Source organism: Heloderma suspectum, chromosome 1 (assembly GCF_057233095.1).
Source record: "Heloderma suspectum isolate Gila_16-S chromosome 1, 16-S_ref, whole genome shotgun sequence".
Taxonomy (NCBI): Eukaryota; Metazoa; Chordata; class Lepidosauria; order Squamata; family Helodermatidae; genus Heloderma; species Heloderma suspectum.
Genome location: NC_139458.1, coordinates 36,106,199 through 36,250,377, shown reverse-complemented (window position 1 = coordinate 36,250,377; position 144,179 = coordinate 36,106,199). Strand labels below are relative to the sequence as shown.

General features: G+C 44.8%; 2 protein-coding genes across 4 annotated transcripts; one reads left to right on the top strand and one right to left on the bottom strand.

Annotated features, from left to right (window-relative positions):
• The first annotated feature begins 58,586 nt into the window (after positions 1-58,586).
• On the top strand, positions 58,587-83,124 carry PSMC1 (proteasome 26S subunit, ATPase 1). Of its 3 annotated transcripts, none has more exons than XM_084840872.1 (11): positions 58,587-58,640; positions 64,812-64,865; positions 67,110-67,206; positions 68,124-68,248; positions 72,465-72,650; positions 74,202-74,330; positions 75,330-75,426; positions 77,295-77,484; positions 79,735-79,886; positions 80,737-80,891; positions 82,783-83,124. In XM_084840872.1, exons 1-11 carry the CDS (start codon positions 58,638-58,640, stop codon positions 82,915-82,917), a joined length of 1,323 nt encoding a protein of 440 aa, XP_084696998.1. In that variant the 5' UTR covers positions 58,587-58,637; the 3' UTR covers positions 82,918-83,124. The 3 variants fall into 3 exon arrangements, with proteins under 3 accessions (XP_084696998.1, XP_084697015.1, XP_084697006.1); XM_084840889.1 differs by having other exon boundaries at positions 58,587-58,828; XM_084840880.1 differs by having other exon boundaries at positions 58,587-59,181.
• A 4,744-nt stretch (positions 83,125-87,868) lies between these two features.
• Positions 87,869-125,632, bottom strand: NRDE2 (NRDE-2, necessary for RNA interference, domain containing). Its single transcript, XM_084840857.1, has 14 exons — positions 125,455-125,632; positions 122,183-122,291; positions 119,890-120,084; positions 116,899-117,045; positions 113,687-114,146; positions 112,249-112,654; positions 108,770-108,903; positions 105,465-105,588; positions 101,204-101,379; positions 99,245-99,631; positions 95,493-96,403; positions 93,300-93,438; positions 90,878-90,949; positions 87,869-89,924 (listed from the first exon to the last, which is right to left on the bottom strand). The coding sequence occupies exons 1-14, from the start codon at positions 125,531-125,533 to the stop codon at positions 89,799-89,801; spliced, it is 3,465 nt and encodes a 1,154-aa protein (XP_084696983.1). The 5' UTR covers positions 125,534-125,632; the 3' UTR covers positions 87,869-89,798.
• Between the last annotated feature and the right edge of the window lie 18,547 nt (positions 125,633-144,179).

Sequence of the window (144,179 nt, the reverse complement as noted above, 5' to 3'; positions counted from 1 at the left end):
TTCTCCTATTTCCCACACCATCCTTACCATTGAAATGTAAGGAGACCAACACGGTCCAGCCAGTGGACTGGGGCCTACACTTGGTCATTCAGATTCATGGGGTACACTTCTCCCAGGGTCAATTCAAGACGAATAAAATGGGAACAATGATAAGTTCTCTCACAGAGCTATGCTGAGGATGAACGAGAGAAAGGCTGCAAAATTAGGTAGCACATACCTCAGAATCTATGGGCCAACAGTGGCTGCAATGGCATGAGCAGTGGCTGACAATGTTGCAGCATTTTAGATCCGGCAATCAGAGCACAGTCGTCCTACTATCCCCTATCATACCACCACCACATCCCCCTACCACAGATAAGGCTAATACAGACTTGCCCTAGAATTATAAGATGTTGCCTAAAGGGGCAATAGACATAAGAACATGTCTTCTACGCATCCTCACTGATACCGTTTTATACCTTGCATATGTCAGTGTCAGGATCTGTTTGTTTGGATTCCCTGTATTAGTTATACAGGGTCCCTTGGAGCTCCAGGCGGGTCACAATGGTAGATCGAGCAACAAGGTCTTCATTCCTTAGGCTTGTAAGGATGGTTTTATGGGGTACCCTGTGGTACATGGGCACTGAACCTCTTTCAGCCCAAGAGCCAAATTCCATTTTGGAGAGGCTCTCAGGGCTGTATTCTAGTGGTGGGAATGGCTGAAGTTAAAACAGTGTGGGGCAAAGGCACAGAGCCAAAATATGAAAAACACCAGCGTATTTTAGCTTAAAGCTCCTACTGCCAGTAGCTCAGCCTTAGGAGAACCATGTCAAGCTTTTTTAGAAATGTGTGCGGGGGGCGGGCGGATGCACAAAAGCTCGGAAACTACCAAACAATCAGCAGTCAGGAGAAAGACTGTGGGGCCAGATGAAGGGGGCGTGGCCATCTGGGGACCCCCAGAGAGCCAGATTGGGACCCCAGGGCTGGATTTTGCAGCACTCCTGCTGTAGTCACTTCTTCCATTTTCCAAAGCAATTCCTCTCTGGAACAACCCTTCTGTCTTTCTCATAGGCTCTTTTACTCAGGATATGCTGACAATCAAGCATATCATATAATAAAAGAATGTGTAATGTAATATGTGAGTGGACTCTTAAGACATAATCTGTTGTCTCTTTCTGCTTTTCAGAGACATAAGAGGACAGTTAGGGACAAAAAGCAGAATATTCAGTAGTTTTAGGAAACGGGATTCAGGTTAAACATTAGGAAGAATGTTCTAGAAGAATAACTGGTAAGTTAAATGTCATAAAGAAGCCCTTAGCTCATGCATGCAGCTACCCACATGGATGACTACCTAAAACACAGTCTTATGGTGGCTGATCCATGTGGCATCCTCTTTGTGTGAAGCACCTTCCTGTGCAGTTGTAGTCATTTTTCACAACATCACCTCTTTTTTCAGGATAGAGCAGCCTTTCCCAACCTGGTGCCCTCCAGATGTGTTAGACTACAACTCCCAGCATGGCACAGCCAGTGCTGCTGACTGGGGATTCTGGGAGTTGTACTCCAACACATCTGGAGGGCACCAGGTTGGGAAAGGTTGGGGTAAAGGAACTTGCCTTGGGGCAACAGGTTGGGAAGTAGAAGGCCCTCAATTCACTGCTCTAGGGGTATTTCTACACCAGCCTAAAATCCTGCATTTAAAACGGGGCTTTCTGCTTCCGTTTTAAATGCAGGATCACCACTGACTCCCTTTACATGTGCTTCCTTTCTCTCCCCCCGCCCCCATATCTGAGTCTGCCATTATTTGTCACTGATCTCGCTTCTCTTCTTGCCAGTTTAACTCTTTTCACGGAGGAAACTGAAGCGGAACACAACAGGGTAATGTGATAGCTCATTATCTGAGATCTATTTAAAAATGGAATAAAGGGCATTTAGTGCAGGAGACGCCTTGAATGATCATGTAAAGAGCCCGCAAACTTCTGTGAAGGAGCACTCTCAATCGCAGGATAAAAGTCCAGTGTGATGAAGCCCCTTGAATCTAGGCAAAGTCACAGCTATTATAGGAGGTGCCAGACAGCAGAATTATATGAAAATCTATACCTTACTCTATGTATCATGCTGCTTTCAACTAGCACTGGAGGAAGGCAATGGCTACTCCCACCCCAATCCAAAATCAAAACATAGGGCTGTAAGAGTAACAGTATCCACCTGTTTGCTGACATCACACAGAATAATTAGAGCAGTGGAGAAAATTCCTACACAGCCCATAGTCTGCATCTGATCCACAAACTGTGTCCAGATGGGCTACCTGAAAATGTCGCATAATTAAAAGCTGAATCTGCATGAACAATCGGAATGCCAGCAAAATACATTAGAAGACCACAGGCCAGCCCAACAGATGGTATCATGCGAGATAGTCCTATTGCATTGATCTTTAACAGCTGAGGATCAAGAAACAAAAATGAAATACAGGAAAACAAAATCTTCAAAGATGCCAAAATGCAAGCAACCCTTTTTTTTAATTAGCAACAACAGCCCAGAATAGTACTGTCCAGAAAAAGAATAAAACAATGATTCTAACCTCCTAGCACCATAATTCTGGGTTACAGCAAAAATTGCTACATTATGGATTCCGACTAATTTAAGAGTTGGTAATCATTTAGCACTTTGTCATATGCTTGCATTCAACCTCTCTTTGCAACTATTAAAATGGATTATTATTAGCCTTTATTTGAGGAAAGCTTTTATTATCCTCCCCTGCCAGGATTATTCTAGTCATTTAGTAAGAGCAGTTGCTTCACAGCCATCTAAAATTAGAGACAATCTACCAGACTTTGACTCCATCACACCTATAATGTGTCCTTCATCTAATAAACTTGGGAATTACATTATTTTATCCTCACAACAGCCCTGTGAGGCTAATTGGCCCAACGTCATCCAATGAGCTTTATTTATTAAACCACTTATATAGTGCCTTTGACCCTCAAAGGAGTTCCCAAGGCAGTTTACAACATTAACAGCACAATCCTATGCATGTTTACTCAGACGTAAATTCCATTATGTTCAATGGGTCTTACTCCAGTTAAATGTGAATAGGACTGCAGCCTAAAATAACAATTCAATTTAAAACAGTATTAAAACAACCCAGTAAAACAAATTCAAAAACAGGTAAATAAGAATTCAAATAACTCAAAGCTCAGCAGAATTTTAAAAAAGCCCTTAACTGCCCACCGAAAAATCATCATCAAAAAAAGAAAAAGAAAAAAGGAGCCAATCTAACCTTCCTTGAGAGGCATTTCCACAATTGGAGTGCCACCACTGAAAAGGCCTTGTCTCCCATCTAAGTGAAGTCTAGCTCTGTTGGTGGCAGAAGATGAAGGTAGTTGATGGAGAGACTCAGGTAGGAGGAGGCAGCTTTTCACATATCTTGCTCCTTCTTCCAGGCCTTTTAGGGCTTTATAAGTATTCCTAGAATTGGACCTAGAAACAAACTGAAAACAAGGCAAATTATATAAGACTAGAGCGATAGGGTCAAAAAAGTGACTACCAGAAATCAATCCCATGGTATACCCTGGAGCTGGGAGCGATGAAACAAAATAGGAGACGGCTTGAGTGCAGGTGGAAAAAAACTCCTAGTGGAGGCAATCAAGCTCTGGTGTGTGCCTATGGCCAGGTATACTCAAAGGCGGTGAGAGCAGCAAGGAAAAAACATTTCACTGCCTCTATTCAGTTTTCCAGATGCCACCCAGTGGAGCTTTTTAGAGTTGTCTGGAGCCTTTTACAATCTGGCCCTAAGAGCGCTATGGACTCATCTAGGGGTGTACGAAACACTTATCTGGTTCCACTGGGGCCATCCACGGTGTGGGGGGGGGAGGCGCTCCATCCCCCCCCCCCCAGAATCCTCCCTGGCTGGCTCCGCTCCATGACGAATCCTCCCCGGGGCCGCCCGCAGCTGGACCTCCATCCGCTGCTGGGCTGCAGCCGCCATAGCAGCTGCCATTTGCATCCCTGCCATAGCCATGATAGGCTACATATATATTTACGTAGCCTATCACAGCAAAAGGCAGGGACGCAAATGGCGATCCTGCATTAGCCATGATAGGCTACATAGATACTTACGTAGCCTATCACAGCTTGGCAGGGATGCAAATGGCAGCTGGCATAGCGGCCACTATTTGTGGCCGCAGCCCGGCAGAAGCCAGAAGACCACCTGGAGCCGCTGCCGGAGCCGCCACTGCCGGGTAGGCTCCGTCCCAGGGGGATTCCGCGGGGTGGGGTGGGGATTGCCCCATTCCGCCACAGACTCCATGGGGGCCAGATTCTAAAGAATCCAGCCTCACTGGAGTCCGTGGCGGAATTCTCCAACATCCCTAGACTCATCTGAGGCCTGCTGTAATGCACTGGCTAGGAACTTCCAAGATAAAATCTCTTGCATCTGCTGAAACTTAGACTCCAGTTTTACTGCTGGTAAATCAGGTGACATGTCCAGAGCAAAGCCTGGTCCAGTTTTTTTGGATGAGTACAGCTCAAGGATGTGGACCAGGTTTGTGCAACCACTTCCATATTGGATCCTTGCCCTTCTTGGCTTATAAAAAACAGGTGAGGCCACTCCTGAATAAATCCTCCCTAGAACCTTAAAACCTTATAGGCTGGTTGCAAATGTTCCATTCCTGGGCAAGGTCCTTGAGTGGGTGATTGCAAGCCAGCTCCAGGCACTCTTGGATGAGACTAATTATCTGGATCCATTTCAGTTTGGGATTCAGGCTGGGTTTTGGCATGGAAACAGCCTTGGTCGCCCTGTAGGATGACCTATGTCAGGAGAAAGACAGGGGGAGTGTGACCCTGTTTATTCTCCTTGATCTCTCGGTGGCTTTTGATACCATCGACCATGGAATCCTTCTGGGACAGCTTTCTGAGCTGAGAGTGGGAGGCACTGCATCACAGTAGTTTTGCTCCTACTTGGAGGGTTGGCTCCAGAAGGTGGTACTTGAGGAACATTGCTTGGCCCTGTGGATTCTCCAGTATGGGGTTCCACAGGGGTCAGCTTTGTCCCCCATGCTGTTCAACATCTACATGAAACCACTGAGTGTGGTCATCCAGAGTTTTGGAGTGCACTGTCATCAGTATGCTGATGACACGCAGCTCTATTTCTCCTTTTCATCTTCTTCAGGTGAGGCTGTGGATGTGCTGAATCAGTGTCTGGCTACGACAATGAACTGGATGAGGGCTAATAAACTGAAGCTCAATCCAGACAAGACTGAGATGCTGTTGGTGGCTGGCTGTGCTGACCAGATGGAGGGTGTTCAACTTGTTCTGGATGGGGTTGCACTCCCCATGAAGGAGCAGAACTCTCTATCTTTTCCCCCTCCTCCAGCAAATGTGATCTTCCTTCCTTTCATATGACTTCATGTGTTTTCATGGCAACCTCAGTTTGCTAGGCCATATAATTAGGCTCCCTGCAGCTAAATTTTTACCTTGGTGTTTTTTGTTTCTTTGCCTTGCAACAAAACAAAAGGTGATGCAGTAATGTTAGAAGGATTCATCTCCATGAGTAACAAAAACACACCCACAATATTTTGTTTTGTAGCAATGTAAGCACATACACACAGCTAGTCAGTGCACCCGATTATTGTACTTGGGATCACTTGACAGTCCTGTTCACGTTCTCAGAATCCATGGACACTGGACATGGGGAGAGGGAGCAGAATCACACCCACGGCCCCTGCTCCTACACTTCATACATTCATGGATCCTTTGTTAGCAGAACTTATGCAAATACAACTAGTACACATGTAGGCTCTGTACACACACCTTGTGACATGGTCCCTAAGTGGGCAGGGAGAGCCTATTGCATATACAACTTGTAACCCACAAACTCTGTTCACAAATGTTCCATGAATGCATGGAGGTTGGGAGCAGGACAACATATTTTCTATCCCCAGATTTACACTTTGTAAACAGGGCTTTTGTGAATTAGGTTGCAATCCAAAGGTCCCTGGGAAGGCACTCCAGGGGCCACAGGACAAATTGGATTTCCCCATCTGGGGTTGGAGGGAGAGGAGAAATCCTTGGGGGGAGGGAATCCCACCTCGGATACCCCCTCCCAGCCCCTATGGAAATGTATGAGGTCCTTGCCTCTGATTATTTATTTATTTACAATATTTATATAGCACTCCACATCAAAGATTTCAGAGCGGTGAACAACAAGATAAAAGAATAAAAACCCATAATTAAAACAGATAAATTTTTTTAGAAGAACAGATTTTAAACATAATAAACCACAGCTGGTCACTCAGGAAAAGCCTCTCAAAATAATCATGTCTTCAGGAGGCGCCAAAAACAACACAACGTTGGCACCTGCCTGACCTCCAAAGGCAGGGAATTCCACAGGGAGGGGGCTACTATGCTGAAGTAGGGATGTACGAAACTCTTACCTGTCTCTGCGCCAGGCAATCCGTGGTGGGGGAGAGGCGCTCCGTCCCTCCCCCCGGAATCCTCCCCGGCCGACTCCGCGGAGTCGCCGGCTGGGTCCACCCACAGCCAGACATCCGGCCGCTGGGCTTCACAGGGACACAAATGGCGGCTGCCGTAGCTGCCGCCATTTGCGCCCGTGTCTTTAGCTGTGATAGGCTACGTAAATATATATGTAGCCTATCATGGCTAAAGACATGGACGCAAATGGCGGCAGCTACGGCAGCCGCCATTTGTGTCCCTGTGGAGCCCAGCGGCCGGATGTCGTAAATACTTACATAGCCTATCATGGCCTTTCGAAAGAGGCGAATGGCGGCCGCAGATGCCATTCGAGAAGCACCAGAACGGCTGACAAAGGTAGGCTCCGTTCCGGGCCCATTTCACGGGGTGGTGGGGTGGGTGGCTTCGTTCCGCCATGGATTCTCGGGGGCCGAATGCGCTGGCATTTGGCCTCCCTGGAATCCGTGGTGGAATTCTCCAACATCCCTATGCTGAAGGCTCTCTTCCTGGTGGACTCCAACCAGGCCATCGGGCCCTGTGGAACCACCAGGAGCAAGCCCTCCGATTACCTCAGTGACCAGACAGGTTGGTAAAGAAGAAGGCGCTCTCTCAGGTATCTTGGTCCCAAGTTGTTTAGTGCTTTGTACACAAGTACTACTACCTTAAACCTGGCCCGGTAGCGAATAGGCAGCCAGTGCAGTTCCCTCAGCACAGGAGTTACATGCTGAAAAGAGGCAGCTCCCAACAACTGCCGAACTGCTGCATTCTGCACTAGCTCCAGCTTCCAGACCAGCCTCAAGGGTGGCCCCACATAGAGCATGTTGCAGTCATCCAGTCTTGAGGTTACTAATGCTGTGGTCAAGCTATCCCCGTCCAGGAGAGGCTGTAGCTGGTGAACCAGCCAAAGCTGGTAAAAGGTACTCCGAGCCCCAGCAGCCACTTGGGCCTCCAGCGACAATGTTGGATCTAGGAGTACCCCCAGACTATGAACCTGATCTTTCAGAGGGAGTGCAACCCCATCCAGAACAGCAATGCGCCTATCTCCCGGACTCGGGAACCACTCACCCACAGGGCTTCCATCTTGCCAGGATTCAGCTTCAGTTTATTGGCCCTCATCCATCCCACTACTGAGTTTAGAGTTAGACACTGATCCAGGACTTGCATAGCCTCTCCTGATTCAGATGTCACAGGAGATAGAGCTGTATGTCATCAGCATTTAGCTCTAAATCCCCTAATAACCGCTCCCAGTGGCTTCATATACATGTTAAACAACTTTGGGGACAAGATGAGGCCAAGGAATAGTCACCCAATGTTACTCTCTGAAATCGGCCCCATAGGTAGGACCAGAACCACTGTAACACAGTGCCTCCGATACCCGTCCCACAGAGTCGATCCAGGAGGATACCATGGTTGATGAGCGATGGAGCAGAGTTAACAGGGTTGCACTCCCCCTGTCCCTCTCTCAATAAAGGTCATCCATCAGGGTGACCAAGGCTGAGTCAGTACTATAATCAGATTGAAACCCAGACTGGAATGGGTCTGGATAATCAGTATCCTCCAAGAGTGCCTGCAGTTGCTCCGCCACATCCCTCTCAAGTACCTTCCCTAGGAAAGGGGTGTTTGCAACTGGGTGGTAGTTGTCTAATACCATTGGGTCCAGAGGGGGCTTCTTCAGGAGCAGCCACGCTACTGCCTCCTTAAGGACAGCAGGGACCACGTCTTCCTGCAAGGAAGCATTTATCACTCCCTGAACCCACCCAGTCATACTTCATCGGCTAGCTTTTATTAGCTAAGAGGGGCAGGGATTGAGAGGGCACGTGGTTGGTCGCATTACTGCAAGCACCTTGTCCACATCATCCGATCCTGCAAAATCGGGCAGGTGGTGGCATCAGACACCTCCGCTGGAACTGTGATAACAACAGCATCAAGTTCACTGCAGAGACAAGCGATTTTGTCCTCAAAGTGTGATGCAAAAAGGTCACAGTGGGCCCTCAACGGGGCCAGGGGCCCATTTGCTGGGGAGGGTGTTAATAACCCCTAGACCACCCAGAAGAGTTCCACTGGACAGCTCCTCGAGGACACAATGGAGGCAGCAAAATAAACCTTCTTTGCTTCACGCACCGCCACGCAATAGGCACGATTATGTGCTCTAGAGCGTGCTCAGTCATCTTCGCTTCGAGTCTTACACCATTTGCACTCTAGCCAACGTCCAGCCTGTTTCATTGACCACAGCTCCCCAATATACCAAGGAGCACAGCGGGCTCTACAGTGCTGGAGGGGGCGCTCAGGTGCAATCAAGTCAATGGTCTTCCACATCTCACTTTTCCACAGTGGGACTAGGGCCTTGGCTGGATCACCAGGGCTGTGTTTCCATCAGTGATTTACTCCAACCTCACTGCGCGGTTAGGTCTCTGCGTTTCCATGACGTTGTGGCCGTTCAGCACCAGGCCTGCATTTCATCGTGGAAAAACCGCTTCTTCCAAGACTGGTTATAGTCCAACTTTTCCTGCTTACTTCGGCTCCATTACAGAACTGTTTCCACAACCGCACTGGGCTCGGTATCATAGTCCTGCCCCTGGGGTGTGTAGCCCAGCCCTTGTGGGTCTCTCGCTCACCTGCCCCTGCCCTCACTGGAAGCAGCTGCGTGTGAAGGAGAGGGGGAGATGACACTGCAGGGAGCAGTCAAGCAGAGATGAAGAGATGCACTCATAAACACCCCTGCCATACAAGTGCAGTGTCCGCCCACCCTGGGTATCCCTATGAAGTTCCCAGTCAAGGTGGTGGCAGGGAAATCAGGAGAGCCACAAAGACGCCTTCAGGGAGAGTCGCGTCCCCCCTTTAGGGGAAGAAAGGGTTTAAAAGGGGAAGAGATGCTGCACACAGCCTTTTTCGCTCCTTTGTTATAGTGAAAGTGCACTTTAAAACTCACTTTAAAGGGAAAAAAACAAAAGGGCTGGAGCAGAGCAGAAGGGGGTGAGGGAGGCAGAGATGAAGAGATGCACAACTAGTATATCATCCACTGGATCTCTTCACCATTTCCTCCCTGTGTATTTCCCCTTTAGCGCTTTGTCCCACTTTGTGTGGGGAAAAACTTTGTAACTGTTAGAGCAATATGACAGTGGAACCAATGACCTAGGGAGGTGGTGGGCTCTCCCACTCTGGAGGCATTCGAGATGAGGCTGGACAGCCATCTGCCAGGGATGCTCTGACTTGGATTCCCGCATTGAGCAGGGGGTTGGACTCGATGGCCTTGTAGGCCCTTTCCAGCCCTACTATTCTATGGTTCTATGTGCTAAGGGGTGTTACTTCTGTGTAAACTAATTGCTGTAAAGCTTTCCTTTCCCAGGAGTAAGTGCCATTGAAATCTGTGTGGCTTGCTTCTGAGTAGGCCTGCATAGGAGTTCAATGCATTTACTTGGGGTCTCCCTTTTCAGCCACGCAGGAGAAAGGCTTGACAGTTAGGATTTCAATGAGTATTAAAAGTGACTTTGATTGGGAATTCCGCCAGCCACGACTGCTTCTTCTAGCCACCTTGCAGGGTTGTTGGGAAGCCAGAATAAGGTAGAAGAGCAACAGCAGTGCGGGGGGCGGGCAGCCACTAACTGGAGCAGAGCAGAAGGGGGTGAGGGAGGGGAATCAGCAGGAGGAGGAGGCGGGCGCACCGATGAGGTGATCAGACTCCACCCAGCCATCAAGAAAATAATTTGTTTAGAGCTCAGTGAAAACAGCACAGAGCCCCAGGCTACAGAGAGCTTCCGCTATTGGGTGGTATAGAAATGAAATACATACATACATACGGTGATAAGCCAGGTCTTTAAGGACTGTGGAAACAGGAAAAGGAGAAGATGCGATTGGGGAAACATGGCAACAAAGTTGCCGACAAAGAGAAGCCAATCGGGTGGAAACATACCCCAGCTCTCTGCACTGGAAAACCCCCAGGAGCATTCAGAAATCCATCAGTCTCCTGGGGCGGACAATCCAAGCGGGTAACGCCGTGAGTTCAAACCTCACCAGGAAATGGTCTGACCATGACAATGGGGTTACTTGGACCCCACCCCCCCAATCTTCAGACTACCCAACTCACAACTTGGAGCAAAACCAAATCAAGGGTATGCCCTGTTTCTGTGTTGGGCCGATGACAAACTGAGACAGCCCCATGGTTGTCATGGAGGCCATGAAGTCCCGAGCTGGAATTCCAGAGACAGCCTCAGCATGGAAGTTGAAGTCACCCAGAACCACCGTCCTGGGCTCCTCCATCACCACACTTGAGACTGCCTCTGCCAGCTCAGTCAGGGAGGATGCTGGGCAGCAGGGTGGGCGGTACACCAGCAGCATCCCCAATCTGTCTCTATGGCCCAGCACCAGGTACAACCCCTCAAGGCCTGCTCCAAGGTGGAGTGGTTTCCTGGTGATGGAGATGGAGGTTCTATGATCCACAGCGACTCCTCAGCCTCCCGGCCCTCCAACCTATGTTGGTGGTGCACTGAGTACCCAGGTGGGTAGAGCTGAGTCAGGTCAACCCCACCCAGCTCACCCACCCAAATCTCAGTAACACACACCAGGTCAGCTTTCTAATCCATGATTAAATCATGAATGAGTGCAGCCTTATTGCAGACCAACCTGGCATTAAATAGCAGCACTGCAAGACAGGAGGGCTCAGTGGATGAGCTACGAGGCACATGAGAGCTAGAGGAAGGGGGTAGAAGGGGAACAGTATGCAGACATCTGTGGCCCATTCTACTTTGATATCTCAACCCCCTCCTGCTGGCATATCTCCTGCCCCAAGTCACTGGAATAGTGGTACCCCCTCCTTGGATCTCTGTATCAGAGTTTCCCAAGCACATCCTTACCACACCAGAACTACCCACACACTCTCAGCACCCACCCACCATTCAAACATACCCTCAACCATTCAACACGTACACTCCACTCATTCAACAGTCACTCCCAGCCAAACAACACAATCACAGTGTGTAGCTTGTGGTTATAACCAGCCACTGGTCATATCTAAGACATCAGGCTTGCCAATCAACCAAGCAATGTAAAGAACAAGAAGCAGCTTATTTCCTAGCCATTTAACCTACTTCCATTAGTTCATGCTCATTTCATCTCTCACCTGGAGTGTGCCAAACAGTTCTCCCTCCTGGCTCTCACTCAAAGGAGGCCCCCCTTCCAACTACCACAGGCTCTCACGCTGGGCAGAAGAAGCAACTCTGGTACATGAAGCCCCAATCTCCTGTCTCTCACCCAGGGTGGGAAAACAAAGAGATATGGGTACAACTGTCATCAGGGGGTCCCTCCTCTCACTCAGGGGCACCCCACTCGCACAAAACAGGTAGACAACAGGCAAGCAAAGAGTAAACAAACCAAAGGAGAAGGAAAAAGTAAGAGGCACCCTGGCCCTCATGGTATCCCGAAGGGACAAACTAAAGGGGCAGCTCATCAGTGCCATCCTGCCGCCACACGGCAGGGTGGCTTAAATCTCTGTGATGCCGAATGTCTCAAAAGGGCTAAGAGATGGTGCTCTGTTCTAATTGGCTGGAGATCTTCAACAGGTGGCTTCACTCCACAATCAGTGTCAGGCTGATGCAAGACTATTGCTGGGAGGTGAGAGGTGTTGCAAGGAGCTGGAACACAATGGGACAAATCTCTCCCCAGTTCTCTGCTCTCACCAGTCTCTCACCAGTCCGAAGTATGGTGTGCCTGGTCCTGTCTGATGCCAGAGCTCTGAAGTCGGTAGAGGCAAAAAGGGGGTGGATTGGGCGGTGTGTCAAGGGCAGATTTGGAGAAGCTTTGGATCTGCTGGATTCAAAACCCGCCCAGTCCCCAGACACATCCCTGGAACTGGATGGGCTGTGGTGTTCAAGTAAATAATAATTAAAAAATCTGGAACAGGAAGGAAGAGAGGAAAATGCTACTCTTCTCTCCTTGCTGCTCTGCCAATGAACCCGGCTTTGGATGAGGAGATATGGACACCCTCGGATCTCTCCACTGCGGCTGGCTGGATTGCTCTTCCCATGACTTTGCAGGGTACAACCCAAACAGAAGATAACTTTTACAAACTGGGAAATCGATTTAAATTGATCTGAGAAGCCATCTGTACTTTAGAGACACTGGGTCAAGCATTGCGCTTGGGCTTCTGCTTCTAGTTACTTCCTTTATGAGATACATTTTTTCATAACCATTTCTCACTCTTGCTGCATCCACATACTATATGGGCATGGTTACAAAATCCTAGAACATCCAGGAGGACAATGTAAGAAAAAGTCTTTACAAAAATCCCTGTGGACTTGCAGTAAATGACTTGTTACCGTATCCTACTCCTGTGTGTTGTTGTTTTTGAGCTGAGAACACCTGGATATCATTTTGATTGAACTGGATCCTCAAATAAGACACTTAGAAATACTGTGAAAATCACTTCCAGATCAATCAGTCTCCCCAACGGGACCTGCCACCATCCATAAAGCTGAAATTAGTTTCTGAGCTTATTTCTTGGCCTCAGAAGGGCATCAAGCAATTGTTACAAATGTTATAGGTATGTGTATGTGTGATACACGCACACGCGCACACACACTAGAAGTTCAAATCAAGTTGCAAATTGCATAGGATGATAGACAAAGACTTAAAAAGGAAAGGACACAGGAGAAGGCCACAACACAGCCCCAATCCAGTGTGGAGCCAGTGTGGTGCAGCAGTGACTTGGGGCCAGTCACTGACTCTCAGCCTGACCTACCTCACAGGGTTGCTGTGAGGACAAAATGAAGAGGAAGAGGATCACGCATGCCGCCTTGGGCTCCTTGGAGAAAAAGGTGGGATATAAATGTAATAAATAAATAAACCCAGCACAACAATACACATGTAAAAACAAGCTTCTGTTGCAACAGAAATAGGTTGCCATCTGCTTTTTGGATCTGCCTGCCTTTAACAGGACACCAACATACAAACATCAGGGACAGCCCTCCTACAGTGCCTGACTCTGACAAATGACCCCTCAGAGCCAGTCATTTTGGCCTGGCTGGCTTTCTGAAGAGCCCTGCCAACTCCTTCTTTGGCCAACACGGCACATCAGTGCACAGCTGCTCTGGAGAGTCCCACTGGCCACTCTCTCACTGTGGCAAATGCAACAGCAGGAGAGTGGCCGGCAGGACACTCCAGAGCTCTTGCTGGACATAGCAGCATGCCCAGCTGGCAGAGGGGGAGCGGCACAATTAACCATTCCCCCTGCTCTGCCACCTGAGGTGGGGGCTTCACACACACCCCTCATGGGAAGGCTGACCTTGCTTCTTCTCTCCTCTCTGTCTCCAAGGAAGCAGCACTCATCTCATAGGTCCACAGGGATTTTTGTAAAGGCTCTTGCTTACCTTCTACACAGCTGACTTGCAGCAGATATGAAATTTTCAGAATTCCACATACCCTGCAGGGGAAGCCAATGGACTGAGGCAGGGAGGCACTGCGTACAATGACACCATGACAGATGTTTCTTTTATTAGATGTTACCAGGAAGACATGATTCAGTGGCACCACGTAGCCTCCATAAGGTCTACTTAGCCCCATAGTTATACTGCACAGTTATATTTCCCCAAATCCTAGGGCAATATCGAATGGTGTTATTCCACAGACTCAAATACCACTAGCAGAGCTCTACCAAATCTTTCCGTTGTACAAGCACTTGCACCTTATGCTTGCACAAGCACTCGCACGGCTGCTCGCACAACTACCTGCACATACAGCTGCTTGTGCAACTGCACTTATGCAAATGTAACTTTAGTTGGATTCTGCTCTTGCACATAGTTCAGACCTAGTTTCTGCTAGCACAATGTCATTTGCGCTAGTGGAATGACACAGTTGGATACTGCCCCTAATTTCACTCTGTGAAACGTGTCTGGTGGGAAAAGGCAGGATCTAAAAGCAAGAATTGATGCTAACTTTAATACAATGAACTTTTAGGGCAAAATAAAACCAGGTTAAATGAGCTTTGGTCTTTGCTTACATGAAGCATAATTGCAATGTTTTCCAAATCAGTATATATAACTGTTATGCTGATGACATTGATCCAGTACTGGGCAATTTATTTTTTGCAATCACACAAAATGGCAGTAACTGACATGCTATTCCATCGGAAAAGTTCGGATTTGTCTAATGAAAGCATAGATCAGATTCTTGCTGGGTGCTTTTATCTATTTTATTAAAGATTTTGAAGAAGGCAGATTTAAAGATTAGTATTTAGGTAGATATATTCTACCATCATCAACTCAAGGTTTCAGCATTAGGATTTGAGTGGAACTTAAATGTGAAAATAAATGTCATCCACACAATCAAGTCCACAGTATTGTGAACTGACATTTATTCCCTTGCGTCAAAATACAGTAGATGTTACCCTATTGCCTCTCCTTTGTGTGTTTGTCTTTATTCATTGCAAGTATAAAGGTTAATGTGTAGCCAAATTTATTGCAGGTAAAACATACATAAATTAAAATTAACTGGGAAGAGAGACACAGAGAGTTTGTCCTTTATCAGCAGGAGACCTGTGCATACATATCAACCACCTGAATACGATTAGTGGTTCGAGTGCTAATACTGGCTGTTATAGCTGCTTCTGAAAGAAATGTAGAAGTACTTCTCTCTCCTGGGTACTGCACCAAAGGAAAACAACCAAGTTCTACAAGGAGGAGCCCAAATTGTGCACCTACATTATATATTTTGCAAATGAAATAAATGATCTGCAATTGCTTTATTTCCATAACCATGTCTATCAGACCAATTACTCTCACTGAAGTTGTGGTGGGTTGGTAGTGCCATCTAATGGCGATGGGGCCAAGACCTCTGCATACTGGCACAAAAGATTGACCTGGTTTAAACACAACGCCAATTCATGGGTTAAAGAACTCTTAATTTGTGGGTCCATGCAGGAGTGAGCAAGCGTGCTGCCACCGGCCTGCTCACCACTTCCACTTTGCATCCGCTTTCCAAAACAACCCAGAAAGCAACAAACCATGAGTTCAAATTCTAGGCTGTTTAACTCTCAACGACCCAGAGTGCCAAGTCCAAATGTCACAACTAACTACCCAGGAATGGGGCATTCCTGGGTTGTTTTGGAAAGTGGATGTCAAGCACAAGCAGCGAGCACATGGGAGGAAGTGCGCTTATTCATGCTCAGCCCCAACAAGCCATGGGTTAAACAAGCCATGAGTTATCATTATGTGCAAATTGGGCCACTGTGTGGATACAGCCAAACTATGTGCTTTCAATTTGGTGCAAATGAGTGCCCTTGGGAACACCTGACCTATCTCAAGGGGTGTAGAAACCAGAACTGGGGCACATGCGTGCGTGTGTGTGTGTGTGTGTGTGTGTGTGTAGATAGATGATAGATAGATAGATAGATAGATAGATAGATAGATAGATAGATAGATAGGAGTGAAGTGTGCTTTCAATTTTTATTTTAAAAAAAGCTATATCAAGAGTTTGGTAAACAGTGATGTTAGAATAGAAATACTAATACTAATTTCTGTTGTTTTAAATGGCTCTTCATTCAAAGATAATAGGGTGGTATAGAAAAACAAGAAAATAGAATATACCCTTCCACTGGAAAAGGCCTTCATATATTTTCCACAGTGTATGCTCCAAAATAATGGTTATTACATTGCTGTATTTTTGCATTTATAATAAGTTACATGTCAAAGAGACAAAAAACAAATTCTCCCATTTCAGGTTAGACCAGGAGAATATAACCCCAAATACAGACATATGAAGTTTGACCTCCTGTGGTAGAAGAATCACAGGATGCTTTTCCATACATAACTGGTTTTAATAATAACAACTGATCAGTTTGGTAACATCATGGCGATCACTCGTGACCGGGTAAGATTGTCTTCCAAGGGTAGAGTCTTAACAGTGGGTCTGCAGGTGGCTGTGAAGGCCAATTCTGGATCCACACAGCCTCCCACAGCGAGGACATAGGTTTCCAGGTGGAAGGCAATCACGGTGAGGGTTTGTTTAATGTGCCTTCTGCTGAGCTTGTTTCTCCCTTTCGCCCTATACTCACGCTTCTTCAAAGTCCATAGCGCCTTTAATATAGGCTGACCTCCAGTTGGAACGCTCATGGGTTAGAGCTTCCCAGTTCTCAATGCTTATGTTACATTTTTTTAGATTAGCTTTGAGAACATCTTTAAATCTCTTTTGCTGTCCACCAATATTCCATTTTCCATTCATAAGTTGGGAATAAAGTAGCTGCTTTGGGAGACGATGATCAGGCATTCGAACAACATGGCTGGTCCAGCAAAGTTGAGGTTGGAGAATCATTGTTTCAATGCTGGTGGTCTTTGCTTCTTCCAGTATGCTGACATTAGTCTGTCTGTCTTCCCAAGTAATTTCCAGAATTTTTCGGAGGCAGCGTTGATGGAATCTTTCGAGAAGTTGGAAGTGGCATTTATAGATGGTCCATGTTTCACAGGCGTACAGCAAGGTCGGTAGTACAATGGCTTTGTAAACAAGCATTTTAGTCTCCCTGCGAATGTCCTGATCCTCGAACACTCTACGCTTCATTTGGGAGAATGCTACACTCGCAGAGCTCAAGCAATGCTGAATTTCAGCGTTGATGTCAGCTTTTGTGGAGAGATGGCTGCCAAGATAAGAAAAGCGATCAACATTTTCCAGCATCACGCCATTAAGCTGGATTGATGGCACTATAGAGGTATTGGTTTGTGCTTGCTGGTAAAGCACTTTGGGGTTTTTTATGTTAAGCGAGAGGCCGAGCTTTTCATATGCTTCTGCGAAGATGTTTAGGATAGTTTGGAGATCTTCCTCTGGATGTGCACAGATTACATTATCATCAGCATATTGAAGTTCTATGACAGCGGTTGTAATTACCTTACTTTTTGCTTTCAGCCTACTGAGATTAAAAAGTTTTCCATCTGTTCAATATGTGATTTCAACACCAGTGGGAAGTTTCCCTTCAACAAGGTGTGGAATCATAGCGATAAAGATAACAAATAAGGTTGGATCAATGACGCATCCCTGTTTAACGCCTGATCCCACTTTAAATGGATCACTTTGAGAGCCATTGTTATCCAAAATTGTTGCCGTCATGTCATCATGGAGGAGCTGCAAGATGTTCACAAATTTATTAGGACATCCAGTTTTCAGTAGGGATGGGGGAGAATTTCTCCCCGAAACTTCGGGGGGCCGAGTGCCAACGCATTCGGTCCTCCGAAGGTTGTTCGGGGAGAAATTCTCTGCCCCCCCACCCCCCGCCCCCCCCCCGGGATGGGACTTACCTTTGACGAATGTCCCTCCCGGTGGCGGGTCCCGGCGGCGGTTCAGCAGGTCTTCGGCAGGGGCGGGGGCGGCAGCCGGTCTTTCAACCGGCTGCTGCCGCCGCCATTACAAGAAAAGTAAAAAAAAAAAAAAACGCCCCTGTGATAGGCTATGTAACGATTAACGTAGCCTATCACGGCTAGATTTGCAAAGTCAGTCGTGATAGGCTACATTAATCGTCACGTAGCCTATCACGGGTAACTTAAAAAAAAAAAAAGCGCGTACGGCTAATGGCGGCCCCCACAGGGAGCCGCCATTCGCATTCCTTATTTGGTCCCTGTAGTCTACGTAAAGATTTACGTAGACTATGGCGAAAATAAGGACAACGCAAATAGCTGACTTTGCAAATCTAGCCGTGATAGGCTACGTTAATCGTTATGTAGCCTATCACAGGGGCGTTTTTTTTCTTTTTCTTTTGAAGTTCGCGGCCGGGGAGACGGGGCGCTTCTCCCCAGCCTGAATTTCGGCCAGGCGAGGCGGGAAGCCTCCCCCCCGGCCTGAATTTCGGCCAGGCGAGGAGGGAAGCCTCCCCCCCCGGCCTGAACTTCAGGGGGAGCAGCGAAGCGCCTCCCCCCCACCGCGAAGCAAGCTGCGAGACCAGGTAAGTGACTTTCGTGTGAAAGAGAGCCAGTGTGGTGTAGTGGCAAGAGTGTTGGACTAGGAGCCGGGAGATCCGGGTTCTAGCCCCCACTCGGCCATGGAAGCTCACTGGGTGACTTTGGGCCAGTCACAGACTCTCAGCCCAACCCACCTCACAGGGTTGTTGTTGTGAGGCTAAAATGGAAAGGAGGAGGATAATGTAAGCCGCCTTGGGTTCCTTGCAAGAGGGAAAAAGGCAATAAATAAATAAATAAATAAATCCCTAGTTTTCAGAAGGATGGTCCAGAGAGCAGTTTGATTTACAGTGTCAAAGGCCTTAGTCAGATCAATAAACGCCATGTACAAAGGTTGGTTTTGCTCCCTGCATTTTTCTTGGAGCTGTCGTGCGGTGAAGATCATATTCGCTGTCCCCCTGGAGGGGCGGAAGCCATTTTGGGATTCAGGGAGAATATCTTCTGAGATAGGTAGAAGGCGTCTGCGAGGATCCTTGCCAGGATTTTGCCTGCTGTAGCTAGAAGGGAGATGCCTCAATAGTTTCCACAGTCTGTTCTTTCACCCTTTTTGAAGAGAGTGATAATTATGGCATCCCTGAAGTCTGCTGGGATCTCCTCCCTCATCCAGATTTTTTCAGTGAGCTTGTGAAGCTGTTGTGTAGCTTCAGGCCCACCTTCTTTAAAGACTTCAGCAGGGATCCCATCAGGTCCACTAGCTTTGTTATTTTTCATTTGGTTGATGGCTTTACTGACTCCCTCCAAACTAGGGGATACTGCAAGCTCATCCCTGGTTTGTTTTTGTGGGATTTGCGAGAAGACCTCATCAGCCACAATATAGTTATGGTTAAGGAGGTTGTGATAATGCTCTTTCCAACACAGTGCAATAGACTCTTTGTCCTTTAGAAGTTTGGCACCATCTATTGAGCGTAAGGGGTTTGTACCATGATTTGTTGGTCCATAGATGGCCTTTGTGGCATTAAAAAAGCCCTGTGCATCATGGACATCTGCAAGATGCTAGATTTCTTGAGCTTTCTTTATCCACCAGGTGTTCTAAAGTTCTCTTGTTCTTCTTTGGACCTCAGCCTTTGCACTGGTGTGGATTTTTTTCTTAGCGGCACAGTTGATGTCTTTTTGCCATATTTGGAAGGCTTGCCTTTTCTTATCAATAATATGTTCAATCTCCCTATCATTCTCATCAAACCAATCCTGATGTTTCTTAGTTTGGTATCTGATAGTTTGTTCACAGGCTGCGATAATGGAAGTCTTCAATTCCAGTGTTCCTTGACATTTTCAGGGGTTTCAATAGATAGATGTTCCTTGAGAGTTGCTTGAAAGCAGACTCGCTTAATAGGATCTTGAAGGGCTTGAGTGTTGATTTTACGTCTTAGTTTTCTTCCTTGGAGCCTACGCTGAGGGACAATCTTAATGGCCATCGTAGAATGAATTAATCGGTGGTCTGTCCAACAGTCGTCAGCACTTGTCATGGCTCTAGTGAGGAGTACATCGCAACGATCTCTGGCATGGACAATTACATAGTCTAGGAGATGCCAGTGCTTCGACCGAGGATGCTTCCATGATGTTTTAAATTTATTTTTCTGGCGAAAGAGTGTGTTGGTAATAACAAGATTATGCTCTGCACATTTAGTCAGAAGTAGAATTCCATTCTGGTTGCTATTGCCGACTCCTTCTTTCCCATTGAGCCCTGGCCACAAATCAAAATCATACCCAACTCTTGCATTGAAATCGCCCAGGAGGATAATTTGTCACAAGATTGTTTAAAACTGGAAATGTCACCCATTTCAAGATACGTTTTATGTAGTAAAATAATAGTTGTGACATTATTAAAATCTAAACTGCATCAGTAGCTTCAAGAAGAATATATATCTGCATTGGTGTTTTGTATACAATGATAATTTTTAACAGCCTGCTTGAAAATTTACATGGATAAAATAATTTGATTCCTAATTAGTTTCTATGGAATATTGTCATGATATTTTTCATTCTGCCAACTGACAAGGGCTTTTTACAGCTCCCTTGAACTTTGATGATCTATTTGCTAGATTGCTGTGAATACTCTAATAAAGACTCCTGGAGTTAAGACAGAAAATGGTGTGCATTTATCTATCTATCTACCAAATCCTGACTAAATCACAGTTGTTGATTTTCCTCCAGCTAAGTTGGATTTCCTGTTATTCTCATCATATACTTTCTCCATTCAGAAGTTGATCAGGGTGCTTCAGAAGCCAGATAATTCAATGGTGGGGCATTTGCTTTGTATGCAGAAGGCCCCAGGATCATTCTCCAGGAGGTCCTGGATGCAGAGCTGTGAAGGATTTCTGCCTGAGACTTTGAAGAACCACTGCTAGTTAGGAACACTGGAAGCCATCTTATACTGAGGCAGACCACTGGTCCATCTTCAACATTTTTATTAATGACTTGGATGAGGAGGTGCAGGGAATGCTGATCAAATTTGCAGATGACACAAAATTGGGTGGGATAGCTAATACCCTGGAAGACAGAAACAACATTCTAAGTGATCTTGATAGACTGGAGAGCTGGGCAGAAAACAACAGAATGACATTTAATAGGGATAAATGACAAGTTCTGCACCTAGGAAAAAGAAACCAAATGCACAGTTACAAGATGGGGGACACTTGGCTCAACAATACTACAAGCGAGAAGGATCTTGGAATTGTGGTAGATCACAAGCTGAATATGAGCCAACAATGGGATGTGGCTGCAAAAAAGGCCAATGCTCTTTTGGGCTGCATTAATAGAAGCATAGCTTCCAAATCCCGGGAAGTACTAGTTCCCCTCTACTCAGCACTGCTTAGGCCTCATCTGGAGTACTGTGTCCAGTTCTGCACACCACACTTTAAGAAAGATGTAGATAAACTGGAGAGGGTTCAGAGGAGGGCAACGAAGATGATCAGGGGACTGGAAACAAAGCCCTATGAGGAGAGATGAAAAGAACTGGGCATGTTTAGCTTTGAGAAGAGAAGACTGAGGGGACCTATGATAGCGCTCTTCAAGTACTTGAAAGGTTGTCACAGACAGGAAGGCCAGGATCTCTTCTCCATCATCCCAGAGTGCAAGACACAGAATAATGGGCTCAAGTTACAGGAAGCCAGATTCTGGCTGAACATCAGGAAAAACGTCCTGACTGTTAGAGCAATACGACAGTGGAACCAATGACATAGGGAGGTGGTGGGCTCTCCCTCACTGGAGGCATTCAAGACGAGGCTGGACAGCCATCTGTCAGGGATGCTCTGACTTGGATTCCGGCATTGAGCAGGAGTTGGACTCGATGGTCTTATAGGCATCCAACCCCACTATTCTGTGATGCTATGATCTAGCCCAGAATTGTTGCTTGGCAGTAGCTCTCCAAGGTTTCAGGCAGGATTATTTCCTAAGCCTGTCTGGAGCTACCTGCAATTGAACCTGGGCCCTCCTGCATGAAAAGCATGGGCTCTACCACTGAGCTACGGCCGCTTTGTTTTTCCAGAGATTAATTGGGATTGGGATTGAGGCTGTAGTCTCAGATGGTCCAGGCTCAGGGGTCTTCGAGGGGCCCTTGTTGTTGGGCTCAGTTGTTGGGTAGCCATGTGTCCTCTTTTACAGAGAATAGTCCTCTACTTGAAGGGCTGTCAATTCCAAGTCTGGTTTAAAGATAAAGAACACCTGAAGAGCAGGCTGTGCAAGGCACACAGACCAGACCACCCAGTCGCAGTCTTCCATACTATGGAATAAATGTACTGTTTTTTCTATTTAAATTATAATAATTATTTCTAAGTTTGCACCTATACATATAAATTAGTGTATGAAAAATTTCTGCATATTGGTGTTCTCTTTTGTCCTCTTGCTGATGACGCATTTCCTCTTTTTTGGCGATTTATAAGTAGTCACCCTAGCTCAGGATCGGTATTGGGCTCAGCTCCAGTGCCTCCTCTCAGTCTGTGTTTTTGTGTCCATGTCTGGGACACTGTTGGAAATTGAGGACATGACAGTCTGCATACAGGAACACAGAAGGTTTTTGATCACCAGTTTTAACAGGGAAAACAGCAACACATATGTGAGTGTGCATGTGTGTGTGCGCACGCGTGTGTACAGACACACACACACACTAAACAATGAAGAGGCCAGAACACACCCAATTCAACACTTCTGGTTCTTGGGAGTAGCTCTGCAAGTTGGATCACTCCAGATCACATGTTTTACTGGGAAGCTTAATTTGCTCTCAGCTACATTAACATGCCACAGGAAATCACAATGAGAAAGTTAGGAAAGGGTTATAGGGTTGAATTGGATAAAGGGAAACACCCCTTTATTACTGCACTTGACTAGGCTATATGACTTCGGCACATAACACTTGTTCCTTTGCATTGCTTCTCCTTATGTGATTTATGTAAATAACAAATCCATGTTCAGTTTCACAGCTTACAGAGTAACTTAAACCCCTTTGATTAGCCTCTCAGCATCTGCAGCCTTGTTCTTCCCAGGAGGATGTCAGAGTATACAATATCTCCCTCTCTTGTCTCCTCCCACCACTGTAATACAATTCCATTCCAAAGGAAGGCAGAGCGTTTGTTCCATTAAACATAATAGCCTCAGATTGCTCTGAATGTTCCTTTCAGTTACTTATGTACCATTGCCTGTGTGTAGGGAAACCCTCTTGTCTAAAAGCTCCCATTCTCTGCATTGTGCTCACTGATGAAACCATTAACTGGGAACTGTATTTTAGATATATGTTTTTGGGGGTAGGTGGGGGGAGAGATTGGCTCACTGCTCATCAGTTCAGCCTACACTGTTGTGCTCACAATTATGATTTGGCTTCCATACTGAATTTCCTAGAGCAATTACAAAGGAATATAACCAAGTATGCTATCATTCTGCGAATGTTATACACATACACAGAGAGACAGAGAGAATGACCCTTTTAGGCATTGTATAGGGAAATGCACTTAGAGGAACTGTGTTTGAAGATAATAACAGAGAGTAGGGATGAGTGTTGCTAACTAGCAAAATTATACTGATCACAGAAAATAAAAAAATACATCTCCATTTTCCATAAACTATGGGAGCTAATTTATACAACTGTTTTTGAGATGAAAGTAATCAGAAAGTAACTTTTCCTTTCATCTCTGTCCTGGTGTAGTAACATGGTTTTGTGAAAGCATTGCCATGCAATAAAACCACAAGTTATTGAAATACGGAAAATTGCTACCATGTTAGTGATTTTCAGGACATGGTAAATTATAGTGTTATAGGATGAGCGCCCCTTCAGAAGACCACATCATGCCATGTCTTCCCAGTGCAAGAAAACCTATGCCAGTCAGGAAGATGATTCTCTAGAAGCAAAGAATCCTACTTCTGAGCTGGCCAATATTAGATGTAATGAGGAAAGAAGGGAGGGAGGAAAGAAGGGAGGGAGGGAGGGAGGGAAGGAAGGAAGGAAAGACAGAAAAAAGAAAGAAAGGAATCTCGCTAACATATTCTTGTTCTTGATTTATGCAATTTAGATTAAACACTATAGCTGCCTTCATAAAGAAACAGAGCAATAAAATAAAGGAACAAATAAAAGGAACAATAACATTTGTTCCTTATATTAAAAAACAAACAAACAGCCACAGCCAATTGTCCAAAGAAGTCAACCTGGATAGGTATTTATTTCCCATCCTTCTTCCATCATGAAACTCAAGGCAAGGTGCGTGGGATTCCCAGGTGGGCTTCCATCCCGTAACTGACCAGACCTACTTAGCTTCAGCATGGTGGCCTTATTATGCGTCCTCAGGCCATGCTTTTCAACAGCCTGTGTCAACTGAGTGGGCTGAAGATGTTGCTCTTCTATATAAAACTCAACAGTCTGTCAAATGGCAATTAATCTCTAGAAAAACAAAAAGGTGACCTAAGGCTAATCATACAAACCCAGAATCTTTTACACTGTGGCCACCATGCTCTAGGACAGCCTTCTCCAACTTGATGCCCTCCAGATGTGTTGCACTACAACTCCCATCATTCCCAGGCAGCATGGGAATCTAGGGTGCACCAGACTGGGGAAGGCTGCTGTAAGGATATGGCCACAAAAACCATTTCTACTATCCATACATGAATTCTGAGATGTTGTCCAGTTATTATTCACCCAGAGACCACAAAGAAGGGAAAACAAGTGATGTATAATTGGCAGAGCCATCCACTTTTCCATATTCCTTATTATTACTGTTGTTGCTGTTGTTGTTACATGTCTGTTCTGCCATTTTTCCTCTTGCAAGGAACTCAAGGTGGCTTACACGATTCTCCGCCTCTCCATTTTATTCTCACAACAACCCTGTGAGGTAGGTTAGGCTGAGAGTCAGTGACTGGCCCAAAGTCACCCAATGAGCTTCATGGATGAGTGGGGACTAGAACCCAGATCTCCTGAGTCCCAGTCCAACATTCTAAGCACTACACTGCACTGGTTCTTCAAGTTACTTCTGCACTCTTCCTGTTTATCTACAATCAGATGATTCCTTTTTCAGACCATTTGCAAGTGCTCCTGTTGACAAGCATCTCACACAGTATTAATTTGCAACTACCACATTAATGTATGGTACATTATATATATGTTATATGTTTATACAATTATATATGTTGTGTGTGAGTGTGTGCGCATGTGTGCACATGTTAGGCATAATGTGGGTTGAACAGTTTATGTGCATAACAACCAGCCATTGTGCACATTCACCACACTTCATGGAGAAGGTGCATATAATCTGTTCATAAAGAGGGAATTGTGCACATCCTCTGGCCATTATGCTTAATCACCAACAAGCCTTGGCAAATGTGCATATCTTGACTGCATTTATATTTATACCCCACTCTTTCTACAGGGAGCTTGGAGGAATTTCCATGCAGTTCTCAGGTGGTTTCCCTTTCAGGCCTTGCTTTAGTAGCAGCCTTCACCAACCTGGCACCTTCCAGCTGTGTTTGACTGCAACTCCTGTCATCCACAGCCAGAGGGGGTGATGTGAATTGTAGTCCAACCACATCTAGAAAGCGCCAGGTTGGGAAAGACTGCTTTGCTATTTGAGCCTTATTGTATGGGAGGGAGGACATCGCTCATTAGCAGAGACATGCTTTGCATACGCAAGGAGCCAAGTTCAGTCCTTAGCATTACTAGTTAAAACCTGGGAAGCTGGGAAAGTCTGTATGGCAAAAGGTATAAACAGAGGCAAAGGTTTAAAATGAAAAAAACAGACCAGGGAAGAACCACTGCAAAAGTAAAAGAGAAAGTAAAGGAAGAGAGCACCTAGTGAGGAGAGACCCTGAAATAATCAATGAGCCAAGTGAGAAAGACACAAGTTTGTAAAACCATGGATCCTATAACACAAAATGGCTCATCTTCAAAAAAATTTATTTTCAGAATTCAAACAGTTTCCCCAGCTGGATTAGAAAATTTGAGAGATACAGGATGGCTTCTGAGTTGACGCAGAAACCACAAGAACGCCAAGTTAATGCTTTCGTTTTTGGAATGGGCTGTTGGCGTTGTTCACAACAATTATGTTATGGTTCTTCATGGGTTAAAGGGAGAGCCGGAAGGAAGGGTGAAGTTCAATAAAGGAGGAGTTCTCTCATCTGGGAGAGGCACTTCAGTTCCTACTTCAACATAGCTGCTGGTCTTTCTTTTATACATTCTACAATCACCAACAGTGTGTGGACCCTGAAAGATTATCCACAAGGGAAAGTGGCCCTCAGCAGAAAAGAGGTTGCTCACCCCTGGTTTAGATTAACCACAGTTGAGGTTTTGGATGTAACGCTAAACTCTGGTCCATTGCAATAGGAAGCAAAAAACTTCCAAACTCCTCCTGGAGGCCAAGGGCGGGCGGGGACAGTATGTGACCCTGAGGCTTATGCAAGATTTAACTCTCTTCCCAGACTCTCTGAAAGTTACATTTTGTCTCTGGCATCCTTCCTTTAAATGCATGTGTAATGCCTGTCTCTAAGAGCCTTGGAAGCTCCTCCAGGGATCATTTGTATGAAGGCACCGGCCAGAAGCTATGTCTGGTGGCCAGTTATAGACTCGGATATTGAAAAAACTGTAAATGAGTGCAGTACTTGTCAAACCACCAGGCACAATCTACCAAGAGCACCTATCTTTCCATGGGAAGTGACCAAGAAGCCTTGGTCAAGAATCCATATTGATTTTGTGGGACAATTTCAAGGAAAAAACTTCTTGGTTGTGGTAGATTCTTACTTGAAGTGGCTTGAGGTAGTCTTAGTACCATCAGAAATAGCCGCTGCAACAATCACAGCACCGTACCACTTATTTGCAACCCATGGGTTGCCTGATACTATAGTCTCAGACAATGGGAGTGCTTTTACATCTGCTGAATTTAAATCATTTGCAGACAAGAACCTTATTTGAGCTCTCACCATTGTACCTCATCATCCCTGAGCAAATGGCCAAGCTGAACGGATGGTGCAGACAACAAAAGATGCCCTAAAGTGCATTGTGGGAGGAGACTTTCTCACTGCTCAGCATGTTACTCCTTGTGCAGCAACAGGAGTCTGTCTTGCAGAGTTACTTACGGGGTGGCATCTAAAAACTTGCCTTGACTGTCTCCACCCAGATTTAGCTGAAGACATACAAAGCCAACAGGAGCAAGCTCTGGATGCTGCCTTCTCAGCTCCTACTCTCCATTCATTTGCCCACAAGATCAGGTGTTTGCTAGGAACTATGGTGCTGGACCAAGGTGGGTTCCTTCCTCTATCATTGAGGTTACTGGACCTGTGTCATACAAGGTCCAGTGTGCAGATGGGTTAGTGTGGCATCGCCATGTTGACCACTTGAGAAGGCATTCTGACCAGAGTGGGTTGTCATCAGTGGAGGTAGATGCCAAAGATCTATCTGGAAGTGATGTATTTCTCTCACTGCTGGTTGAAGCACCAGAATGACTAAGTGATGGGAGCAATATTCCTTCCTTACCTACGGCAGTTACTGAAAGAAAGTCATCTGAGCAATTTACACCTACTGGTCGAGTGCAGAGACCGTGCCGTGAAAGGGTAGCTCCTTGTTGGTTGGAAGACTATGATAGCTAAGGGGGGAGGAATGTTATGCATCCTAGTGGGGGGTACTATGGCTTAGTTATTCTTTAGAACCTTGGCAGCTCCTGTGGAGTTGGGAGAAGCAACAGTGGATGGAGCTTCTGCTAAGTTCTTCAGTTCTGTGTGTGATAAATAGAGGACAGTTGTGTTTGAGGCCTGCTGAGTCTTACAGTCATTCCCTCTACCTATACAACAGTTCTAATTGTCATTTTCTTAATATTGTTATTCACCAAACATTATAAATTAAGTACTGTTAAATATTTATTTGTTTGTCTTGGAAGTGACTACAATCTGCCCCTCTGCATCCTAGTTATAGAAACCTGAAACATTACATTTGTGTACTGTCCTATATGGCACAGCCTGACTTCATATCCTGCTGAAGCCCATTTTGAATGGTGGATCACATATTGTAGATAATGTTAAAGGGTATCTTTAGCTATAAGAATAAACACCCTCTTCTGGCTTTCAAATTTGGGGGGGGGGGCAGGTCAATGCAGAGTAAATAAATGCAGGATATAACAAGCAGAGTTGAACCTTAAGCAATGTCAGGGCCGATATCAAGGATAGACATGTTGGTCCCCTGCCGAGGGGCCACACTCCAGCAGAGCCCACTGACAAGAGCCCCTGGACTTGTGGAGTGGAGAATTACTTATTTAGGGCATGATCCTATTGGATCCCCCCTCGATACTGCACTGCGCCTCCTGCTCTGAGGCTTGGGGAGCGGGAGGGACAGAGGCTGGGGAAGGCTGGGGATAGCCCCTATCCCCACTTACCCAGTTGTCTCCCCTCCCCGCCCACTAGCATGCCCCCTTTCTCTCCTCTCTGAGCTTGCGTTTGCGAGCTCAGAGAGGCAACTGGCGCAGTCCTCTCCATGCCAGCTGCAAGAGGACGGGGGAGGGGTTGGGGAGCTCAGACTCCCAGGCCTGAGGATGGAGCGCTGTCTCCAGCCTCAGATCCAGGAATCCAAAGGATCCTATGCCCCCCCCCAGGTGCTGTTAAAGGGCATAGGATTGCTCTCTTAGAAAACGTATATCAAGGGCTTCCAATAAAGTTGTATCACTCAGGCTGGCGTACAACAATTAATAGCAAAACACGTATCTTATAAACTCCACAGATGGAAATACAGACATGTTTATTTAACAGCTCAGTACTAACACCAAGGATTGCTGTCCAATGTATCGCACTTTGCTCAGTGCCGGCTCCAGGCTTTTTAGCGTCCTGGGGCAAGACACCCTCACTGGGCCCCCTCCCACCCTTCTCACCACCACGGTCACCAGCTGCTATTGCTCCTCCTCCTCTGTCTCATCTTTGCTTCCGCTTGCTTGCTTGCTTGCTTGGCAGGCAGGCAGGCAGACAGCCAGTGAGCAAGGAGGCAGCGGCATCTACTGTGAGCCTGTGAGCAAGCAGGCAGTGGCATCTACTGCTCCTCCTTCTCACCGCCACTGTTGCTTGGGGCAGAGCAAGAAGCAGGTGAACAAGCAGGTTGCAACGGGGAAGAGGAGGCTCAAGTCCATGGAGCTCTTGCCAGTGGCCTGCCAGGGTGTGGGCCCTTAGCTGGTGCCCAGACATGCCTACCCTTGACACCAGCCCTGCAGCCAGCTGTCATCCTATGCCCCTCTTAGTTCAGAGCTCCTGTGCAGCAGCATTTGTGGATGCTTCTTCTCTGCCAATATATATGGAAAATAACATCACCCCGAGGGCGGGAGGGATCCACTGCTGCTACCTTTGCTAGATGTGACAAGTGGGGCAGAGTGGGGAAATAAAAGAAACACGCTCAGGAAGTGATGCAATATATACAGCTCCCAAAAAAGCAAATACAGAGCACATTGGCTGCCCCTGATCCATGCCCCTTTCTCCTGAGACTGAACATGATTTGGAATTAATCATGTTTCCGGTGATGTTAGGTAGGGGTATTAGATGGAGACATCAAATAAATGTTACATTTGACCCTAAGAGGAGGTTGGAAACTAGGCCTCCCTTTGTCAAAGTGACTTAATTAAATCTGACATTCAAAATCAAAGGACGTTTGAAAACTGTGTGTGTCAATAGACTAGCAGCGCATGGTAAACACCATACTGTCTCCCAAATTAATTACAAGAAAGAGGTGAACACGAGAAAAATGAGATAAACATTTCTTTTAAAAGCCGTTTATGATAGAATGTGATGCTACATTTCAAATTAAGTTAACTGGCATTATGGGTGGAGAACATTGGTATGCTTGCCTGGCACTGTGTGGCTTACGGGGGGGGGGGGGCTGCAATGTGTCTTTACATGCATTGCAGAACCCCCCCCCCAGGTTTTCCAGTCCACATGGGGGCAGGTGGGGGAGAGAAGAGAAGCAGAGATACGACAGATCTGTGATCAGTCCTCCGCTCTTCTTCCTGCATTTTTTGTAGCAAGAAACAACAGCCTGGGCCATACAAACGAGGAGGATCAGAACAGAAGTGTTGTAACTATTGCTTATGACTCAACCAGTCTGCAGTAGGCGCCTTTAGGGTGCCAGGGAGAGATGCCGGCTCACTGAGATACAGCCTGACTCAGCTCAAGGCGCCCCAAGGAGGAAAGGTTGCCTGATTACCCCAGTTGGGACTGGGAGGGTGGAGGGCAGAGACAACACAGTGGCAGCCACTGTCCTAAAAGGATGAGAAAAGAGGAGGCTTCCTTCACCTGGCAGTTCCTGCCTTCTCCTGTTACTTGAAGTAACTCCAGATTTGATACAAGATGCCCTTGGGGTGTCTTCCCTTTAATATGGGCGAAGGGAACCTGAGGAAAGGCTATAATGGCAAGGGAAGACTGTAGGCAGAGCCGTCCCTACCACTAGGCAGAATGAGGCAGTCGCCTCAGGCAGCAGATACTGGGGAGTGGTGCTAAGGTGTTGGAGGACAGAGCCATGAACCCTCTAAAGTGCCTTGCTGCCCTCAGTTGTCCTGTTGCCAGTGGTGAAGTAAGATTCAATTGCCAGTCCCATCAGCTTCCGCACATGGAATTGGGGTGGGTGAGGCGAGAGTGCCATCTTGTCATTTGCCTCAAGCAGCAAGCCCTGACTATAGGCCCCTTCTATGCTTCCATCAAGCCTCAGCTTATTTTATTTTACTTAGTTATGATATCCATAGCCCCATCCAGAAGACAGTTCCAGTCAAAGCATGATCAAATACCAGTACGTAATCAATAAAAGTGGTAGATCTTTTTTTTTTTTTTTAAAGCAGAAGAACAACATAACACAACAATTAAATGACTGTAAAACTATATAGGAGTCAAATTCAGTGGCAGCAGTGAAGCCTTCACCAGTAATCAATGAAAGTATGGGCACATTAAAATGTTCCCACCTGGCACATGATGGTGCCAGGTGAGTGCCCCTGGAAAAAGTGTTCCATTACCAGGACACAACCATAGAAACAGCCCTTTCCCTGGAAGGTAAGGGCAACTGGAGATGGGCCACCAAAGATGGGCCACTGGAGATGGGCAACTAGAGATGGGTCACCACAGATGGGCCACTGGAGATGGGCCACTGGAGATGGGCCACCAAAGATGTTGGGCAGGTTTGTATGAGAGCAGGTGGTCCTTTGGATACCTTGGTCCCAAGCCACTAAGGTCAAAATCTGCATCAGGTGGCAGATACTGGGAAGTGGCACCAAGGTGGTAGAGGACAGAGCTGTGTGTATCACATAGCCTGTTGTATGCCCTCTAAAGTAGCCTGCTGCCCTCAGGAGCAGTAAAGGATGTTGTCCCATTGCCAGTCTTGAAGTAAGATTCGGTGGGTGGTACCACTTCAGGCAGCAAAATGTCTTGGGACAGCTCTGATTATAGCCCCCTTCTGTTCTTATGTCAAGCCCCAGCTTATTTTATTTATTTAGGATATCTATTATGCTTTTTTCATGGTCTTTTTTCATGATCTGTCTGGATCATGGGGTGCCCAGATAGGGTGGAGTGATATGTCTGACAGGGTTATGTTGGTGGTGGGAGAAAGGACATAATGAATGCTGTCCATTGCATCCCAAAGCATGATAAATTAATCTAATGTTGCATGAGTATCTTTCTGTGTTCACATCCACTATTTAATAACTGTGTCTTTAGTTTCAATCAGCCTCTGATTGCAATGCTATCTAGAGATAGCAGGGTTGCCATACCAGTATAATTATGTTTACTGTTAATAATGCAAAGTAAATTGGCATAATTACTTGAATCAGACATCACCTCCCTTTCCAGAAATAATCTCTACACCTGTTTTGGCAGCTGCTGGTGAACTGCCGTGCTTTGGTGTGACATCTGCTGCTCTTGCTCACACAAAGGTAAGTTGATTTCTGGGGCTGCTCGTGAAGGATGTTGATGTTATGAAGTGAGATCCCAAAACATAGTGTGTAATTCATTTGACTTTTAAGAAAACCATCCCAGGTCTTTCTTTAAAAGCCAAGTAAGAAAGAAGTTCAATATGGTAGAAGCAGACAACCCCTCCCCCAGCCCATGGAAATAAAACTGTTGATGATGTACAGTATCCCTCCCAACCTGGGCCCTCCAGACGTTTTATACTACTATCTTTGGTCATGTTGGCTGGGATTGATGGGAGTTGGAGTGCACTGAGTCTTCTCCAGGCTAAACATATCCTGTTCTTTCAACTTTTCCTCATAGGACTTTGCATGCCCCAGACCATCTCTGTTACCCTCCTCTGAACCCATTCCAGTTTGTCTATGAGCATCTCTACACCAGCCTAAAATCCCAGGGCTGTCTGTTTCCATTTTAAAAGCAGGATCACAACAGACTCCTTTGACATGTGATTCCTTTCCCCGCTCCCCTTTCCCCCTCCTTCTCCCCCTTATTTGAGTCTTCCATATGTTTCATTATACAGCTGCTAAATAGCGCTGTGGTCCAGCTCCTCTTATTACAGCTTTTCCTCTTTTCATGGAGGGAACTCAAGCGGACCTCAAGTACTGTAATTTGATAGCTCATTCTCTCCGATCTTTTAAAAAATGCAAATGTGCTTAAGACTGAAAAAAGGGTTTGAGATCCAGGACATTTTCTACCTCAGGGCTTGAAATCCAAACCACATTGCTCTGATTAGGGGTATCTCTACAAGCATCTACACACCTGCCTAAAATCCTGCATTTAAAATGGGGCTTTCTGCTTCCGTTTTAAATGCAGGATCACAACAGACTTCCTTTACACGCTCTTCCTTTCCCCTCTCCCCTTCCCCCTCCTTCTCCCCATATCTGAGTCTTCGATTTGTTTCATTGATCTCGCTCCTCTTCTTGCGGTGTTTCCTTTTCCACGGAGGGAACTCAAGCAGAACACAAGTGGGGTAATTTGATAGCACATTATCTCTGATCTATTTTTGAAATGGAATAAAGGTCATTTAGTGCAGGAGACCAACGTCATCAAAAGGGCCTGCAAACTTCCGTGAGTCTCAATAGCAGGATAAAAGCTTTGTATGAAGAAGCCCTCAGTCCCACTCCAAAAACTGCAGGCTCAGCCTTTGGTTCCCTGCTTAAACACAGACCTGGCCTGCCCCCTTCCCTGTCAAGTGGAGGGAATAATGATGAGCCATCTCCACCCATCACCTATGCCTTCTTGGGCCATCTTAGCTCTCATTGAGGCACGTTGCCTGAATATTACCTGCTATCAGCAGTTACCTCAGGACGACCAACACTGATAGCTCTACTCACAGTTGGATGCTAGAAGGGATGTTGAGGGAACACTGAGGCCATCCAAATCAGCTTTTCTTTCATCAGTGAAATGTTATGTTCTTGAGGATGTGTGGCCCACACCCTCCTGTAATAGACCTTGTTAAGTTGTTTGTTCACATAAAAGCTGTCTGGAGAAAGAAATGCCTTTTACTCATGCATGTACACTTGCAGTACAAGATAAGTAATGAATTATAATAGCAACGCTGTTTTTCATCAGGAAGAAAAACACACACAAATCATGAGCTATTGCTAGTAATTAAATGAAGATCACACCATACACTCTATTAGCTGTAACAGTCCTGCAGAAGCCAATATAAAGTTTTACAGGCACTTTCATAATCGTTTCTCCCGAGGGAAAATGTCTCATTCAATATGATCTCTTATCCCTTGAGAACTGTTCGTATGTTTGCGCAGCTTTATTATCTTTTCATTTGCTGAATTTGGCATTTGAGCAGTCCTTGGAGATGAATTTTCATTCAGTAGCACATTGCAGGCTTGTTTTGGTCAGGCCAACCAAGTGCCTCTTTAAACATCCTGGGATGTGCCGATTCTAGAAAGTATTCTGCTGCAGTCTCTAGCTTTGACTCTCTAGAACAGGGGTGCTGGACCTCTTTCAGTCCGAGGGCCAAATTCAGTGTCGGAGAAGCTCTCGGGGGCTGCATTCCAATGGCGATAGCATGCCAATGGCAAAAGGGATGGGGCCAAAAATACCAGCATATTTTGGCTTAAAGCACCTACTGCCAGTAACTTAACCTTAGGAGATGCATTTCGACCCTTTAGAATGAAGGGGGGAACATGTGAAAATGTTTGGAAGCCACAAAGCAATCAGTGGTCAGAGGAAAGGGGGTGTGGCCATCTGGGGAAACCTGGAGGGCTGGATTGGAAACCCAGGTGGGCTAAATTTGGCCCACGAACCTGAGGTTCTGCACCCCAGCTCTAGAATAATTAGACCTGGAGTGCCGTTGCTGTTATGTAGGCTTTTGGAGTTTTGATGTCAATGGGGTGATAAATCTGCTCTGGGTTTCAGTCAGAACTCTGAAGGACTGAAACCCGGAGTGGATTCACCGCCCCCTGATAATGGAGCCACCAGCCTCCACTGGGGATGCCAACCTCCTTAAATATATTATTAAACAGAGTGTTATTGTGGGGTTGTGTGCCAGGGTATGGGGGGGCAACAGGTCTGTAGCCAGTGATGGGCTGGGGGGCTGCCCCCCTAAATTTTCTCTGCCCCCCCTAAATTTTTTAACAAACAAATAATTAAAAGTTTACAGTGTTGTCTTCAAACGGCCTGCAAACCAGATGAACTGCCCCCGTACTTCTTTGACAGCCCTCCCCCAAACTTTTAGACTGGCTACAGACCTGAGGGGCAAAATCCATGAAGCTGGGAGATGAGTGACACCTGGGTGTAGATGCTGGATGAAGCACTTTGGGATCTCACTGGAGAGGTTAGTGCTGGAGATATTTGCCTGCATTCTAGGGCAGGGTAAAGTCTCTTAATAACAAGCTCTGTCAGCTCTGACCACTTCTCCCCAAAAAGGCACCCGAAAGGAGGATCACAAAGGGAGGACAAGAGCAGGCTACAAGAAATCAGACGAATGAAAACCACGAGGACTGCTGAGTTCCCTCACACAGATCCCAAGAAAATCTTTAGGGAGGGGAGGCTTCACTTCAGCCAACCCCTTGGACAGCAGCCCCTTCCCAAGGACTGGGATGCAAAGCCGCTGATGTTTCCCAGAGCTGCTTTCCTAGACTTTAGTGCACAGCAGCAGCTAAAAAGACTAACACAAGTCTAGGCTGAATCAAAAGAAATATTTTATTTATTTATTACATTTATATCCCACCTTTTTTCCTCCTTAAGGAACCCAAGGCAGCATACATAATCCCCCTCCTCCATTTTATCCTCACAACAACAACCCTGTGAGGTGAGCTGGGCTGAGCATCTGTGTCTGGCCCCAAGTCACCCAAATGGTGCTGCTCTACCCTGCTTTGGTCAGACCTCACAGGGGGTTCTGTGTCCAGTGCTGGGCACCATTTAAAAAGAATATTGACAAACTGGAAGATGTCTGGGGGAGGGCGACAAAGATGGTGAAGGGCCTGGAGACCAAGTCCTGTGAGGAAAGGTTGAAGGAGATGGGAATGTTTAGCCTGGAGAAGAGACAATTAAGAGGTGATATGGTAGCCAATGTCACATATTTGGAGGGCTGTTAGTGTCACATACCTGACAGAGCAAATTTATTCTCTGTTGCTTCCAAGAGGAGGACCCAAACCAGTGGGTTCAAATGACAACAAAGGGGATTTCAACTAAACATTAAGAAGAGTTTTTTGACAGCATGAGCCATGTGACAGTGGAACAGACTTCCTTGGCCTCTCCTTTGTGAGAGGTTTTTATGCAGAGGCTGGATCGCCATGTATCAGGGATGCTCTAGCACTGGATATCCTACATTTGCAGCAGTTGGATTAGATGGCCCTTGAGGTCACTTCCAAGGGGCTGTCCTCATGGGAGATTTGCTGCAAATTGGGTGCATTTCGAGGTTGTTGGCAGCAGATGACATTGTGGCCAATCTGCAGCTACCCCAGAGATTTCTGGTGGAAAAGCCAGATTTTCTGAGACTACTTTTACTCCATTTGATTTCTTTAATTCAGGTTCTCTGCACTTCTGGTGCTGTGTTCCCCTATCCTCCACATTAACTTCTGCATGATAGCCCTGACCAAGGCTGTGTCTTTCACCTAGCTGTGACCTCAGTGAGCCTTCCAGCCTTCATAATCAGCCTGCACTCCCATTTCACCAGTAATTACCCTCCATGATGATGCACATCTCTGATGTTTGCAGTGCTTTGCTTCTCCATTGTTGTGTTACATTGCATCTCTGATATTGTGGAAAGTTGCTTCTTTGATGTTATGTAAAGTCACTTCTCCAATCTGGTGAGGTCCCCGGAGCCTGTCATTGCAAACAGGGAGAAAGAATCCAGAGAAGGAGAAAGGTGGTGTGTGTGTGTGTGTGTGTGTGTGTGTAAGCAATAACTCCACAACAGTTTGCTGGAATGGGGCAAAATGGGGGGGGGCTGTTCTCAGTGGGAGCCTTCAGATGCTGCACTCAAAAATTGGGTGTTTGGGGTTTTCAAGGCAAAAGTGCTCACACTGGGGAACAGGTGAGAAAGGGATAACTCCACAACAGTTTGCTCAAATGGGGTGAAATTGGGGGTGGGTGGGATGCTCTCAGGGGGAGCCTTCAAATGCTGCACTTGAGAACTGGGTATTTTGGCTTCTTCAGGGAAATCTGCACACATGGGGAAAAATTAGTTGCTCTCCATTCATAATAATGTAGTAGCAGGGGGGAGCCTGGACATGGGCCAGGAAACGAGCCTCTCCCGTTAGTTGAACAGCCCCTGCCACTTTGACGACATTACATTCTACTCCCCCCACCGCACTGGGAAGTATGTTCCTTTCAAGTGCTTTGTGACCCCTGAAAACTGGATTTTAAAGGTACAGTACACTCGGCTTATCTTGCGTCGTGTGCCCCTGATGGACCAAGGCCGATTCCGGTAAAATCCAGATTAAACTCCAACGTGCTTCTCATTCCATTGTTGTGAAGATCCCCCCACCCCACACCCAGTGTATGATTCTATTCTGTGATTTTCCCCTTCTGTGCTCCTATGATCAGAGAGGCTCCATGCAATGTGTGGGTAATGATAACACCCAAGGCATGAGTAGGGATACACTGGGATTTCAAGATGTGCTCTGCGCTACAGCTGACCAGTGTGGGGAAATCTCAGAAGTGCCATCATTGCCCCAGCAATAGCAGTCCCATCCATGCAGCCTGGCTGACTGGCAAGGAGGACAGCAGGATGTTACATAAGAGCATAAGGTGAGTCCTGCTGGATCAGACCAAGGTCCATTTAGTACAGCATTCAGTTCACACAGTGGCCAACCAGCTGCCTGTAGGAAACCCACAGGTAGGACACAAGTGCAATACTGAGGTTGCTGGACTATTATTCTGGGAGTTGATTGAGAAAATACATACATACCTTACGCTGAATGCTTAGTATATAGCTGATCCTAATTTTTTAATTTTAGTTTAGTGTAAGTAGTGCCAATGGACTTTCCCTGCTTCCTTTAGCTCCCACACCCAGGGGGGTGAATTTAGGAGGGGAAAGAGCTGAGTGATGAGGTTTAACCTCGTCCCCCCCCCCACTTGCACATGGTGGTCTTGATCCAGGTAAGGGCCCCACAAGCTTACACTAAAGTTTTATTTACTTACTGTACTTTAAAACTGCCCAGTAACTGAAGTTCTCTGGCCCGTGTACAATACATTAAAAAAATAAAATACAAATATCGAGAAGGGCAACGCCAAAGAGTGTTCACACTACCATACAATTGCGCTCATTTCACATGCCAGCAAGGTGATGCTCAAAATCCTACAAGCTAGTCTTCAGCAGTTTGCAAACCGAGAACTACCGGAAGTACAAGCTGGGTTTTGAAGAAGAAGAAACTAGAGATCAAATCGCCAACTTTCGCTGGATCATGGAGAAAGCAAGAAAATTCCAGAAAAACATCTATTTCTGCTTCATTGAGTACGCTAAAGCCTTTGATTGTGTGGATCACAACAAACTGTGGCAAATTCTTACAGAGATGGGGGTACCAGACCACCTTACCTGTCTCCTGAGAAACCTGTACGAGGGACAAGAAGCAACAGTAAGAACCAGACATGGAACAACTGATTGGTTCAAAATTAGGAAAGGAGTACGACAAGGCTGCATATTGTCGCCCTGCTTATTTAACTTATATGCAGAGTACATCATGAGAAATGCTGGGTTGGATGAATCACAGGTTGGAATTAAGATTGCCGGGAGAATTATCAACAACCTCAGATACGCAGATGATACCACCCTAATGGCAGAAAGCGAAGAGGATCTCAAGAGCCTCTTGTTGAGGGTGAAAGAGGAGAGTGCAAAAGCTGGTTTGAAACTCAACATTAAAAAAACGAAGATCATGGCATCTGGCCCAATCACTTCCTGGCATATGGAAGGGGAAGAAATGGAAGCAGTGACAGATTTTATTTTCTTGGGCTCCAAGATCACCACAGACGGTGACTGTAGCCATGACATTAAAAAATGCTTGTTCCTTGGGAGGAAAGCTATGGCAAACCTAGACAGCATAGTAAGAAGCAGAGACATCACCTTGCCGACAAAGGTCCGTCTAATCAAAGCTGTGGTTTTCCCAGTAGCAACGTATGGCTGTGAGAGCTGGACTATAAGGAAGGCTGAGCGCCGAAGAATCGATGCTTTCAAACTGTGGTGCTGGAGAATACTCTCACGAGTCCCCTGGACTGCAAGGAGGTCAAATCAGTCCATCCTAAAGGAAATCAACCCTGACTGCTCATTGGAAGAACAATGAAGCTGAAGCTCAAATATTTTGGCCACCTACTGCGAAGAGAAAACTCTCTGGAAAAGACCCTGATGCTGGGAAAGACTGAAGGAAAAAGGAGAAGGGATGGCAGAGGATGAGATGGCTAGATAGCATCACTGATGCAATGAATATGGACTTGAGCACGCTCAGGGAGAGAGCGCAGGACAGGAAGGCCTGGCATGCTATCGTCCATGGGGTCACGAAGAGTCGGACACGACTGAACAACAACTACAAATATCGAAACAAAAAATGAACCAGCCCAGAATAAAACCAAGACAAAACCAGCAGCAAAAGTTTAGGATCAGCTACACACTACGCATTTAACACTGTGTAGTTTAGCCCTGATCAGTGTAAGAATGAAATTTGCATCAGACTTCAGTTCAGTAAAGACAAACTTTAGCCCATTTTAGGAATGGATCAAAACATTTGGAGCCCAAGGCTAAAGCTGTCTTCCATAAAGCAGTCCCTAATTTATATCAGTTTTGCCTCTTGTACATCTTTCTCTCATTTAAACCCAGGCTCTCTGTTTTTCATAAGTATCTATATTTAAAAAACAAAACAAAATGTTGCAGTGCACATGAGATATAACTACGTAAAAAAACAACAACAACACCTCAGTGCTTACAAAAACATGATTAAAATTAACCTGATTTAGCTTGTTCAGTACCCTAACATGTGGCAATGAAATATTCATGAATCCTAACAAATTGCATTTTTGTCATCTGGCACATCCGCACATTGTCTTAACAGAGCTGTGAAGCAAGAAACAGGAGCACATTAGAGCATATCAATAAAGAGAATATACCTAATACTGACAAAGCTCATAAAACAGGCCATGGTATATGTTTATGGAGCATGTGGTGGCTGGGTGGGGGGTGTTAACATTTTAAATTTTTATATGAATAAGATCCTCTCATGCCTTCTCAGTGTTTTATTTTTTGTACTTTCTATCCAACTTTATTTTCTAACTGAGCAAAGCTGTGAGAATTTGGGCAAAATCCAATGGGGCACTTATGCCCCCTGCCAATTCCCTTCCTCCCCGTCGATTCCCTCATGCAAGCGGTGGGTCCTGCCAATTCCATCGTGCAAGCAGGACCCACCACTTATGCAAGGGAGATTTAGCACTTCCTAGGGAAAGCCCCGAAATGAGCAGAAACCCTCATTTCTGGAAGGAGGCAGGTCAGCAGAGCTCCCTTATGTGAGCTTCACTGACCTGCCTCCTTTCAGAAACGAGCATTTCCGCTCATTTCAGGTTGCCCTGGAGTGCTAAATCACTGTTGCGCAAGCGATGGGGGCCGATTGTGCAACAGAACTGGCAGGGTGCAAGAGAATCGGCAGGAGTGTAAATGCCCCATTGGATTCTGTCCTTTGTATCTAGATGATCCTATATCTTTCTAACCGAATATTTTTAAAACAGAGTTTGAACTAATACAGGGGTTCTCTAACTTTCTACCTTGGGGGCCCTCTTGAGGGAGCTGAAAATGACTGAGGCTCACCAGTCACAAAACGGTGATGCAGGGTGGAGCCAGTCATACAACGGTGGCAGATGGAGGCAACATTTGGCATTTTCAGGTGGCCAAGGCAGCTCAGAGTGCCTTCTACTGGCTTTGGCTGGTTCGCCACCGACGGCCTCTTCTGGACAGGGATAGATTGGCCACAGTGGCAGAGGTGTTCGTAACCTCAAGACTGGATTACTGCAATGTGCTGTATGTGGGGCTGCCCTTAAGGCTGCTCTGGGAGCTGGAGCTAGGGCAGACAACAGTTTGGCTGTTGTCAAGAGCTGCCCCTTTCCAGCATGCAACTCCTTTCCTGTGGGAACTGCACTGGCTGCCTATTCACTACCGGGCCAGGTTTAAGGTTTTGGTACTAGTATATAAAGCCCTAAACAACCTGGGACCAGGATACCTGAGAGAGAGCCTTCTTCCCTGTCAACCTGCCTGGTCACTGAGGGCATCAGAGGGCATCCTCCTGGTGGTTCCACATGGACCTATGGCCAGACTGGGGTCGTCGACCCAGAGAAGAGCCTTCAGTGTGGTTCCCTTTCTATGGAATTCCCTGCCTCTGGAGATCAGGCCGGCACCAACACTGCACTGTTTCCCGTGCCTCCTTAACTCAGCTTTATTCCAAGAAGCCTTCCTTGAGGGACCAGCCACTGTTTTGATCAATACTCTGTTTTTAAAAGTAATTTTTAAAATGTTTTTATTATTTTATCTTTTATTGTTCACCACACTGGAATCTGTTTCAACATGGAGTGGTATATAAATGCTGTAAACAAACAAACAAACAAATAAATTTACTGATATAATTTATATTTATATCTAATCCCTTTTCAGATATTTCTAATGCTTTGCCACAGTGATTTCCTTGCTGCAGGGAATTCAGCTTTCCTCAGGAGTACAGACATTGGCTTTGGAGGTATCATGATTCAGCCTCCCCATATCGGGCAGAATTGGATGATTCAGTAGGTGTAAGTGGATAACTTATTTTTTATTTTAGTTTTTCTCCACCCCACCCCCACCCCCACCTGCCTCTCAAAGTCTTTGTACACATTTCCTGTCATCTCTTCTCCCTTCTCTTTTCACACTTGCACCCTATCCCCAAGTGCCAGTTTTTTTATCCCTCTCTTCTGCTGCTCTTACATTCACTCCCTTCCTCCTATAACAGCTTTCCTCTCTTATCCCTTTCCTCTTTATTCCCAGTTTTAAAAAATAATAATTAAAAAATATCAGCCTTTCTCTCTAACCAATGCCCACTGTCTATGTAGTGTTTTTGGCACAGCCATGGCACAGGGTGGTCAAGCAAAGATGCCTGCAGCACTGAGACCCACCTGAAAGTGCGGCCTGAGACCTACTGGTCTTTGTTTTATTCTAGGCTGTTTCATTTTTTGTTTTGATATTTGTATTTTATGTTTTTAATGTATTGTACACTGGCCAGAGAACTTCAGTTACTGGGCGGTTTTAAAGTGCAGTAAGTAAATAAATAAAACTTTAGTGTAAGTGTGTGGGGCCCTTATCTGGATCAAGACCACCATGTGTCAGTGAGGGGGGGGTGAGGTTAAACCTCACCACTCAGCTCTTTCCCCTCCTAAATTCACACACACACACACACACACACACACACACCGTGCAGGAGCTAAAGGAAGCAGGGAAAGTCCATTGGCACTGTTGTTGTTGTTCAGTCATTAAGTCGTGTCCGACTCTTCGTGACCCCATGGACCATAGCACGCCAGGCCTTCCTGTCCTCCACTCTCTCCTGGAGTGTGCTCAGTTTCATATTAATTGCATCGGTGATGCTATCTAGCCATTTCATCCTCTGCCGTCCCCTTCTCCTTTTGCCTTCAGTCTTTCCCAGCATCAGGGTCTTTTCTAGAGAGTTTTCTCTTCGCATTAGGTGGCCAAAATATTTGAGCTTCAGCTTCAGTATCTGTCCTTCCAGTGAGTAGTCAGGGTTGATTTCCTTTAGGATTGACTGATTTAAAAGTTAGGATCAGCTATATGCTAAGCATTCAATATAAGGTATGTATGTATTTTCTCAATCAGCTTCCAGTAAGCACACTTACCAGAGAGTAAGCCCCATTGGACACAATATGACTAACGTCTGAGTAAACCCAGTAAAATCAAACAAAGCCAAGCCAGAGTAAATGATCCAAACCATTGATCCTTCTTCTGGGCTTTGTCAAAGGCACATACCTATTTCTTTTTTTTCTTTTTAATATATAATTTTTATTATAATATATAAGGAAATATAATACATACTATAAACAATATAACTTTCGTACAAAAGACAAGCATCTACATTATCTAACATTAGTACAAGGTATCATTCTAAATAGATAGTTAGTTTGTTATTAAACATCTGAAAAAGCAAAACAATGAAACAATGAATGTCAAAAATTAGTAAACTTCTTGGTCAGACTATAACAAGAAAAAACATTTGTATCTGTCAATATCCAAGTTGTAACTAGCCCTCATAAAGACAATAAAAGGGTACAAGTCATGGGGAAAACAGGCACTCTTTTGTCTACAGCACATACCTATTTCATAAAAACAACTCTTCACTGAGAAAAGTAGTCACTTCAAAATGTAAAATAAAAAGATGCAAAAACATCAAAGTAGACAGCAAGATAGACTCTGTGCCCCCAGTCATTGTTCTGCAATAAGGTACAGTATTCATCGCTAGAAACTGACATGCACAGTCAAGGAGAAATACAATGTTATGCTTGAAGGAAATATGAGATACATTTGAAGATGACAATAGTGGACACCTTCCACCTATATTGTATTGTGCTTGTGGTGCTGCAGCCTCTCAACCTAATTGCTAGTGAAGTGGATTTGAAAGTTTGGATGCTCAAGGAACTGAACAATTTGAAGATCAGTTTCTGTGAAGGAAGGGAAAGTTGTCAGCTTGGCTGGGAGTACAACCTCACACTGGCGGACTGAAAATTGGGAAGAAATCCCAGGAGGTAGGGAAGCTAAGGCCTAGAGTCAAGGAGGTAGAAGGAAGACACAAGAGTACACGGTGGGCTGAGAAAAGGGTGAAGTCCGAATCAGCCTCCCGTCAGTAGCCACTTGAGTGGTGGGTTAAGAACAGACTTTACTTGAGATATAACAAGCTTACATATCTTGAGGTATGTTGGCTGAGGTCAGCCTCATGATCAGCATCCCTTGCAGGAGAAAGTAGGAAGGAGCAGAAATAGAGAGTCGGGGGAGGACACAAGGAAAAAAGGCAATATGATCTACCAGAGACCCCTCCCACCTGACTCGTTGTTCAGTCGTTCAGTCGTGTCCAACTCTTCGTGACCCCATGGACCATAGCACGCCAGGCCTTCCTGTCCTGCGCACTCTCCCAGAGCGTGCTCAAGTTCATATTCATTGCATCGGTGATGCTATCTAGCTATCTCATCCTCTGCCGTCCCCTTCTCCTTTTGCCTTCAGTCTTTCCCAGCATCAGGGTCTTTTCCAGGGAGTTTTCTCTTCGCATTAGGTGGCCAAAATATTTGAGCTTCAGCTTCAGTATCTGTCCTTCCAATGAGTACTCAGGGTTGATTTCCTTTAGGATGGACTGATTGGACCTCCTTGCAGTCCAGGGGACTCGTAAGAGTCTTCTCCAGCACCACAGTTCGAAAGCATCAATTCTTCGGCGCTCAGCCTTCCTTATAGTCCCGCTCTCACAGCCATACATTACTACTGGGAAAACCATAGCTTTGATTAGACGGACCTTTGTTGGGAAGGTGATGTCTCTGCTTCTTACTATGCTGTCTAGGTTTGCCATAGCTTTCCTCCCAAGGAGCAAGCGTCTTTTAATTTCATGGATTTCAGGGATTAGACCTGATAGACAGAGCGCCTGAGGAACTATGGACAGAGGTCCGTAACATTGTTCAGGAGGCAGCAACGAAATCCATCCCAAAGAAAAAGAAATGCAAGAAAACCAAGTGGCTGTCTGATGAGGCTTTACAAGTAGCTGAGGAAAGAAGGGAAGCAAAAAGCAAGGGAGAAAGGGGAAGATATATCCAACTGAATGCAGAGTTCCAGAGAATAGCAAGGAGAGACAAGAAGGCCTTCTTAAATGAACAATGCAAGGAAATCGAGGAAAACAACAGAATGGGAAAGACTAGAGATCTCTTCAAGAAAATTGGAGATCTCAAGGGAACGTTTTGTGCAAAGACGGGCATGATAAAGGACAAAGAAGGCAGGGACCTCACAGAAGCAGATGAGATTAAGAAGAGGTGGAAAGAATACACAGAAGAACTATACAGGAAAGATCTTAATGTCCTTGATAGCCATGATAGTAATACCCACCTGACTCAGGTACATATTAACCCTTCAAGTCCAGGTTAAGTGACTCATGGCCCAAGTCCCTCCAACAAAAGATCCTGAAGAAAGATTTGTGGAAAAGAGCAAGGCAAGTAGGAGTGAAGGCAAGAAGAGGCTGAATGAGATTATGTTAATTTATTTATAGTATTTATAAGCCACACTCTGATCAAAAAACCATAAAACATTCAGGGTGATAACAATAAATCATGAATGTCAATACTGAACTCATTTTTCAAGTATGTATATTTATGTAGCCAAAATGGCACCATCCATGCAGGAGAAGAAGCCATTAGCTGGGCTGGAAGAATGCCAAAGTTTGGAGAAGTACCCCCCACAGAAAAACTTTAGAAACAAACCCTAACAGGGGAAACCCCAAAACAGCCCAATGAAGATAGAGCATGTTCAGTGGCCCCATTACACTGAGTGACCTAGTTCACACTGGTTCACACATAACTCTAACCCATGGTTTGTTTAACTCATAGTTTTTTGCCTGCCCAGGGTTTGTTGTTGGGTTGTGAACTCTGGGTTGTTTAAATCATGCATTGTTGTTACGTGTGAACCCAGAACTGTGGGTTGTTCATGGTTTTTTTCACCAGGATACAGAGGCAGTGGAAAAGAATGGTAAAAAAAACAAACCTAGCCACACTACATGCCAGTACTACAGTGCCACAAAGGTATTTGGGGTACAGGGAGGGAGTGGGTGAAGGAGGAGGGAAACAAACAACCCTGGGATTGAGAAAACAAAGCATGATTTGTTTAATGATTTGCCAGACAAACCCTGAGTAGGCAACAAACCCGGACCACTGGGTTGTTTAGGGGCTAAATAGTGGTTAGCCCAACAACAAACCATGCAGTCTCAACAGTCTGGGTTTTCATGTCAAACTGCACAATCTACGAAGGAGCTGATTATGGTTTGTGTGCTTAAGTAAGGGAGGTTTGGGTTGTCATTATGTACAGACCAGGGGGATTTCTCCATGACAACAGAAGGAGACAGAAGGAGAAGCCAATCATGGCTTACTGAGATTTTTCAAGGAGCCGGCTTTGCTCCACGCAGGGCTCTACGAGCAAGTGCATCGCACCAGTAAAAGTCGCTTCACAGAACATAGTTCGGGGGGGGGGGGTTGGCGTGAACATCATATGACAGGAAGGGTCTGCTCAACCAATAAGAGAGGCTCCCCTCCAGGCTCTCCCCCTTTCTCCTTTGATAAAATCCTGGGAGGTTTCCTCCCCTGTCTTTAGGGACTTAGTGCTTTAAAATATGCTATTTCAAGGGGGGTGGGATCTCTGTAAATCCTGATGTGCACATTCAAGGGACAAGCCTCATTGCCCACAATGGGACCTACTTCTGCGTAGACACTAATTGGTTTGTGCTGGGAAACACAGGGGGGACAGGAACAATCTCCTTCTCTCCCCCCCCCATTACTTCCTTCCTTAAATAAACAATCATTAGAGGAACAGTGTTCTTGCTGCCCTGCTGAGATCAATTGAAGCTTCGAAGCTTCAACATTAAGGCTCTCTAAATGTGTTACTTTGATTCATGGGAATCTCCGTAATGTCAGGAGTGCACATGTTGTGAACAAGCCTCATTGACCACAATGGGAGTTACTTCTGAGTAGACACACATATGTTTATGCTGGGAAAGACAGGGAGAGGAAACAAACGGATGAGAAACCAGCCCCTTTCTAACCCAATGCTGTGCAGGATTGGATGATTGAAGGTGGAAGTAGTTACTTCCAAATGGCAATAAACCAAACAATGGAGAATTCCAGCTTTGAGAGAGCACTTTACAGCCTTTAGGGAATTAGTGTTTCAAACTGTGCTATTTCAATTGGGCAGTGTGGGGGGGGGGGGTCTCTGTAAATTCTGAAGTATGCATTCAGGGGACAAGCCTAATTGACCACAATGGGAGTTACTTCCAAGTAGACACTAACTGGTTTGTGCAGGGACGGGAAACACACAGGAAACACCCCTTGACTGGGGTCACAGTGAAAGGCACACCTCTAGGCAGGGCTAGCATACCTGAGCTAAATGCAGGGGTTGGGGCACACAGCAACTATACTGGGGAGAACCCAACTTAAGAAAAAGAATTGGACTTTAAGCAATCTCAAAAACTTTAAGCAAGTTTTTTCCATGATAAGCTCCCGGGTGGCTGCTGGATGGCCATAATGTCATATATCCCTAACATCCTCCAAACGCAGCCAGCTCAGTGTAAATCGCTTGTGGAGACGCCCTCTCCCTGGGTTTTTCTTTCCTCCAGGGCTCTGGGTTTCTCCCCCCCCCCACCCCGTCTCTCTTCTCCCTTTCTCTGTGCTTTAGGCTCTTATATCTTAACATGTGTTATGTGCCCTCCTCAGTTCCAACCAATCAGGAGGGTAGTTTCTTGTTCACTTTTGCCCTAAATTTCTCTTCCTAAGTTCTTCCTCTGATCTTCTGTTGAACCTCCTCCAAACTTTTCTTCTTCTTTGCAAACATTCTGACTCCTATAATCTAACTAAATCTTTGACCTTTAAACTTTTGGCTGAAACTGACCAGCATGCATACACACACACACAAGATATAACCCCACAATATCTAAAAATGTAAATGACTACAAAAATGGAGGCTAGTTCTGTCCCTTCAAAATCTGGATTTTGGGATTTTTAAAATTGGTGTGTCTTTGGTATTACACAAAAACACTTGGTGCATGCTTCTCTGAATCCAAGGCAATATGACTTGGCTTGCAGTTTGTTGTTGTTGTTCAGTCATTAGGTCGTGTCCGAGTCTTCGTGACCCCATGGACCATAGCACGCCAGGCCTTCCTGTCCTGCGCTGTCTCCCGGAGCGTGCTCAAGTCCATATTCATTGCATCGGTGATGCTATCTATTCATCTCATCCTCTGCCGTCCCCTTCTCCTTTTGCTTTCAATCTTTCCCAGCATCAGGGTCTTTTCCAGTGACTTTTCTCTTCGCATTAGGTGGCCAAAATATTTCAGCTTCAGCTTCAGGATCTATCCTTCCAATGAGCACTCAGGGTTGATTTCCTTTAGGATGGACTGATTTGACCTCCTTGCAGTCCAGGGGACTCGTGAGAGTATTCTCCAGCACCACAGTTTGAAAGCATCGATTCTTCGGCGCTCAGCCTTCCTTATAGTCCAGCTCTCACAGCCATACGTTGCTACTGGGAAAACCACAGCTTTGATTATACGAATCTTTGTCGGCAAGGTGATGACTCTGCTTCTTACTATGCTGTCTATGTGTGCCATAGCTTTCCTCCCAAGGAGCAAGCATCTCTTAATTTCATGGCTACAATCACCGTCTGCGGTGATCTTGGAGCCCAAGAAAGTAAAATCTGTCACTGCTTCCATTTCTTCCCCTTCCATATGCCAAGAAGTGATGGGGCCAGATGCCATGATCTTAGTTTTGTTAATGCTGACTTTCAAACCAGCTTTTGCACTCTCCTCTTTCACCCTCAACAAGAGGCTCTTGAGATCCTCTTCACTTTCTGCCATTAGGGTGGTATCATCCGCGTATCCGAGGTTGTTGATAATTCTCCCGGCAATCTTAATTCCGACCTGTGATTCATCCAACCCGGCATTTCTCATGATGTACTCTGCATATAAATTAAATAAGCAAGGCGACAATATACAGCCTTGTCGTACTCCTTTCCCAGTTTTGAACCAATCGGTTGTTCCATGTCTGGTTCTTACTGTTGCTTCTCGATCCTCATATAGGTTTCTCAGGAGACAGGTAAGGTGGTCTGGTACTCCCATCTCTTTAAGAATTTGCCACAGTGTGTTGTGATCCACACAATCAAAGGCTTTCGTGTAGTCAATGAAGCAGAAATAGGCTTGCAGTTTACCTCTTGCCAAACCAATCATCTTCAAAATTCCTTTCTGTTCTCTTTCAAGGATTCAAGGTGGATTACAGGGCTTGTTTGTTTTTTGTTTTTTTAGTCCCTCGTGCTTACCTTATGGGAAGTTAGCATGAGAGAGATTCCCAAGCCCACCCAACAGTGACTGGAACCAGGGCCTTCCATGAATCCAAAGGATGCCAGCTTTGTTCTAACCATTTGCCTGAAAGGGCAGTTATTATACAATAGGACTAAAAAAACCCCACAAATAAGATCACCACTCTCAAGGATAATTGCCATTCTGGCTTTACATCCCCACAATGATCGACCCAGACTAAGAGATCACAACAGAAAGGTCATCAGAGTGTGCCTTTTCTTTGGCAGCTTAAATAAATTTCACATATAAAATCCTAATCTCTTTAAAGGTTAGATTTCATCCCTCATCTTCCCTTTTCATACACAATCCTTCTCAACATGCACTTTTATTTGCTTAAATCTGCAGCAAATAAAGTTAAACCAGACCTAGATGGGACATTGGGAACCTGTCGACTGACTAAAACAAGAACTTTACTTTTGTTTTATTAGAGAGCAAAGCTGATTGTTAAGGATGGTCATAGAATCATAGAACAGTAGGGTTGGAAGGGGCCTACAAGGCCATCGAGTCCAACCCCCTGCTTAATGCAGGAATCCAAGTCAGAGCATCCCTGACAGATGGCTGTCCAGCCTCGTCTTGAACGCCTCCAGTGTGGGAGAGCTCACCACCTCTCTAGGTAATTGGTTCCATTGTCGTATTGCTCTAACAGTCAGGAAGCTTTTCCTGATGTTCAGCCGGAATCTGGCTTCCTGTCACTTGAGCCCATTATTCCGTGTCCTGCACTCTGGGATGATCAAGAAGAGATCCTGGCCTTCTTCTCTGTGACAACCTTTCAAGTACTTGAAGAGTGCTATCATATCTCCCCTCAGTCTTCTCTTCTCAAGGCTAAACATGCCCAGTTCTTTCAGTTTCTCCTCATAGGGCTTTGTTTCCAGTCCCCTGATCATCTTTGTTGCCCTCCTCTGAACCCTCTCCAGTTTGTCTGCATCCTTCTTGTGTGTTCTGGGCAGTGTGGTGCCCAGAACTGGACACAGTACTCCAGATGAGGCCTAACCAGTGCTGAGTAGAGGGGAACTAGTACTTCCTGGGATTTGGAAGCTATGCTTCTATTAATGCAGCCCAAAAGAGCATTGGCCTTTTTTGCAGCCACATCACATTGCTGGCTCATATTCAGCTTGTGATCGACAACAATTCCAAGATCTTTCTCGCTTGTAGTGTTGTTGAGCCATGTATCCCCCATCTTGTAACTGTGAATTTAGTTTCTTTTTCCTAGGTGCAAAACTTGGCATTTATCCCTATTAAATGTCATTCTGTTGTTTTCTGCCCAGCACTCCAGTCTATCCAGATCACTTTGAATTTTGTTTCTGTCTTCCAAAGTATTAGCTATCCCGCCCAATTTGGTGTCATCTGCAAATTTGATCAGCATTCCCTGCACCTCCTCCTCCAAGTCATTAATCACAATGTTGAAGAGCACTGGGCCCAGGACTGAGCCCTGTGGTACCCCACTCGTTACCTCTCCCCAGTTTGAGAAGGTCCCATTGATAAGCACTCTTTGAGTCCGATTCTGTAGCCAACTGTGGATCCACCGGATCGTTGTTTCATCTAGCCCACTTTGAGCTAGTTTGCTCATCAGGATATCATGGGCACTTTGTCGAAAGCTTTGCTGAAGTCGAGGTATATGATGTCCACAGCATTCCCACGGTCTACAAGGGAGGTTACTTGATCAAAAAATGAGATCAGATTTGTCTGGCAGGACTTCTTTTTGACAAATCCATGGTGGCTTCGAGTAATCATGGCATTGTTTTCAAGGTGCTTCCAGATGGATTGCTTTATCATCTGCTCCAGAATTTTCCCAGGGATTGATGTCAGACTGACTGGTGAGTAGTTCCAAGGTTCCTCCTTTTTACGCTTTTTGAAGATAGGGACCACATTAGCCCTCCTCCAGTCATCTGGCTCTTCCCCCGTCCTCTATGATTTCTCAAAGAGAATAGACAGCGGTTCTGAGAGTTCTTCTGCCCGTTCCTTTATTACTCTAGGGTGCAGTTCATCTGGCCCTGGAGATTTGAACTCATTCAAAGTAATGAGGTGTTCCTTGACCATATGCCTATCGATCTCCAGCTGCAATCCTGCCCCTTAAGCCTGTACTTCGCCTTTGCCAGGGGGGTCATAGACCCTCTTTTGGGAGAAGACTGAGACAAAGTAGGAATTGAGCACCTCTGCCTTTTCTTTGTCATCTGTTATCATTTTGCCATCCTTATTTAATAGCTGAGCCACCATTTCTTTCCTTTGCCTTTTACTATGCACGCAGCTGAAGAAAGCCTTTTTGTTGTTTTTAGCATCCCTTGCTAACCTCAGCTCGTTCTCAGCTTTAGCCTTCCTGACGCCATCCCTACAATTCTGTGCTACCTGCCTGTACTCTTCCTTTGTTACTTGGCCTTCTTTCCACTTCCTATATGTGTCCTTTTTTGTTTTCAGGTCATCCCTAAGCTTTTTGTGAAGCCACATTGGCTTCTTCTGTTGTCTTCCACCTTTTCTTCTTGTTGGAATGGTTTGTGATTGTGCCTTGAGAATTTCCTTTTTTAAAAGCTCCCACCCATCTTGGACTCCTTTTCTTGTTAGCGTCGCTTGCCATGGGACCTTACTGATCATTGTTCTGAGTTTATTAAAATCAGCTTTCCTAAAATCCAGGGTATGCGTTTGACTACACTCCGCTTTTGCTTCCCTTAGAACCAAGAACTCAAGTACAACATGGTCACTTTCCCCCAGAGTTGTTGTAACTGCTACTTTATCCACTAAGTCATCTCTGTTGGTTAGGATCAAGTCAAGGATAGCCGATCCTCTAGTTCCTTCCTCTACTTTCTGTAGGAGGAAGTTATCCTCCACACAAGTCTGGAATTTCCTGGAGGGGCCATGTTTTGCAGAATTTGTCTCCCAACAAATATCGGGGAAATTTAAGTCCCCCATTACTACTACATCATGCTTCCTTAAAACATTGGCTATTTGCTTTGCAAAAGTTTCATCCTCGTCTTCTCCTTGGTTGAGTGACCGGTAGTAGACTCCGACCACCAGGTTCCTTTTATTCTTTGCTCCATTTATTTTGATCCAGATGCTCTCGATGGGGCTACCAAGCTCCTCCTCCTGTATTTCTGTGCAGAGATATGTATTTTTCACATACAGTGCAACCCCACCTCCCTTTCTGTTTCTGACAACTTTTTGGTCGTCATCCATTAGAGGAGCACAAGGCAACTACCATCAACACATCCCTAGCATTCTCTTAGGAGAAGCCCAGACATGGTAGGGAGATCCTTCAAGTTGCATGATACCCTATGGGCTAAGTGTGAGGGAAACATTTGTCCTCCTGCAGTTATAAGGCACTGCCTTTTCTTTTCCTTCAGAGTTTAAGCCAGAAATAGGCAACCTGGTGCCCTGCAGATGTTTGAGACTACAAATTCCACAATCCATGACCATTGGCCATGCTGGCTGGAGCTTATGGGAGTTGTAGTCTCAACACATCTGGAGTTCACCAGGTTGCCTATCCCCTTGTTTAAGCTGTTTACCCAAGAAGACCAGTTTTCAGATTTAAAACTGGATTGTGCCTGACTATATTACCTTATGTTCATCTAGCCAGTAAGCAAACATTCCAATGGCATTTTAAGATTTGGTGCAAACAGATCCTTTTTAAAAATGAAATTGAGAAGTAAGTCTGGATATATTTTTCTGATTATGTCAGCATATTTTTTCAGCAAAATTGGCAGACTGGAAATTTCCTGTTCATTCTCCAATAAACAGAAACATGGTACAAATCAAGACAACACCTTACCTTGTATTATTTATTATTACATTTATATCCTGCCTTTTTTCTTCTTGCAAAAGTACCCAAGGCAGGTCACATGGTCCTCCCCATCTCCACTTTATCCTCATAACAACCCTGTGAGGTAGGTTAAGCTAAGAGTCAGTGATTGACCCAAAGTCACTCAATAAGCTTCATGGCCAAGTGAGGACTAGAACCCAGATCTCTTGAGTCCTAGTCCAACACTCTAACCTAATCTGTCTAAGCATGTACTGGACGGGGAATGCTGGGAGTTGTAGGATGTTTTTCTGTCTAAACATGCATAGGATTGCACCTTTACTTGGAAATGTCTTAGCACATACACTTGGAAGTCCGGTTGATTTCAAAGCGTGCATTCTTCATTGAATAATTTTTTGACTAAAATAATTCTCATTTGAGGAATTCAGTCTTCTTTTTTCATCCAGAAAGAATCATAGAATCATAGAATAGTAGGGTTGGAAGGGGCCTACAAGGCCATCGAGTCCAACCCCCTGCTCAATGCAGGAATCCAAGTCAGAGCATCCCCGACAAATGGCTGTCCAGCCTCGTCTTGAACGCCTCCAGTGTGGGAGAGCTCACCACCTCCCCAGGTAATTGGTTCCATTGTCGTATTGCTCTGACACTCAGGAAGTTTTTCCTGATGTTCAGCCGGAATCTGGCTTCCTGTCACTTGAGCCCATTATTCTGTGTCCTGCACTCTGGGATGATCAAGAAGAGATCCTGGCCTTCTCTGTGACAACCTTTCAAGTACTTGAAGAGTGCTATCATATCTCCCCTCAGTCTTCTCTTCTCAAGGCTAAACATGCCCAGTTCTTTCAGTCTCTCTTCATAGGGCTTTGTTTCCAGTCCCCTGATCATCTTTGTTGCCCTCCTCTGAACCCTCTCCAGTTTGTCTGCATCCTTCTTAAAGTGTGGTGCCCAGAATTGGACACAGTACTCCAGATGAGGCCTAACCAGTGCTGAGTAGAGGGGAACTAGTACTTCCCGGGATTTGGAAGCGATGCTTCTATGAATGCAGCCCAAAATAGCATTTGCTTTTTTTGCAGCCACATCACATTGTTGGCTCATATTCAGCTTGTGATCGACAACAATTCCAAGATCCTTCTCGCTCGTAGTGTGGTTGAGCCACGTATCCCCCATCTTGTAACTGTGCATTTGGTTTCTTTTTCCTAGGTGCAGAACTTGCCATTTGTCCCTATTAAATGCCATTCTGTTGTTTTCAAGAATGTCCTGCATTACTTCTCTGACCTGTGTTCTAAGTGTATGCGACTGTGTGTATGGACATGTTTGCTTAGATGTTCCCAGAGCTTTGGCATAATTGACCTCATGACTCTATTATAGGGGAGATTTGGATGTTCATAAGAAGCAGCAATGTCAAAACTTAAGAGAAAACCTCAATATATAGGCACATTTATGAGCTACCCATAGGAGGCTGGTGGACTCCATTTCGGCGGGGCAAAATTCCATTCAGGGGTTTAGTTACAACCAGCCAGAAGTCCAAATGAGCTATCCAACATGCTGGACCCATTTGGGGGATAGGGTCCAGCACCTTGGATAGCTTATGTAGCCTTTTGGCTGGTTGTAACTAAAACCCAGAATGGAATCTCAGCCCCTCTGAAACTGGAACCACCAGCCTCTCCTGGAGATACCAAAGGTTGGAAGTTACATACCAGGACCAAAATATTCTTATCATAGAGTTGGACAGGGCCTCGGAGGCCATCGAGTACAACCACCTGCTTGATGCAGTGGTAACTAACCTGTGGGCACATTTAGAAATTCGAGAAACTGCCCTGGGCACAACCATAAAATGGCTGCCATGGGTGGGCCTGACTAGTCACAAAGGACAAGTAGCTTGCCCAGAGGCCTTCATGGAAAATTAAGATGGCAGCAGTTAAAAGCTCCCACTTTGTTTTGAAGCAATCCCAGCTGCCAGTAAGAAAATCAAAAAATCTTTTAAAAATAAAAACCAGGATGAGTAGGGTATCTCGGTGGGCACCAAGAAAAGTGTCTGGGGAGCACATTTGGGCACAGGGCACCATGTTGCCTAACCCTGGGCTAGAGCATCCCCAACAGATGGATGTCCAGCAGTGGTGCTCTCAGGGCTGGACTTCGGGATCAAAGTCCAGGGCTCCATTTGATGGGTTTATTTAGTAATGATGCCTCCTGTTAAAAAGGCAATTAGCAGAGGAAAAACAAAAGGGCAGAACAGAATGAGCATTTACCAGTCCCAAATGCACACAAGCTATCTTAGCACAATAAAGGAGACCACATCCTTCTTCAGTGAAGGGGGGAAAAAAGTTTTACTCACAAATATTCTTGCATATACAATGCGGGTACTGTGTAGAGTTTCAAAAGAGTTTGTTCAGTCCATTTTGTGCTCCATTACACCAGCAGGAGCGAGGGAGAGCAAACACATGTGCTCCCAGAGATGGAGGAAGGGCAGGGGGGGGGAAAGGGGAGGAGCAAAAGGAAGAAATCACGGGAAACCACATCGTAGGCTATAGAGATCCTAAGGCCAGCTGTGGTCAAAATTCCCCTGAACTAACTGCAACACTGCCCCCATCCAGTAACTTGCAGACGAGGTGGCAATATTCCCAACACCATTCAGCAGAAGGAGCAGGATGGCCCCCAAACGCAGCAGGCTTACCACATTTTAGCAAAGCAATGCACATTATCATCTAAAGAGCACCCTCCCCATAAGACCACTAATTCCAAGAGTCTAAAATTACCTAATGCACCACGGCTGTCCACCTTTTGCTTGAAGACCTCCAGCAAGGGACGGCATGCCATCCCTCTAGGTAATTAGCAGTGTTGGTGTCAAGAGGAGGCATTGTAGGCATGTGCCAAGGGCCCACACCTCGGCAGGGGACCACTGACAAGGACTCCCTGGACTGCTGCTCCTCTTCCCTGTTGCAACCTTCTTGTTCACTGCTTTTCTCTCTGGCCCAGGCAAGAGTGGTGGTGGGGAGGAGGAGCAGGAGAGGCCACCGCCTGCTTGCTCGCTGGATCTCTACCAAGTAAGCGGTAGCAATGAGGAACAAGAGCAGCTGGTGACAATGGCAGGCAGTGTGATGGCATCGAGGGAGGCGGTCCATCGACAGCCTCTTGCCCCAGGGACCTCAAAAACTTGGAGCCGGCACTAGTAATTGGTTCCATTGTTGAGCTGCTCTTACAGTCAAGACATTTCTCTGAATGTTCAACCGAATAGCATGCGTGAAATGGTAGTTTCCCAGTTGCATCGAATCGATTACTCACCTAAACCAGATAAAGATTAAACTGATTAAATACGGGCATTGATGGCAAAATATAAGAATCACAGCCCTAGGTTACTCCTAAGAAAGTGTGCATAGGTTTGCAGAGCCCCATTAAACACACTGGGCTTAGTTCCTAGTATATCATAGAAACATAGGGTTGGAAGGGGCCTACAAGACCATCGAGTCCAACACCCTGCTCAGTGCAGGAAGCCTGATTCCCAGGCCGTCTCCCATCCAAGTACTAACCAGGCCAAGTAAACATGCATAGGATTAGGCTGTCCTTCATTATTATCTCTATCATAAAGATGGGGGGCAAGTCTGAATTCCCATTTATTTAATAGAAGTTGTTTCTTGACTAAAGGACACCTGATGTGAAGGTACCCTGAGAGCCCAAAGTAGCTGGAAAAGCATAGTTTCTGCCAGAACTGGTACTGAAATGATGTTAAGGGCTTATAGAGCAATCCTACTTATGTTTATTGGCATGTAAGTGGCACTGTGTTTCATGGGGCTTACTCTCAGGTAAGTACGTGTAAGATTGCAGCCTAAGGTGCTTTTAACAGCATTATGCTGGCCTATTGTTATTTTTACAGCTATGCTTATTGCTATGGTTTTTGTGGTTTTAATGTTTTAAAACATTTCATAGTTTTAAGGATGGTTGATATGATGCTTGGATGTTTGTAATTTTGATCAGTAAATTGCATTTTAATTCGTATGGACGCCACCTTGTGAGAGCATTTGCCTTAAAAGCAAGTCTGTACAATAACTTGGGTTCAATCCAGATTTAGGTGTGTGCATGGGTTGATAGAAGTGGAATTTCCTGCCTCTCATGGCAGGATTCTCATGGCGGCCCCGCCAACATCCTGAAAATACTACACAGAGGTCTGGGACTCTGTTAAATGAGCTGAGATGTGGTACAGGAGGGAGAGGGATCCCCAAAATCGAGCAGAGGCACTTTCTATGAGCTGAGCCCTTCCATTCACAAAAGGCAGATCCTGGATCCAGCCCTTAAATAAATAAAACCAGTGAATGCATAAAGAAACTGAAATACCATTTGTATCAGAGATATATCTCCTTAAAAGTAATCCAAAGCGAGTTTTTCAGCAGTTCTAAATAGCAGTAGGCAAGTGAACTGGTATAAATAGTTAATTGCTTCTGTGAGATTAATCAAAAGAACAAAATGAGCAGGTTTGAAGTCAAAAGCCTACCTCTCAGAAAAAAATGAACCCAGATAACATGCTTTGGAAAATATCTTCCAACTTCTTTTACTTTGATAAAAGTAGAACGTAAATTCAAGCCAATGGATTACTTTTTGGTGTATGTTACTGGAAACAATATGAAAGGTGGGATCTAACCCATACCAGAAAAATAATTGACTTTATCACACGAGGCTGTTGATCGGCTCTATCTACTTTCAGTTTCATAGCAGAATTGAGATCTGCATTTTCCCTGCTCTAAAAAAACTTGCCACAAGCGTTGGCTAGACATAGAAGCAAAACTGGAGGTTACAACGTTGGCTAAAGAACCTGTAAACAACAGTGAGTAGGGAATGACAAGTGCACAACAAGAAAAACCCATACTTTAGGTATCTGTAAATCCACTTGGCCTCTACTTGTAATGTACCAGTAGCAGCATCGTGAAATTTAGTTATACAGAGCCCTCTGCTGGTTTATTTCTCTCCTAGTACATTTTTAACAAGCAGTTTATTATAATTTTAGAGCAGAAGTGCCTAGCTTCTCTTTAAATTCCACTGGAGACTGACAAGGAACTTAGGATCTTCTGAAAATAGATTGCACACAACAATGAACTTAGGAAAATGGGTTGCACACAACAATATATACATCTTTTAAAAGAATAAAGAACAGATTAAATAACAGCAACTGAAAAAACTGAGTAATAAATAAAATAATAGGAATGAAATACTTACAAAACTACAAAGTTGTGTGGTGGGATTAGTCTAAGTGGCCTTTCAGGGGTCCCTTACAGCTCAGTGTCTCTGACTGCAAAAAGATTCGGGAGACATGCTATTGCAATCCATTTCTTGCAAAATTTCAGTTCAATTTGTTTCAGCTGTTCAAGCTGAAATATGTATTCCTCCCTCATTACATGCCTTTAAGCAGGGCCTGAAGACCAATTTGTTTTAAACTGCTTTCTCACTAAGAAGGGTCTTATTGTGTCAGTGTCAGACGTGGTGATGCTTAGTTTAAATTATCTGTTTGATGTTACTGTTCTCAGTGAATTAAATATTACTTGCAATTAGTGTTCTTGCTGATTTTTAAATTTATGAACCACTTTGAAAACACTCTACAGCCTTTAAGGGGATTATATAAACACTTTACATTCTTGTCATTTATTTTTATTAATTTTACTGCATAGCGTCCTACGCATTTAAGGGTGCAATCCTATGTATGTTTAGACAAGAAAAAAGGTCCTACAATTCCCAGCATGCCCCAGTCAGCATGGCTGGCTGAAGGGATGCTGGGAGTTGTAGGACTCATTTCTGTCTAAACGTGCATTGGAGAGGACTGCGCCCTAAATGGACTACTGATTATATATTGTAAGTTTATATGTCAGAAACAAACCACCATGAGAAAGTTTGACCTAAAAGGTAACCTATGAATATTTTAAATACACAAATAAATAAAAGATAACACCAGCGGAGGCTGGTGGCTCCGATTTCTGGGGGTGGGGGGGTCTGTTAATCCGTTCTGGGTTTCAGTCAGAACCAGCCAGAACTCTAAAGGAGCTATCCAAGGTGCCTATCCCCCAAGTAGGTTCAGCTCCTTGGATAGCTCCTTAAGAGTTCTGGCTGGTTCTGACTGAAACCCAGAACGGATTAACAGACCACCCCCACCCCCAGGAATCGGAGCCACCAGCCTCCGCTGGATAACATCCTCCAACCCCTATTACTTCAGCCTTCCTCAGCCACATGCCCGCTATATATTTTGGACTACAACTCCCATCAGCACCAGCCAGCATGGGCAATGCATTGTGGGAGTTGTAGTCCGAATAAACTCTGGAGGGCGCCTCGTTGGGCAGTCTGGAACAACACCCCGCCCGGAGGCGATAAAACAGCCATGACTCTGCGCCCCTTCTCCGGCCTCCATAGGCGGCGCCGCCGCCGGCCCTTCCCTGTCAATCTCGGCCAGGCGCCAACCCTCCCTGGGCCCCGCCCTGCGCCGCGCCGCGCCTTCTCCTTGTCAGCAGCTGCTTGATCCTCGTCGCGCCCCGTAGCGGGCGCGCTTCCGCTTCCGCCGCTTTGCGCGGCAGCTAGATTTCCGGTGTTCGGCGGTGAGTGGGCAGAATGGTGAGTGAGCGAGCGAGCGAGCGGCGGGGCCTCTCGGGGCGGCTCGCGTGCAGCGCGGGCAGCGGCGGCGCGGGCAGGAGGGCGGCGAGCTCCTTCGGGGCCGGGGCCGCCGCTCTCTCTTCTCCGCCGGCGTCGGCGCGCTTCGCGGTGCCCTGCGGCGTCCTCGTCGTTCCCCTGCGGAAGGCGAGGTGAACAGCGGGGAAGGGGCGCCGCGCAGGGCAGCTCCGTGTCGTGGCGGGTGGCCTTGCTGGGCAGGGAGCTTTGACTTTCCGCAGCGTGGGGAGACGAGGAGCAAGACGAGCTCGTTCTGGGAGGCCGCTGTAAGGGCGGCGGTGCGCGATCGGTTTGCTCCGCTGAAGTCCGGTGTTTTAGGGCCTGAAGTTAGATAAGGGCATCAGAAGAGCCGTGCTGGATCGGGCCAAGGGTCCAGCTAGTCCAGCGTTCCGTTCACGGATCGGCCAACCAGCTGCCAGCGGGAAACCCACCAGCAGGAGATGCGTGCAACAGCACCCTCCCACCCAAGTTCCCCAGCATACTGGAGGTAGCGTACAGCCATCTGGACTACTAGCCATTGATAGCCTGATTCTCTATGAACCTTTCCAGTCCCCCTTTGAAGCCATCCAAATTGGTGGCCATCACTACATTTCGTGGAAGTGAATTCCCTAGTTTGACTATGCGTTGTATAAAGAACTCGTTCCTTTTTATCTGTCCCAAATCTCCCATCCATCATCCTATCTCATTCTATTGGATTCTACTATTATGACAGAGGAAAAAAAGTTGTTGTTCAGTCGTTAAGTCGTGTCCGACTCTTCGTGACCCCATGGACCATAGCACACCAGGCCTTCCTGTCTTCCGCACTCTCACCCAGTGTGCTCAAGTTCATATTCATTGCATCGGTGATGCTATCTAGCCATCTCATCCTCTGCCGTCCCCTTCGCCTTTTGCCTTCAATCTTTCCCAGCATCAGGGTCTTTTCCAGAGAGTTTTCTCTTCGCATTAGGTTGCCAAAATACTTGAGCTTCAGCTTCATTGTTCTTCCAATGAGCAGTCAGGGTTGATTTCCTTTAGGATGGACTGATTTGACCTCCTTGCAGTCCAGGGGACTCGAAAGAGTCTTCTCCAGCACCACAGTTCGAAGGCATCAATTATTTGGCGCTCGGCCTTCCTTATAGTCCAGCTCTCACAGCCATACGTAGCTACTGGGAAAACCACAGCTTTGATTAGATGGACCTTTGTCGGCAAGGTGATGTCTCTGCTTCTTACTATGCTGTCTAGGTTTGCCATAGCTTTCCTCCCAAGGAGCAAGTGTCTTTTAATTACATGGCTACAGTCACCGTCTGCGGTGATCTTGGAGCCCAAGAAAATAAAATCTGTCACTGCTTCCATTTCTTCCCCTTCCATATGCCAGGAAGTGATGGGGCCAGATGCCATGATCTTAGTTTTTTTAATGTTGAGTTTCAAACCAGCTTTTGCACTCTCCACTTTCACCCTCAACAAGAGGCTCTTTAGATCCTCTTCGCTTTCTGCCATTAGGGTGGTATCGTCTGCATATCTGATGTTGTTAATAATTCTCCCGGCAATCTTAATTCCAACCTGTCATTCTTCCAATCCGGCATTTCTCATGATGTACTCTGCATATAAATTAAATAAGCAGGGTGACAATATACAGCCTTGTCATACTCCTTTCCCAGTTTTGAACCAATCGGTTGTTCCATGTCCGGTTCTTACTGTTGCTTGTTGTCCCTCGTACAGGTTTCTCATGAGACAGGTAAGGTGGTCTGGTACTCCCATCACTTTCAGAATTTGCCACAGTTTGTTGTGATCCACACAATCAAAGGCTTTAGCGTAGTCAATGAAGCAGAAATAGACGTTTTTCTGGAATTCTCTTGCTTTCTCCATGATCCAGCGAATGTTGGCGATTTGATCTCTAGTTCCTCTGCCTCTTCGAAACCCAGCTTGTACTTCCGGTAGTTCTCGGTTCACATGCTGCTGAAGCCTAGCTTGTAGGATTTTGAGCATCACCTTGCTGGCATGTGAAATGAGCGCAGTTGTGCAGTAGTTTGAACACTCTTGGCATTGCCCTTCTTTGGGATTGGAATGTAAACTGACCTTTTCCAGTCTTGTGGCCACTGCTGAATGTTCCAAATTTGTTGGCATATTGAGTGCAGCACTTTAACAGCATCATCTTTTAGGATTTTAAATAGCTCAGCTGGAATACTGTCATCTCCGCTAGCTTTGTTGTTAGTAATGCTTCCTAAGGCCCACTTGACTTCACTCTCTAGGATGTCTGGCTCAAGTTCAGTGAGCACACTATCACGGCTATCAGGGACATTCAGATCTTTCCTGTATAGTTCTTCTGTGTATTCTTGCCACCTCTTCTTAATCTCATCTGCTTCTGTTAGGTCCCTGCTTTCTTTGTCCTTTATCATGCCCGTCTTTGCACAAAACGTTCCCTTGATATCTCCGATTTTCTTGACGAGATCTCTAGTCTTTCCCATTCTGTTGTTTTCCTCGATTTCTTTGCATTGTTCATTTCAGAAGGCCATCTTGTCTCTCCTTGCTCTTCTCTGGAACTCTGCATTCAGTTGGATAGATCTTCCCCTTTCTCCCTTGCTTTTCGCTTCCCTTCTTTCCTCAGCTACTTGTCAAGCCTCATCAGACAGCCACTTTGCTTTCTTGCATTTCCTTTTCTTTGGGATGGATTTCGTTACTGCCTCCTGAACAGTGTTACGGACCTCTGTCCGTAGTTCCTCAGGCACTCTGTCTATCAGGTCTAATCCCTGAAATCTTTTCCTCACCTCCACTGTATATTCATAAGGGATATGATTGAGGTCATACCTGAATGGTTTAGTGTTTTTCCCGACGTTCTTCAATTTAAGCCGAAATTTTGCAAGAAGCAGCTCATGATCTGAGCCACAGTCCGCTCCAGGTCTTGTTTTTACTGACTGTATGGAACTTCTCCATCTTTGGCTGCAAAGTACATAATCAATCTGATTTCGATATTGACCATGTGGTGATGTCCATGTGTAGAGTCGCCTCTTGTGCTGTTGGAAAAGAGTGTTTGCTATGATCAGCGTGTTCTCTTGGCAAAACTCTATGAGCCTTTGTCCTGCTTCATTTTGTACACCAAGGCCATGCCTGCCTGTTATCCCGGTGATTTCTTGACTTCCTACTTTAGCATTCCAATCCTCTATGATGAAGAGGACATCTTTTTTTGGTGTTAGTTCTAGAAGGTGTTGTAGGTCTTCATAGAACCGATCAACCTCAGCTTCTTCGGCATCAGTGGTTGGGGCATAGACTTGAATTACTGTGATGTTGAATGGTTTGCTTTGGATTCGTACTGAGATCATTCTATCTTTTTGAGATTGTACCCCAGTACTGCTTTTGCCCCCTTTTGTTGACTATGAGTGCTACTCCATTTCTTCTAAGGGATTCTTGCCCACAGTAGTAGATACAATGGTCACCTGAATTAAATTCGCCCATGCTTGTCCATTTTAGTTCGCTGATTCCCAAGATGTCGATGTTCAGTCTTGCCATCTCATGTTTGACCACCTCCAGCTTACCTTGATTCATTGATCTGACATTCCAGGTTCCTAAACAATATTGTTCTTTACAGCATCGGATTTTCTTTTCACCACCAGACACATCCACAGCTGAGTGTCCTTTCGGCTTTGGCCCAGCCGCTTCACTCTTTCTGGAGCTACTTGGAAATTCCCTCTGCTCTTCCCCAGTAGTATGTTGTACACCTTCCGACCTGAGGGGCTGATCTTCTGGCATCTGATCTTTTAGCCTTGTGGTATGTTCCATGAGGTTTTCTTGGCCAGAATACTGGAGTGGGTTGCCATTTCCTTCTCCAGTGGACCACATTTTGTCAGAACTCTCCACCATGACCTGTCCGTCTTGGGTGGCCCTGCACGGCATAGCTTATGGCTTCACTGAGTTACGCAAGCCCCTTCACCACAACAAGGCAGTGATCTATGAAGGGGAGAAAAATGTCTACCCATCCACTTTTGCCACACCATACATGGAGCTGGTTTCATGTCCATCTGCAAATTCATCCTCTGATGTGAAAACATTATATACTCCCCTGCAATGTATCTGAATAAATCTCTGAAACAGCCATCTCCAATCTGTTGCCTTCCAGGTGTGTTAGACTACAACTCCCAGCATGCTGTACTTGTAGTCCAACACATCTAGAGGGCACCAAGTTGGGGAAGTCTGCTCTACAGCAAACTTTCTCAGTGTGTGTGTGTTGCGGGGGGGCATGCATCATGTATGCAGACATATATTTGTGCATTTCTATATATGGGGGGTTCTATTAAATGTGTGTATTTATTTATGGGGATATTTTATATTTCCCTTATCTATTTGTATGCTCCTTTTCCACAAAATTGTGCCCAAAGTGCACAACGTATCATATAAACAGCAGTAAATATAACAGTATTCAAAAATACAATAGAAACAATGACAAATAGCCCTAATGTTGATGGATAAATGCATAATAGAAATATCCTGCCTTTTAGTAATACAAACAGAGCCACCTCAGGTGGCTAAAAACATACAAAAATAACAGTACATGTTGCTTATTGCTCCTTGGGACAGCTCCTTGCTTTACATTGCAGATATATGATTGCTATGTGTGCGCTACAGTTTACCACAACAGTTGTGTAAAGTGTAGATGCCATATGTGTATCTTTAAAAACACATGTATTCCTGGCTGAGTGCTCTGGGCCAATCAAAGGACACATATATGTATGTATACATAAGTGTTTAAATCTGAGACAGTATCATCCATCATTTATGTATGTGTCTTCTGCAGGAAACATTCTGCAGGCAGTAAACATGTCTGCTATGTAAAATGTTTAGCTGCCCTCAGTGGTGAAGAAATCTACCCTACGCATTCTCAGAGCACTTTTATTTAACTCCATATATCTTAGACTTGATTCCTCAAAGTAAAAATAGATGCTGCACGGCTTAGCCCTGGGGAGCCTTGACTCAAAAATAAAAGCCTACTGAATCAGAGGCTAAAACCATTATCTACATGACATTTTCCCAAAAATTTTGTGAACCACCCAGATTGCTTCAGCTATTGGGTGGTATAGAAAATAAATAAATAAATACCCTATCACCTTCCAACTTACAAAGGGCTATGTGGCTACTTCTTATTATCAGAAGAAGGTCGTTTTGTGTAGGGCAGTCAACTTTTTTTTTATTGGAACTAGCCCTGGGAACACTTGTGCTGAAGGTATAGTGTATAAACTTGATAAATAAATTTCAGTTTCTGGCCTGAGCATACAGAGTGTGTTGGTCAGGAGGAAGTTTCTGACTGTTCAGGTAAGTGCCCGCCACCTTAGAGATTCCTGTGTCAAATATATACAGCGCTATATTTACCATGTAAATTTATCATGCTTTAGAAAGTTCAGAATGTTTTCCTTATGTCAGTAATGCATATAACAACCCTGTAAAGTAGGTCAGTATTGTTCTGCCCATGTTACAGTTGGATGGCTAAGGCTGAAAGAGACAGTTGTTTATCTAGAGCCACTTACTACGTTTATGGTAGAGAAGAGCTTTGATTTAGGGACATTCTGGTTCATTGCTTAGTTTCTTAGGGTGCAATTCTTCTGCACCCTTCTTTGGGAGTAAACCCCATTGAATGCCGTGGGATTTATTTCTAAGTAAATGTGCCTAGGATTGTATTGTATGCCTCTATAGTAGTATGGTGATTGAATGTTTATTCAGAAGGTTGCTTTTATACTATTGTGTTCAAAATATTTTGAAGCAATTCTGTTAAAACAAAAAGTGGCTGTGGACTCTTACTCTTGCAGCCTAGTTTTAAAACATATCCTTTTGTCAATATATCTATGATATATCGGCAAATTTTGTTTAGGATGCTGTAAGTACAGATCAGTGTTACACAGTCCTACGGTTGCAGTCCTAAACACATATGCAGTGTGATCCTAACTTTGTTTTCTCAGAAGTAATTTCTGCTGAACTCTTTTAAGACTTGCTCCCCAGAAGGTGTAGTTAGGATTGTAACCTTGTTTGGTAGTACATGCCATTGAGACGAATAGGGCTTAGTTCATGGTAGAAATCTTTGAATATCAAGATGTTTATATTTCCAGCATGCAAGGTCATATTGAGTTTTACTTGATTTTCTGTTTTTTCCATAAGGGTCAAAGCCAGAGTGGTGGACATGGTCCTGGAGGTGGCAAGAAGGATGACAAAGTAAGTAAATGAAAGCAAATACATATGTTTGTCTGGTGTACCATGACAGATTTGTCCCTGTCTAGGGATATTATGATATGGGATTTCTGTATTTAGCTGGATCATGGATAAGCAGGTAATGTATCCCATGCCATACTCCAGAAGCAAAGTGTCACCAAGAAAAGTATAAGTTTACAAAATTCCTGGTATTAACACAAAGAGTTTTTAAATAGAGCACTCTGAGATCAGCCATGTCTTTTCAGCTTTTACTTTAAAGTCTTAACCAGGTTCTACATGATTCACATCTGATATAAGAACATTGAACATAGACAAAAAATACATAATTGTTACAAAGCACATTTTAAAAGCATTTTAAGATTAGTTCAAGCAGCACTGCCTTTTTTACCACGATTAAAGCATCTTACCCAGTGACATTTCTGAATGAGCAAAACGGAGCAGAGAAATCAATGAGACAGGTGTGTTTTGGTCTCTCATGAGGACAGATGGTATGTCCTGGTGAGAACCAATGTTTTGTTCTGAAGTCCCTGTATTTTACCTCTCATATTTAGGTAATTTATTATAGTGCTGCTTACATGACTCAGCTCATTACAGTTAGTTATTTTTTCCAAAATTCCCAGCTATGATTTGGGAGTAATACATTTATTTCATTTCTTCTTATCTTTGCTGAAACATACTTCCCTTCAAAACATCTGCTTCTCTTCCACAGGTTTATTGTTTCATTATTTTAAATTTGGAGTGCTTCTTAGTTCTATTTACTTTTCACAATATTTTATGTCCATTTATTTGTACCATAACTACATGTAAGCAGACATGTGGACTTTAGTCCAGTAAGCCGTTATCCTTTTCCCATCTTTCTTATCTGATGCACATTTTTCCTGACACTGGGTGGGAAACCTTGCTTGTTCTGAGTTTAGCTGGGAAAATATTCTACCTTCCTTTTCTCATGTCAGCAAGCTTAGAGGTTGGTGAGAAGGTCAGTGAAAAGTCATAGCATGTTAGCCTGAATGTTTCTGTTAGAAACAACTTAATTAATTGATTTATTTATTTGATTTATTAACCGCCCATCTGGCTGGCTACCTGGCCACTCTAGACGATGTACAATACTTCCCATTTAAACTTAATTCAGGAATTTATCTTCATATTCAGTTTCCTTCTTTATGAAAATTGTAACACCAGGGAGTTACTGATTATGAGAAATATGTGGAAGACCAATGATTCTGTTTTGGATAAATAATTGCAAGGTAACCTGTTATGCAGGTTGGTTCAAGAGTCTTGCAAGATGCAAAGGCCTCTGGGGCAAATATTTGTCACAGTACTTTCTTGAGAAATGTAGCAAATGTGCCTTATTTTGCCAGAGCCCAGTTTTCTGACTCACACTTTTATTTGCTGCATTTAGCTAATAGGCCAGTTTGGACCATGGTTTATCTTGATGGGAACAAGCTGCAGCAAGCTTTGGCCCCTCCCCCTCCCGCAGCATAGCCGCGAGGAGGAGGAGCTTGGAGCATTTGCTTCCATTTTTGATTAACCGCAGCTTCCCATTTAGTCTGGACATTACAGACTGTGGTTAAACTCTCAACTAGCCACAGTTAAGATTAACCACAGTTTAAGGATTGGGTGATGTGTTAAACTGCAGTTAATCAAAAACAGAAGCAAAAGCTTCCCTCGTCCTCCTCACAGCCTGCACCAGAGCAAGAGAGAGAAGCAAGCAAGCTTGATGCTGCAGCTGTCGTTTATTGTGATGTCTAAACATGCTGATAAAACATCAGTTGCAGAACAGGCAAGAATATTGGTACTTGGCCCTGCTCTTGATTTATTTTTTCTGATTACGGAGATGGGGCCAGATTATCCAAACAGACTAACAAGACCCTGGCCTAGGTCCTGTGGTTTTCATAATACGGTGCTCATGCAACGTAGTAATTTTTTCCCTAAAAATTTACCATTCAAAGGGGCCGAGAGCCTGTGGTTTTCATAATACAGCGCTGGTTTTGACAATGATACTGGCACCGAAGGCATTTTTTTAAAAATTAAATACGAGTTACGTATGTGCTTTGATTTGTAGAGCTAAACAAAGTTTATTAAGTGGCCCACCAAGACCCCCAGGAATTTTTAGGTGGACTGTGGGGGGTGGGGTGGGAAGTTTGAGAACCACTGGGTTAAGGAAGCGTATGTTGTGTTATACGAGTTCCCATGGGGTCAACTCTGTCACCATTCTGACTCTTTCTGCTTGGTTTTTAAAATAAAAAGGACAAGAAGAAGAAATATGAGCCCCCGGTTCCAACCCGAGTGGGGAAAAAGAAGAAGAAAACAAAGGGACCAGATGCTGCCAGCAAACTTCCACTGGGTAAGTGCCGTTGGCTTGTGCACATCTCAGTGAGGGGCCATAGCTAAGCAGAAGAGCACGTGTGTTCCGTATAGAAGGTCCCCAGTTTAGACCTGTGCATCTCTGCTTGAAAAGCTCAGGTTAGCAGGGCTGGGAGAGGCATCTCTGTTCAAAAACTTTGGGGAGCTCTTGTCAGAGTAATCAGTATTGAGCTAGACGGACCAGTGGTTTGACTTGGTACTAGGCCGTGGCTTCCATTTTTAACATCTGCTTATGACTGTGTCATAGAATCATAGAACAGTAGGGTTGGAAGGGGCCTACAAGGCCATCGAGTCCAACCCCCTGCTCAATGCAGGAATCCAAGCCAGAGCATCCCTGACAGATGGCTGTCCAGCCTTGTCTTGAATGCCTCCAGTGTGGGAGAGCCCACCACCTCCCTAGGTAAAATGTCATGGAATCATGGGATCCAGAACTCTGAACCTGTAGATGTCCAGTAATTTGCTGGACAAGGGGGAGAGCCTTCTTGGTGGTGACCCTCTGATTGTGGAATGCTCTCCCCAGTGAGATCTGCCTGGCATTAACATTGTTATTTTGGGGGTGTCAGGTTAAGACTATCCTCTACTCCCAGGCATTTGAGGGCATATGATGGAGATTTTTAACGTTACTTATTGAATCGGGTCCTGGTAGATTATTATTAGTTGTTTTTAGCTATTTTCAAGTTGTTTTAATTTTTTTATGCTAAAGATTTTGTATTCTCTAAAAACTATTGCATATTTTAGCCACGTTAAAACTGTCCTCTAAATAATGCATCAAGTTATTCATCTCTTAAAAATCAAATTGTTTGCCAGTCTCCTCTCCCTACAGCTTCATGCACAGAAACAGAATATTTTGTTCTAGATTTTAACTTTGTTTGGCTCTGCCTTTTTCTTTCATTGTAGTAACCCCTCACACCCAGTGCAGACTCAAACTGTTGAAGTTGGAAAGAATTAAAGATTACCTTTTGATGGAGGAAGAATTCATCAGAAACCAGGAACAGATGAAACCTTTGGAAGAAAAGCAAGAGGTATATATCTTCTGTAACAATGTACTATAAAGTTTTATTTTTAGTATCAAAAAAGTCAAGTATAATTGTTGTTGTTCAGTCGTTCAGTCGTGTCCGACTCTTCGTGACCCCATGGACCATAGCACGCCAGGCCTTCCTGTCCTGCGCTCTCTCCCAGAGCGTGCTCAAGTTCATATTCATCAAGTATAATTAAATAACCATGTTGTTGTTGTCGTTCAGTCGTGTCCGACTCTTCGTGACCCCATGGACCATAGCACGCCAGGCCTTCCTGTCCTGCGCTCTCTCCCGGAGCGTGCTCAAGTTCATATTCATTGCATCCGTGATGCTATCTAGCCATCTCATCCTCTGCCGTCCCCTTCTCCTTTTGCCTTCAGTCTTTCCCAGCATCAGGGTCTTTTCCAGGGAGTTTTCTCTTCGCATTAGGTGGCCAAAATATTGGAGCTTCAGCTTCATTATCTGTCCTTCCAATGAGCACTCAGGGTTGATTTCCTTTAGGATGGACTGATTTGACCTCCTTGCAGTCCAGGGCACTCGTAAGAGTCTTCTCCAGCACCACAGTTCGAAAGCATCAATTCTTCGGCGCTCAGCCTTCCTTATAGTCCAGCTCTCACAGCCATACATTACTACTGGGAAAACCATAGCTTTGATTAGACGGACCTTTGTCGGCAAGGTGATGTCTCTGCTTCTTACTATGCTGTCTAGGTTGGCCATAGCTTTCCTCCCAAGGAGCAAGCGTCTTTTAATTTCATGGCTACAGTCACCGTCTGCGGTGATCTTGGAGCCCAAGAAAGTAAAATCTGTCACTGCTTCCATTTCTTCCCCTTCTATATGCCAGGAAGTGATGGGGCCAGATGCCATGATCTTCGTTTTTTTAATGTTGAGTTTCAAACCAGCTTTTGCACTCTCCTCTTTCACCCTCAACAAGAGGCTCTTGAGATCCTCTTCGCTTTCTGCCATTAGGGTGGTATCGTCTGCATATCGGAGGTTGTTGATAATTCTCCCAGCAAACTTAATTCCGACCTCTGATTCATCCAACCCGGCATTTCTCATGATGTACTCTGCATATAAGTTAAATAAGCAGGGTGACAATATGCAGCCTTGTCGTACTCCTTTCCCAATTTTGAACCAATCGGTTGTTCCATGTCTGGTTCTTACTGTTGCTTCTTGACCCTCGTACAGGTTTCTCAGGAGACAGGTAAGGTGGTCTGGTACTCCCATCACTTTAAGAATTTGCCACAGTTTGTTGTGATCCACATAATCAAAGGCTTTAGCGTAGTCAATGAAGCAGAAATAGACATTTTTCTGGAATTCTCTTGCTTTCTCCATGATGCAGCGAATGTTGGCGATTTGATCTCTAGTTCCTCTGCCTCTTCGAAACCCAGCTTGTACTTCCGGTAGTTCTCGGTTCGCATACTGCTGAAGCCTAGCTTGTAGGATTTTGAGCATAACCTTGCTGGCATGTGAAATGAGCACAATTGTACGGTAGTTTGGCATTGCCCTTCTTTGGAATTGGAATGTAAACTGACCTTTTCCAGTCTTGTGGCCACTGTTGAGTGTTCCAGATTTGTTGGCATATTGAATGCAGCACTTTAACAGCATCATCTTTTAGGATTTTAAATAGCTCGGCTGGAATACTGTCATCTCCGCTAGCTTTGTTGTTACTAATGCTTCCTAAGGCCCACTTGACTTCACTCTCTAGGATGTCCGGCTCAAGTTCAGTGACCGCGCTATCATGGCTATCAGGGACATTCAGATCTTTCCTGTATAGTTCTTCTGTGTATTCTTGCCACCTCTTCTTAATCTCATCTGCTTCTGTTAGGTCCCTGCCTTCTTTGTCCTTTATCATGCCCGTCTTTGCACAAAACGTTCCCTTGAGATCTCCAATTTTCTTGAAGAGATCTCTAGTCTTTCCCATTCTGTTGTTTTCCTCGATTTCTTTGCATTGTTCATTTAAGAAGGCCTTCTTGTCTCTCCTTGCTATTCTCTGGAACTCTGCATTCAGTTGGGTATATCTTCCCCTTTCTCCCTTGCTTTTCGCTTCCCTTCTTTCCTCAGCTACTTGTAAAGCCTCATCAGACAGCCACTTGGCTTTCTTGCATTTCCTTTTCTTTGGGATGGATTTCGTTGCTGCCTCCTGAACAGTGTTACGGACCTCCGTCCATAGTTCCTCACGCACTCTGTCTATCAGGTCTAATCCCTGAAATCTATTCCTCACCTCCACTGTATATTCATCAGGGATATGATTTAGGTCATACCTGAACGGTTTAGTGGTTTTCCCGACGTTCTTCAATTTAAGCCGAAATTTTGCAAGAAGCAGCTCATGATCTGAGCCACAGTCAGCTCCAGGTCTTGTTTTTAGGGACTGTATGGAGCTTCTCCATCTTTGGCTGCAAAGGACATAATCAATCTGATTTCGATATTGACCATCTGGTGATGTCCATGTGTAGAGTCGCCTCTTGTGCTGTTGGAAAAGAGTGTTTGCTATGATCAGCATGTTCTCTTGGCAAAACTCTATTAGCTTTTGTCCTGCTTCATTTTGTACACCAAGGCCATGCCTGCCTGTTATCCCGGTGATTTCTTGACTTCCTACTTTAGCATTCCAATCCCCTATGATGAAGAGGACATCTTTTTTTGGTGTTAGTTCTAGAAGGTGTTGTAGGTCTTCATAGAACCCATCAACCTCAGCTTCTTCGGCCTCAGTGGTTGGGGCATAGACTTGAATTACTGTGATGTTGAATGGTTTGCCTTGGATTCGTACTGAGATCATTCTATCATTTTTAAGATTGTACCCCAGTACTGCTTTTCCCACCCTTTTGTTGACTATGAGTGCTACTCCATTTCTTCTAAGGGATTCTTGCCCACAATAGTAGATATGATAGTCACCTGAATTAAATTCGCCCATGCCTGTCCATTTGAGTTCGCTGATTCCCAAGATGTCGATGTTCAATCTTGCCATCTCATGTTTGACCACCTCCAGCTTACCTTGATTCATTGATCTGACATTCCAGGTTCCTAAACAATATTGTTCTTTACAGCATCGGATTTTCTTTTCACCACCAGACACATCCACAGCTGAGTGTCCTTTCGGGTTTGGCTTAGCCGCTTCACTCTTTCTGGCGCTACTTGGAAATACCCTCTGCTCTTCCCCAGTAGTATATTGGACACCTTCCGACCTGAGGGGCTCATCTTCCGGCGTCATCTCTTTTAGCCTTGTGATACGTTCCATGGGGTTTTCTTGGCAAGAATACTGGAGTGGGTTGCCATTTCCTTCTCCAGTGGACCACATTTTGTCAGAACTCTCTGCCATGACCTGTCCGTCTTGGGTGGCCCTGCACGGCATAGCTTATGGCTTCATTGAGTTACGCAAGCCCCTTCGCCACAACAAGGCAGTGATCCATGAAGGGGTAAATAACCATAATTAATTACAAATTGGAGCAAAATGAAATATAAACACAAAAAAGTCTCTGTACACCTTTATAAACACTGGTGCAGGCCAATGTACAATGATATGCCAGTAACAAACAGCCGTAAACAAATCATGAAGGGATTAAGGGGCACCTACATTTTGAATTTCAATAAGTGCAGTTAAGTTAAACTTTTCGTTAGATTTTTCTCCACGAACTGTGTTCGCAGGGAGCCAACAGGTTGAGAAGAAAATGATTCCCCCTGCCTGCCCTTCTTCCAGTTACATTATGTTTTGGTTTTGGTTAATTTGTTTTATCCTTCACTGTAACGTAAGTCACTTGTTTGTATACTTTCCACCTTCTCAGTCTAATGCTCCAACCAACATCTTGGGGCACAAGTCATGGTGTTAGGGAAAATTGTGAGTCTGGGCGGGAAGCCCGTGGCATGACCACAATAAAATAAAACATCAGCCAGCCTCCACCTGGTAACAGAGATTTCCCCTCTACTGAAGTAGTTTATCATTGCATACTGAAGTAGTTTATCATTGCATACTAAAGTCTGGAAAGCTCTCAGCCAAGATTAACTGAAGGTTTCTGCTGGTCTGTAAACCTTTCTCCTTCAACAGAATGCCATTAGTTTGAAGTCCTTGCCCTATTAACATGCATATGCTTAGCCACTGGCTTTGTTTTGTAGGGTTGGGGCTGCCAACGAATTGGGGCCCCTATCGGTTTTAGCTCTGCTGAAGACATAGAAAGTTGTTGGGTTGATGGGCAACTCATGACACATAATTATAGCTTATTTTTGTCTGCAGGAAGAGAGATCAAAGGTGGATGATCTGAGAGGGACCCCAATGTCTGTAGGGACACTGGAGGAGATAATTGATGATAACCATGCCATCGTATCTACATCAGTGGGGTCAGAGCACTATGTCAGCATTCTCTCCTTCGTAGACAAGGATTTGCTGGAGCCAGGGTGTTCAGTTCTACTAAATCATAAGGTAATTCATGTCAACTTTAAAGACTGCCTCCAGTCCAAAGCACTGAAAGTGGGTAGCTTATCAATACTTATTTATTTAAAGCATTTTACCTCACTCTTTAGCTGAAACGGCTCCCAGAGCACCTTACATAAGACCAATAACACAGTCCATGCCTGCAGGCTTACAATCTAAGAGACACGACACCAAAGGAAAAGGGGATGAGGAGGGAAGAGGAAAATAAGCAGACTTGGCAAACTCTTAAGGTTATACAGTTCTTATCATGACCAGTTTGAATGGAAACAGTTAAGGGAGAGGAGAGATTCTCCTTCTTCTGCCACCTAGGTTTGCATCATGCAAGTTTCAACTACCTGTTATAGTCTCGTCATGACAAATTTTAAGAAGGATGCAAACATAGTGGTGAGAATTCAGGGGAGAGCAACAGAGATAATAAAGACCCCAATGCAAAGAAAGCTGGTCATATAAGCAATGGGGCAAATCAGTTGCAGTTCCCTGAAGTCCTGTTGATTTTAATAGGACAAAGATGTGACTTTCACTGGATTGGGGCAAAAAGGCACAACGAGGAAAAGCCAAAAAACCCCCAACACCTTGGCATCTTTCATTTAGGAGAAAGATCAGCATTTTCATGAGGGGGCAATCACATGTCTGCAGCTCTGCCTACTGCTGCTGGACATGTGAATCAAGGAAAAGTGGCAGTAGAGAGCAATTTCTTGGCTTGTTTGCAGTCAGCAGTGCAACATGGCCTGTAATGATGCAGCTGGAGCCATCTTCACTTTGAACATGTGCTTTCGATTGTACAGGGATCATAATGTGTGCCTTAGCCGGTGCACAGGTCAGGCTGTGGCAGTCTGTCCACAGTGTCTGCAGTTCAGAAGATTTTTTTTTCCAGGCTGCTGCATTCGTGGGAATCGCTGCTGGGATGCTGCTGCTCTCTGTTTGAATAGGCTGGGTCACACAATCATCCTGCATGCTGCTGCATCCCTGGGCATGGTCAGGACCCAGCATGTGTAGGCCAAGGGAATCACAAATACTGGCTTAGCTTGGTAGCAGGCCACATGCTGACCCATCTTCTCTGTGAATCAGCGAACTTTGGGTGTAGGGGGCACAGAGTGTCCTCTCATATCACACTCTGCATTGGACTAGGCAGAAGCAGCCCAGATCTCCTGTGCCTCTTCTTCCTGCTCCAAAGCTCAGCATGACTTGAGAGAAAGGTTGCCCATCCCTCCCTCAAGTCACCTGTGTATGCAAGTGGGGTGCGGTCTCATGCCAACTTTTGGCTGTTCAGGAGACACTCCCCTGCCTATTAGTTCTCTGCAATTTGCAGAGAACTCTGGGGAAGGGATTGGTGTAGTCCTGAGCATCCTTGTCAGAGGAACCAGGTGCTTGCCACTGGGAAGCAGATTGTGGGGGCTCATTGTTAACTGTGAGTCACCATAGACCAATGGTGATGTCCTCAAGGCCTTGCTCGTAATGGGGCAAACACTCAAATAAATGTGTTTTCCTCTGAGTGACGTGCTACTTTGCTTATTGGTGCAGTTGCCTGTTTTGATTTAGGTCCACGCTGTCATAGGAGTCCTGATGGATGACACAGATCCTCTAGTTACCGTGATGAAGGTGGAGAAAGCCCCGCAAGAGACATATGCAGATATTGGGGGCTTAGATAATCAGATTCAAGAAATCAAGGTATTCATACTTCTGGCAGCGTCTTCTGTTATCAGACAGCACTAGAACATCTCTTAATTATTTTTAAAAGATGTAATACATAAATCCTACTTCAGTATCCTACTTTTATAGATCCTGTTGCTCAGTGATTTTCACATAAAGCTTCCATGGTATTTTGTGTAACTCAGTACAAATAGATGACCACTTACCATAAACCTTTATCTATTAGCATTTGTATCACAGCCCTTTCCAAGGGGATTGTGCATTTTAACCGCACAACAGTAAATTCACCAAGGCCATCCAAGCTGAGCGAAGCTTGGAACTTCTGTTTCTTGAGACTCTGTTTCCAAGCTTGACACTCCAGCCAGTGCTCTAGGAGAAACATTTGAGGTTTTCATGCTTGTTGCTTTAAAATATTCAGTGTTAACGTCCTTGGGGAAGGGAGAATAGATGTGATGAGCCATAATTTTCAAAGGAACTTGTTAATCTGATGCCAAATTAGACTGTACAAATAGCCTTTTCCCCCCAGGAACAACATCCATGTTGTGAAAATTAAGGCATGTTTACATTAACAATTTTTGCCTTCTTTGTGCTAAGAGGAAATAGTTGTGTCTACTTCCAAGTTGATGCAAACCTACCTCTTGCATAGCTTCCAGACAGAGCAGTTACCCCAGAGTAGCACTAATTTTGGTCTGTTGCCTGTTAAAAGGCAGTGGATTGGATCCAGTCATAGTCATGCTTAGAGTAGATCAATTGAAATCAGTGGGAGTTAGTCATGACTAACTAAACTTGCCCCATTGATTTCAAGTGGGTCTGCTCCAAGCCAGTTTGAACCCAACCTGATGTGTGTTCAAGCCTGTGGGTTGCATACAAATTGGATTCATTTTTGAAAATTCTGATCTTGGTCACATTGCCTGATCTGTGATTTCTAACCTGGGAAGAGCCACAATGCCCTGTTTCTTCAGTCTGATAAGAGGATTGTTCAGTGCTTTAAAGCTACATGCTATTTCTTCCCTACAGGAATCTGTGGAGCTACCTTTGACCCATCCTGAGTATTATGAAGAGATGGGAATCAAGCCACCGAAAGGAGTAATTCTTTATGGGCCACCTGGCACAGGTACTACTCTTTGCTTTCTTTCTGTCTTTCACTTCTAATTTGTTATATGTACACATAATACACACATTAATTAAAAAACCAATTCTTGGAGTTCTCCATGCCACTCAGGGCCACATCCCAGGTTTGGTACATGGCTCATGAGGTCTCCTAGAGGTTCTGCGTGAAAGTGGGAGGCAGGGTGTTGCTGCTATCCCCAGCATTGTTGTAGATGGTCTGGAATTACGTGGGTTGTACACAGAAGTTTACATGCTTGAGAAAGGACTGAAATGCATGTATTTCCTTTCCATCCGGTTTGCCTTCATACTGTGCATGTCAAGGAACACAGTAGCAAAGCAATCAGACAGTTGCTCTTTTAATGCAGCAGTGGACAACTGCGGGGGCAGCTGGGTGCCTGGGAGCCATTTTCATGCTCTGGGCCGTACGTGCAGGTGTTAAAAAATTAAGGAAATTTAAAAAACCCAATTATACATATATATGAATCTTCCATGGGGGGGCAGGGTGGGGGGTGGGGCTGCAGGCTGCCTACCCCTGTTTCAAAGGATGGAGTGCAGTGAGCCTTTGAGGCCATTCACCTCTGTAGCTTAAGCAAGATGGCATTTATTTAGCAAAACAAACCATCTTAATAGCTACGATCAGTGTCTGGAGTAAAAGCTAATTAACCATGAGAGAATCCCTTGGGATTTATCTTCTAGATCAGTAATGGGGCATGCCTAGTCTTTCAGATGTTGCTGGACTGCAGCTCCCTTCATTCCTCACCATTGGCTCTGCTGGCTAGGGCTGATGAGAGTTGCAGTCCAACAGCATCTGGAAGACCACTCATTCCCCATCCCTGTTCTAGATCTTCAGTTCATCTCTCTGGCCCATAGAAGCTGATTGTCATTGTCACCTGCATACCTGCTGGTCTCCCCTGAGCAACGTGCATTTATTAGACCCATTCTGCAGATCGCTAAGGGCCTGGTCAACCTCCTGAACCTTGAGTGAGATGGGGAATTAGGCTTGCATGTGCCTGCACCCTCTCTTTCCCTTCCTACTCCTCAGAGAGCTTTATTTAGGGACAGACAGTGGATTTAGCAAGATCCATGGGGCTGGATGCATGTACTATTCTACCAGATCAGATTTTACCTTCTGCCTGGGAAATGATGGTGAAGATGCACACAGGGAGAGTAGAGAGGGTATGGCCATGCATGAACAAAATACTATCCCTCCACATACTAGGTTCAGGAAGTAATGTTTGACCAGCTTGAAGTATATAAATACTTCCAAGGGAGTAGCTAAATTGTTCATTGGCATAACCTCAAAATTAATCTATCGTAGGCAGTATGGCAGGGGTTCCCAACACAGCACCCATGGGTGCCATGGGGCCCACAGGAACCTCCAGTGGTGCCCACAAAGCTCTCCCTCCCTGCCCCTTCAGAAAAATTGGAAAACGTTAGGGCAGCTTCTTGGAAAATGTTAGGGTAGTCTTCTTTCTCTCTGTTCCTAGCCTGCAGCCTTGCTCTTTCTCTCCCTTCTATCTCTGCCTTGCTCTTTCTCTTCCCCCTGCCCCTTTGCCTTGCTCTTTCCTTCTCCCTCCCAGCTTCCAGCTATTTCTGTTCCCCCCCCCCTTAGTTCACTTTGGACCAGCCAGGTCCTCATGGCAGCCATTTTGTGATTAGCCACATCCACTGTGGAAGCCATTTTTTGGTGGCACCCACAGCAATTTCTCAGTTTCCCAAATGTGCCCATGGGTCTGAAAAGGCTGGGGACCTTTGCAGTATGGGAACCTTGTCAGTAGTTTTGAATTGCACCTGTGAATGCATACGTGTGTAATACAGATGAGCCACAGTTGGTACAAGTTCTAACTTCCCTGTGTTTTCAAAATCAAACAGGTAAAACGCTATTAGCCAAAGCAGTGGCAAATCAGACCTCTGCCACCTTCCTGAGAGTGGTTGGTTCTGAGCTTATACAGAAGTACTTGGGAGATGGTCCAAAGCTTGTTCGTGAACTGTTTCGAGTAGCTGAGGAGCATGCCCCTTCCATTGTCTTCATTGATGAAATTGATGCAATAGGTACCAAAAGGTAAGGTTTTGTAGTCAATTCCACATGAAACATAACAAAAAAGTGTATAGCCCTCATTGCTGTAGGGTAAGTTTGACAGTGGGATGATGACAAATTCTAATGTGGTATAGGTGTCACTGCAGACTGTGCTTTAGCTGAGAAGTTTGTATAATTTGTTAGTAGGGTGGCTAGTTGGAAAAGACGACAGGGCTCTTGTAGTTTTAATTGTTGTGTAGAGGGAATTTCAGATGGTGTAGCTACCAGTTGTTTTCCGGGCCAAATTCAAGGTGTTGGGTTTGACCTTTAAAACCCTATATGGTTCTGGCCCAGCCTATCTCAAGGAATGCCTCCAGCAACACCAGACAGGCCTGTCAACAAGATCAGCCTCGGATGGCCTTCTCTGTCCCACTAGCCAGGACAGCTATGCTGGTGAGGACGAGGGAGAGGGCCTTCTCTGTGGTGGCCCCTACTCTGTGGAACTCCCTCCCTAGGGAACTCTGCTGTGCCCCCTCTTTAATGAGCTTCTGCCACGTACTGAAAACTTGATTATTCAGGCAGGCATTTGGGGTGGGTTAGGGTATTTTTAAATAATGTTTAATTTGTAATTTTACTGTTTTAAATTGTACTGTTGTACATCGCCAAGAGTGGCTGGGTGACTGGCCAGATGGGTGATTAAGAAGTTTAATAAACAAACAAACAAATAAATAATAAACAAATGTTAACAGTGCAGGAACTGTCCTCTTTTTCACCTGGCCCCCATATCGGTAAGACCTGTAGCAGTTATCACTGGAGCCTAAAAGAGTTGCTTTTTAAAATGAAGACAGCATGGTGTGGAGAAAATGGGTTTTAGTATCATATGAGAGGGAGAAAAAATTAACACTCATAATACCAAAACCTGGGGTCATCCAATGAAGCTGAATGGTGGGAGGTTCAGGACGACAGAACAAAGTACTTCTTGAAAACAGTGCATTGTTAAACGATGGAATTCACTACCACAAGGTGTAGTGATGGCCACCAATTTAGATGACTTTAAAAGGGTATTGGACAAATTCATGCGGGTAGGATTATCAGTGGCTACCAGTCATGATGGCTGTATATTGCCTCTAGTACCAGAGGTGGTATGCCTGTGTACTAGCTGTTGGGCAACATAGAAACATAGAACAGTAGGGTTGGAGGGGGCCTATAAGACCATCGAGTCCAACCCCCTGTTCAGTGCAGGAATCCAAGTCAGAGCATCCCCAACATATGGCTGTCCAGCCTCGTCTTGAATGCCTCCAGTGTGGGAGAGCCCACTACCTCCCTAGCTCATAAGTTCCGTTGTCGTATTGCTCTGACAGGAAGCTTTTCCTGATGAGCAGGTGAGTGCTGTTGCGCTCATGTCCAGCTTGTGAGCTTCCCTCAGGCATCTGGTTGGCTACTTTGGAAACAGAATGCTGGACTAGGTAGGCCTTCCATCTGATTCATGTTCTCATGTTCTTAGAATGGCAGTTAATAGCGAACAGTTGCATTACTCTGAAATATAGCTACCTTAAACAGAACAGGTGATGTGAATGCTGTTGACATTTATAAACACCTCTTTATGCCTGAGGGGGGTTTGTACTATTTATTTATTAAATGCTTTATAAAATAAATGTCTCTTTGCACTTTACAATTTAAATCATAATAATACAAAAACATTGCAAACAAAAATCAACAATATATAACTAATAAATGTGCCAACACAGCATAGAATACAATATTGGGTATAAGAGATAAAACTGTGTTGCCTGTACTAAAAGACTAAAACGCAAAAAGCCTGAGAGAACAGGGAAGTCTTAGCATGGCACTAAAAAGGTAACAGTGTTAGCACCAGGCAAGCTTTCCTTGGGAGAACATTCACTCCAGACCTGGGGGAATTGTTTTGAGTACAAAAAGTATTTCAAGGGGATGGGGGAGAGAAGGGGCAGAAAAGGTTTACAGCAGCAAGGGTCAGGTGGGTCAGTTTGAGTCCACCTCATCCACTGGGTTCAGGAATTCAAAGATACTGATCTCCTTACTATGTACTCAAGGCCATAAAAACTGCTGTGCTTTAACCAGAGAGGTTCCACTAAACCTTGAGAACACTATATATTAGGAAAAAAAATTATCTGTGTAGTCACAGCTTGTGCTGTATCTCCTTTGCCTGTAGTTTCTTGATGACTTTATGGTATGTAAAGGGAAATGTCGTCTTCCCTGAATACTGCTGGGTACAATTTACTTTGGTTTTGTCCCCTTTTTCTCTTGCTTCAAAAGATATGACTCAAATTCAGGTGGCGAAAGGGAAATCCAACGAACAATGTTGGAGTTGCTGAACCAATTAGATGGGTTTGACTCGCGTGGAGACGTAAAAGTGATCATGGCCACAAACAGAATAGAAACGTTGGATCCAGCTTTAATCAGGCCAGGTAAAAGATTGTGTTGCCTGTTCTTTTTATTAGTTTCATACATCACATTTGGGTACCTAAAAGCAGTAATTTCTAAATCAGCTAATCGCTTCCTTTCTGTAGCTTAGTCTTCATTCTATGTCATCACTGTATGTGACACTTCACAGAGAAACATACGCAAAAGGAAAAAAAGGCAGGTCAGTTTACTGCAGGGGCGAGCAACTTGTGGCCCTCCAGATATTTTGGCCAACAGTTCCCCTCACCCCTCACTATTGGCTATGCTGGCTAGGGTTGATGGGAGTTATCGGCCAAAACATCTCGCAGGCCACAAGTTTTCCATCCCTGCCTAGCTTACAGGGTAGACTTTAAAGTGAAGGAGATAACAGGGGGAGAAGTGGAAAGGGAGAGGCAAGGAAGAGTGTGAGCAAATGCTGTTCCATGGACTAGATCCCAGGCACTGGTCTGAAGACAGAGAGTGCAACAACCTTGCTGAAGCTCAGCAGAACTAGGTCTGGTCAGGGCCTGGATGGGAGATAGCCCAGGATTTCTTAGGTGTGCCACCTTTGAGGTCCATGCAAGAAAGGCAGGATATAGATATAATAAATAGAAATGAGTGGTTTATGGAACTTGAAATAACAAGTGATACTTGGTTTCCATTAATCAGGGGATATATATTAATTGTGATGAGTGGGAAATATGTACCTTCCAGCACATCTGTGGGGAAGCATGCCAGCATTTCCTGGATAAAACCGTTCCATTGGGAAAAAAATAAAAAATGGCTTAGTCCCAGTGTGAACCCCCCTCCCAAGGGAAGCCTTCCTTTTCTCCTTCAGGCAAAAATCTGAGCAGGCTGAAATTTTCTAATCCCCAGGACGTATTGATAGGAAGATTGAATTCCCTCTGCCAGACGAGAAAACCAAGAAGCGTATCTTTCAAATTCATACAAGCAGAATGACCTTGGCAGATGATGTTACTCTAGATGAGCTGATTATGGCTAAAGATGATCTGTCTGGTGCAGATATTAAGGTAAGATGCTTGATATCCATTCATTTCCAGTAGGCAGCCATGTTCATCTCTTCCGGCAAAAACAATAAAGAGTCTTGGTGGCACCTTAAAAGCTAACAAATTTATTGTGGCATAAGCTCTCATGAACTGCAGTCCACTTCATCAGATGCATGAATCTAATGAAGTGGACTATAGTCCACGAAAACTTATGCCGTAATACATTTGTTAGTCTTTAAAGTACCGCAAGATTCTCTCTGCTGTTTTCAATACTGATGAAATTTCCCCCCTCAGGGCCAGTCAGTTGAGCTTCTGTTCCTCATATCCCTCCTCTCTTAGCGCCCTCCCACAAATGCCTGTACTTTACCTAGAGATCCCCAACCCTTTTGGGTCGATGCGCACATTTGGAATCTTGAGGGTGCACATGCTCTCAGAAAATGGCTGCCGTGGTGGGCATGGCCAGTCACTCAATTCACAAAAAACAGATGGGTGAAAATAAAAGAAAAGTAACTTGCTCAAGAATGTAAGTACAAGGCAGAGATGGGGTCTGAGCTCAAAATACAAAACCACTTTTCAGAACCCAAATAAAGATGGTTCTAGAGGTCAGCACTTTGCTTTGCAGATAGGCAGTGTCCCAGTTTTAAAAAATCTTAAGAAATAAAATAAAAATCAGAAGGGACAGGCAGCCTGGGGGGCACCAGGAAAGGTGTTTTCTAACATGGTGCCCATGGGCACCTATGTATCTGTAACCTGGTTTTAGACAAACTGTTCCTGGACACTCTTGATTTTAGAAAGGCTTAATCATGTTGAGTTTTTTTTTTTTTAAGCACTGGTATCCTTCTCTTTGCCTGGTAACAAATATCACAGTGTCATGGGAATCTTTCCTGATTGAAGCAGATGATGGTCAGCACGCTTCCCCTCACCTCTATTAAGTTAAAAAGTCATTGATATTTGGGAAGTGGCCTGTAGTATTAGCTAAAACTCATTGGAAAAGAGAATGAAATGCTGGAAGACTTTGCCCGAGAGCAGGAAAACCGGAAACCAAGGAGGAGGCTAAAACTTCACAAGCGTAATTGTTTTATGTGAAAGCTGGTAGAGAATCAGTGGGGCTTGCTGGATGGCTTTGGGGGAAAGGGGTGGCAGCAGTGGCAGCATCTAGGGACTTCTCAGAAGTTTGCTCATATGCCTTGGTAAGATGTCTCATTGGGCTTTACTGGAACAGTGTTGCATTTTTCCATAGGGGTTGAAGGGAGGGATGGAGGGAAAGGGATACCAAATGTTTGTAGTAACTACTGTGCATTACAATCGAATTGTCATTTTTTTAGTTAATTGGTAACCCAACCTTAGGTTTTAACAGAGTTATAGCCTGATCCTGTGCAGGTTCACTCAGAAGTAAGTCCCATGCAGCAAATTAGAGGTACAGAACCTCTTTAACTCGAAAGGCTAAATTCTATTTCATAGATGTTCTTGGGGGCTGCATTCCAGCGTGGGGCAGAGCAAAAGGCAAAAGGGGTGAGGCCAAAAAACCAAAACTGCCAGCCTACTTTAGCTTAAAGCACTTAGTGCCAATAACTAAGTCTTAAGAGAAGCATTTTAAGCTTTTAGAATGGAGAAAAAACTGCACAAATGCCAGCAAGCTATCAAACAATCTGTAGTTTCGGCAAATAGGGTGGGGACAGGGGGAAGGGGGCATGGCCTTTTGGGGACACCCCGTGGGCCAGATTTGTCCAGATTTGTCCTCCTGGCCTGAGGCTCTGCACCCTTGCAGAACAGTGAGACTTACTCCTAAGTAAGTGTAAGTAGCTGGACAATGTTGTAAGGAATTACCAACAGCGTACTGGAAAATTACTTTTTCACAGTATGTGATATAAGTGAGATGCACAAGTTTCTAACCAGAGACTTCCCTCTCTGGCAGGCAATTTGCACAGAAGCTGGCTTGATGGCTTTGCGGGAACGGAGAATGAAAGTAACAAACGAAGACTTCAAAAAATCCAAAGAAAATGTTCTTTATAAGAAACAAGAAGGCACCCCAGAGGGCCTCTATCTTTAACTGCCTTTTTGTCCTGGGGTGGGGGGTGGGGGTGGGTATTGTTGGAACCTTCCTTTCAGATACAGAAAAAGCATGTGACATTAAAACATTCGTGGGCAAAAAGAAAAGCTGTTCCTGCTTGAAGCACGATAAGTGAATTCCTCTGTCTTGTAGTTTCATTCAGTGTGAAACACTTTTGTCATTAAAAATGGTTTTCAAGAGAATTGGAATGATTGGGTTTGAATATAAGCAGGTTTGGTTTCTACTGTGTACACCAATTTGCCCCGTTGCCCCTTGGTCCACAAACAAATTGATATGTCCACTTGGTTCCACAACTCTTCTCTGGTTGATTATGACACTTAAGAAGGTGGTCAAAAATAAGATCTTGGGTGATGAAAATGCTGTGGAAAGACCCTGGTCTGTGGAAGTTCCATCCAGATAAGCCGGTAAAAAATGTGTTGTATCAGTTGTCCAGTAGCAGTGACATACATCACAAGCAGTGACTTGGATGGCTGAACAGAACCGTTTCCTTTCATCTCCTCCATGCCCACCTAGTTCCAGGGATGTGCCAACTTGACAAAGTGGTAATATTCAGATTGAGGGTCAGATTTCATGGCCAAGATTGCCTCTGGACAAGGGTCGATCAAAGTCTTAGTAGCTATATCAAACCAAGAGAATAAAAAGTGGGACCACAAATTTCATAGGCAAACAGATGCTCAAAATGCTGGAAGTGTTGGCTTCTGCGGTCATCATTCAAGGATTCTTCAAGCTGATTGTTCAGGCACAGGGAAAGAAAGCTAAGTCATGATGTTCATTTACTTAGCCTGTTTCAGTAAGATGGGGACTTGTGGCAATATGGACTTGCACATGCTAAGCATAGGCTTACGTTTGACTGCTCACATGATCAAAAATGCGCAGAGTGGTACAGTATTTGGACCAGCTTTGTGTTCCAGCTTCCAGATTAGGGTGTCAAACATACTTGTAGAAGGCTTCATTGTCTACTGCTCTAAGGGCATGATGAGCTTAGGAGCACCTTCTTCCTCTCCACTGTCCAGACTGAACAGTCACACCGGCTGCCCTTCTGAAGCCAAGCCAGCCACAATCTCCTGGAAGAACCTAAAGTAGCTGCTGTGTTGTGAGAAAATCCTGCTGTCTAGGTGAAATTGGATGGAGGCTGCTCCCATCGAATGGAAAATTATACATCCTTGTGTCAACATCCATGCAAGAAGCTGCCTGCTCCAGGGCACGTCCCGCTACTGAAGGGTGGTCTGCCTTTAAAAATGCTCTGACAGGGCTACTGGCAGGGCTTTAAGTGCAGATAGCAGCCGCTGCCTTCATGTTCAATAGAACCGTCATTGTGCAATGCCATTTTACCAGCGGGAAGCTGGCTGCCTATGTCCTATATATGCTCATTTTTTAATAGCCCCTTGAGTTCTGGTGCCATTTGCATTGTTTGGGTTATCAGTGTGTGCCAAGAGTGTGCCAACTGGTGCGATGAGTACAAAACGGGCGGGTGGGGATCACTTGACTCTGACTACTTTTGTAGGACATAAAGCAGGATTTGCCCGCACAGAGCAGTGTTCTTGGCTGCAAGGCCTGAGGGCTGCTGGCAACACCCAACCCACACAAGTGTGGTTCTCTGCCTGTCTCTCGTTTTCTCCTTTTGCAGGAGGCGGTGTTGGGGGTGGGCAGCCAGGAGACCTGCTGCTTCTGAGCTGCAGGGTTGCTGGGCAGGCGAGAAGAACGCAGGAGCAATCCAGCAATTAAATGTGGGGGAGGAGGGGGGAAGACACCCATGGCTAGTTGCTGTGTGCACTACACAGGCGGTGGAGGGGAAGCTGAATGTGTGGGCACAAGAGCAATGTGGGCCACGCAGGGAGATTTTGCAGCACTGAGTAGAGCAGAGCACTCTCAGTGATGAGAAATAGGTCCATCCCAATCCAAGGGCCAAGAATGCGCCTGTCAGAATTTGCTGGCCTGGCGACTGACTAATGAGGTGTTGTTTGGACAAGGTGGAGTGGGTGAGGAGAGCCCCCCGCCCCAGTAGCCTGGGGAAGGCCTCCCAAGGGGCCTCAGTGGTAGACCCAAGAGCACTTGCTTGAAAAATAGCAACAGTCACTGCAGTAGAGCAAAAGGCGCCCGGTTCACACTGCGGCATCTCAAGTTAAAATGAGGGGGACTTATGCAATGGGGAAGATCTTTCATAAGGCAGCTTCCTCATGGGAGTTCTCAATCCTGAGTGTAGTTTTTAGGAACTCCTTTCCTGAAGGATGCACATGCTTCAGCTGACTGTCCAGTAAGAGAGCAGATAGATCAGCCATCCCCCAACCTGGTGCCCTCCAGATGTTTGACAACTATCATCCCCAGCCGATGTGGCCATTGGTCACACTGCCTGAGAATGCTGGGAGTTGAAGTCAAACATTTGGAGGGTGCCAAGTTGGGGATGGCTGATCAAGATTCTTGATATCCCCTTTCCCTGTCTAGTGCTAAACATGCAAGACAGCAAGTTTGGTCTCTGGGAATGATGTGGGGAGTTGCTGTTGGCAACAAGCCTACAGGTACTCTTGTCCCCTTGGGAAGCCTAAAAGCAGCTCTGAAATGGAAGGGAATGCGGATCAAGCTGTTTCATATGCCAAACAAAAAATTATGTATTATGCATTATTCAAGACAGCGGGGGGTGTATTTTTGCCCCTCTGCTGTGCTGCAAACACACCATTAACTGGTAGCAGATTCCCTTCACTTCTGAATTATGAAGTGTGTGTTTTAAGCCTGAGCGGGTTTCTCATGGCTCTGGTGAACAATTTAAGCCATGTAGAAAGCAAATTGCTTTTGTATTATCTCAAGCTTGACAGGGCAGGCTGCGACAATACAGAGGACTAGAAATAGATGTTGCCAGAGGCAAAGAATCGCAAAGAAGCTGCTGAGAGCAGGTGCCCTTTTGCTGATATTTCAGTAACGTAACCACCTTCTATTAAGTATTCTATCTCCCTGCCCCCCCAAGCTGTAGGTTATCTGTGGTTACAAACACTTACTTGACACAGATCAGTGGAGTTCTTTGGCCATACATGTATTGCTTATTCAGTGTGACAGCTTTAGGTTAATCAAACTTGCGCGCTCTGGTGCCAGAAAGGCTACTGTTCCTTCATTCATCAGCATCTTAGTCTGAGCAGAACACATAAATGTTCCCAGCACCTCAACCATGGTTGCATGCGCCTACTAAATTTCTCACTGGTGGCCTTAAACATTGGTAAGGCTTACATTGGCACCAACTGTAACCATGATTAGTGTGAACTAATTCACTATTAAGGGGGTTTAAAACTAGCATGTAAAGCCTGATTCACAGAACATTTTGGTTAATGTTAACCCTAGATAGGGTCTGCGCCATCATAAGTTTTAACCATGGTCAAAGCTGCTAGGAGGAATTTGCACCAGAGGGAGCACATTGTCATCTCCTACTACAAGGATGAGGATCATTATTTGTGCATCAGCCCCATGTCTATTCACAGCTATTTTAAGCTCCATATGCTCCTGTTCAGTCACTTATAACAGGAAGCAGAGTCACAGGTGACTACAAATGGGTAATAGCCAAAGGGAGTAGGCTATTGAGTAGTGGAAGTAGTAGTTTTGCATGCACTAGTAGTAAATATATATTGTGTGTATGAATTTGCACCCACTGCAAGTTCAAACCACTTTAATCCATTCAAACCACTTTAATGCAAAACTGGATCAAATGCCATGGCGTCACCCAAAGAATCCTGGAAATTCTAGGGTGTGGGTTTTTCAGACTGTCATATGGGTTCCATGCTCCTTCACAGTACTACAGTGCTCAGATTTCCCTATCAGCCAACACAAACAGGTTTAAGTTTTTGGCACCGGTGTATACCCTCGCTACATAAAGCCAAATGTATTTACAGGTGCCAAATGGCTTGATATTAAACTTCAAAGTATGTTCCACTGATTTCAGTGGAACTTATTTTCAAACATCTGTGCCTAACAGCGCAGAAATGCGATTCAGTCATGCCAATATTTTTTCAACTCATCTCAGAAGGACTTTCAGAAAAGTAGATAAAATGGTTGCAAACAAGAGGAGGCTTTATAGATCACCCTTTGAAGAAAGCCAGTGGCGAAACAGAATCCTCTGCTCAACCCCAATTGATGAGTGCTGCTAAAGAGACCATCTCTGTCCGAGAATGCTATTTTGGCTCCTCTGCGATCTGATTAATGGCCTGTTTTGTGTTCAGATCTCATAACACTCCAGCCGAATACTTTAGCAGTTTGGTTGTTGACAGCTTGTATTAGATTTCAGGACAGCTCGAAGTTAGGTTCTATTTAGTTAATTGTACCTTGCAGCAACTGTTGCGAGGCATTACTTAAAGACTAATGGATAATTAATTAAAGGCTGTGAGCTGTGTTTTAGGCTGCTTTCATTTGGATTCTAGCAGCATAAACACAACTGTCCCCACTTCTTCTGAAATGAAACACTAGCTGCAGTGCCCAGAGGATGGTATTGTGATATCCAGACACTTCCATAATTGTTACTATGTTTCCAGTATTCTTGGCATAAACAGAAGCAGTCGCTGCCTATCTTCTTATTAAAACACATCCAGTAATAAGCTGTCCCAGTCCTCTGGGTGTGCACAAGCTCCCAGTTTCAACCCTTGAGCAGATACTGTGTTTTGTTGTGGTTGTAAATCTAAACCAACTAAGTAGATGTTTTAGCAGGTTCCACACAGTGTTGTTTCAGTGCCTGGGTGTATGAAATTACTGCTGTGACTCCAACAGCATGTGAAGGCGCAGCTGCTGCACAAGAGCAATGGGTAGTGTAAGATACAGAAAGTTCCTGGGCCCTCGTTCTTATTAAAGGGGGGAAGGGAAACACTGATCATAAGGCAGTTTGCAACCACGCTCTGTTGCTCAATCTGCCCTGCTTCCCCCCACCTGCAACGCTGTCATCAGATTGTTTTGTTTTATTCCTGAGAATCAGTTTAATACATCCAGCAGATTCAAGTGGAAAAGCTTTTACCAGACTGTACCGCTTCAGACTGCATGCCAGAATACTCCCTATTCTTTATATTCACGTAAGTTTTGCTCCTTCAAGCAAACAGAAAACCCTTGACCCTCCAGTGTGAAATGGTCAGGCCCTTCTACCCATTTGGGTCATACATGCTGACACCGTTTGCTGATGCCATGGTGGCAAATCATGGGGTAATTACCCCATGATTTGCAGGAATCTGAGCAGATTCCTGTTTGCATAAACAACCTATGAACGCCCCATTCATAGGTTGTTGGGGTGATGCCCAAATCTGGACACTCTGGGATTTTTGTGGGTTAAACAACCCACAGTTAACTTACAATTAGCTGCTAGGTTAACTCTGGGGTGCTTAACCCATAAACAAGCTAGACTATCCGGGTTTGGACATCATTCAAACAACTTACCAACTGGGTGATTGTAGGTTGTTTATGCAAACTGGAAGCAGCTCATGTGCAGCCTGCAAAACCATGGGCTAATTAATCCAAGATTTGCTGCCATGATATGTGAACTAGTCCTATCTGTATCAAAGTAACTTGTGTCAGAAGAAATGGTCGTTTTGGTTCATCATCCCTATAATCTCTAAATGCATCTAATGCTGCGGAGGAGTCACTTTAAAATATACAAGCCATCTGAAGAGCTTGGCTCTAGAAACATCTGTAAAATTTAGACTGAGCAATTAAGACTGCTCTAGAGATTAGCAGTGGAAATACAATGCAAAACTAAAAGTACAGCATAGCAAAACAGGAAAAAATAGCCCTAATCAGCACAGAATGGGCGGATATATCAATCTCTGTGTGATTGGTATTTTCTTCTGTGTAAAATATGAATCATTTTTATGTTTGCCAGGGTACATGGTTGCACTCCATTAAACCAACTGTTTCCCCCACTCTTAGGGCCTGTGCTACTATAGGCACTTTCTTCCCCACACTTTGGCGGGGAGAGGGCAGAATGTATATTTTTTAAAGCCTGATCATCAGACAGTACTCACTTATTTTAAGACTGAAGATATTTAAGTGCATAGTTCTATTCCATAGCATAACTTAGCTTTAGTTTTTCAGAATCTGTATGCTTGTTTATTGTCCCTCCCAATGTACATGCATCATTAGCGACCTTTAACATTCCACCTTCTTCAGGGTGGGTAGTCCAAGCTTCAGAATTCCACAGTCTTACATATCCGCTATGGGAGGGTCCAACTTTTGTTCTGACAGCTGTAATTATGGAATGTAAGGTGGGAGCTACTGAAACATTAAATTTCAAAGCTGCAGCAAGGAGGATAATTAGTTTAAAAATGGAATTGCAAAATGTCTACACTCTCAAAGAAGACTCCACACTCCAATAGAATCCAAACATTTTTAGCCATTTTTACAAGCATATTTACAATACACCTACAATTTGTATACTGATAAAAATCCAGTTACATAAGGTTTCATTGCTACCTTGTGAGCTGCCAAATTAAGGGCACTTTTCCATGCATCTAGTTCTGTACAATCTGTAAAGGGTTCTGATAAGGTGGATGTTAAGCTGTAAAGCCACAGCCAACTGGGAGAAAATAGCTGTTGGTGATTGTACTAGGTCTATTTGGCTATATCCCTTGTATGTCTGGGTCACAGCATTTTCAGCATGTGTTGGCAGTTCACAGCATAAAAGCACCAGAAGTCCACTTGGAAAACCTATTATGAGATAAGCACAACTTTGTACCCACCTTGGTATTTAATGGAACAGATGTACTCAGATAAGAAAAAGTATAAGGAAAAACACTTTCTTATCCATTAAAAATGTATGGAATACCCTGTACATTTCCTCCCAAGGTATTCTGAAGATGCATTAAGCCAAAGGCCAATTTCCTGCCTTCACATCTTGGTACCATTCTTTAGTCTTCAAGCAGCAGCTCCAGCTCTTCTATGGGGACCCGCACTCTCAACTCTTTCTCAGCCATTAGATCAAGGATCTCTTGCAGCTCATCTGGAAAATATCCTATGGCATCCATGTATAGCACCTAGGAATACAATATTAAAATGAAAACTATCAGCCCACCACTCTTCAGTAAGAGCAAGTTAAGATTAGTTTTCATTGGCTAAAAGAGCAGATGCATGGCCCTCAGGGTGGTGGTCATGAAGAAATACATAAGGGGGGTGGGTGAGGAGACACTAGTTGGGAGAAATCAAGGCACCTGGGTAAGAAGCTGTTTGAGATGGAGGGGCAAAAGTGCCTTCCACAGCTCCAGGGAGTGTTTGTCATGGCCCCAAACCTTACATGCTAATTAAGCCTTTCCCAACCCTGGTGCCCTCCAGATGTTTTGGGCTTCAACTCCCATCAGCCCCAGCATCTTGGCCACTAGTCAGGAATTCTAGGAGTTTTAGTCCAAAACGTAGAGGGGACTAGGCTGGGTTACCCTCCACTGCTCCCCTTCCTTCAAGCTTGCCCCTTCAGTACCTAGACCTAAAAATAAAAATGAAAAAAATGAAATTCTAACTCAGTACAGCCCAAATTTTCATTTGGAATAAACAAAATTCGATGTAAGAATTAGGTCTCTTGGTGCTGGTCATGAAGAAATGCTGGGGAAAAAACTAGAAGGGTCTGATAATAACTAATCTAGTTAAGAATGAGGAGCTATTCACAGTGTAGAATTCTGGTCATCTGAAAACCCTTCAGTGTCTATTCTTTTACTATATTTTAAATAGAATCATAGAGTTGGGAGGGGCCTTAAAGACAATCCAATCCAGCCTCCCCTATCCTATTGCCCTCCAGTTGTTTTGGACTACAACTCCCATCACTGGCCATGCTGGCTGGAGCCAATGGTCAACTCCCTGCCAAAGCAGGCACCTCCTACTGTAGGCACCTCCTAAAGGTGGCCATCCAAACAGCTATACTCTTCTCAGTTTTCAAGTCCTCTTTTCTTGGTGGCTACTTTTCACAAACACAAACACAAAATAACTTGTTGAAACCTACTTTTGTCCAGGGACAGTTTTGAAGTGCTCTATAAAACAGCCCTTTACTTTTTTCTTTATCTCCCAGAGAAACCTGAAAAGTTAAAACATTTGCATTTTAAATAGATGAGCTTTTTAAAGGCAAAATTCTATGTACAGAAACTATGTTATTTTTATTTAGAACTAAAGAAGATACCACTAGAAATTCAGACTGAGAATCTTTCTAGGGAGACATCATAATGACCTTATTCTAAAAACAGTATATTAACATTACACCATGCAGGTGTTTTAGCGGACCATATCCTAGCTCAACTGCCAGATCTTTTCTTTTCTGATTCATTATTTATCTGCACAAGAGGGACCACATAAAATTCAGCAGTAAGCACAAGCAAATTTTGAGAAGGAGATCTACAGCTTAATACTCTGAAAATGCCATCTCTCCGAAGACAATAAATGTTCTTGTGCTATGTGGAAGCAATAACATTTACCAATACAAACACAGGTTCCTTAATCTGCTTAAAGTTAGAAGTCACACTGAACTGCATACAGAAGGCACAATTCAGCCGAAGTTGTCAAGCACTTCTAAATTCCACTGATTTTAAAAAGAGTTTACCTCTGCCCATGTGTTTAGTTCTCCCACCCATAGAAGCATTTTATCTTAGTTTGGCTTGGGCTCAAATGTTCACGTTGGGAAAAGAGAGACAAGATGCTGAGCTAAGGACTTAAAATAATTAGATCCCTTGTGTACATGAGAGTGAATAGAGACATTAGACGGGAGGGAGAGAAGGGACGAAATCTAACTTCTAGTCCTGCACCCCCTTCTGAATAGCTGATCGGCACTATGGTCAATATTCTAACTGAAGCCACATGCATTCTGCCTGGTGCTGCACAGAGATGTCCTTTGGCTTGATTAGGGTGTTGTGTCTGCATATTGTTTCTACCATTTCTCATCAGTTAGAATTCTTTGCTTCCCGTAACTTAAAAGGAGCTAAAGCAGGGACAGATGAGGGCTGAATGGTGTCAGCATCTATCAGACTATGGCCATGTGACACCATGATCTGACGCTGGCTTGTTGCAAATAGACATTAAAATCTAAAGACAGAGAGCCAGTGTGGCGTAGGGGTGAAAGTGTTGGACTGGGAGCCGAGAGATCTGGGTTCTAGTTCCCACTCGGTCATAGAAGCTCACTGGGTGATTTTGGGCTAGTCACAGACTCTCAGCCCAGCCTACCTCACAGGGTTGTTGTTATGAAGATAAAATCATAGAATCATAGAATAGTAGGGCTGGAAGGGGCCTACAAGGCCATCGAGTCCAACCCCCTGCTCAATGCAGGAATCCAAGTCAGAGCATCCCTGACAAATGGCTGTCCAGCCTCGTCTTGAAGGCCTCCCGTGTGGGAGAGCCCACCACCTCCCCAGGTAATGGGTTCCATTGTTGTATTGCTCTGACAGTCAGGAAGTTTTTCCTGATGTTCAGCCAGAATCTGGCTTCCTGTAACTTGAGCCCATTATTCCGTGTCCTGCACTCTGGGATGATCAAGAAGAGATCCTGGCCTTCTTCTCTGTGACAACCTTTCAAGTACTTGAAGAGTGCTATCCTATCTCCCCTCAGTCTTGGAGAGGAGGAGGATAATGTAAGCCTTATTGGGTTCCTTGCAAAAGGAAAAAAGGCAGCAAATAAATACAATAAATAAAGTTAACATCGACCATGGTGTGTTGTTTTGGACGACATGACTGGATGTGATTAAGCAAAAATGAAAGTTAAAGCTTCTGAACTCCTCCATGCAGTCCTACTGGAGGAAAGAGGAGGGGGGAGTGTGCAAGTCACTGTGCTGAACGATGGTTTACTGTGATGTCCAAACTGGGCCTATGAGTACATTGAAGATAATGGCTTGGATCCTCATGTGCCTTTCATGAACAGAGCAGAATTCATTTTTATGAAAAGGGGAAGGCTTTCCTGCCTTCCCCTTTTCTCTGCAGCCACCTGTATGCCCCCCAAACCTGCTCCTAATGTGGGATATGGTGCAGGGAGCTGATTACGGGAACAGAGGAGGAACACAGGGTTGAAGGCAATATATGTTGCACATACAATAATTTCCCCCCAATGATTTTACAACCCAGATGCCTGCACTGTATTTATCATCTCTCTCACAGTGCTAGAAATTACTTTAACAGATCTACGGACAATTCTAAAATGTTGCTTTTCTGCAGCTTTTAAGCTATGCAACAGCATTCAGAAATTACCTATAGCAGAGCTAGACAACCTGGTACCCTTCAGATGTTTTGGATTACAACTCCCAGAATTCCTCACGACTGGTCATGCTGGCCCGAGATGATGGGCATTGTAGTTCAAAACATCTGATGGTCGCCAGGCTGCCTATCCTTGAGCCTACAGGATTACTGGGTGGGGGTGGAAAGGAGGGGCCATCGGCAGGTCACTCTCACCGTAAAGTATATATACAGTCTCCACAGCAGTGGGCAATGAGCTCCAGTGTCAGTCTCGACTGCATGTTCAAATAAAGCTTTGATTCGATTTGTTAATCCAGTTTCGGGGATTGTTGCATACACGTCTCCAGTGGCGACCCTGAAATGCAGAAAACCCAAAACAAAAAAGTCACAGGAGAATCAACAGCATCTTGGGGATCAAGGGCAAGAATAATATTGTCACTCCTTTGAAAAGAAACTGCAGTGGATGCATTAGAGACCACAAATACCAGGAAAAGACACAGCAGTGTGAAGGATTTTTGTCAGTTTTTTAAAAGTCGGCCAGGGAGGGAAAAGGCTGTATTTTGTGGAAAGGACCTCTGACACCATGAAGCCATTAGCCTTGCGAGACTTGCAGCTGGCAGAAGAATCCCCCCGAGTGCAAGCGTCTCAGTAGTAGCCATCTTAGTGGACATAACTGAGGCAAAAAAGGGGACCAGCTTTTTTAGTAATGGCAACAGCTTTTCAAAATTAACATGGGCACAAGGGACCAGATAAAATATTTGAAAGCCATGATCCCTTTCTCAGTTTCAGATTTTTCTAGGAAATGAGGATGAAATTATGTCCAGTGCTTTTGGAATGTGTATGAATGCTTAATTGTATCTCCACTGAGCTGCCTTATACTGAATCAGTCCACTGGTCCATCCAGCCCTTTCTCTGTTGTCAGTGGCTCTCCGGAGTCTTGACCAGAGGAATCTTTCCCATCACCTGCTACCTGACTATTTAACTGGAGATGCCACAGACTGAACCCGAGGGCTTATGCATGCAAAGCATGTGCTCTGCCACTGAATAAAAAATAGAACTGCCAGTATCATCATGCCCTTATACAAAGCTATAAGGAAAGCTTCCAGGGTCTGGGACTGTTTAGCTTAGACAGGCAAGTAAGCGGGGGCATGAGAGAGGTGTATACGATTATGCATGGGGTGGAGACAGTGGATAGGGAAACATTTTTCTCCCTCTCATAATGTTACAACCCAGAGTCATTCCATGAAGCTGACTAGTGGGAGATTCAGGACAGTTAAAAAGGAGAAATTCATCACACAGCGCATAGCTGCTAAACTATGGAACTCACTACCACAAGACGTAGTGATGGCCACCAATTTGGATGGCTTTAAAAAGGGATTAGACAAATTCATAGAGGATCAGGCTATCAATGGTCATGGCTATATATTACCTCCAGTATCATACCAGTTGCTGGGGAACCCATAGTTTGTTGCTGGGTTGTGAACTGTGGGATGTTCGTGGTTAACATATGGTTTGTTAGTGTGGCTGGGTTCACACAACCCAACAACCCACATTTCAACAACAACCCACACTCAACTATGAGTGTGGGTTGCCATGTAATGAACCCAACCACTGGCTCTAAGTTAGCCTTATATTGTAGAATATAAGATAAAATCAAATATAGGTTCTAGTTAGAGTAGGCCCATTGAAATGAATGGGAGTTAAGTTAGAAAGGACTAATTTAGGTCCAATCTATTTCTAAGTTGGACCTATGTTGGATTTTACCCATAATATTTACTAGTTACAAGAAATGGAAATCAGAGGTTCAGAACCACAAACTTCAAGCCGCCCCCCAAATCCCCCTGCCCTCCGGCTGTTCAGAGCCTCTGCTTTCACACCACAAATGATAGCAGGGAAGCAGCACTCCTGGATCAGGGTTACTTGCAAGTGGGAGAGGAGGCTTTAGCCTCTCCCCACCCACCCTGCTACCTTGAAGAAGCCTCCGCACCCCAGCAATCTTGTGAAAGATCACTGAGGGGAGGTTAATGCCTCGCTCCCCAAATGTATGCACATGTTTGTACACCTCCAGCCAACACCAGATGCAGCCCTTAGGGTCAAAATGTTTGTGTATCCCCTATGTAAATGGATATCATGTTAACTTTGGGGAAATAAACAGTGTAGTTCAGTGGCTTCAATGTTGGGTTTTGATATGGGAAACTCATGTTCAAATCTCCAGTCATGAAACTCACTGCGTAGCCTTGGACAAAGTCAAATCTCAGAGATTGTTATGAGGATAAGGTGCTGGTCTGAGCTCCTTACAGGAAGGGCAGGATCCAAATGTAATAAATACATAACTTTTGTAAAGGGAAAGCTGTGCTAATTAATCATGTTAAAATCAACAGACAGCATCATCTGTAGGGGGGATATTACCTCTGGACACTTTCAACTAGCTTTTTCCTCATCTGCTCTGCTTGGATCGCAAAGAGCCAGGGCTCCAGGGATTTTGTAGTCCTCGTGACACCATCAAAAAACCGTCGCGCTTTGCTTGCATTGTGAGACTTGCTTTGTATCTGGATGTAGGCTCTCCAAAGGGACTGGTTGCTAGGATACATCCTCAATGCCTCCAACAGCACTTCACGAAGGGGATGCAAAGGATATACACTCATTTTCATGTGATAGCGGAGCAAACTTGCATGCATCAGGGTGACGGCTTCAAGAGTCGTGGTAATGCTCTGACTGCTGAGCCTTTCGTCAAGATGTCCGCCTTTCAGCTTTTCATAAACCTGCCTGTATATTGACACTGCTGAATCAATCCCGAGGGATAGGTACTGGAAAAGGGAGTAGCAACCAACCAAACCAACCAAGTGGCTGGAGCTGCTGATCTGTTCATGGTCAGAGGCAGAGCTTTCATTTAAGTAATCTTGGAGAAGGTGCTCATATGTCTTCCGAGCTTTCAGGACGTTCACTGCTAGTACTTGTCCACTGTAAGGCACATAAGGCCCCCTTTCAGTCAGCCTGGTCAATATATGAGCAGCACGTGACTCAAGAGTTCCTTGTAGGCTCCCTAGCAACTCCACTTCCAGTTCTGCATAAAGGAGGCTGAGATGACAGAACTGCGGATTTTTGATTCCAGCAGTTCCTGCCATGCTCAAAGACGTATCAAAAACTTTTCTAGCATCTTCTACATTGCCAAGTAGCCACTCCAGATAGGCATACAGTTGCCAAAGGGAAACATCATTTCTGTTGTCGGGCGCCTTAAGAAGATTCTTGGCCAATTTTTTACTTTTCTTGCCTTGCCATTTTAGTTTCCTTTTGTTTCCCATTTTCAAACACTGAATTACCTGCAAGTTAATAAAAATAAATTGTATTTATTATTTATTAGTAATACTTATATACTGCTTAATATAATAAAATCCCTAAGCCAGAAATTAAGACAATCTAAAGAAAATACAACCTGGTTCATTAATTTTACCAATTTCTATGCACTGGCCCAGGAACTAATAGATGGTGTGCCCTACAGCAGCTTTGGGGGAATAATCAGAAAAGGAAAACAGCATTGGGGGAAAAGAGTGAACCCAGCTCATATCCAAAATAGGGGTCTCTCTTGTCATTTCCTGCATGAACCTGCCCAAGATTTAAGGTCTTCCTTGGAGGACCTGCTTAAACAAGGTGGGTAGGGACTGGGAAAAGGACCTCTCCCATTGTGGTAGTCCAGTTGTAGAATGCTCCCCAGATGCTGTTCTGGCACCAGGTGAAGACCTTTTTAACTGCCCAGGAGCTTTAATGATCCATTTTTCTGTTTTACTTGGAGTCCTACATGTTTTATTTTGAGGCTGTGCTGTTATTTTAAAACTGTTGATGATTTAAAAGCATAATCTACTCTCCAAGTCAGGGCTGGGCAACTTGTGGCCCTCCACGTTTTGGTCAACAACTCCCTTGATCCCTCAGGGGTTGGACTCAATGGTCTTACAGGCCCCTTCCAACCCTACTGTTGTATGATTCTATGGTTCTCACTATATGCTATGCTGGCTATGGCTGACAGGGGTTGTGGTCCTGGAGGGCCATCTGGAAGGCCACGTGTTTCCCACCCCTGCTATAAGTCCTAGGACTGAAGAGCGGGATAACAAGTATTTGTAATAAATAATTTCTCTTTGTAAAAGCCTGGGGAAGATCCAGTCACAGATCTCCAGCCGTCTTGTCTTTTTGGGCCCTTAGACTGGAAACCATTCTAGCAGGGACATGTGTAGAATTCTTTGCACTGTGCTCAAATGCTTAACAGAGACAGAACTCTACATTTGGAGTGTTACCCAAAAAAATCTCCTCTTCTTTCGTTAGCACTTTGATGCTATTTATATACAAGTGAAGACCTGACAAGTGTTGTCATATCCATCCCCTTGCAAACATTCGTACAGCACTTATGCCATGCAATCCTCACATTCATGCACATACCACTCCCTGCACCAACCATTCCTAACCTGGTGCCCTCCAGATGTTTAGGATTTCAGCTCCCATCAGGCCCAGCCAGCCAATGGTCAGGAAAGCTGGGAGGCGTAGTCCTAATCATCAGGCGTGCACCAGGTCGGGGAAGGTTCCCCTACTTGTTCTCCCCATTCAAACATGTGCATACATCCCATATACACACAACTTGCGCAACAGAACCACAGCCACACAGTGAGCGTAAGCTGTGGGCATGAGTTATGCTTGGCACTTATTCCAGAAAATGCCACCATCCAAAACAGTGGAGATGATTCTATCCATCAACCCCCCAGATAAGAAGAAAAAGCAGCTACCATCAGAAGAACAACAATAGACCCCTGGTGTCTCCAGAATGTATGGAAATGGTAGGTAAAATCCAATGTAAGTCCTACTTAAAATAGACTAACAAAGCTCATTTCAATGGGTCTACTCTAAGTAGGGCTTATACTGGATCCTACCTAGCATCTTATCCGCACCAAGATCTCTCTAGAGGGGAGCTTCCTTCTCCCTCTCCATGGAGGGGGTGTAACAGTCATCACTTCAGTGCTTTCTATAAGGTACAAAAGAAAAGGACTGCACTGAGGGGGCGGGGCGGGGCGGGGCGGGGCGGGGCGGGGCAATCCCCACGGTGTACAGTAGCATACCCACCACCTTGTAGCTTTCCTCCTTGTACCCCTTCTCTTTTCAATGAAAGTTTAACAAGCAATGAGCTCCAATGAGACAAGCACGCATGCAGATCCTAGGGCGGTGATGCAGAGCCTCTTTCAGCCTGAGGGCCAAATTCCATGTCAGAGACGCTCTTGGGGGCTGCATTCAAGTGGTGAGTGGGTCCAAAGGCAAAAGGGGTGGGACAAAAAACACAAATACCAACAGATTGTAGCTTAAAGTTCTTTCTGCCAGTAACTAAGCTTTAGGAGAGGCACTTCGACCTTTTAGAACACTGGAAAGAACTGCACAAAAGCCAGGAAATCACCCAACAAAAGATGGTTGGGGTCCAGGGGAAGAGATGTGGCCTCCTCAGGAATTCTAGAGGGTTGGATTGGGACACAAAGAGGGCTGGATTTGGCCCCCTGTTCTGAGGTTCAGTACCCTTATTCTAGGGCATGGTGTGGTGGTGGGAATGGGGGGCGGGGGGAGGTTGGGGTGCAGTGGGAGTAAATTTTCTACCAGTCCCTATGATTTCTATGAGACCCTCAGCTAACCAGGGCACCCTACCATCAAGTGTCTGGGAGGGTGTGTGTGTGTGTATGCGTATCATATCATATCATATATTATTATTTATTACATTTCCACACCACCCCATAGCCGAGGCTCTCTGTAATCTTTTCAAGATTTACACAGATTAAAAACATAAACATTAAATTACAATAAAAAAACATTAAAATACAGTGTAAATGTTGAAAACCTATTTACACAGAACACACAAACGAACAGTATACACAAGGACATATATCTTAAACAACTGAGTAATCAGCCATAAAAGACCAATCCAGGACTGATTAAGAACTCATCAGAGACTGACAAATGTCCAAGAAAAAAGACAGGTCTTAACCTGGTTCTGAAAAGATAACAATGTTGGTGCCAGGCAGGTCTTGTCAAGGAGATCATTCCAGTTGGGAGGCCACCACTAAGAAGGCCTTCACTCATGTTATATGTATGTTTGCTATCTGTAGCAGATTACAGAAGGGTTTTTTTTAAAGTATTACCTTAGAGATTTCATACTGAAGCCAAAAGTTGGATAGGTTATATTTTTCCTTCCCTGAAAACAGAGGCAGCATCATATGGAAGAAATTCTGTATAAACTCCTCCCCTTCCTTAGGGTGGCCCACATGCCTCCTTCCTTGGACCATTGAGTCCATTCGGCCAATGCTATTGACTCCAGAAAGTGGCAAGTTAAAAGAAGTCAGAGGTCCTTGGTTGTGCTGCCCACTGTCAAAGATGTTGTTCTTATCCATTGCTATGTAGAGGAAGGAAGGAAGGCTGCTGCATCCACATGGGACTCCTAAGAAGTGCAAAAATGAGCAGAGCAGTTGAAACTGGAGGTCTGGGCTGGAAATTTTTATTAACGATGAACCAAGGTCATCAAATAGGACCTATAAAAACACAAAATGTGGTTATGCATGAGTGGAAGGAATGTTAGAAAAAAATGGCAGAAGCCTAGAATTCACTCAAGAAGTTGAATTCAGTAAAGAAATGAGAAAAAAGTCAGAATGAAACAAATCTACAAACCTTTAATTAAAATTATGAAAGTGGTGAAATCATAACCATCAACGTACATGTCACTTTATAGAGTACAAGCGGACAAGTCCCTGTCCCAAGAAGCTTACGATCAAATTTAATACACGGAAACAACAGAGGAAGGGGAAGAAGTAGAGCCAGGGGAAAACAGGGAAGTCAGATGTGGTTGTTTCTGTTGCATGTGCTTAAGCTGAGTTACAGGAGGGCAGGGGAAGTGGGGGTTGTGCCAAAGGCTTCATGTGGCAAAGGTGTTTTGGGAGACAGGTCCAAACAAACAGAGCTACAGGGGAGAAAGGGCAAGTATTTTGAGGGAGCAGGAGACCTTCGGATGGTGGTGGAGCTCAAGGAAGATAGATCAGGGGCAGGGATGTATCAGGAGGTAAGAATGGAGAGGTAAGTGAGAGGAAGGCATAGAAAGAAAAGACAAAGAGCTTGAATCACTCAGGTACTCCATTTCAAATGAGGACGCCAGTGTTTTACGGTCCAGCCCAACTGTTGTAAATGGACAGGCCAACAAATCAATACTTTTAACAAATCAAATGATCCCCTTCAGTCACTTGGAGCAAGTTGATCTTTCCCACCAATTTGATCAGTGAACTTTTCAGGCTTAAATCGGATGGGGATACAGTGTTTCCCAACAACCAAACCATCATCCATTATTTCTCCAAATTAATGCTCTCCTTTGAAAATGAAAATAAAAATGCAGAATTATAAGATATTTGTCCGTTTGTGGAGAAGGACAAAGTTTCCTTGGTCAAACGCATTTACAAGTTTAAAACCCTGTCCCCTGCTCCTAGAAACCACCAAAATTTAAACAACTGGGATGCTGATGATTTAAATTGGATTCAATACCCTGGATTGGCAATACCCTGGAAAAAGGTAAGAGGGATGATACAATGCTGATATAGCCAGATATATCCATAAGCACATGTGCCCAATTCTGACCATCCTTCGACCTCACAGGACTGGAAGGGGCAGTGAAAATCCAAAGCGTTGCACATATGAATGGATGCAGACATATCAGTGTGACAGATTGACCTGGTTCACACAACACAGTTCACATAACCCTACCACAAACCAAGGGTTACATGAGGGTTGTTTAACCCTCAAATAACTCACGGTGGCTGGGTTCACATGACACAGCAACCCCCTGATGGCCCCAATTGGGGGTTGCATATTCAAAATGGCACCCGGACACGTTAAACAGCCCATGGTGAGCCCGGTGTGTCCTGCAAACCGGGCCATTCTGTCATACACAGGATGGCAGGAAGGCAGACATATAGCATGTCTTACTTTCAAACATGGAAGGTGACCCACACACATGCACACTTCCCTTAAAAGACACTTTTTAAGACCCAGGCATGTCCACCAGAACTGTCAAAAAGCAACTCCAGAAGCTAAACTTGGTCTTATCGCATCACACCAACCTGTCTTTCCGGATCTTCACAATCTTCTAGCGTCTGCTTCTTGGTTTTGTCAGGCCGCCAGGGCAACCAGTGCCTTCCTTCACGGGAACGTTCAATATGGAGCCAATTTTGCCACTTGGGTAGAGACTTGTCCTTTATTTCTTCCTCTTCTTCCTCTACATCTTCCTCATCTTCATCTGTCCAAAAGCCAAAACACACCAGCAGGTTTTCAAAATCTGCTGCCCTGTTCTAAAGATGGCAGTTCGATGTATGCAAGATACTAAAGGGCTGCCATCCACATAAAAGCCCAATGCAGGCATTCAGAGAAAGTGAAGAGGGAACACGTGTGCGCATGCAAGGCCCGTAGGCACGCCCCCCGCAATGTTCAGGAGGAAGGTCCGAAGGGAGCGTCTACTCACATTTAAGTGAATGTAAGTAGAAACCACTTCAGACCGCCCTGCTCAATGCGGGAAGGTCAAGGACTGAGGACATGGCGATGCTCAGGGTGGGGCTTGCCCATATCTCCTCCCCACTTTTAGCCCTCATAGGTATCACTGAGACTTGGTTTGATGAGACTCATGACTGGAATATAGCCATTTAAGGATATGCCTTGTTCAAAAGGATTAGACCCAACAGGAAAGGAGAGGGAATAGCATTATATGTAAGGAATGTATACACCTGTGTGAAAATTCACGGTTCTGAGAATGGAAGCCCTCCTGAAAGTATTTGGGTAAAGACAGAGGGAGGGAAAAGCAAGAGGCATTATTGCGGCAGTTTACTACAGACCACGAAGCCAGTTGAAAGATGTGGATGGTGCTTTCCTGGAACAGATGACAAAGCTTTCACAGAGACAAGCAAAAATAATAGTAATGGGGGATTTCAACTATCTTGACATCTGCTGGAAGTCTAACTCTGCAAAGAATGGAACATCCAGTATGTTTCTGACTTGTTTTGCAGACAACTTCATCTCTCAGATGGTGGAAGAAGGAACAAGGAAATCTGCTGTCCTGGACTTAATCCTGACCAACCAGGAAGAAATGGCAGTTGATGTGAAAGTGGCAGGAACTTTAGGGGAAAGTGACCGTGTCATCTTGGAATTCATGATAGAGAGGGGTGAGAAAACTGAGCTTAGTTGGGGATGTACCTTGGACTTTAGGAAAGCCCATTTCAAAAAGCTCAGAGAAAAGTTGGGTGGGATACAATGGATAGAAATCGTGAGGGAAAAGGGAGCTCAGGTGGGATGGGAGATCCTGAAATACTGAAGGCATGATCGCAAATTATTCCCATGAGAGGGAAAAATGGGGGACATTTAAAGAAGTCAGTGTGGCTGCACAAGAAGCTCTCTGATGAGCTGAGACTTGGATGACTGTGTAGAGGGGTTGCTTATCAAATGTGCAGACAACTCAAAGCTAGGAGGAACAGCCAACACCATAGAAGACAGGATCAAGATTCAAAAGGATCTAGACAGGCTGGAACACTAGAACAAATCTGACAAGATGAGATTCAACAGAGAAAAATGTAAAATCATGCATTTAGTATATACAAAAATCAAAGATACAAGTATAGATGGGGGAGACCTGGCTTGGCAGAAGTACAAGTGAAAAGGACCTAGGTGTCTTACTGGACCACAAGCTGAATTTGAGCCAGCAGCGCAATGCAGCAGCTATGAAAGCTAATGCAGTCTGTATTAACAGAAACATAGTGTCCAGCTCATGGGAAGTAATAGTTCTGTTCTATTCTGTGTTAGTCAGGCCACATTTGGAGTACTGTGTCCAGTTCTGGGTGCCCCATTTTAAGAAGGATATTGACAAGTTGGAGCACATCCAGAGAAGAAGGACAAGGATAGTGAGGGGTTTGGAAACCAAATCCTATGAGGAACAGAGCTGGTACGTTTAGCCTGGAGAAGAGAAGATTAAGGGGAGATGTGATAGAGGTGTTCAACTGTTAGAAAGGCTGTCATGCAGAAGATGGAGCAGGCTTGTTCTCTGTTGCTCCTGAGGGCAGGACTAGAACCAGTGGGCGGAAATTGCAGGGAAGCTGATTTTGGCTTAGCATCAGGAGAAATGTCCTAACAGAGACCACTGTTCAGCAGTGGAACAGACTGGGTTCTCCTTCACTGGATATATTCAAACAGAGGCTGGAAGGCCATGTATCGGGGATGCTGTAGCTGAACCCTGCAGTACAGCCTGAATTGAGCAGGGGGCTGGGCTAGATGATCTCTGCATCCCCTCCAATGCTATGGTTCTATGTGACCAAGCTGAATGCCTGCACAGCAGTGGAGACTGGTGGCTCCAGGTTTCGGTCAGAACCAGTCAGAACTCTTAAGGGGCTATCCAACGAGCACCCTAGATAGCTCCTTAAGAGTTCTGACTGGTTCTGACCGAAACCTGAAGAGGATTCACCGCCTCACTGACATCGGAGCCACCAGCCTCCACTACTGCCTAGAGCTGAACTCATTACATCTAACAGCCTCGCTGGATTTCTACTGATTTCTCTAGACTGCTGTAACCATTTCCAGGGGGGCAGCTGTGTTAAGTCTGTCGCAGTGAAAACAACTAAATAATTTATTATGGCATGCAGACGTAGATGCATTGATGAAGTGGATTCCACAAACGCTTATACCACAGTAAAAGCTAATTGGCTCCACCCTTGGTATTGTGAACTTATGAAGACATGGGGAAAGACTCTTGGGCAGGTAAGATAAATGTACTTATTTCCAAGCTGGGCTCCTCACAAACATATTTGCTTGCAAGGGGGTATGATGGTGCCCGGGAGGAGATCTCTAGATTAGATGATATTGATATTCAGACCGCAATGGCCACTGCTGTTGGGGGCCGTTCCAATACTCTATGAGCATTATTTCCCCGGGTAAGGTGCCCCCCTATTTGTCCTCTATCGGCTTATATGACTTGAGATGACTTCTGACTAAATGCAGATTGAACTCTCTGCAACTGATGGAGGTGAAAATGCGCTATAGGGTTCACCATGGTGTGAAAGGATATGGCCCAGTTGGCTGTCCCAAGATAGAGGACATGGTACACTTTCTACTGGAATGTCCTCTGTATGCAGAGCTAAGGAAGCAATATCTTGAGCCCTTAACACCTGGGTCCAGCAACAAATCTTCTCTAAGTATAACCTTATTACTACTGGCTGGTACAGATTATTTACAGGACTGCCAAGTTTGTTCCAATGGGCTTTGGAGAAACGAAAATTACTGACTGGCATAGAAGATTAAGGCTGCTAACATATTATAAGTTAATAAATATTGTCTACACTTTGTGAAATGTATTCATAACCCCCCTAGGAAATATTTTAATTAGCTTTTTCATAATCGCTCTCCTTCATATTTCTTGTTTTGATGTCACTTTCTGTCTAAGAGGGGTATTTTATTAGGTTTTTGTATGAGTATGGCCTGATTGGTTAATAAGCAATAAACTGAACAGAACTATACCATAGTAAATGTGCTAGTCTCTAAGGAGCCATTTTCTCTAGACTATCGCAGAGATAACAGCTTCTGGATCACAACCCAAATATAACTCAGCTATGTTTTTGAGATGGGATGCAAGATGGATGACTAGGAAATTCAGAGGTCAGATCAGGGCAGTGGATCAAATTTTGTTTAAATGAAGCTTCCGGACACTTGATCATGCTGAGAGGTCTTCATCTGTTGCAACTTTAACCACCCTTCACACAAATTTCTCCAACTTTTTATTCTACTGAAAAGCCTGCTTTTCTTGCACATAGCAAGAGCACTGACTATTGAATATTCTCTAACTCAGCCTTCCTCAACCCAGCACCCTCCAGATATGTTCAGTGGCCATGCTGCCTTGGGCTGATGGGAGTTGTAGTCCAACACATCTAGAGGGTGCTATGATGAGGAAAGCTGCTCTAGCTCATGGACAGCACCATATCGTATAGAGTAATCCATCTTGAGAAAAGCAGGGGACAAAAACCAGAATCAACATTATGGGGATGTTTGCACGTGACGTCGGCAAATTGTGGGTTAATTCTACTAATTGTAGGCTGACTGTGGGTTGTTTAACCCATGACTAACCTATAGTGTCAAGGTTTGGACATCACCTAGCAACCCCCAATTGGGGGTTGAACATTCAAAATGGCTACAGAACAAGCCCAGCATGCAAAATGGCAAATTGTGAGTTAATTAATTAACCCATGATTTGCTGCCATTACATGTGAGAGTATGACTTACTCACTGAATATGACTTATTCACACGTTTGCTCCCCTCACCCAAAATCAGAAACTGAAACTGAGGATATTTACCAGGTGGATTGATGATGACCCAGCCACCTTTTTCTTGCTGATGCATCCAGGCTTTCCAGCCTTTTGCTCCTTTTTCTCCAATCCGAGGCTCGCCACTGTCCCAAAATGGTTCAAAGAACTCCACCTACAGTTGGGGGTTAAAAATGCATGTTCTTCAGTATTACGCACAAAGCTGCAACTGAGATGTTGGATGGGAGTCTCTTTTGGCTGAAGAGTGTGGTAAAAATGCTTTAAATATATAAATATATTTGATTTGCAAATGAGCGGTATGGGTGCGAGGCCGAGAAACAACATTAAGATAACCTAGTGGCTAGATGTAACGCTAAACCTGGATTCATGTTATGTGAACAAGCAGCAGCAAGCATTAGGTTCAAACATTCCCAACCATGCTCAGGGTTAGATAACCACAGTTTGTTGTTACATCCAAACTTGGAACTCTGCTTAGTTTAAGCAAGCCAGGATTGTAAACCATGACTTGAATCTGGCTTGTTTCAATACAGCACAGTTTAAATTAACCACAGACATAATGATAAACCATGGTTAGTTAAAAACTGGAAGCAGATGCTTCCAATCTTTACCTCGCAGCTGCACTAGAGGAGAGGGCAGTTCTCAAGCCTGAAGCTCATTCACATAATGCTAAGCTATTATTTCACATTTCATCTGAACTGGGCCAATGAGTTAATGACTAAGGTCGGATTTGAACTGGGGACATCTCAGCTCTTCACCGCTATTAACAAACTCTTCACATGAAAGAAACATTTTATTCTGAGACATAAACAGTAATTCATATGAATCATGTTATTTGCAATTTTGCTCTTGTTAAAAGGAAAATACAAGTGGGTTTAATTTAAGGCTGGAACCAACACTGGCAGGGGGGGGGGGGATCTGTAAAATTAGTCTACAGCACATAAAGAGAAAACACAAATTTCAGTTTTTCATTCTTCATGGCACAGACACGTCAAACATTATTCAACTGAGCCTCTAAGAAGGGAAACCAGTAATGAAATGGTAGGGATAAATATAGTTAAAAATACGCATCCCTGTGACATTTCCTTTTTCGGTCTCCATCTGACTGCTCTAACTTGGAGATGAAAATATACTTACTACCAATATATTTTAAATTTAGCCTTGTCGGAATTCAAACTATAAATATCAAAGCAGGCCTAATATGCACAAAAGATTACTGCTCCAAGCAGAATTCAATTATTATGCTATTTATTGCTAAGTAAAGCCTCCACTCTCTATGCTTATGAGATGCAGATAAGGACTCTGGGCCTTGCAACCATGGGGCATGGCCCATTTGAGGGCTGCAACACCATACACTACAGGCCTTCCAGGTTGTATAAACACTTTCTGAGCCACAGGCAACTAATGACTGTTGCAGAGTTAGGGCCTTTGCATGCAATTCATTACCCTGGAATAACAAGCTCTGAATGATCTTCAACCTCTAATTTGTTCACATATTCAAGGGGCGAATCAGAGATTCAAGAAATCTGAAAGGCAGATAATAATCTCCAACAAGATCAATGGCTTACTATGCTAGTCATCCATCTGAAGGTAAGTGATAATGCGATACAGGGAAAGCAAAAGAGAACAAGAAAAATTGTGTTATCTCTGGGGGTTGGCAGTCATATTGACCCATGAATACCCCAAACAGTCACAGCAAAAAGGCTGAGGCTGAAACAGACAGGGATTTCTTGTTCACACTGAAAGGAATACAACTTCTGAGTTTTCTGCGTCAATGAGCTCTTGTGATCTGTGAACTAGAAGGGCAGAGAAAGCTACATGAAGCTTTTGAGCTCTACTTCGGGATAGAGAAGGATCTCCTGTTGCCATCTGCAACGCTCTCCCTGTACCCTGCATCCTGGCTGAGATCCAGCCAACAACTGCTTCACTCCTTGCACACTGCCCAAGAAGAAACGCCACAGCCACACACCCCAACCCACATCATGACTGGGGCAGAAACTAGACTGCCACTGCTGCCAGCCACGTGCCTTGCATTTCTCTGGCCCACCGCAATCGGGGTTCACAAAAGTAACCTACATGGGAAGTAACCTACATGAATGTCACAGCAGTAGCGCAGATGGAACATTGCTCAATCTCTTCACTGCACTGCACTTCAAACAATCGCCAAATTCATTTCTTAACCATAGCTAAGCATTACATGACCACTGCTATTAACTGAAACAAAAGTTAGCTAGCATTCCCTCGTAATTTAGGATTTGAAAACAGCTTCCACCCATTTTCAGATTTTGGTTAATCACAATTAACATACCTGCTGATGTAATGCTCAGCTGTAGTTAAGGTGTGGGGGAATACGCACTCGAGAGAGGGGCTAATGAGAGGGAGCATGCAAGTCTGCGGCCTGCTCCTTCTCTCAACTACAGTTAAGAAATAGAACAAGGCTATGGCTGCATTTAGATAATCATGATTTGGAGAATTGGGAACAAGTCCTGTGCTCACTCTCCCTCTCTTCCCTCATCCAACCTCTCCTCACATGCACAGCTTAATGGATTACTTCCCAGAGTAATCAATCAAGCATGCAATTGTGTCCAAAAGTGGTTAACTATGGCCTGTTCAAACCAGGAAGTAATTCATTAAGCTGCACATGTAAATGCAGCCTATGTGGGATGAAAACAGTGGCATACAAGCAGAAATGTTCAGGTCAGTGGGTAGAAACCCAGGTGGCTAAGGGAATTTTCCCCTCAAATCAGCTCATAGGCCTTTCTCTTGTCTTCTAATAGCTGTTTCTCTGCTTCTACGCACCTATTTCCCTGAACGTGTCACGTCTCAATTTTCAGGCCAAAAGCAATGTCAAACCACACAAAAATAAGGCCCAAATGGTGTGCAGTAACGAGCTGCTGCAGCACAGTGCCTAGGAACTGCAAATGAGGAAGTCCCCAGTTTGAATCTCCCGTCTGCCATGCACTCACTAAAGGCTGTAGGCAAAGCCACTCTCTCTCAGCTCAGCACCGACATCTGCAACATGGTTACATGTTTGCACATACATGGTTGGTGCAAAGTTACAATTAGATAATGCATGTGCAGGGATTTGAAAGTGCCATACAAATGTTAAGTATTATCATTATAACAATACATACAGATCACATACATTTATGTAATTTCTAAAATTTATTGCAGTCACAGAAGCTGAGATTTATGACTGTACTTTTCTATTTTGCTTTATGATGCTGATGGGAAGGATGAGGACTGGAGGAAATAGCAAAAGAGAGAAGTGAAGGAGAACCAAGGCCTGCAGATGAAAGGTTTATAAGAGGGGTGGGATTCAGCATGCCAGTTCTTACCTGTCCCCTTGTTGGCAGATCCTTTACACTATCTGGTTTAAAAAAGGTAAAGTCAATCAGGGCCTGAAACAAAGACACTGCTTTCTCTGAATGGCCAGCCTGCCTAAGGAAATGGCACTGCTGAAGGAAGATGACTGAAAAGAAAGAGACAGAATTTCATTTAAGGGATGCTAGAGATTCAGACTCAAAATCCATTTTGCCATTTGTTGCGGTATGACTTTTAGTGAGTCACACAGGATTGCATTACAACAACCACATTAAAAGAACCGTATTCAATCAGTTTACAACCTTAACCTTCCCCCTCCCAAGATACTGAATTTTTAACTGATTAATCATCTGCCTTCCATCAAATCAATTAAATTTAAATGAATGTGTGTATTACTAAAACCTCAACAGAGGCAACATTTTGAGACACCAGACAGTATCCAATGCAAACAAACAATGCCACTAAAATTCGGTGGCAAATCACTGCTTTTTCGCTTTGCCTAGCAAGGGCTAATGATGTTGCATTAACATCGGTGCAAGGACTACTCATCTGATATGTTAGAAGGAGAAAAGGACACAACTGGTAAAGGGAAGACTGAGCTCAAAGCCTAAGGAATCACTTACCTTGGGTAACGGGGTGGGATGAATTAAAGGTCAGGAACATAGGAAGCTGCCTTATACTAAGGAAAAACCACCAGTCCATCTGGCTCAGTATTGTCAACTCTCTGGGGTTTCAGGCAGGGATCTTTTCCCAGCCCTACCTGGAAATGCCAGGGATTAAACCTGGGACCTTTGGCATGCAAAGCAGGTGCTCTACCACAGAGCCACAGCCACAGGCTGCTGCACCCCACAAATTAAGTTGTTAGGGATATTTGGATATACTGAAGATCCTGGCTCAGTGAATAGGACTGGGCTAAAATGACCTTCAGGTTCATCCAGGTTCTACAGCCTTCTGCTTGGACAGAATGTCATTGTGGCAGGCGTTGAGCACTAGGGGGCAGGAGACTTCAGCACAAAGACAGCTAACCCTGCTGTACCCGAAAGTATCCTCATCATAGGGCTGGAAATTTGATATAGTTACCAGTGGCTGACAATAGTGTAATTTTCTTTTAAATACCAGAAGGAGTCAGAAAAGAAGCGAGGAGGAGCAGCGCCAGAAGCCCGCCCCCCCCAGCTTCTAAAGTAACTTATCTCAAGAAGGGTTTGGGGGTGGTGGGGGGGAGGACAGTGGAATTCACTGCCCTGGAGGAAGGTGTGGCGTCTTATTTTTATATCACAAACATGCATTGAAGCTTTTCACACTTCTTCAGAAATCAATGTTACTTGGCATCAGCTTGGAGGCTCCCCTCTCACTTCGTTTGATTCCCATCAGGTCAGATAGCTAGCAAAGCCTAAAGAGATGAGGATGGGAAGTGGTCTGAGAATCACCGTGGAAATAGGGGAACAAGAATCTGCAGGATTTAGGGTGGTGGAAGGAGTGTGCCAGACCTTTTGGGCCCTGTGTGGGATGCTTCAGGTTATGGAAGAAAGAGACTAGCCAAGGGCCAGGGTCATCTTCTTCATCATCATTATCACATTTATATCCTGTCTTTTTTCATCTTACAAGGAACCCTAGGCGGCTTCCATAGTCCTCCCCCTCCCTCTCCATTTTATCCTCACAACGACCTTGTGAGATAGATTAGGCTGAGAGTCAGCGATTGACCCAAAGTCACCCAGGAGCTTCGTGGCCAAGTGGGGACTTGAACCCGGGTCTCCCAACTCCCAGTCCAACACTCTAACCTCTACACTACATTGTATCTCTCAGTAACAGGCCACTGATAGTGAGGCCATTCGAACATCCTGCAGAAATACCCGGGTTGAGCATGTATGTGAATACAGTCTCTCTGAAGAGGTCATTTGTGTCACAAGTTTGATATCTGTATAGGAAAGGAGTTGTAGAACTCCTTGGGGGCAGAGGTCACCTGGTCGGGGTTGAAAACACCTGTGCTTTCTTCTCATCAGCATTTCCGTTGTACTGATTTTCTCTAACCAACCTTCTAACTGGGCAATGATAAAATCAAGAGCTGATCCACAAGCATGCCTGTGAATTTCAGACTTTCTTCTGAGTTAAAGCTGGGAGGCATGCCTCACTCAAATCCAAAAAAGGCTTGCATTTAGAGCATGCAAAAGTAAACATCCCCCCGCTCCCGAGTCTGAGAGTCACATTTTTGCTTCTTTCAATTGTATATATTAATAATGAACTGGGGGGGGGGGGGCGCGACAGAGCACAGCAGTAGCTAGATTTTGAGATATAGGTCAAGCGCAGTCCCACTCATAGCCTACTCTGAGCACAGCCCTGTTCAATCCACACCTCTTCATAGATATTGGAACTGAGGAGTTGACTTTTACTCAATCTCTCATAAGAACAGCCCTGTTCAAGGAGACCACATATCCATCAGGCCTGACATCCTGTTTCTCACAGTGCCTGGCCCGATGCTTCTGGGCAGCCTTCATTCCTTGCTCACAGGCAATGGCCATCTCCCACTGCTGCCCCTCAGCAATTGCCTCTGATCCTGGGGGTTCCATACAGCCACCATGACTAGTAGCCATCGGCCACCGTACCCTCCATTAATTTTGTCTAAGCCTCTTTCAAAGCCATCTAAGCAAGGGGCCATCGCCACATCTTGTGGCAGCAAAGTTCATAATCGCACACTGTGTAAAGCTGTACTTCCACTGCCCCTCTTGATTAGAGATTGCCCAGAAACGGGCACGTGGGTCAGATACAGCCCACAAGTGTGCCCCATCAATCCCGCCAGCTTCTTCCCCAAGCCCCGCCCCCTCTCCCAGCAGGGAAAAGCTCTTATCTCCAATCAGCAGCTGGCTGGAAAGAGGAGCTTTTCCCCGCTTGGGAAAGGGGGCAGAACCGGCAGAAGAAGTTGCTCAGCAAGTCAGTCCTGCTTACTTTGGAGACTTGTTCTGCTTACTTCTGAGCAGACATTCTGCATATGCTCATGATTACCTCTGAGTAGAATTCTAAAGATTTGGGATTTGAAAATGCTGCTGAGTGATTCAGGCCTGCTTACTTTTGAGCAGACATGCTGAGGCTTAGCCTGCTCACTTCTGAGTAGGCCTAAAATAATTAAGAACCACATTTGGCTCTGTCCACTCTGCCTTTGGCCATGCCCATAGATGGAATGAAACCCCCCAAGACCTTTTCCAGATTGGTATTCGGGCCTTGGAGTTCCCCTCCCCTACATTGAAACCTTCCCATACAAAATGAAAACCTTCCCATAATTGAAACATCCTTGTCAGGCTATTATTCTACTCACATCAGGCTTTCCATGGTTTTATATTACCAGCTTTCTTTTGGAAGAGATGCATTTGTCATGCCCCATACTGGGATGGAAATTTTTAAACAAAAAAACACAAGCCACTGAAGAACAACAATGTTTCAAAAGAGGGAGAGATAGGAGTGACCTTTAAGAGACAGACGAGATCAAAGACTGTGTTCTTACCTAGCATGGCTTCCTCTGTGCCTGGCAATGCTGGATGCGACACCATACTGCCATCCTGTACCGCTGACAAAGTGCTAAGGCATTTTCCATAGAGACTGTGAACTTTGGAAACGACGAAGGTGCTGAACTGACTCTGACAGAACAACAGATACTTCTGCCACAGCTCTGGGTTGTTTGGATGCAAGAAAACCAGCTTCTGCCATTCTTTGATCACAGCTGATGGCTCCCAAAACTCCATGCAAAGCTTTAGCCTGGCCAGTTTCAGGTCGACATTGTTTATGTTGCTTTCAATGGCTCTCTCCAGAATACTCAGCTTCTTCTCTAGGACTAGCTTGAGCGGTTTCTTTCTCGTCTCCCGTTCGCCCTCATTAATTGCGTAAGAGCTGGGACCTCTCATGAGTTCATCCTTAAAAACAAGCAGGAAAAAGAATGATAAAACATACAAAGACAATTTTTAAAGGGGTGGCAGTGGGGTGGGGGTGTCTGCATCCTCCTGAAAGGTCCACAGCCCTGTTCAGCGACTAACTATTAAGAGAGGACCCATTTTGAATTGAGCAATGACTGAAAGGGACAGCAGCCAAGATATATGAGAAGGCCTCTTTAACCCCTTCCCTCCCATCTCAATGCCAATAGAGGATATAGAAGAATTTTCCTCTTGTGGAGGCCAGCTGCTGATGAAATAGTCTCTTGTTGCTGTTCACATTGTGTATGCATGTGTGTGCATATGTGCATTAAAGCAGAAGTTCTCAAACTGTGACCCACAAGGTCCATTCAGGCAGACCACAGAAAGGTTGCAGACCAGTTAAGAATATCGCTACTTGGTCCTACACTTGATTTATTTTTTCCGATGACAGCAATCAAGACCATTTTGACCAAGGCAGGATTATCGAACAGACTAACAAGGCCCAGGCCAAAGGCCCGTGATTTTCATAATATGGCACTGCTAGAGTCTACTAATTCTTCCCTAAAAATGTACCAACCAACTCCACGGAACTCTGAGAACAGCCTCAATGAAGACCTTAATTCTTGTGCAGGTTGAGATGGGAGAAGACGGTCTCTTGAGAGGGACCCTAGCAGGTGTGCTGTTCAGGAGCCCTTTGCCTGAATCTCAGTTTGCGCAGAAGGAACCAAGATACATCAGAAGATCAAATGGGAAACTCCTGGGAGGCTGGAATTGAGCCTGCGGTGCACCAGCGACCTCATCCCTCATCTACAGGGATTGGCAAAATTATTCCAGGGACTGGTGGAGAGCTGTGTATTGGTGACTTCCTGGGCACTAGCTCTCCATATACAAATATACAGGAAGAACATGTGTATTTGTACAAAACACAGCAAGGAGGCTTCAAAACTGGCTCCGCTACTCTAAAAATGTTACATTTGTCTTTACCCATCGTCTTAAAACATTAAATTACAACTTCAAATATTACTACACACGTACCTGAAAAGAAACAAAATCCATCCATGTTTTGATATCCCTGGGATTCTCTCTGACTTTCCTGTTATATTCTTCCACTTTTGCCAATAGGCAGGAGTTTCCATTTTCAGAGCTCTCCTGGGGTTCCTGCTGCTTTCGTGAATTATGCTCAGGAGGACCCTTTCCTTGTAGCCACAATGTGGTTTGTGGATCATAAATCCCAAGAGGATTTACCCAGCTTGCTGGAGGAGCATCATCTGTGTCCAGCTGCAAAATTGGTATCCAAGTAGCCGAGCCAGATGGTGCATCCTGACTTTTACTACTGATGGGAACGCCATCCACATTCAAGAGCTTCAGGCCACCTTTGGTGAAGTAGCGCTCAGGACGCTTCTGGGACAGCTTTTTCTCCTTTGCTGAACTCTCCCAAATTATATGTTGCTTCTTTAGATCAATGCCAAGACAGAAGTTGCTTCTCCTCTTGTATCTTTAAAAACAATAGTTAAAACTGAGTCTTTCCAAGGCAGTGGGGAAAGGAAGAAGGGAATAAGGATGTTTCAGCCAAACCCCGGATCATGGTATCATCACAGGGCTTAAGGCTTTGATCTTGAATTAAGCAATATTATTTAGCACCTCTCCATGAAGTATTTATATAGGCAGTCTAGAGAAGGTTTACTTGTCAGCCACTAGTCATGCAGCACAATCCTCACATGTTAATTCACAGAGTCCCAACAAGTTCAATGCCACTTACTCTCAAGTAAGTGGGCACACAATTACAGCCTTAAAAGGCAGACCCGAGACCTAGTTCTAGTGTTTGTCAGCAGCTAGTTCCTTGACCTATTTGAACACTTTAGCTCCCTCATTAAAAGTTATGTGTGAAGGGCACCACACTTTAAGAAGGATGCAGACAAACTGGAGAGGGTTCAGAGGAGGGCAATAAAGATGATCGGGACTGGAAACAAAGCCCTAGGAGGAGAGACTGAAAGAACTGGGCATGTTTAGCCTTGAGAAGAGAAGGACTGAGGGGAGATATGATAGTGCTCTTCAAGTACTTGAAAGGTTGTCACAGAGAGGAAGGCCAGGATCAATTCTTGATCATCCCAGAGTGCAGCACATGGAATAATGGGCTCAAGTTACAGGAAGCCAGATTCTGGCTGAACATCAGGAAAAATGTCCTGACTATTACAGCAATATGACAATGGAACCAATGACCTAGGGAGGTAGTGGGCTCTCCCACATTGGAGGCATTCAAAATGAAGCTGGACAGCCACTTGTCAGGGATGCTTTGACTTGGATTCCTGCAGTGAGCAGGGGGTTGGACTCGATGGTGTTATAGGCCCCTTCCAACCCTACTATTCTATGATTCTGAGTCTGGGGTTTGAGAATGAAAAAAATCAAGACAAGCCTGGAATCTGTACTGCAGTGAAGGTTCAAATTACATTTGTTATAGAATAAGAGTTCATTTCTTATTGAAGAAATGAACTCAAGCAACAAGTATCATAAACAGGCACTACTGCAACCTAAAGGTTAATCTGTCTTCCCAACCACCTGGTTTGCATGTAATGACAATCCATGGGTTGTCGGGGATGTGCAGAAGTGAGTGGTTGCAAGGCAGCGCACTTGCTCCTGCACGGCCCCAGCAACCCATGGGTTGTCATTACATGCGAACTGGGCCACTGAGTAGGGTTCCCACATTGCAAGCTGGAGATCTACCTTGGACCACTAAGACTCCAGCTGTATCAGGGGACAGGTCAGCCAGAGCTTCTCCCACTCAATCCTCCCCTGGTCCTGTTATGTGCCCTGCTCCTCTGCCTGCTGTAACAAGCAGGGCTCCAGCTATGCTGCGCAGCGGACTCGCTGGGAGATAGACCTCAAGTCTAGGTTAGAAATGGGGAGGAGAAGCTGAAGTTTCCTAGTCTCCTGATGCATCAGGAGATTTCCATGTACACAGCAGTTCTCCGGGCAACAAAGCAATAGAGAAAGCACATCTTTGCCATTATGAATGGTATATGACTAACTGCTGTAGACTGGGACTAGGAAGGTAGGCCAAGATAAGCTCAGTGAACTCAACAAACTCCATGTTGCTAGAATCATCAGGTGCAGCTCCATCAGACTTGTTGACTCTGCAACTGTAGGAACGTCAGGAATTAAAACGGGACTCAGGTGGTGAATGGTGAATACAGCTCACTGGGTGCAATCAAGACATTGGGGAGCAAATTTCCTTCCGCATGCCAGCTGGATTCAAAGCATCATTGTAGCGCACATCATAAATTATGAGAGATTCTCAGGAGATCATGCTATGTGCAAGAAAAGTGGCCTATTAAAAACCACCTTTCTTTTAATGGTCAAAACCACTTTAAAAATCCCAAATGACCAGCAGTTTTATCTTGGAGTTTTCTGTTTTGCAGCTGATGATAACACCAACATAACAAATCATTTTCTCCTCTATAAATTGAACAATAAGTACAAAGACATTACTGCCTACAAAGATACAGCACTGTGAATATAAACTGAGCTCCCAAATCCCTGTCTTTGCACTTGTGCGTCTAGATCACAGAGCTACTCTGCTTCACAATAGTAAGAACACCATTTAGCAACAGCGGTGCCAATTGTTCTAGAGAAAAGATAAAATATGTCCATGTAGCATAAAATAGCAAGAGCATGTTGTTTTAGGGGGGTCTTAGGATGCAGAGCACAACTGGTCCTGCTGGGAGCAGACAGAAGATAGAGGACGGAGAAGTAGCACCAATGGCAAGAAGAGGGAAAAAGGAGAACATGTCTCTGATGCTGGAGGCAGCAGGGCTTATATCAAATTACTTCTGCCTCCAGCACCAGAGACATATTCGCCTTTTTTCTTCTTCCTGCCGGGAGCACAAGTAATCTGTGAGTACACAGCTGGATCTATAGATGGGAGGCATACAGGAGACTCCCGTACAAGGTAATGGCGGTGGGCTCACACCCAGCAAACGGCCAGAAAAGAAGCAGGAGGAAAGGAAGAGGATTGAGCCCTATGGAGATCGTGTGCCTGTGGCTACACACACAGAAAGACGGATCATGCCCAAAGTTTTTCCCGTGCCACATATTCAACCATCTGTTACCATCAGATGTTTCGTTTTGATTTTAAACCGGCCCGAGGGCATTGCCAGTTGGGTGGCGTACAAATCTAATAAATCATCATCATCAATATGTTCAACAAAACCCTTCCTGCTATCAAATTTCATGCCTGGAAATTTCACTACCTTGCAATGCTCCCTCGATAGAGTGACTTGTATTGCCAGTTTGCAGGGTCTGGTTTCTTATCCGTTCTGAATAGTTCTGCTGTCAAACCCTGAACATCATCAAGCCAAACAGAGTGATAGCTCACACTTGAAGGTTTGTCCTCTAAACTGCAAAATAAATAAATAGGGGGAGGGGGAAAACAGGAAATAAAGTTAAATACTAATTAAAACAAGAGATTAAAATGTTCAGTACTCATAATCAATGCTAAACCATTCAGAATTTAATTATTCAGAATTCAAAAAAGCATTAAAAAGCCAGGCAGGCATAAGGGAATGAAAAATGGACCCCCCATTTACATTTCCAAAGCCAGCTTCGGAAATCATGGATAATGCTTTGATTGGCCCCAGGCAACAGTCTGAGGGGACCACAGCTCAGCGGTAGAACACATGCTTTGCACGCAAAAGTTCCCAGGTTCAATCCCCAGTATCCCCAGGTAGAGCTAGGAAAGAATCCTGCCTGAAACCCTGGAGAGCCACTGCCACTCAGTGCCAGCAGTACTGATCTAGATGGACCAGTGGTCTGATAAGGCAGCTTCTTATGCTGCCAATAGGACTTACAGTGGAATCCTATACGGCGCTATTTAGAAGACAGCGCCTCTGACCTGCTTCACAAAAACCAACAGCCCACTGTGGGTTAATTTACCCACGAGGGCTGTCACGTCATGTGAATGCCGTGGCTTGTTGTGTCACGTGAACCCAGGCAGCAGGTATTGTTTGAGGTCTGTCTAACCCTCAAATAAGCCTAAAACAAGCCATGTGTTATTTGAGGGTTCGCTAACCTTCAAACATCCTCTGTGTTCTGGGTTTGCACAACATGACAAGCCCCAACAAGCTCATGGGCACCTGGCACAATGTGGCAGCCCCCACGGGTTAATTAAGCCACGGTTGGCTGTCATGTGGTGCAAACCAGGTCACTGACTTCAATCGCACTTAGTGGTAAATAGGGATAGGATTGCAGCCTTAATAATTTCTCATGAAGTTTAAAATGGGCCAGGTTGTTTCCTTTCTTAATCTGATGACTTATTCTTTTGGAGTTAGTTGGCATTGCATTGGCATGCTGTATACTTACCTTTCCTGAGCTGTTATTTTAATAGTCAGTTGTACTGTGGCTTACTATTTTAAGGCCTTCTGTGCTATTATTATGACTTGCTGTTTATACAGAGCCATCCCTGTGCATGAAGTTTACAGTGCCAACGTCAAGGGAGAGTTGAATTAAAGGATTCCTAAGGGACAGACTGAATCTACTGTAAAAGAAAGGGAAGAATTGAAGGGGAAAAAAACTCTTCAGTGTGACAGTGGCAGGCACAGTAGATAAGATTTACTAGCAACAACACAGCACTTCAGGAGGAACTTTTTTTAATTTCCATTTTGTACAAACAAGACATCTAATCTCAGAAGGAAGACTTATGGTGTAGCAGCTTTTCGCTGGTAATTTATCAGTCATGAAAGAGTGCACTCAGGAATCCAGGAGATGTTTAAACATAATATTCCCAAGGAACCCACAACTTACTTTACAGACAGAAATGTTAAAATGAGGCATAACTTTTATACATAGGGCAGTACTCAAGTCAACAATAATGCTAACCTAAATTTTGTTGCTCTAGTGTAAGCAAGCTCTAAGGCAACAGCAGTAGCATTAGCTGGCTCAAGGCTTTCTCTGGAGAAATCTGGTACGCCAGCTAATGCTATTGGATTTGCTAGCAGATGCTTATGCTAGTGTAAAAAAATTTACATTAGTGCTACTGTTGACTTGGATACTTCCCATGGACTTATGCACCATGTATGCAGAATGGCTAAAGGGAAGCCAAATCTTTTTAGATGTCAATCCAATTGATTTTCCTGGAACTTATCTCCAAGCGTGCAGGGAGTGGGTTGTTGTTGGTGGGAGATGAAGAGCACAGCATCTTAATGAATATCAAAAGTCAGGATTGATAATTGAAATTATAAATTCCGAAATAAATAAATACAATTAAAAGGTTAAAATAACTGATATTACATTGTCTTTTAAAGGTATCCTTCCTGCTGCCCCGACTCTCAACTGATTATTCTCAACAGTTCAATCAATGTTTTCAGAGGCATGCAAAAGGCATCCAATACCCATCCAAAAGACACCAGAATACATCCAAAAGGCATCCAGTACACACTTGTATATTTCTGGCTTACAAAATACGTTAGTGGCAAACAATGTATACATGTTATTTGTATCAAGTTTATAGACAGAGAAAAAATCAGGGAACACATTTTGAGCTGGGTAAGAGAGAATACCATTATCTCCAGCCATCAGGGTGATTGTGCCGACTATACTCAGACCTACCATCATCTTCTTCTCCCATTCCACTATTTCCAAGCTAAGCAAAGCATGCAATACAATAACAAAATATAAAAGATGCTTCTTCTCTATTGACAATAATCAAAGACACAACAGGAGACTTTTATTTAGCCAACTGAATGCCCAAGTTCCTAAGCTCGAAAGCCACGTATCAACGTTTTTCTTTGCCAAAGAGCCTGGTCACTTTTGTTCCTCAAATATCATCCCTGCTTGTACCATTTCTCCTCCACCTCACCTCAACAACCTGATGCTTCTTTTTCCTCCCTTCTAGTCTCAGGAGCCATTTAGAACAGTGATACTCTACAAATTACATTACTGCTGCCTTTTACTCCCTCCAGGCTCCCTGGGTGAAAACATGTCACTGGACAAAAGGACAGCAGGCATGGGCAAGTCTTTAATGCATCCCTAGTCCACAACCATTCCCACTGATTCAAAGCACAATCTTATATATGTTTACTCAGAAGTAATCCCACTGTGTTCAACAGGCCTTACTGCCTGCTAAGTGTGTCTAGGATTGTAGTCTTATTCTCATGTCTGAAATGCCTTGGTGAACAGTGTTGTTCAGAAATAGCAAGAAAAGTTCAGGACCAATATAAGTTCAGAAATAACATGTACTTACGTACTTCAGTTCTGCTCCTCCTTTTCCATTATTTCTATGATCCTCTGCATCCTCAGAGTCTGATTCGCTGGTGCTCTGATCCCTTCTACTTCTCTTTTTTACTTTTTTGTGATCCCGCTGCTTTTTCTTTTTCTTTCTTTTCTTAGCAGATTTTTGAAAACTTTCACCGGCTTCATTTTCTCCTACGCTGACAGTCGTTCTGCTTATAAATGGACAAAAACTAAGAACAAAATCCACAGTATTGATAATATTCAGAATCCAATTTTTAAAGCTATGGAAAAACAAATACAAAAAACTGACAGGGGATGCTACAAAATGGCTTTTAAAAAGATGGATGAAATTTGTGTGTGAACTAACATGATGGAAGAGATTGGAATTAAATGGTTAATTATTCTAAAGCATTTTAGGAAGTTCTATGTGCCCAAACACAAAACAAGTTATACAAAACAAAGTGAAAAGGGCAACTGTAGTTCATAGTTGTGATGATAAGGGCTGGGTTACACATGATGTTTTCCTTGCTGAGAGACTAACACAACATAAGAACTGTACAATCCCAAACAGAGCTTGCAGATATTTCCATAATCACAGTGGGACTTTTTCCACCCACTCTGAACATGGGACTCACTGCCTGCTGGATCCACGATCCCTCTGATTGCATGCTATGCAGCTGAATGTGTTTCTGAGGGTGGTGAGGTCTTCTTGAAAGCAGGACAAAACCTCTTTGCAAACTGGCCCCAGATTTCAGGAGACTTTAGCAAGCTGGCATACAGCACAATCCTATCCATGTGTATTCAGAACTAAGACCCGCTGTGTTCAGTGGGTCTTACTGCAATTTTCAGCCTCCCACTGCTACTTTTTGTTTCTTAACAACACACACAAATCATGAAGAATCACAGAACTGCCTGCCTCTGTAGTTGGCCCAAAGTTTTCACATTTTCTAATATTCAAATCTGAAGAGGCTGAGGAATTTCTGATACACTGGGGAGGATATTACATCAATAATAGCATAGTATCTGTGTGTGTTTCTCCATACGTGTGTGTACATATGTACATACCAAGGCTTTTCAGGGACCCCTTTCCTAATGCAGCCTTCTGTGCCCCCAAAGAGCCTCTCCTGAAGACAGGAGACACACCAGAGCAGCATTTGGGACTTACTTCCTAGAAAGTGTGCTTAGAATTGCAACCTTGGTAATACTGGCTTGCTTCAAGCAAGTACCATTTTAACAATGATGAGTGGTCATCAAAATACCATCAAATAGTAATGCACTGCTTCTGAAGCAGGGAGCTCAAAATACAGTTTGCATCAAGTAGCCAGCAGACCAATTCTAGACAGAGTAAGGCATGGCTAAGCCTGTCTAAGACTTAGGCACAGCTAACTGTGTAGAAGATCAAGTTGTATGTTTATCAAAAAGATCCATGGACAAGAATCTTCTTATTTACAGTAATTCACAGTAAACACAGTAATTCACAGTAAACACACATCTATAAAGGCAATCTTTCTTTATAGCAGGGAAAATGGCTCTCTAAGGGCACAATCCTATGTGGATACCTGGCAGTCTCCAAACTCGGATTCTGCCAAGTATCCAATACAGGGCAGGAGAACAGAAGAGGCAATCTTCACCTCCATGCTCCAGCCACCCTGCATTTCTGTTAGAATGGCGATTTTGCCCTTCTAGCAGCAGCACCTCAGAGGAGGACTGGAGCGACCATAGGATAGGTTGCAGTGCAGCCACCCCGGTCTCCTCCCCTCCCCCTGAAATGCCCCCTTTCCCCCATCTCTGCACTTTGTTTTCCATGCACAGAGAGGTAGCCAGCATGGTTCTCTCCACGCCGGCTCTGAGGGGGAGGAGGCAGGGAGCACAGTTTCCTGGCTCCAAGGTCAGAGCCAGGACACTGAACTATTCTATGCCTCCGCAGACACTGCCACCCTCCAGTGGATACTTGGCAACCTCCGAGTTCGGAGGCCACCAACTATCTTCACAGGATTGCATCCTAAATGACTTTTCATCAAAAAAGGCAAAATAATCCAGCAACCCTGTAAAGTCCTCAAGAACATGCAGCAACCAATGAAAAGTGACTATAAAGTTTCCTCTTCACTGAAGAATGAAGAATTATACTGTATCTATAAAAGGGGAAGGGAGACTTTAAATAATGACCTTTGTGATCTAATGAATATAAACACAGGGTGTTGCTAGAATTTTATAAGCAACCATGCTTGATCTGTAAGTCTGGGCACACACTTCTGCTTGTCTTTGAGTACAAGGGGCTATGCTGAAAGGTGCCAAAGAACACAATACCTTTGGAGAGGGGATTTCTCCGGGATGGGGTCTGTGACCTCTAAAGCATGCTGATGAAGTCTCAGTGCATCTTCATTGCGGAAGCTTGGGTTGGTTAGCCAATTCAATTCTGCAGTTACAGAAGAAATATAGATCAATTTCTTTTAAAAATCACCATTATGTTTTTTAAAGCTGCGGATTTATCTTGTCAGTGGACAAAACAGCTTACAACAAATGTGATTAGGACATCAATAATAATCATGTATTATAGTTCTGTATATGGAAGTTTCATGAAGCCAAGACACATTGACCTGGGTTAATTTGCATAAGAAAATTTCCACTGGAAAAATTTCCATTGCAAATTAGAGTCATTTGCATCAGGAAAAGTTCTGATGCCCTAGAGCAGGGGTGGGCAACTTGTGGCCCTCCAGAAGTTTTGGCCTACAACTCCCCTCATCCCTCACCATTGGCTATGCTGGCTAGCGCTGATGGGAGTTGCAGGCCAGAACACTTGGAGGACCACAGGCTGGCCACCCCTGCCCTAGAGAGATTGAATTTAGCATGTTTATTTTACTTGTATTTAGTAAACAACAAAGATTTTAAAAAGTACCCCATGTTAATTTTTTGTCCAAATACACCACAAATATTTGACCTGAAATATCTGAGGAAAAAAATTAAAGCACAAGTGTTATATTACGTATTTTTACTGGAATATCTGTAAAAATTTAAAGACAATAGCATGTACTTCCTTTATATTATTTAAATTTAAAGGGAAAAAACCAAAGACACTGAAAACTGCTGATACACTAATTAATTTTAGCAGTCCAAAGAAGTATTCATGATACACTGACAGCCACTCATCTATATCAACAGAGTTCAACTCTCTTCCATTAAGGTTGTTGGGGCACCTTCTGTTTTGCGGTCACGACTTTTTGCATTTCATGATTTATTGCATTGCTTATTGTACTTTCATTGTATTTCACTACTTATTGCATTTCACTCTGAGACATATATGTATTTCAATGACATATGTATTCCCTCACATACTTGCTAAAGATAATCACCTGAAAAACATTAATTACAACTTTGAAACTGCCAAGCTTGCCTAATATTGTTTTTGCAATTGGCATACATTCACTTTTATTAATGAAAAAGTAAACCGGAGAATTTTCAGGGGAAAAATAAAGCACAGGGAAAAGTTTCTGCCCCACGTCACTGAAACAAATGAAACACTCGAGTTCATGGATCATTACTCCTAGAAAACAGTGTTTTAAAAAGTCCCTTTCATTATTTCCAGAGCAAACCATGTAACATGACACAATCAAACCAGGCCTCAGAATTAAATAATTCAACTTTCACAAAAAACATAAGAAAACATCTTTAACTGACAGAAGCTATCAGCACCATCTGTTTTATAACATGGTGAGAGCAGCTTGGACACATTTTATTTAAGGATAATCAAGGGCCAGTGAAAACTATTTTTGGAAACACCATGTACTTTGGGGCCTCAGGAAAGTCTCCACTTATGCCTGAACAATAGAGTAATTTGGGCTGCTATCTTGTATTCAGTTTCCTGGGAGTTAATTTAAGATTCAGTTAATTCAGTGGGGCTTACTTCTGAGTAGCCATGCATAGGATTGCACTGTTAGTTAATTTAGGAACGAACACAGAGAAAATGCATTAGAGAGAAAATATACAAGGCCAGAAACCAATGTGACAAAACCACAGAAAACATGGTATCTGCTTTACCTTTTATCTGAAAAGAGGGTAATCAGCAACATTATTATGAGAATGCCCAATCAACATCGGCTCCACAAGGAGAGAATACTCAACATCATTTGCTGTAGTACATGGTTGGCTGTTCTATGCTGCTTAGCATAAATGTTGATGGAATCACATATACAAAGTTATGGGTGGCAAAGAGTGGCATAGATTAAAGGTGCAATCCTATGCATATTTAGACAGAAAAATTCCTGTGATTCCCAGCATTCCCCATCCAGCAATGCTGGCTGGGGCATGCTGGAAGTTGTAGGCCTTTTCTCTGTCCAAACGTGAATAGGATTGTGCCCCAAGTTATTTTAATGCTTAATACTCAAGTCTGTTTTTGCAATAATTTTATCAAGGGATTTCCACCAGTTCAGAAGTGTTGATGAGTTCTGCTTGTTTACCAAATCCAGGCATACAAGTATTTCCAAAATCCCTTTATCTTTAAATAAGATTTACAGCCTAATTCTAAGCAATGTGCACTAAGAAATAAGTCAGACTTATCCCTGACCTCAGCACATCTCTGTCCGTTTAGCCAGCTATGGGCTGCCACCTTGTTGTGGTTCAGAATCTCCGTGCATTTTAAAGGTTTGCATAATGAAGATGCTGGACTAGATGAACCTTCAATTTGATCCTGCATCAAGGCTCCTTTAAGGATAAGAAACAGCACTCCCTCTGCACAGAGAATGGAGCAGGAGAAAAAGGAGACCCCTTCGAAGGGTCTTCACACAGAGCACAGTGAAACTATGGAATTCGCTACCAAAAGATGTAACAGCGTTCCGTGCACCTCGGTGTTCAGTCACGCCGGCCACATGACCACGGAAGCGTCTTCGGACAGCGCTGGCTCTTCGGCTTAGAAACGGGGATGAGCGCCGCACCCTAGAGTCGGACACGACTGGTTGGGGGCACCTTTACCTTTTTACCAAAAGATGTACTGATGGCCACCAATTTGGATGGCTTTAAAGCGGGTTTAGGCAAATTCCTGGAGGATAAAGTTATCAATGGGTACCAGTCCCGATGGCTATAGGCTACCTCCGGAACCAGAGGCAGTATGCATATGTACACCAACTGCTGGGGAATATGGGCGGGCAGGTGCTGTTTCACTCATGTCCTGCTTGTGGCCTTCCCGTGGCATCTGGCTGGCCACTGTGTGCACAGAATGCTGGACTAGATGGACCCTTGGTCTGATCCAGCATGGCTCTTATGGGTGGCGTGTGATGCTGCGATATGAGGGACGCTGTCCCCCACTGTCCACTTGTATAACCCCCCCCCCCACACACGCACATGCACACGCACACAGCGTCCGCTTGGGTGCTCAGCATCAAAACAAAGCAGTTGGCCGTGAACATTTGCCTGCAAGGACCACGGGCATTCTTGTTTCCTTGAAGGAGAACAGCGCGCCCCTACAGAAGGCACTTTGGGAACAGGCGCCCGAAGGGAGAGCGGGGACCGACCTCAAGATTCAAGAGCAACCCGTGAGGACTAGTCCACTGGGATAGACGAGGGCGGGGAGCAGGAGAGTTCATTACCTCTTCTGGAGCTCTCACTCTCGCTCGCCAGCGTCTCCCCCGGTTTCGCAGCGCCCGCAAAAGCAGGGAAAAGAGCCATCGCGTCAACCCACGGGAGGCTCCGGCGACGCCGCTTCCTTGACCCCTACAAAGAACCCGCGTTCAGCCAGACAAGATGGCGCTACCGCCTCTCCCGGGCATCCTGGGAAATGTAGTTGCGCCTGGCTTTAGCGCCAAAATGGCGCCGGCTACCAGAAGCCAAGGAGAAGAGGCGGTACGCAAGCCGCCTTCCCCAACCTGGTGCTCGCCAAGATACTGTTGGACTACAGCTCCCAGCATTCCTGACCATTCGCCATGCTGGCTGGAGGATGCTGGGAGTTGTAGTCCACAGCAACTTGGAGGGCACCAGGTTGGGGAAGGCTATACACTGGACACCAGCCTTCCCCAACCTGGTGCCTTTCAGATATTTTGGATCACCTCCCGTCAGCCCCAGACAACATGACAAATGTTCAGGAATGCTGGGAGTTGTAGGCCAAATCATCTGGAGAGCACCAAGTCGGGGAATGCTGACCTGGAATGTTGATATTGATGTATTTAATTAACTGATTACATTTCTATACCATTCAATAGCCAAAGCTCTCTGGGCAGTTCACAACAAGTTGCAAGTTGCTCCTGTATTCACAAACAATAATATTTTAATTGTCTCCACCTTTTTCAGAATACTTCAGTTTTTGTCTTTTATTCTAAAGCCATATTCCTTTTCACTGTTCGGTTCATGGTTTATTTACTTGGGGCTTTTGCATGTTTAGCCCTTTTTACTTCACTGTGCATACTTTAGCAAAGTATTTACTTTATTTTCGAAATTGGATTTCTGAAATGGGCTTTATGTGGGGCTGCCCTTACGGTTGGTCTGAAAGCTGCAGTTGGTGCAGAATGCCACAGCTAGGTTAATAACAGGAGTCGCTTATAGCCAACATATTATGCTTCTGCTGAGGGAACTGCACCAGCTGCCGATATATCGCCAGGCCAGGTTTAAGGGTTTGGTACTTGTTTTGTTGTTCAGTCGTTAAGTCATGTCCGACTCTTCGTGACCCCATGGACCACAGCACGCCAGGCCTTCCTGTCCTCCGCTCTCTCCCGGAGCGTGCTCAAGTCCATATTCATTGCATCGGTGATGCTATCTAGCCATCTCATCCTCTGCCGTTCCCTTCTCCTTTTACCTTCAGTCTTTCCCAGCATCAGGGTCTTTTCCAGAGAGTTTTCTCTTTGCATTAGGTGGCCAAAATATTTGAGCTTCAGCTTCAGGATCTGTCCTTCCAATGAGCACTCAGGGTTGATTTCCTTTAGGATTGACTGATCTGACCTCCTTGCAGTCCAGGGGACTCGTAAGAGTCTTCTCCAGCACCACAGTTCGAAAGCATCCATTCTTCGGCGCTCAGCCTTCCATATAGTCCAGCTCTCACAGCCATATGTTACTACTGGGATTGGTACTTGTTTACAAAGCCCTAAACAACTCAGTACAAGGATACTTAAGAGATCAACCAAGCCCAGACTGCTCGGTTGCTGTGCTCATGAGGAGATACCCTATTGGTGGTACCCAAGATTTTGGAGGTCTGGTCCATCACAGCTTTTTGTATCGTAGCACCCACTGTCTGGAACTCCCTACCACTATAAATTAGGCAGGCTCCAACCCTTCTGGGTTTTTGGCAGCTACTGAAAACATACCTTTCCTAACAGGGATTCCAACAGGCTTATATGGAATCCGTAAAACGCCTGCAGGCTTACAATCTTAAAAGACATGACACACAAGGAAGAAGGTGGCAACACTGAAAACTGCTGATACACTAATTAATTTTAGCAGTCCAAAGAAGTGTTCATGATACACTGACAGCCACTCATCTATATCAACAGAGTTCAACTCTCTTCCATTAAGGTTGTTGGGGCACCTTCTGTTTTGCGGTCACGACTTTTTGCATTTCATGATTTATTGCATTGCTTATTGTACTTTCATTGCATTTCACTACCTTGCAACTCCCTCTCCCTTTCTCTTCTAGTCCTTACTTCCTGTTTGCTTCTCTCTCTGAAAATGACCCTAATATATTCCACTCTATAGCAAACACTGTAGTTTCCTCAGGTCCCTTTTTTAGCCTATTATCTACTTTGCCCCACTTCCTTTAGCCAGCCTGTCTCTCCGCTGGATTCCCCTTAGACTTCCTGTCCCTTCCTGCCCCCTCCAGATCTTAAGCACTGTCAGAGGCGCAGAAACAGGGCCGGTGTCACCACCTGGCATCCTTGGTTAGCTGCCAGACCGCCCCCTCCCCAGCATCCTGTCTGGGCCCACTGTTGATGCCTGCCTTGTCCTACCTCCACCATTAAATTTTTCCCTGGCCCAGCACTCCAAGCAGTACTAGGTGGCTGGATCTAGCCACCCCTTTAATTTCCCACAATACCCCCAATCTAGTGTTGTTCTGGAGCATCATGGGAAATTAAAAGGGAGCTTCACACAGCCACCCAACACTGTGCTTGAAGCGCTGCCGCTAGATAAACCCACCACAGCCCAATGACAGAAGAGGGTCCTCCAGAGAACCTTTTGTCCAGGATCCACTTAAACCTTTGAGGTCCCCTTGGAGCCAGCCAAGGTCAGAGCCCCTTCTTGCCTCAGTTCCCTACCTCCTCTAAGAAAGTTATTCCTTAGGCAGTGGGAATGTTATCTCCACCTCAGTCAATCAGTTTCAAAGTTTTCAACATCCATAACACAATATAAAATGAAAGACTTCTAAAAAGCAGCATATTTTAAGAACATTTCTTAGAATCATAAAGTTGGAAGGAGCTTCAAAGGTCATCTAGTTCAACCCCTTGCAATGTGAGAAATCTGCTGCTACAGCATCCCTGATAGGTGGGCATCCAGCCCCTGCTTAAAGACCTCTAACAAAGGAGACCACCTTCCAGGGTAGTCTGATCCGCTGCTGACCTGCTTGTGCCGTCAGGAAGTTCTTCCTGATGTTTAAATCAAAATTCCCTTTCTTGTCATTTGGGCATCATATCACCTCTTAATGATCTCTTCTCCAGACCAAAACCTCATCAGACTTGGTCTCCAGGCCCCTCACCATCTTTGTTGCCCTCCTTGGACATGTTCCAGTTTGTCAATATCCTTCTTAAACTGTCATATGCAGAACTGAGCACAGTACTCCAGGTGAGGTCTGACCGAAGCAGAATAGAAGCCTACCATTATTTCTCATGAGCTGGATACTATACTTTTGTTGATGCAACTTAGAATTGTATTAGGGTACAATCCTATTACTTCTACACCTAATGCTCATAAGCCTCCGAACTCAGAGGTTTATGAACATCCAGTGCAGAGTGGGAGGAGTGGCGGAGGTGATCATCACCTCTGCCACTCCTCCCACTCTGCATTTTAGCTAGCCAGGCTTTTTCGCCCATCTAGCTAGGGTGCATCAGAGGGCGAGGGCAGGATGCTGGAGAGGCCTTGGGATAGCTCATATCCTGACCTCTCCAGGCCCCTCCCCTCCCTGTCCACCGGAACACCCTCTCTATGTGCTCTCCGAGATTGCTTTTGCAGTTCTCCATCCTGTCAAGATCATCTTCAATCCTGCTTCTGTCTTCTAAACTATTAGTTATCCTTCCAAGTCATTTATAAAAATGTTGAGAAACACTGGGCCCCGGACAGAACCTTGTGGTATCCCATTTGTCCCTTCTCTCTAGGTTAGCACTCTGTGTGTGTAGTCCATCAATCAGCTTCAAGTCCATTGAACTGCAGCAGCATCTAGCTTACACTTTACCAATTTCTTAACAACAATATTGTGAGGGACCTTGCTGAAATCAAGATATACTATATCCACAGCATTCCTCTGATCTACCAAGCTAGTAACTCTAACAACAAAAAAGAGAGAGAGATCATTAGTTTGGCATGCTTTGTTCTTGACAAACCCGTTCTGGCTGTTTCTAATCACAATCCTCTTTTCTAAATGCTCACATGCTGACTGCTTAATAATCTATAAACTAACCAGTTGGTAGTTGGCTGGATCCTCTTTTTCTTCCGTTTTGAAGATTGCAACATTTACCCACCTCCAGTATCTTGGCACTTCACCTGTTCTTAATTCTTTAGTATTTCATAGTAACTACAGCTGTGATATCAACACAAATCAATCATGTCCCCCACAAACACACACACTAATAAAATAAAGAGATTTGGGCATTTGGCATGCATACTTAGGACATTAAGGGAGCAATCCTATCTAGATAGGCCGCTGCCTCCAAACTCGGAGGCAACCACCTATCCAAAGCAGGGCAGGAGAAGCACAGAGGGGATCGTTCCTTCGGCTCCTCTCCTGCCCTGCTTTTTCGGCTAGACAGCCGAATGCTGTCTAGGACGGAGGATGGAGTGGGGAAGGAGGCTGCTGTACGACACCTAAGATGTGTCATACAGGCAGTTACGATCTCCCCACCCCAGAACACCCCCAGCTATGCCCCTGTCCGGCTACTCCGCGCTCCTCTTGCAAGCGTGGAGGATGGGGCTGTTCCACGCTGCCTCCAAGGCAGCGCGGAATTGAGGGGAGGTCGGTTCTCCAGGAACCAACCTCAGAGTGCGAGGTCAGTTCCCAGAAAACAGCATGTCCTATGGCCATCTAGCCACTGTCTAGCGGCCATAGGATTGCTCCCTTAATTGTTTAACATGATAATTACTCAGGGAGTAATCCTAAGCTCTCAGGGAGGGCAGATGAGGGGCTAGAGGATACTATGGACCTCCTTCTCAGTGTGAAAATGGAAAGCTCGGCAGCCACTGCTGACGGTTCATCCTGCATGGAGGGGACAAGAAAGGGGAATTCTGGGGCATGCTGAGGTGTGCTGGGGGAGGCTGTGGTTCCACAGGATCCAGGAACTCTTTTTTCCCCAGACCAAGAAAGCAGGCCAAGAAAGTACACCAGGCTTGGAGCTGGCATACTTAATTCTCATTGCAGTCAATAGGAGGGAAAATTTAAAAGGAAAACATTAAGGGGGGGCGGGTAAGCAGAAATAATCCTCTCCACCCATCCCCTAGGCCTTCTTGGGCCATCTTAGCTTCCACTGAGACATCACCAAAATATTACAGGCTATCACCAACCTTTTGTCAGGTCTTCAGAGTTATTGCCTTAGGGCAAGCTATTCTGATAACTCTACCCATAGAAATCTTAAAGTTAAGAATCACAGGGGTTCATCACACAGAGCTTTTATCCTGCTTTTGAGATGGCTCTGTCATGGAAGTTTGCGGGTTCTTTAGATGACGCCGTTTACCCTCCAGGGTGTCTCCTGCCATTCTCCCCAGCCTATCCTGTGTTTTCCCCAAATGCAAAAAATGTAGTATTTTTCCCAGCCCACGAAACAGGAGTGCCATGACCTCCACGTGAAATTCTCCTATAGCAGAAGAAACCACTCTGTCTCCCTGCTGTGGGCGTTTGTTTTCGGTTGCTGGGGGTGCAGGATGACGAAGGCATTGAGAATGGGAGCAGGGTTGCAGAGAAGGAGACCTGAGCAGATTTGACAGGCGTGAGGGCATCTCCTGCCTCTGCATTTCTAAATCAGAGGGAGAAGAGGGTAAAATGCCTTCCTGCAACGAAGGGAGACACATCTGATCCCCAACCCCACCAAGCTTAGAAGTAACGTCCTCTGTTGTTTCAGAGCACCCTATTAAGTTCAATGGGGCTTACTCCCAAGCAAGTGTGCCGAGGGTTGTAGACTTACAGAGTGATATTATGTCTACTCAGAAGTAAGTCCCACTGAGTTCAATGTGGCTTACTCCCAAGTAAGTGTGCCCAGGATTGCAGACTTATGCCGTGGTATTATCTCTAAAGTCAGAGGTTTACTGGGGGCTGGAAAAAAAACTGCAGCAGCTATGAAAACAAGACACACACACCCATTTGCACACATGCCAGGGAGGGAAGGAGGGAGGAAGGGACTCCCTCAGTTCAAATCACATGGCTGCCGTGTAAAGAAGCCCTTCCTAATCCCGCAAAGAAACCGCAAGCAGGGAGCTCTGGAAAGGATGTGGGGGTTTTGCTTAATGTAGAAACACCCACAGAGCTGGAAGTGATCCTGAAGGGTCATCTTGACAAACCCCCATCCCATAACAATACTTTGAAAGGTCTTGTCCTAAGATATTTGTGTTTTCCTTTGGGTTCAACTCTGAGCTATTGTTTTCTCATACTTACTGCTCAACGTACAATGCAGTTTCATTTAATATGTTATAAACAATTAGTGGCGTAACAAGTCTTTTAGTAAAACAAGGATATTTAATTAAATGTTATGAGGATCCAAAAACATTTCTTGCAAGCAGATGAAGAATGAAATTACTGTTCTCTTTTCATTCCTCTACCATTGCTAATATGATTTTATACTAGCTCTTACAGCACTCAACACATGCCTTTACATTACTTCGAATTAACTATCCCAGTGATTTATTTACTGCTCTGGGTGCTATCGATTACATTTTCAATTACACTAAAACTTTGTTCCACAGTACATTAGACCTATTTAGATGAAATGCAGCAGATATTTTTGTGACAGAAACATGTATTGCAGACAAAGGACTCCATTGGGATATGGTAATGGATAATATCACTGTGGGTCTAGATAGAGCTCTTAACAGCTCTTACGTGACAAAAGATTTTCCAGTCTATTTTATAATAGCTTATTGAAATTTGGATTTGACATGAATTCAGTTTGATTTACTGACCAATTGGATGTTTGAAATGTATGCGCATGGAGTATAACAATTAAATGATATCTAAAAATTGTTCACTTGAAGTGTATTCTAGATATATAATGCATAAAAATCATCTAGACCTACAGAGAGACTCAGGGTAAATACAAATGGATATTCTATGCATCTAAAAACACCATCCCAATTGCTTTTTATCAGGCGTTCTGGGACTCCCTGTAGTGAATCATACTTATACCTCATCGGACACACAGGCATAATTCACTCTCCAACTGAACAAGAAAAGTTACAAAGACTGGGTTCAGACGACTGTGTCAGTAAAAGAAGCCATCATGGCTTCTTGCCTTGCCCATGTTCATGCTGTGTGTGTGACTGCTATTTGCATAATTCCCCGCGATGCAGGGCGGGTTGGTGTAGCATTCGAACCTGGCACATGGTGCAGTGGGGAGACCTTCGTACCCACCCTACAACCCACGACTTGCAGTTGTATCAAGTGGGTACAACTTGCAGTGAATCCACCCCAACCCAACCCAGGTTCGGACAACATGGTAACCTGCTCTGCATCGTGGGGAATTATGCAAATGCAGGCATGGGGAGAAGTCACTATGGCTTAGAATCATAGAATAGTAGGGTTGGAAGGGGCCTACAAGGCCATCGAGTCCAACCCCCTGCTCAATGCAGGAATCCAAGTCAGAGCATCACTGACAGATGGCTGCCAAGCCTCGTCTTGAATGCCTCCAGTGCGGGAGAGCCCACTACCTCCCTAGGTCATTGGTTCCATTGTTGTATTGCTCTAACAGTCAGGAAGTTTTTCCTGATGTTCAGCTGGAATCTGGCTTCCTGTAACTTGAGCCCATTATTCCGTGTCCTGCACTCTGGGATGATTGAGAAGAGATCCTGGCCTTCCTCTCTGTGAGGGGAGAGGAACTCCCCTCACAGAAAGTACCTTTCAAGTACTTGAAGAGCACTATCATATCTCCCCTCAGTCTTCTCTTCTCAAGGCTAAACATGCCCAGTTCTTTCGGTCTCTCCTCATAGGGCTTTGTTTCCAGTCCCCTGATCAACTTTGTTGCCCTCCTCTGAACCCTCTCCAGTTCGTCTGCATCCTTCTTCAACTGTGGTGCCCAAAACTGCACACAGTACTCCAGATGAGGCCTAACCAGTGCTGAGTAGAGGGGGACTAGTAGTTCCCGGGATTTGGAAGCTATGCTTCTATTAATGCAGCCCAAAACAGCATTGGCCTTTTTTGCAGCCACATCAACATTGTAGGCTCATATTCAGCTTGTGATCTACAACAATTCCAAGATCACCCTCACTTGTAGTGTTGTTGAGCCATGTATCCCCCATCTTGTAACTGTGCATTTGGTTTCTTTTTCCTAGGGTCAGAACTTGGCATTTATCCCTATTAAATGTCATTCTGCTGTTTTCTGCCCAGCGCTCCAGTTTATCAAGATCACTTTGAATTTTGTTTCTGTCTTCCAAAGTATTAGCTATCCCGCCCAATTTTGTGTCATCTGCAAATTTGATCAGCATTCCCTGCACCTCCTCCTCCAAGTCATTAATACAAATGTTGAAGAGCACTGGGCCAAGCACTGAGCCCTGCGGTACCCCACTCGTTACCTCTCCCCAGTTTGAGAAGATCCCATTGATAAGCACTCTTTGAGTCCGATTCTGTAGCCAACTGTTGATCCACCTGATTGTTGTTTCATCTAGCCCACTTTGAGCTAGTTTGCTCATCAGGATATCATGGGGCACTTTGTCGAAAGCTTTGCTGAAGTCGAGGTATATTATGTCCACAGCATTCCCACAGTCCACAAGGGAGGTGACTTGATCAAAAAATGAGATCAGATTCATCTGGCAGGATTTGGTCTTGACAAATCCATGTTGGCTTTGAGTAATCACTGCATTATTTTCAAGGTGCTTATAGATGGATTGCTTTATAATCTGCTCCAGAATTTTCCCAGGGATTGATGTCAGACTGATTGGTCTGTAGTTCCCAGGTTCCTCCTTTTTACCCTTTTTGAAGATAGGGACAACATTAGCCCTCCTCCAGTCATCTGGCACTTCACCCGTCCTCCATGATTTCTTGAAGAGAATAGACAGTGATTCTGAGAGTCCTTCTGCCAGTTCCTTTATTACTCTAGGGTGTGGTTCATCTGGCCCCTGGAGATTTGAACTCATTCAAAATAATTAGGTGTTCCTTGATCATGTCGATCTCAAGCTGCAATCCTGCCCCTTCAGCCTGTATTTTGCCTTTGCCAGGGGGGTCATAGACCCTCTTTGGGGAGAAGACTGAGCCAAAGTAGGAATTGAGCACCTCTGCCTTTTCTTTTGTCATCTGTTATCATTTTGCCATCCTTATTTAATAGCTGAGCCACCATTTCTTTCCTCTTTTACTATGCACATAGCTGAAGAAAGCCTTTTTGTTGCTTTTAGCATCCCTTGCTAACCTCAGCTCGTTCTCAGCTTTAGCCTTCCTGACACCACCCCTGCAATTCTGTGCTACTTGCCTGTACTCTTCCTTTGTTGCTTGGCCTTCTTTCTGCTTCCTATACGTGTCCTTTTTTGTTTTCAGGTGTTCTCTAAGTTTTTTGTGAAGTCACATTGGCTTCTTCTGTTGTCTGCCTCCTTTTCTTCTTGTTGGAATTGTTTGTAATTGTGCCTTGAGAATTTCCTTTTTTAAAAGCTCCCACCCATCTTGGACTCCTTTTCTTGTTAGAGTCGCTTGCCATGGGACCTTACTGATCATTGTTCTGAGTTTATTAAAATCAGCTTTCCTAAAATCCAGGGTATGCGTTTGACTACACTCCGCTTTTGCTTCCCTTAGAACCAAGAACTCAAGTACAACATGGTCACTTTCCCCTAGAGTTGTTGTAACTGCTACTTTATCCACTAAGTCATCTCTGTTGGTTAGGATCAAGTCAAGGATAGCCGATCCTCTAGTTCCTTCCTCTACTTTCTGTAGGAGGAAGTTATCCGCCACACAAGTCAGGAATTTCCTGGAGGGGTCATGTTTTGCAGAATTTGTCTCCCAACAAATATCAGGGAAATTGAAGTCCCCCATTACTACTACATCATGCTTCCTTGAAACACTGGCTATTTGCTTTTCAAAAGTTTCATCCTCGTCTTCTCCTCGATTGGGTGGCCGGTGGTAGACTCCGACCATGAGGTTCCTTTTATTCTTTGCTCCATTTATTTTGATCCAGATGCTCTCGATGGGGCTACCAAGCTCATCCTCCTGTATTTCTGTGCAGAGATATGTATTTTTAACATATAGCACAACCCCACCTCCCTTTCTGTTCCTCTTGTTCTTTTTGAACAAGTTCTATCCTTCCATTGCTGTATTCCAGTCATGAGAGTCATCAAGTCATAATTTCCCTCTTGTATTAAGAGTTCAAGTTCGTTCTGTTTGTTTCCCATGCTTTGGGCATTAGTATATAGACGTCAAAGACCATGAGCTTCATAGTTTGGCTTTCTTCCTACATGTTTCTGAAGACTATTATTGGGCGCTATTAGAACTGTTCTCTCTGTTGTGGTGCATGAGCCTTCATCCATTTTTACCCCCAACTTTACATCTCCCTTCCCCGTAGGATTCAGTTTAAAGCCCTTCTGATTAAGTTCTTCATGCTGTGGCCAAACACATTCTTCCCAGCCTTTGTGAGGTGCAACCCGTCCCTTGCCAACAGCCCATCTTCTAGGAAGTATAACCCATGGTCCCAGAATCCAAATCTCTCGCACCAGCACCACCTTCGTAGCCAGTCATTCACCCGGAGTATTTTTCTTTCCCTTTCTAGCCCTCTTCTAACTACTGAAAGGATGGATGAGAAAACTATGTGGGCCCCAAAGTTCTTGAGTTTCCTTTCCAAAGCTTCAAAGTCTGACGTGATTGCTTCGTAGCTCCGCTTGGCAGTATCATTTGTTCCCACATGGATGAGAAGAAAGGGATACCTGTCAGTGGGCTTTATGAGCGCAGGCAACCTTTCAGTCACGTCTCTAATCCGTCCTCCCGGGAGACAACATACCTGGCGAGCCCACGCGTCTTCGCGACATACTTGGGTTTCGATCTCACACAGAAAGGAATCTCCCACTACTACTACTCTTCTTCTTGTTGTAGGCCTGGGTTTCATCACCTCTGCTTGACTGACCTTCAGCCTCTTGCTCACTCTCATGCAGGTTCTCCTGTAATTCTTCCTCTGCAGGCTGTCCTCCAGTCTCATCCTCAAGTACCTGGAATTGGTTCCATAGCTCCACTGCTTCCACTGGTGCACAGTGGCGTCTAGTTCTTCTTCTCCTGTCACCCTTTTCCAAGGAGTATCCTCTACTGCATTTTACCTCACCTCAGCATTTCCCACTTCTGCCTCAGCTTGCTGTTGCTCTTCAAGCTTCTGGTCTTCACTTTGCTGCTGTAGTTCCACCATTCTGTCCAAGAACTCTTCGTGTTCTCTTATTCCCCAGAGGGTCGACAGTTGCCGCTCCAGGCCTCTTACTTTTTCTTCCAGCAGCGTGATCAACTTGCACTTGTTGCAGGTGTAGGCCATGTTCTCAGGCAAGAAAACAAACATTGCACACACCTTGCAGGTCACCACCACTGGAAAGTCTTGTCCTTCCATAGTCTCTTTTCCCTTTTTGTTTCTAGCTTTCTGATTGTTCTAGACTAGCCTGTGCCTGCTCCTCTACTCACTAGAGGTTAAAAGCAGAGTCCCACTTGTATGGAAGTGTGTGTTACAAGAAAAATAATTTTAAAAAATGTTAGAGGCCTCCCCCTTGACCTCCCCTGCCGAACTCCCCTGGCCAACTCCTGTTTGCTCCCCCTGTTCGCTCACTCTGATCGTTTGCTCTCTGGGAGCTTGCTTGCTTCTATAGTCCCTGGACCAGCTGGAGCAGCTTCCCGTGCTGTGCTCAGCTAGGAGGCGGGAAACAGAATGAAGCTTCCTGCCCACAGCTGCTGGGAGTACTCAGGCCACACACACCCAATTCAATTGGAGGTTTCAGGAGCACCTGGTGAGCTCACAGCCACTCAGAAGGATAAAGGACAGCCCCCTGGGCTTCCTGCAGTGCACGTGCCTCTTTGCCTCTGTCTCCTTTGTCTCTTCTACTACTGCAACTCTCCTGGCCAACTCCTGTTTGCTCCCCCTGTTCGCTCACTCTGGTTGCTCGCTCTCTGGGAGCTTGCTTGCTTCTGTAGTCCCTGGACCAGCTGGAGCAGCTTCCTCTGCTCTGCTCAGCTGGGAGGCAGGAAACAGACTGAAACATCCTGCCCACAGCTGCTGGGAGTACTCAGGCCACACACCCCCAATTCAGTTGGAGGTCTCAGGAGCACCTGGTGAGCTCACAGCCACTCAGAAGGATAAAGGACAGCCCCCTGGGCTTCCTGCAGCCCACTTACCTCTTTGCCTCTGTCTCCTTTGTCTCTTCTACCACTGCAGCTCCCCTGGCCAACTCCTGTTTGCTTCCCCTGTTCGCTCGCTCTGGTCGCTCACTCACTGGGAACTTGCTTGCTTCTGTAGTCCCTGGACCAGCTGCAGCAGCTTCCTCTGTTCTGCTCTGCTCAGCTGGGAGGCAGGAAACCATCTTTTACTGTCGCATCTTTTACTGATGCGATTGTCTGAACATCCCCACAGAAACACACATCACTTCTTCATTGTTTGGGAGGTAGTACCAGCCCTTAGCTTAGATGCTAAGCCTTAGGAGCTGCTGAATGCACGTGTTAGTAGGCTCTGCATCTCTTCACCATCTCTCTGTCATCTATCCTGTCCTACACATGTGCTTTTATCCAGGTTCATGGGTACCAACCTCAGAACACAGGGTCCCTGCAAGGATCCTTTTTACCCATCCAACTAGGGGGCAGGGAGAGACTCCTTATTTTGGGAAACTGCTTTATTTGTACATTTGGCTAGACTCTGAATCCTTAGATCTATATGTGGGAGTTTCCACTTCGCAACTATCCTGGGAGGTAAAGGACAGGGACTTGCAGAGTTGGTCTGATATATGGATTTCAGAAGGCTTGAGCCACAACCATGACCTATTCCCCACTGGTTTTGAAAGCTTTGGCCAGGCCAACTCCCTGCCTGAAAATCTTGAAATTTGCTTTGTAAATTTGTACAGTGTTTGTTTTTTAAAGTATAAACATTGACCTGGTTTGCACATAACAAGAAGCCACCCTGTGTAATTTTCCCCATGGGGATTTTTGTTGCAGCAGCCACCATTTTGAATATTTGAGTCACCGGCAGGGGGGCAGGATGCTTGTTCAAGCTGTGGTGGGGGCACACCGTAGCTTGTTGTTATGTGTGAACCCGGCAAGGGTGGGTTCTTGGTGTGGTTAAAAAGTCACCCACAACCCTAAAACAGCCCATGGATTCTGGGTGGCTTCTTAACCACCAAGCAACCTACCCTTGCTGGGTTCACAAGTAAAAACAAGCTATGGTGTGCCCCCACCACAGCTTGAATATTCAAAATGGTGGTGGCCACCACAAGAGGCCCCACATGGAAATTCAGCCATGGTGGCTTCTCATTACATGCAAACCAGGCCATTACGTTGAGATGGATACCTCAAGAGTCAGAGAAAAAGATGCTGGTTATGCTTACAGAACTGTAGTTAGCTGCTTTACTAGAACTGTGAGAGGACTAGGCTAGTATTCAGTGTGCCTTGGGAGTGAAATCAAGACAGAGTCCTACATTCTTCTTCTATGACGAGTGTGATGAGGCCCATCCTTCCTCTTAATCTTGGAGCTGGAGGAGGGCTGGGCTGGGGATCAAGAAGTTGTACTGTGTTTCACAGGTCCTCAAAGTGCACCCAAAATGTAGGGATGATCAAGGATGATCCCAGCTGTCTGAAGGTCAAAAGGGCAGAACAGAAAGAAGTCGCAGCCTTCCTTTGTAGACAGGGAGATGTGAATTGACCCTGCAATTGCACTGGGCTTCATAGGCCCTCTGAACCCCAGCACCATTACAGGGATGATATTTGCATCCTTGCCAGTTTCAAGGTTAGGAAGAATGCTGGGACTTGTTTTGGCATTGTGCTTCTGAGGTACTCCAAGAACCTCAGATGTGCAGCACTTGGGTTGGGGCACATTCCTAGCGACCTCACATTTTTTATTAGCTACCAAACTATGTGGACCTCTTAATCAAATTACCAAAAATTTGATGGGAAGCATAATCTTGTAGTAATATGGACTGAACCATCTTATCCAGAGGTTTTTGGCAGGAGGTAGTACAGACTAATCAATCCAAGATACAAATCTTATCTGATCATCTGGTTTTTCTATGAAAAAATAGAGGTCTGAGATTTTTAATTTCTGTTTTGCAGCATGTCAAAACAGATTACATATAGGGATTTCCCTTTGATGATTTTCTTCATAATAATAAAACCAACCTATGTTTACCTGCCAGTTGAGGAAAGGTAATTTCTGGATCAGTTAAGAGATCTTGGGCTCAGCTGGAAATGGTTAATCATTTTTGTGACCAAAGAACTGTTTGGTAAAACTAGAGATAATAAATGAGAGATTCCAATCTTTGTGTGTGTGTGTGTGTGTGTGTGTATGGGGGGGGGGGGGTTGAAATGTTGTTTTGATAAGTTGTAAATTGTTTTCCTGTTCCTTAGTATTTAAATCAGTTTATTGCAGAGTTCTGTGGTGTGTGTGTGTATAGACATATATATATATACACACACACACATGCATACATATATATATATATATATATAGAGAGAGAGAGAGAGAGAGAGAGAGAGAGAGACTATACATATATATATATATATATATATATAAACAAGCTATAAATAATTTTAAAAAGAATAAATCTACTTAAGTGTCACTTACTTTGCAGGGTCACACAGCCATAGCCACCAACATTGGCACCTCCTGCCAATCATTTTTTTTCACCATCAGAACATCTCTGTGCTTCAGCATGTAATGCAAGCAGGAGATTAATGTATCCTTCTCCTTTGGCCCTACCACAGTCTGGTAATACAGCTATAAACAAGATGATGAATGTTGACATGCTGAAGAAGCCAACCTCCGTAAATTATATTGTCGAAGTATCTTTTATTGGTATTGAAATTATAAAAATGATTTATTATTACACCCGACAGTTGTTGGAATTAGATGTTCTATCTCAGCAGAAGCTCTCTGCAGTTCCTAAACAATCAATATGACACTATGACAGAGGTTTGGGGCAAGTCAATACACATGCAGTAAAACAGCCTCTGCAGTGCACTGAACTGGAATGCACCATAGTTGTAAACTACCGAATGATCTTGCTAATCCATGGAGAGGTTATTGTGACCTTAACGTATTTAGAAATCACCATGAGTTACATTACATCAAAATATACATTCCATACACCACTGACATTTTATACTTCAGAAACCCAAAAGGTGTGAGATCTGTAAGACAGCTCACTTTGTGTATTACATAGATATATAAACAGATTGGATGCATTTTCACCTAGCCTCTCAAACAGAAGTAGTTTACTTCATAGATGTAGACACACCAAAGAAAAAAATACTTACTCCCCATTGTGTTGGCTATGCAGATTGTACGGTAGTACACTATACTGCCATTTGAGAACATAGGTTTTGGCACACTCACAGTAACCGAAATACAGCTGCTTCAGATGTAGAGGGTTCAACTAACTACTACATAGCTTAGTGAAATATTTGAAAGGGGACAAACATTACCAGACATGCATAAATACCCTGGAGAAGCTCACACAAGGGCAACACAGTGCTGTACGCATGGAGCATTGCTGTTAACGTTAATCGGACCAGCTGACTAGGTACGGCTGGGTACATCCTTGATAGGTAAACTACAGGCAATACATTGCCACAGGAACTAAATTGTTAGCCAATTGCTTCTTGATATAGGATCATTTGCGGGGAGTGTTCTGAATAATGTTCCTTTCCTGGGCAAGGTCCCTGAGCAGGTGGTGGCCAACCAGCTCCAAGCACTCTTGGATGAGACCAATTACCTGGATCCATTTCAGTTGGGGTTCAGGCTGGGTTTAGGCACAGAAACAGCCTTGGTCACCCTGTATGATGACCTGTGTCAGGAGAGAGACAGGGGGAATGTGACCCTGTTGATACTCCTGGGTCTCTCAGCGGCTTTCGATACCATCAACTATAGTACCATTCTGGGGCGACTGTCTGAGCTGGGAGTGGGGGTTACTGCAGTGCAGAGGTTCTGCTCCTATTTGGATGGCCGACTCTCCAAGACAGTGCCTGGGGAATATTGCTCGGCCCCAAGGATTCTCCAGCATGGGCTTCCTCAGGGGTCAGTTTACTCCTCCGTGCTATTCAACATCTACATCAAACTGCTGAGTGGGGTCATCCGGAGTTTTGGGGTGCATTGCCATCAGTAGGCTGATGACACGCAGCTTTACTTCTCCTTGTCATCTTCATCAGGTGAGGCTGTGCTAAATCAGTGCCTGGCTGTGACAATAGACTGGATGAGGGCTAATAAACTGAAGCTCAATCCAGATAAAACTGAGATGCTGTTAGTGGGTGGTTCTCCTGACTGCATGTAGGGATGGCGGAGAATTCCGCCATGGATCTCAGTGAGGCCGAATGCATTGGCATTCCCCCGAAATCCGTGGCTGAACGAAGCCCCCCCGCCCCACCACCCTGCAAAAGGCGCGCAAAACGGAGCACCTACCTGGTACCGTTCGCGCTGCTTTGCGAATGGCAGCCGCATCTGCGGCCGCCATTCGCTTCCCTTTTTTTCCCCGTGATAGGCTACGTAAATACTTACGTAGCCTATCACGGCTAACGCAGGAAAAAAAAGGGAATGCAAATGGCGGCCGCCGTAGCTGGCGCCATTTGTGTTCCCTTTTTTTCACCGTGATAGGCTACATAAATATTTACGTAGCCTATCGCGGCGAAAAAAAGGGACGCAAATGGCAGCGGCTACGGCGGCTGCCATTTGCGTCACTGCGCAAACCAGCAGCAGCCAGATGTCGCTGTGGGCGGCTCCGGCCAGCGGCTCCATAGAGTTGCTGCGGAGCAAAGCTGGCCGGTGAGGATTTCGGGGGGTGGGACGGAGCGCCTCCCCCCCACCGCGGATGTCACGAAACAAAATAGGTGAGTCGTTTTGTACATCCCTAACAGCATGGAGGGTACTCAACCTGTTCTGGATGGGGTTGCACTCCCCATGAAGGAGCAGGTTCGTAGCTTGGGAGTTCTCCTGGAGCCATCTCTGTCACTTGAGGCTTAGGTGGCTTCAGTGGCACAGAGTGCCTTCTTCCAGCTTTGGCTGGTGGCCCAGCTATGCTCCTATCTGGTCAGGGATAACCTGGTTTCAGTAATCTATACTCTGGTAACCTCTAAGTTAGATTACTGCAATGCACTCTACATGGGGCTGCCCTGGAAGACAGAAGCTGCAGCTTGTGCAAAATGCAGCAGCCAGATTAATAACTGGGACCAGAAGGTCTGAGCATATAACACCAATTCTGGCCTGCCTGTACCTGTATGTTTCCGAGCCTGATTCAAGGTGCTGGTTTTAACCTATAAAGCCTTATACAGCTTGGGACTGCAGTACATGATAGAGCACCTCTCCTGACCGTGAACCCTCCCAGATACTAAGGTCGCAGCAAGGGAGAGGGCCTTTTTACTGGTGGCCCCCCCCATTGTGGAATGATCTCCCCCCTGAGGCCTGTCATCTTTTCAGTAGCAGGTTAAGACTGTCTTCTACTTCCAGGCATTTGATGGCATATGGTGGGGCATCTATGTCAGATGTCTTAACAGGTCTAGTATTTTATTGAAATGGTTTTCAGCTTTTTAAATTGTTTAACATTTTGTATATTGAAGTATTATCCCAGAGAGCCTTGGCTATTGGTCAGCATAGAAATGAAATAAATAATAGTAATAATAAATAAAAAGAAATCTTAGGGTGTTGACTGTCTTTCTGGAGACCTGATAATGGGAGCCATGGATTTTGGTGCTCTGTTGGAAACCGAACCTGGGTAAATGCTGTGCCCCTGGAACTTCTCACCACCCAGAGAACTGGTGCACATAACGATACAGAAAGTTATGTCCTTTTGTTTGTCCCCAGTACACTCCATAGGTATACTGCCTGAACATTGAGGTTCCATTTCACTCTTAGCTAAGAGCTCCTAAATGCATGTGCATTTTTTAAAAAAGCCAGTTACACTAGCAATTATTAGAACATCCAGTTTCATTCTTTATGGTATTCGGTGCTACCTACTGTTATATGAGGACATTAATTCCTGCACATCCACCAAGGATACAGCCTTTTGTGAGCAAAACTCATCATGCTCATTGGCTTTTATTTTAACTGTCATACCAGGAATACATTCCCATGGACTTTTTGAAAAGACGATAACAAGAACCAACTCCTCAGGAATTATCATCACTGTGTTGCGGAGCCTTAATAGTTTTCAGAAGCTATGTTGCTGCTTTTCTTCCTGTTGTTTACATTTAACAAGCCCTTCACTCTTACAAATTCTATGAAAGATTTGAATGCAAGGCCCTGTTCCTATGCATAGTTTAAAAGGCTTTCCGTAAAGAACCCCCTCCCCACCCATACAGGACATTGTACCCTATCTCACATAAACACAGCTAATTTTTAATAAACGTAGATTGCAGAGATAGTGGACACAAGATGGTGGACAGTTTAATCTGTTCGTTAAGGTCGCAAGTGTCAAACTCAGTGAGAGCCTGCCAACTATCTGCCTGAATGTACAATAAAATGTATAACTATACAATCTGAGCCAAGTAATTTCGGTGACTAAACCAATTATTCAGGAGTATGTAACATAGGTGAATGAGTACATCTGAACCAGCCTTGTAAAATTTCTGGTTCTTTTGAAAATTAAAATTGGAGCAAGGGGGTGATGAGGGAGCAAGCAACAGCCAAACCACGTGAGAGTCTATCTCTGCAGTAACTGTGAGTCCTGAGATGTTCCTGAGTGGGTTGCACAATAAGGGGTTTGTTTGTTTTCATTCCCAGGGGCTTTTTAAAAAATTCCCAAGACCAATAGCACACAATTACTGTTCTGAGGCCCCTTTAAGAGACAA

Excerpts from the sequence above, each read along its gene's own strand:
- PSMC1 (XM_084840872.1), top strand. Across the intron at positions 75,427-77,294 it reads TTATGGGCCACCTGGCACAG|GTAAAACGCTATTAGCCAAA; the intron begins GTACTACTCTTT and ends AAAATCAAACAG. Across the intron at positions 79,887-80,736 it reads TCCAGCTTTAATCAGGCCAG|GACGTATTGATAGGAAGATT; the intron begins GTAAAAGATTGT and ends TCTAATCCCCAG.
- NRDE2 (XM_084840857.1), bottom strand. The coding sequence starts at position 125,533 with ATGGCTCTTTTCCCTGCTTTTGCGGGCGCTGCGAAACCGGGGGAGACG. Across the intron at positions 117,046-119,889 it reads AAAGGAGGAGCAGAACTGAA|TTTAGAGGACAAACCTTCAA; the intron begins GTACGTAAGTAC and ends TTTATTTTGCAG. Across the intron at positions 114,147-116,898 it reads TATCGAGGGAGCATTGCAAG|ATACAAGAGGAGAAGCAACT; the intron begins GTAGTGAAATTT and ends TTGTTTTTAAAG.